The 144,179-nt window shown below is 40.5% G+C and overlaps 2 protein-coding genes and 1 long non-coding RNA gene across 3 annotated transcripts; 2 read left to right on the forward strand and 1 right to left on the reverse strand.

The window, feature by feature from the left end:
- Positions 1 to 7,045: 7,045 nt before the first annotated feature.
- On the forward strand, positions 7,046 to 91,894 carry cntn2 (contactin 2). Its single transcript, XM_028575679.1, has 23 exons — positions 7,046 to 7,248; positions 45,940 to 46,082; positions 48,076 to 48,217; positions 52,786 to 52,961; positions 53,207 to 53,302; positions 53,709 to 53,921; positions 54,826 to 54,928; positions 55,127 to 55,308; positions 56,332 to 56,468; positions 58,766 to 58,895; positions 59,160 to 59,310; positions 64,096 to 64,223; positions 68,890 to 69,065; positions 71,846 to 71,966; positions 72,435 to 72,593; positions 73,298 to 73,447; positions 75,361 to 75,431; positions 76,761 to 76,995; positions 79,958 to 80,067; positions 80,947 to 81,133; positions 83,715 to 83,827; positions 86,308 to 86,476; positions 89,819 to 91,894. Exons 2-23 carry the CDS (start codon positions 46,022 to 46,024, stop codon positions 89,926 to 89,928), a joined length of 3,120 nt encoding a protein of 1,039 aa, XP_028431480.1. The 5' UTR covers positions 7,046 to 7,248; positions 45,940 to 46,021; the 3' UTR covers positions 89,929 to 91,894.
- Positions 42,432 to 43,574, reverse strand: LOC114554085 (uncharacterized). Its single transcript, XR_003692387.1, has 2 exons — positions 43,494 to 43,574; positions 42,432 to 42,509 (listed from the first exon to the last, which is right to left on the reverse strand). It is a non-coding gene; the product is annotated as an uncharacterized LOC114554085 (long non-coding RNA).
- A 19,411-nt stretch (positions 91,895 to 111,305) lies between the features above and the next one.
- On the forward strand, positions 111,306 to 119,833 carry chia.1 (chitinase, acidic.1). Its single transcript, XM_028576035.1, has 11 exons — positions 111,306 to 111,354; positions 113,353 to 113,382; positions 113,514 to 113,718; positions 115,513 to 115,569; positions 115,668 to 115,833; positions 116,823 to 116,947; positions 117,066 to 117,189; positions 118,130 to 118,312; positions 118,840 to 118,956; positions 119,173 to 119,299; positions 119,520 to 119,833. The coding sequence occupies exons 1-11, from the start codon at positions 111,336 to 111,338 to the stop codon at positions 119,726 to 119,728; spliced, it is 1,362 nt and encodes a 453-aa protein (XP_028431836.1). The 5' UTR covers positions 111,306 to 111,335; the 3' UTR covers positions 119,729 to 119,833.
- Positions 119,834 to 144,179: the final 24,346 nt, after the last annotated feature.

The raw sequence follows: 144,179 nt of genomic DNA on the forward strand, positions 1-144,179 counted from the left end.
TTATCACAGCTACTTGATACATTTGTCACTGTGGTATTTCATTAGGCGACATATTCAATTCATTTTCTCTTGCTGCACATCACTCAAACACACACACACTCAGCCTGGGGAAGATGACAGGTGACAGTTGGTGGATGGTTTGTGTGCATGAAGAGCCCAAATGAAAATGAATAGGACGGCAGGGAGCACATAGGGCAGACAGTGGAGTGGTGTTGGGTGTGTGTATGGTGGGGGGACTAAATCTCAGACAGGGGTGATGGGGGGAGCTGGTCAGTCTGTCTGGGGGAACCAAATACCCAAAGGACGGGCAGTGAGGGGGCACAATTACTTCTACTATAATTTTAAGATTTTTCCAGACTTATGCTCATTTCACAGTGACTTTTTTACTAGATCTGGTGACTTTTAAGCAAATATTACTAATATTCTTGTAAAGGTATCTTCTTGTGTTGTCTGTTTCTCGTTTGTTGCGTGTTCAGTTGACCAAGCAACAGCATTTCAATCAGGAGAGACTTTTAATATTATTTCATTTCTTGTCCTCCTTTTACTGTATTTAACACTTTTAATTCCTTCAGCCTTTTTTATATCTTGTCTTTGCTGTATCTGTCTGGCATGCTGCTTTTAACTGTCTATTTCCCCCATAAAGATTGTTTATTTATCTTATGTTATCAATTCCATCATAAACATTATGCCAGTCAGAGTAATTGTGTCAAAGGTGATCACATTGGGTGCAAAGGAACTCAGTTCCTGGCCAAATGAACTGTGCAAGGGGAACTTACAGTACAGGGTGCTGAGGCAGCAAATAGCAACACAATACAGGAGGGAAGAACAGACAGTGGTATTGACGATCTAAAGCCTGCTTGAAATATCACTAGGTGATGGAGCTTAGCAGAAGTTCAGTCAGGAAGACTCTCTCTCTCAATTCAAATCAAACCAATGCAAAGGATCTTCGTTGGTCTACTTTGCCAAAGCAAGTTTGAAATGAAACACAAATGTACATATAATAAGTAAAGATCAACTAGAACACATTTCTAGATGACAATAATAGAGTTTAACTAATCTCTCTCTCAATCAGCAGTCATCGATACCGCCAACTGTTCTTTTCTCTGCCTTTGTCAGTTGTTATTTCAGTACAAAATCAATGCCGCCCTCCTCCAGCCCATTCACCTCCATTTATCATCACATCCACCACCCAGGGTTACTTCCCCTGATCAGCGGTCCCACTCCACATCCCATCATCCAGATCTTAAGCCAACTCTTTTCACTTCTTTATCACCACCACCACCACCACCAGTGCCTAGACTTCATCAGGGAATATTACTGTACAACTCATTGCATCACTACCCCCGTAAATTGATGATGTCACAATCATGGGATGGGTCTAATCACCAAAGACTCTTCCTATTCAAAACTGTGTTGTGTCAATAAATGTATTTGATCACTCTCAAACACCAAGGAGAGCAAACGTAATCACTGAGTGCTGAGTTAATTTAGAGATGAGATAAAAGTAAAATTGTAATTTAATGCAGAATTTTAGTATCTGATGATAATTTAAAAGTTTTTTATGTTTTAGATGTGTTTTTTATTGTAACATTGTCATCGTAACATATTGTAACATCTGAACATTGTCAATGCTAAACATGTCTGCACGAAATGAGCTCATGATGATGGATATTAGCTTTAAAAAGCCATATTGCTTGAACCCTGAGAGAAGTCAGGTGGGCAGTGAAAGCAGCAGGGAAGAAGAGAGTTGTGACAATGAAACATGACATGCTTGTGTTAGGTGTGTGTGTGTGTGTGTGTGTGTGTGTGTGTGTGTGTGTGTGTGTGTGTGTGTGTGTGTGTGTGTGTGTGTGTGTGTGTGTGTGTGTGTGTGTGTGTGCGCGCGCGTGTGTGTGTGTGTAAAGATGTTTTGGACGTTGAGACCTGAACAATCAGTAAATCTGAGAAAAGAAGCTCAGAGGGGATTGATTCAGAGAAAAAAAATAGCACTCACATCAAATACGAGTGTAAAAGGAGAAGTGGCCAAATGAAAGTACCTGGAACATGGCCAAAGAAATTAATTTGAAACCCTTTCAAGGCAACCACTCAGGGTATTTGATGTAATCTTGTACCTCATTTTACTGTTCTGACTTGACAAAAAGCTGGCACTGACAGAGGGCATTTGGTGACACGGCTGTGACTCTGAAAAACGGATATCAATTGTGTCAGGAGACACATGGGAACAGTCTTTGATGTGCTTTACAGTCCCACTCTGCATTCTTCTTTCTGCCCATGAAGATGTACAGCCATGTTTGAGAAGCCCAATATAACATTTACAGCAGTTTAACTTGCAGTAGAGTAGAAAAAACATTAACAGATTAATAGTAAGTAAGTAAGTAAGTAAAATTTATTTATAAAGCGCTTTTCACAGATAAAATCACAAAGTGCTGTACAAAAGAATAGGTAAAACAAACAATGTAAAAATGTATATACATATGTAAAATTAAAGTGACACTAATGAAAACCCATCAACCAAAAGCTTTCCTAAATAAACATGTTTTCAGATCCTTTTTAAAAGAGACAACAGAGTCTGCCAGACGCATGGACAGGGGCAGGGCGTTCCACAGTCTGGGAGCAACAGACTCAAAAGACAGGTCCCCTCGGGTCTTATAACGAGTCTTAGGGACTACAAGCAGGGTCTGGCCAGCGGACCGAAGAGTCCGGCCAGAGGAATACGGCTTCAAAAGGTCCAGGATGTACTGTGGGGCCTGACCGTTTAAGGCTCTGAAAGTCAGCACTAAAATCTTAAAATCAATCCTGAATTTTACAGGGAGCCAATGGAGAGCCGACAAGACTGGAGTGATATGAGACCTTCGAGGAGCACCTTTTAAAAGCCTAGCAGCAGAATTTTTAACAATTTGCAATTTGTTCAGGGCAGACTTATTCAGACAAGTAAAAACAGAGTTGCAGTAGTCAAGTCTTGTTGATATGAAAGTGTGAATTATCATTTCCAGATCATTTTTTGACAATATTTTGCGTATTTTATGTTCCTAAGATGATAAAAGCAATTTCGGACGAGCTGTTTTGAGTGTGTCTCCAAAGACATGGCTTGGTCAAACACAACCCCCAAGTTTCTGAGGCTGGATTTGACAGAGAGGCCCAGAGAGCCAAGGTGCTGTTTGATCATAATAATGATGAATTGTGTTGTGTAATGTTGAATGTGTGTTGTGTAATGTTGAATGTCATTGAAATAGTTGTTTCTTGCTAGTCTTGCTTTTTATTTAATGTAAAAATCAGTGACGAATATACATTTGGTTTAGATTTAGAAAATGTAGATGGTGCAACAAGGCAGGCCTGCTTAGTTATTTCGGGAAATGATTGTTAAGATTTAATATGTAACATTTCCTCTCTAACTGGGACGTTTTGGGACCGATTGATGGGAATTTACACAATGTACACACAGCGATTCTCTGGTAAGAGCAAATTACGCTTAACCATGTATCCAGCTAATTGAAATAGCTCACGTTACTGTATTGTGTCAACAGTTAACTTAATTTAATAGTATGTGCTGTTTTCTTTTGCGGGGTGCAAATGTTCTACCAAAACAAGTTCCTTCCCAAGACTATTTTGCAGAGCCCTAAGCTGGAGCTTAGCGCCGCCCAAGACGATTTTGATTGGTTTAAAGAAATGCAAACAACCCAGAGCATTTTTTCTCCTATCCAGGAATGTTGTGTGGTGTAGCCAGATCTTCCTCTAATACACTGTGGAGATAGGTCTGGCAATGCGAGACCAACCACCTGACAGCGATGGGGCTAGAAGGCGGCACGGGGGTGGCATCGGCCCCGACTGAAATATGGTATATGGTATACACATTTTCTTATAGTATAGAAAATGTGTATTGTATTCTTATATACATTTTGTTTAAAATAAAAACAATTGACATTAATAAGAATGTGATGTTTTATTTAGCAGAATTACATTGTGTTGTTTATCCTATCCAAAATTCCTTATATTTCTAAGCAGATTTTCTATGCTGTATTATGATTAAATGTCAAGGGCAAAATGACATTGACTCTTAATAATCAAATCACTTCCATGTAGCTGCTTCAGTTTCAGGATGCTGGCCCACTGTCACACTGACATGGCTCACTGGGACCCCTGCAAAGAACGGAGCCATCATTGATGACCTGTGCTTTTCCTACTACGACAAGTCAAAATGTCTGCTGTAGAAAAGGACTAGATATACCCCAAAGAAATGAAAAAAATCCCTCCCTGTTCGCCACAGGATTTTTATCCCAGGGAAGACCTTGTGTTTTACATCTGCAAAATAATGTCATGTGTTTGTAGTATTTCAGTTTCATTTCATTAATTATTTTTATTTCATTGCAATGCAGCCCTTCTCTGAACACTGGTCATTGATATCTGCATCTATTTGTTCTTCTTTTCGCAAAAATATACCGTCCAGTTTGTTTAATACTGACACGATAGCGGCTTAAATATGTTCTACATCAGCTCAGAGGGTGAAATATGAAATTATAGAAACAAATCTGTGCTTACATCTCACACAATAATCAATCACTCAACAGATTCCACTGTCATGCTGTCAGTGACATTTTTTAAGACCATTAGTTCACATTTTCATGCATTCTGCAATCATAATCTAAAGTTTTTGGCTCAGACAGCTACTACAAGCCAGAAAGCTAACATTATGCTAGCAAGATTTGACTTCAATAACATTATGTACGGTTGACAATCAGTTAATATATTTTGACAGGACAAGCTATCAGCCATGTCATTTTCCCCAAAACAATATCATGATTTTCACGAATGAATCCAGGACTTGTACTGTGATGTATTTTTGTTTCAGCCTAATATTAAGTTTTTATTTTTCAACCACTGCCAATACCAAAATGTCATGTCATGTCATGAATTTTGTCAGCTATTTTTCTAATGTAGTCTTATTCCTGTGTTAAATATATTTTCAGATAACATTAAACATTTCAGATAATCTATTTTCGCCAAAACGTTTAGATAACAGACACTCAACTGTCCTACTCTAACAACAGACATGTGAACTAAGCACAGACTCCATTTATGGACTAACTGCAGTGCACGAATGACACAAATTAAAAAACACACATATATAGGCTATGTATAAACTGTATAATAATAATAATAATAATAATAATAATAATAATAATAATAATAATAATATGGGGCGCCCTGGTAGAGCGCCCTGGTTGAGCGTGAGCCCTTACCGCAGTGGGTTTGAATCTTAGCTGGGGCCCTTTGCTGCATGTCATCCCCCCTCTCTCTCACTTACCCCTAATCTCTCCTTTCCTGTCTTCAGTTGTCCATAAAATAAAGGCAAAACAAAATAAAATAATGATCTATATATATATAATATATATATATATATATATATATATATATATATATATATATATATATATATATATATATATATTTTTTTTTTTTTTTTTTTTTTTTCTCTCAGTTCTGACAATATTTGTTCCATGTGTAAATAAGACTCTGAAACCACAGAGCATTTTTATGTGTTTATTGATTGACTGGTACACCATCTCATATTAGAAACAAATTATTAATGGCTAAAATGAATTTGAAAAAAATAGTTGCTTTAATCTCATTATGAATGTAATGTAGGTCTATTTAATAGTAGCCTAATTAACATTAAAGCAAATTGTACATACACAAAGCTAAATGCATGAAAATCCAAAAAGTTTGTAAACTGAATCTTAAATTAAACGTTCTAGAAAAAACTAAGACCATGAAATTGTTTGTCACATTCACATACCGTACGTTACCGTATTAGCTTTACTACTTCACCTAATTTACTTTTTGGATGTTAATGTTGTTTTGTTATTGTTGTCGTTTACATGCAATATAAAAAGTTAAATAGCCTAAATATAAAAATAGACCTATAGGATATAGAAGTACATGTGCGTTGATATTATAATCCCGATCTTTCACCATGTAGGGTTTAATTGGAGGGCCGGGGTCTCTTTCTCCTAGATGGTCCCCGGGGACCAGGGGTGTGGAGCGGGGTAGGGAGCAGCACCTGCTCCCTCTGTGCTTCACTTCCAGGGAGCCGAGGCGCGCACAACAAAAGGAGATGCAAGCTGACGCCACTCCAACAATAAAGGTGCTGCGTCAAGCTCGTTGGGCGGAGCAAGAAAATTACCGGAAGTAATTCGGTTTTACTTTCAAAATAAAAGCTTTTAGTTAAAGGCTCTGCTCAATGACCATCCTATTAGTCTTATTTGATTTACAATAAAGAGGTCCCCTTATAGCTCATATAGCAACATAACACTGTAAAAAGTATACGCACTGAAAACCAAAACTGGTTGATTTATTCGTTGTTGTATTTTTTAAACGCATAGCTTGCAGTCAGTGGTGTGGGATAAGCTTGAGAAGAAAGAACAATTTGAGAAGTCCTTGGCAAACATTTCACTTGTTATTCACAAAGCTTTGAACTTCGCAAAAAAAAACAACTAACTAAACCTTAGATAAAACAACCCAAATGTGCTGTCAATATTAATACATAGTAAGACGGAATACAGCACACATAATTGCTGTAGGCTACTGTTACTAATGGGCTTTAACTGAAACTCAAGCATTGCCACACCATTTGGCTAATTGATTGCAAATACTGTTGTGGAGTTTTTCAAGATAGTTACATGCTTCTGTATTGACAGGTATATATTTCATATTATTAAAAGCATATGTGATCGACTGGCATTCCCCTTTAATGCTGCATGAGGCTACAACACTTTAGTAGCCTACACATGCTTAATAAACAATAATGTATGAATAGCCTTCTCATGAATGTAGCTTTGAAAACATTTCAGTGGAAATTATAAGACTGACCAATTGGTGTGTTTAAATTATAAATGATTAGGCAGGCGTTTTATTGTCATACAGAGACCGGAAGTTCTTTTGCTGTATTTTTGCGGCTTTGAGAGAGAGAGAGAGAGAGAGAGAGAGAGAGAGAGAGAGAGAGAGAGAGAGAGAGAGAGAGAGAGACTCTACTAAAATTTCAAGAGGAGAAGAGAGGACAGCGCATCCACATAAGGAAGGTAGAGAGAGAAGGAGGGGGACAGTAACAAATCGCTTCTTATCATCCGAGACACGGTGCTGGTGTGACCGACGTAGCTAGCAGCATCACCTCGCCTCCTGCGGACCTGCGCATCATCCGCGTCTCCGTCTCGCAGCTGCCCCGGGAGAAGACTACATCCGAATCTCTGCAAGGTAAACAAACCCACACCTCTCGCCAAACACTGTCTTATTTATTTAATTTTCCATGTGTTTTTTTTTTCTTTTTCTTTTTTTTGCTCAATAAGCGCTGAAAAACAACGAGAGATGCGGGATTGGGAACGTTGAAACCTCGGCTGTTTCACCAATAGCCTACAGTATGAATGGGTATCCCGCTTATTAGTATTTTTGACGCAATAGCTCAAGTGTAACGTTACATTGGACAGACCCAGCAGACGACGAGTAGCACAGTTAGCGTTGCAAAACGTGTTTTCCCTAACGTTAAGCTGCGAACGTTACGCCAAACTTTACAATACATTTGGCAGTGCAATTAAATTTGGCAATTTAATACACCTCATACCATGACTTCGGTGCTATTCTACATCGGTATTCTACGTTCGCACCCAAAGCTGGCTAATTCCCATCTTCTTACCAGTTTTGGTGTGACTTCAATAGGCCTACATGTGATGTGACAATATACATATTCATGTTTTCAAGAGCCCTATGCATGCTGGGAGCATGCTTTCCAAAAATCTGAATCAGAAAGAAAGAATTTTATTGCCAGGTAAGTAGTAGGCTACTTACCAGGAATTTGTCTTGGTTGATGGTACATACATACAAAACATATTTAAACAACAAAATGAAATAAACAAACAATACATACAGAAACAAATAACACATACACCTAACTATACAGCATTAAGAAAAAAGAGGCTGTGTAGCTTTAGTGTAGGATGTGCAAAGTGTTGAGGGGTGTGCAAAGCTCAGGACATATATATATATATATGATATGCAGAGGACAGGATGTAGGATTAGATTCAATGAGACCAATGGAGGGTCTTTGAGTTTGTGTTTCACTTTAGTTGAATTCAATATGAAGGCTAAGATCAAGATGATGTGTGATGATGTGAGGTGCATGCATGTTACAGCATGGGAACATTTCTTTAAATTCAGAGAATGGGCTTCTAGTTACACACAAGATCATCCACTCCCCCGTGTGATTTTAATATATCTGTTCTAAGGCAATGCTTTAATAATTATCACTATAATAATTCTGTACTGCCCACCCCATCAGTGACTTATCCACTGTATGGAGTTGGCAGCTATATTCTTTGCTATACGTTCCACTCATATGAACTTGTAAGACTCAAGAGGGTCTTAAATAATGTCTGGAGCTCTGACACGTGACAAGATTCGAGTTGAAGGATCGGGTCATTACATCTGTGCAGTAATCACATAATGTTTTGGCAGCTGTACTAATGAAGGCTGTGTCTATATACAGTTTCACCATTTCCCTTCTACTTATAATGCACTGTACACAAATACTGCTCTAATGGGTGTTACACTTTGGTTCACTACTATAATAGATTTGTGTTTATATTCTGGCATTAGGTGTTTGATCACTGGCATCAGTGATGTTTTTAATGTTAAAGCTGTTGAATGTTGCTGTAGGCTGTTGTAAGGACAATTATTTTCCCAGGTTAGACTTTAAGGACAACAATTGAGAGTCATTTTTATGCATTTTTTTATAGCCATTTAGATCTTTACACTATTAAACCGCCAAGAAATCATTCACTCATCATGAGTCATATTCATATTGTACTCACTCATGTACAGTACATGCAGTTAACCAGAATTGAATGATTCATAGTTTAGATATCAGTGAGACAGTGAGAAGTGAGACATCATACCCTAACTATGCAGCAGCTGGCTTGTCAGATCCTAGAAGAATAAGCAGTGCTTATGAAACACTGTACTCAATGTAAAAAACAACGATGCAAAGCTGTAGAAGACGTGTCGAGTGATGTTATAAGCTTAGAGCTGTCATTTAGAGTTTGGCAGTGTGTGATAGTTTAATACTGTGACATGATATACTGTAAAGGGGTAGGCAAGGCTGCAGGATGTTGAGTTGCAGAAATGAAAGGTGACAGTTAATGGCTACCTTTAAATTGATGCAATAATTTGACCAATAATCTGGTTTACGTATCACCCATTCTTATTGTAAGTAAAGAAACCTGAAATGGAGAAAAATGTTAACTGCATTAGCACGATTGAACTTAAAGATAGTAGAAGTTGAGGATGTCTTCTTCTGACTGGGAAGATCATGATGTACATACCTTGTGACTTAATCCTGACATAATGAGATCATTGTCAATATTTACTTTTTGCGGCTTATACTAATTCTATTATTTTCGAATCAGATGAATCTTGAAACGTTTCCCCCTTTGTTCGGTTATGTTTCACTTGGAGAAAAATCCAAGCGAACCAAAATGCATCACCACCAGCGCTTATTAGTCAGATGTGTCTGGGGCGGGAGCAATAAAGTAAATACAGGAAGAAGGTTCTGTGTTCTAGACTGGTGCATATTTCTTGCATCTCCATGGTCAAACCAAATCATTTCATTTAAATCATTTTACGGGCATTGTTGACGTCTGTCTCCAACGTTAGCCGCGGCTGGTTTGACCACAGAGATGCGAGTGATGGCGAGCTTGACCGCAGTCTCTTCCTGTGAGAGAAACCTTGCAAGCTGCTATATATTGCATGCGCTGCCGCATCGCAGATTGTAAAGCCAGGGTTTCCCCTAGGTTTTTAGAGCGTTAACACTCATTTGCATACTAGTGACGTTATCGAGCAATTATTTGCATAAAGCTTAGTGGTTGTCAGTTGCAGCGAAGGAAAGATCACTAAAGCAAAACTTGGAGGAGCAGCCTGTCACATTAAGTAATTAGCATCTGGCTTAGGACCCTTGGTGATCACTCGTTTGAGACTGTAGTACTTAAACCTTGGAATGCTCTGCCTCCACCCTTACGATCTGCTGTATCTGTGGACTGAAATCAGATAAAAGACCTACTTTTTTAGAGAGGCATTTGGTTTACCTGTCTGCACTTTGTGTGTTATCATGTCATTTTAATTTTGTATTGTGCTTTCATGTATTACGTCTTCTTGTATGTTTTTTTTATGTGATTTTATCTGTGAAAAGTACTTTTTATATACATGTACTTACTTACTTGCTTACTTACTTTATCTGTCTTTTATTTATTAAGTCCCTGACCCTTACATCTATATTACGTGCTACTCTGCTGCTCCACGTCTCCATATCAAGGCTGCTATCGATCAACTGGTGGAATGGAGCAGACTCATCTATGGTTCATATGACATGATTTAAGCTCGGGTGGAACAGTAAAGCCTTCTCAAACCTTTCTCATTCATAGAAGATTTATGTCAGTGTGCCCAGCTTGCTCAACAGCTCTTTGTGTTCTAATAGGCGGTGTGACCAGAGAGGTCAATCCCTCCATCCCAGAAAGATATGAGCCACATCACCCTGTCATGACTGCTGAACCTCTGTGCTGCTCCAAAGTGTCAGATAGATGTGGAGATATGGAGCTGGCAGAAGGAGAATTCTTTGTTCTGCTCATAGAAATCTTACTGATAGCACATCTATAAGGGAAACAACAACTTCTGGAATGTGAAATTCCACAGTCAAATTCCACAGTTTTTTTTTATGCTTTTATAGTAAACAGATGGCATTTATACAAATTTGCACCCCAAGAACAGCTTTTGGCTGGGTACTTCAGTGCCCACTATGTTGGTTCATGGTGTGTTAACATACTATAACTTCAGATCCAAATATGTCTAACAGCTGCAATGGCGTTCAACAGTGACAGAAATTAATCATAGAAATTAGGAACAAATTACAGGGGAAAATACACTATTCAGTGTTGTTCTCTCTAGCAAACTGTCTATGCACAGTAAACAATTGATTTGATTGGCTCAATTGAGTGAAGGAGTTATATAGCCATGACTGCAGGGAAATGAACTTAACTGTTCACATAATACAGTAACGTGAGTTATATAAATTAGCTTAATACATGGTTAAACCTTGTTTGCTCTTACCAGTGTATCTCTGTGTGTACTTCGTCCACAGCAATCCCACCAATCGGTCCCAAAATGTCCCAGTTAGATAGTAAATGCCGTAATCATAATAATATTTTTACAATCATTCCCTGAAAGAACTAAGCAGGCCTCCCTTGTTGCATGATCCAATTTTCCTTCAAAACTGGAAATCTTTCGTGTGTAGCTTGCTACCTCAAAATTTGGTTGATGTTTCCTGAAGACAACAGAGTTTGAGAATGACAACACACAGAGAGCAGAAGGTGAGGGGCAAAGCCTAACATCCAGCACAGATGTCAGGCTTCCTGGAATTGTACTTCCGTTGATCCAGACTATACAACCCGTAAAGCATTTAGGATGTGGATTGCTTGGGATGATTGTATTTCAAGCAGAGCTGTAGTCTATGAACAGTCCCTGGGCGTAGGAGGCAGGCGCCTTTAGATGCTGCATGCCGTTTTGGGCCGATTTGGGCAATTTACTGCCGAGTGGCGCTGTGAAGGGAATTACATTTCAATAACATGGGTGGGAGGGGGACACGGACGAACGGCACACGCTGTTTGTTTAACGTTACGAGATTAATATATGGCAGTTAGTCTCAAAGAAAACTAACGCTGCACCGCCAAAATGGAAATATCAAGCAAACAAAATCTTTTTAGAGAAGAATCAAAAATGTATGTCAGTTGGCAGGGCATAAAATCAGCATCTGTTGATCTTTATGATTAAATACTTTGTTTAATCGAACTATGACCTTAAAATTAAAAGTCAAATTGAATAGTGACACTCCTATTATTTATTATCAATAATTTATCAGATATTTATCACAGGTCACTGTTATAGCAACACATTTATAATTTGGGTTACTTAGTACCGATGTAGTTTTAAAGTAGTGCCACCAGTTTTTTCACTCATACAGTCAAATATCTCAACAGGGTGGATTACACTGAAATTGTTGTGTTCCCCACATGATGAATTGTAATAACGTTGGTAAACTTTTTATCTAGTGCCATCAACAGGTCTTTATTTGTCTGATACTTTGGCTTGTGACCAAACACCTGCAAACTAATTTCATTCCCTTCAGACTGTTTCTTTATGGTGCTAATTAGCAAGTGTTAATAAAGCATTCTAACAAAGAATAGTGCAAAGAATCAAATATCAAAAACAGTATTACATAAGAGTTGAAAGGTATGCCCTTTAAACATGTGCATGCATACAATGTGCAAACTGCTGTTAGGTGTGCAAAATGAACGTCATTATGAGTTATATGGACAAAAGATGTATGCATGTAAAATGTGGTAAATTGTGTTGGTGCAAACTGTCTGAAATACCTTATACTTAATACTTATACCCATGTTTTACTAAAGTAACATTGGAGTTGTTGGTTGATCACAAAATACCCTTTAAATAACATTAAAAACCTGACAGTCAGTGTGGATTTAAAATAAGAATACATTAGTATAAGATACTTGTCTCTGTCTGCCCAGCTTTTGGATTTGATGAATATTTGATGGCTGATTGCTTGAAAGCTTTATCTATTGCTTTTTCTCTTGTCTGTCTGTTCACACACACACACACACACACACACACACACACACACACACACACACACACACACACACATACACGCACACTGTCTAGTCTACATCTTCATGAATATCTATTGCCCTGGTACATTTACTGCATGTTTGAACTCTTACAGTAATATCTGCAGTGAGAGGCTGCAGAATGGGCTTCATCCAGAAACATCAGCCAAGTTGTGGTGTGAGATCATTCCCTAACTTGCCTTTTTCCTGTCCGACTTCACAAAGACACACTGTCAGACACCAATCCAAACAAAGTTTCACACAAACAGATTCAAAATCCGAAAATGATTTATTGCCAAGTAAGTAATAGTTACAAGGAATTTGTCTTGGTGGTTGGTGCATACATAAACATATAAAACATTACAGTTTTTTCCGATTGCTAAACGACAGTGGGCACAACTGCAGTCACTTGTGCAAAACTCAAACTACAGTCTGCACTACCAAGAGTCACCTGAGCTAAACAGTTCACATCACCTGCAAAACTCATTCAAAGCAACACAACTCTTAACACACGTCTCAAAACAGGCTCAGTGCAGCCAAACACTATGCACAATCCTCACTGAGATAACACACACTGTCACTCAGAACACACTGAGGGTAAAAAACTAGCGTCAAACACCAATACAGAAATTACAAACTTTTTCATCTTTACAGTTTGAACAATTTGAGTGACTTGTCACTACTCAACAGTTTATTTAAGGAAAAAATATAGATTGTATAGCATACCAATTTTTACATAAGGTAAACAAGAAGCAATGAAAATCAGCAGTTTTTCTTCAATAAAGTATTTTGTCTCTAGTAATTTATGGAATTACTGGGGAAAAAAAACTAAAGGTACATACGTAACAGTACCAAAGAATAGTGTGACTAATCCTGCCTCTCTCCAGCATCATGTGGCAAGTTTTCTTAATCACATTGGATGTCTGCATCATCTCTAAATACAAATGAATGTGGTGTTTCTATTGCTTTCACCGCCATTACTTTCTGAAAAACAGTAAGAACGCAGCTTTACTATTGTAAAGATATAGTGTTTTTCACTTTTTTATAGCTGTGTACATAACCTCAGACATCTTACCTGGACATATTGGTATCTTTGCTCTTTTACCTGTTTCTCTCAAACAGTACAGTGTATAATTGTTTCATTCTTATTTGGTGTTTGTATATAAAAAAAGGCTTTCTGAGCTTTCTCTGTATAAATACCGTATGTTCACTAACTAGTCTAAAACAAGACACCTGCTTAGGCTTTCAGCTAAAATTGCAATCAGCAGTGTTTGATAGGCACCAGACTGAAATCTATTGTTTTGAATGTGTGGTTAACAGTTTTGACAGCAGTGTGTTAGCATTTGAACAAAGTGCTGTAAATCTACAGTGTTGTGCACGTTGTGGTTAAAGTCATGGGATAAGTGTGTAGAGTTTTGAAAACTGTGTTCAAGCAATGAAAAACGAATTAGAGTTTGGTCCACGTGAATTGCTGCTGTGCAGACTGTAGTTAGAGTTTTACACATGTGACTCCAGTTGTGCCCACTGTCGTTTAGCAATCGAAAAAAACTGTAATATGAAATAAACAATAAATACAGAAACAAATATATACAAAATAGCTGTTTAACATAAGAAAAACTGAACTGAATTGTTTAGTGCAGAATGTGGAAAATGTTTTAGGGATGCTGGGTGCAAAAAATTTGGGATATGTAGTATGTGCAATGGTAGTATGTGCAATGGACAGGTGTATAGTCCAGGATGTAGGTTCATGCAAAGTTTGGGGAGTAGGGGTTAAGCGTCTCTGTCAGTGGGGGTCCAGGGCCTTGTTAATGAGGCTGACCACAGAGGGGAAGAAACTGTTTTGTGGCGTGAGGTTTTGGTACTGATGGACCACAGAAGAAACTCCAGCCTCTGCTGTTGGGGGGCTGTAGGTCTGGAGCTGGAAAATGGAGTCACGGGGGGATGGTATACTTATAATGATAACTGATAATGTCACAAAAAAGTGTATTCTTCTTCAATACAATATAGAAGCAAAAATGGCAAACACCCAAAGAAACTGCTGTTATTCATTATGTCTTGACAGAATAGAAGAATCAGTGCCTCTGTAATCGGCTTCCATCATCACCTGATTGAAGCAGAGTGAGGTTCACAGATGGAAACCAGCTCACTGTTTGTTATAAACTTTCTCAAAATGACTTTTAATTAGAGCTGAGTGTATATCCTGATGTGAGTGTGGATGCAGTGTGCACATAGTTGGTTCGTCTATATCTCTGCGTATTACATATTATAGTTTGGAATAGCATATGAACACTGTCATGCAGTCGTGTACGTGTGTGTGTGTGTGTGTGTGTTTAGTGTCTGGGATGACTTTCTGGAAGGCCGCTGGTGTCTAGGAAGTGTTGAGGCTGTAGATAGAAGTCTTCCAGCAGCCTAGGTCCAAATTAAAACTCAGTGAAGCGCTGTGCCGGAGAACATGCTGCAGACTGCTAATAGCAGGACAGCACCAGGGAGCAATCACACTGATAATGTTAGGTAAGCCAGCGCTGCACACCTAACCTACTGAGAAAACAGGACTAGACATATAACTGTAGCGCTGTTATGACAAGTGTAGTTCTATTCTGTTCACAACAGATAACTAGAAGTTAAAGATACGTCAATGTTTAACAATGCTCAGCCGTTTTTTACACAAAGGAGTTTGCCAATTGCAATATTCTAATAGGAAAAAACAAGGAAGTTAATATATAATATGCTAATATGCACATAAGCTTCAGTCTCCGTGTTATAACCCACTACTGCTGCACTACTATTTCTGTAAATTCTCAAATAGTGTTCTTAAATTAACCTTAAACTTGAACCTTTACCACAGCTGCAAAGAGAACTAGGTCTTAATTAAAATAGGCTTAAATTAAAAAAGATAAATAAAACAAAACAAAAACACTAGTGCATTTTGCATTTGCATCAAGATGAATGTAAACAGCAGCAAGAAAATCCCTGGTTAATTCTCTTGGCAGATAATGTAAGTGTAAATGGACTGTATTTATATAGCGCTACTCAAAGCGCTTTTACATTGTAAAGGCACCTTTCACCATTCACATACATTCACACACTGTGGCCGAGGCTGCCGTACAAGTGGCCACCTGCTCATCATAAACATTCACACACATTTACTGGAGTCATTTTAATGTTAAGGCATATTATGGGGGGGCATATATGCCTCCCATAATATGCCTTAACATTAAAAGATCTACATCAGGGAAACTATGTTCATCATTTTGAAGTTTGAGCACCAAACATCATCGATGCAAACAAAGAGTTTGCCTCCCCTCGTCCCACCGGAGTCCTGGGCTCTCGGGATCCCAGAAAGGAGCCAGGTCTTTGCAAGATTCCAATTTGATCTATTCTATTACCCTGCGACTGGACATCAGCAGGCTGCGTAATGGAACAGCTAATTGTATATCTGTCGCAGGCCATATGTGCTCCTGTAACAAAGGTGCAAAAACATCATCCTGCACAGTTGCTTCACATTGAAAGCCTTCAAGCAGCTCCAAGGGCATAATCAATGTGAAAAGTGTTACGTTTCATTAACAGTGGCTTACCTCCACTGAAGAGAAAGCAGTATGTCTGTTAAACAGAGACTTATAGCAGCAGAATGGTACTCAGATAGAATGAGTGCAATAAAAACGTAAATTATGATCACCTATTAGGCCACAGGTATTTCCACCACAGACATTTTTATGAGGTAACAGCCTTTATTTGGTCATGCCAGCCATGCCTACAGCTATTACTTGAATACTGGCTTTTATTTTGAGAATTGACGGTAATTCACTTACACAATTTTCGCTCACAACTTCTAATTATATATGCCAACTCGTTCAAGTTCAGCTCAAGTTACTAGAGTAATTTCAGCTTTTTTTCCGTGGCACCAGCTATCAGTTCATTAGTCTGATGTTTTTTTTCTCAGATGCGAAGTGATACTTATTGTGCTAAGGAATTAAAATGAGATTTCTTGATTTGAGCAACCGTTTTTATAATGTGATATTCATTATAATGAAGTATTGTATTAACCTTTAAGATAAATGTGAAGTGTAAAGTGGATGTAAAGATTATGTCCTGTTTACAATAACCTTATGAAGCTGAGAAACCTGGATAAGGTAGAAGGGATATTCCTGACTTATCTGGGATATAAATGTAAAAAATAATCCTCGTAACTTCAGCCAAGCTTTGCTGAAACCTCATTTTACATTGTATCATGATGAAAGTTATTTGAGTTCAAAGCTCCACCTTCGGTCACTTTTGGAGTGGTGATGAAACTAATGTGTCTTCCTCTCAGCTGGAAAAGCTGCGTTAAAATGTGATAGGCTTGGTATTTGCAAATATTGTGGGATTCTGAAGAATAACAAGGATTTAAGAGGCTGTATTCCCAAAATATCCTAAGGCTAAAAGTAGCTAATAATGGGCCAAGTTAAGAGGAACTTGGAAAATAAGGGCTTACTTTAGTGTTAAGTGCTTATTTATTTTGTTCTAAGGGAAATTCACAAAATATTTGATCACTGAAATTAGCCCCTAAGTCTGAAAGAGTTTTAGGGTCCCAAGGGCTCCTTAAAGCATATTTCGATCAAAACAATCCAACATTCTAACAATACAACAATGTCAACAATTAGATCTCAATGTTTTGAGTGTAGTTGGAGAAAGACATGTTTCTAAATGGTGAGATTACAGAGATATTAAGATATTAATCAGCTTGATTATCAGAAGTTAATTTATTTTGTAGAGCGATGTATATTTGTTATTTGCTTTTAAGGCAATTGTTTTTCAGTGTTTATACTACCTCAGATTTTTGATGTGTATCAACAGATCGTCCAATTTATGTTTCTCTTCTGAAATGACAGTAGTTTCACAGGTGATAGACACACTTCACTTCATTTAAGTGTAAATATGTCAATCTGTTGTCTTATAGGATATATTGTATCCTTTATATACTTTATATGTTATAGCTTCCGGGGATAGATGCTAATATACAGTATTTTAAGCACTGACACCACAGGCCCGGATTTCTTTTTGGTGGCCCAAGAGAGGCCAGAGAGAAAGGAGCTCACGACACTTTGTCTAAGACAGAGAAAGCTCTGAGTGAAATATATTGGATTTCAGGACGAGACCGAGTACTACTACACTGACATTGGCTACTAACCTGGCTCCGTCACCCGGAAGTGCTTGCAAGCCGGATTGAGACCGTAAATAAAGATGGGGGTAAGAGAGAAGGGCTAGAGGCTAGGTTAGGCTAAAGCTAACTCTTTATTGACCATTGCTACACTGCACTTCAATGTGCAGTCTCTGGCAACAAAATGGATGATGTTTGGCTGCGAGATCACCACTCATACTGTAAATGGATTATTGATTGCGACATTATAACTTTAATAGGAACAACATAGTAACAACCCGGAACTAATATGGCACCGGTGCCTAAACGACCGGTATCTATTGGACCGAATAGCAATGCGGATTTCGGTGCCTCATTTTGGTGCCACTGAAATGTCTGCGCTACTCTCTGGTACTCCAAAACGGACGTTAGAGGCAACAGAAGCATCACTGCATGTGACGCTAGTTAACACCACACTTGGCAGCAAGTAACGTTAGCCTACCGTTAGCAAGTAGCTGGATTAAACATGGTTAAAATGCTGACAGCTAAACGGTGTAAAGCGTGACTGTTTTTCACTGTAGAGGATTCCAACACCGGGAAGTAACAGTCTGCAGCTGCCGTTGTCGGAAAAACAACAGACAGTGCGATGCTTTTACTGAAACTGGTAGCCTCGTTGTGCATTCAGAGTTATTGTAAAATACCCTTTTCCCATCTGGTGGTTGTTTTTCTCGTTAAACAGCAATTTACTGGTGAAATAAGTTATTGTTATTACATTATTAATAAATCATTTAAAGGGATATTTCACCGCTGGAAAGATGAATATGTATTTAAATTGGGTCATTTATGTAGTAGAAATGTGAAATAATTTTAGAAGTTGGTGCCTTCTAGACCGAGAAAAGCCAGAAAATGTATTTTTTCATGTGGATGAAAGTCAACAACTCCCAGAATGCACTTGCTTCGCTTCCCTACAAGGCCATTCCCAAGCCACGCCTACTGGTTACAGAGGGCAGTCAAGTCCAGTGTGTTTTATTGTCATTTCAACCATATACATTGTAAATAGTGAAACAAAACAACGTTTCACCATGGCTCAAGTCGTGTTACACATTTAAAATATATAAAAAACAACATTTTATAAAAACGACATTATATAAAAACATTATATAAAAACGATATAAAAACAAAATGCGAAACAGGCTACATTTAGTGCACACACATTATAGACTATACATAAAGTGCAATTACTACTTAAAGTAGAGCATTTAAGACAGACAAGGGACAGGACAGACAACAAAAACAGGGCATAAGTTAACTTGTAACAGAGCACTGATTGTTGTAAGTTAGGTTCACCGTGAGGTGAAAATAGAATATAAGAACTTTCTTGAGATTTGCGCAGTTGAAATCACCAGCAACAATAAATAGTCCATCCGGCTGTGCGCTTTGGAGCTAACTGATATCTCCGTAAAGTTCAGCTAATGCATTGGTAGCATTAGCGCTTGGTGGGATGTAAACACCAAGTATAAACACAGCCAGGAATTCGCGTGGAATGTAGAATGGTCAGCATTTAACAGTCGCAAACTCCACCAGCGGTGAGCAGTAGTTGGATACAAGCACCGCATTTCTGCACCAGTCCGTGTTAACATATATGCACAGCCCACCTCCATGAGTCTTACCCGAGCAGCATCTCTATCTATTCGGAAGATTAGCAGGCCTGGTAGCTGGATAGCGGAGTCCGGTACACTGTTGTTCAGCCGTGTTTCCACAAAAACAAAAACACAGTAGTCTCTGAACTCGCGTTGGGAGTTTTTGTTGAACTTTCCACCTAGCTCGAATTCCTGCCCTCGTTTCGCGTTTCTGCTTTCTCGCACACCACTTTCGATGTCCCCTTCCCTGGCTAGCAACATCAAGCGACACCGCAGGCTGAGGTGTCGAGGCTCTCGGTAGCAGGCGAAGCTCTTGTAGTGTGTCAAGTAATCCGTCTGTAATAAAGTTTCCTGCTTATTCTCCAATCTGTACCAATGTATCCTGGTGGTACACATGTGCGGTAGTTTGAATGCACAAATTGCAAGGTTGCTGCTGAAAAGAGAGAGCCTGTTAGGTTACCTTCAAGATGGCTGACGCTCAACTCACATCGGGTAGTGATAGTCCCACCCCCTATGGGCGGGTTGAAAACATGCGGAACTAGCTGGATGTAGTCTGGCCAAGAAAGCTTCCGATGAGGCAAAATGACAATTTTCCAGTCTCGTTCTCAAGACAGACCTACTGGGGATATTTGGTGTCCTTCACCTGTGGAATCGAACAGATTAGAGCCTGACCAATGGACTTGGACTGTTCTGCTAACAGTACTGTATATATTGACCAATATTCAGTTTTTGAACAAAATATAACACAAACAGTTTAATAACTTTCTGCAAGGATCCCTTAAATCTAGTTATCTGGTTTTATTTTGACCAAGATAAATATGGAATAGGACAGTTTGCACTTAGAAAAAAGCTTGTCAGTTCTCCCTGGTGGACAAGCTATAGAACAGCCACACTGTTTCTAAAGGACCTGAACATATCTTTGACATTTCTCTACTGCTCTGGCAAGAAATACACCAATAACAATATGTCTGTGATAAGTTAATATTAGCTGATAATATTGGCTGATGTATTGGTTAGGCTTTGTTATGGTTTTCAGGTTTAAGAACATAAGCTGGGGAAGGTGAAGATGAAGTCGAATATGAAGAAAAACCTTACCGTATTTAAAAATGAGTTACATTTTACATTTTCTGTAACAATGGCAAAATAAATCTGTTGATTATTGCAACTTACTGTAAACTCAAGGTTATCAAGTGTTCACTGTAATCCAAGAAATAGAGTTTTAGAATCCTGAAAAGCTAGCTTAGTGTCTCAGTTTACCGCTGGGTAAGGGTAATATGAGCGTAGGTATGGAACAAGTTCATTCCTGGGGGGGATAAAATAACTTAAACGTCCCATTTATGCTTTTGAGTCCTTTCTCTAAAGTCAGAGCAGCATGTCAGCACATAGTGTAGTAGACAGCATAGTCTGTCTCTTCAGTCTGATCTCCTCCGAGAATCGTAACTTGTTGCTTCATCTTGTGGGGAAAATTTATTTCAGTGCTATCACACACGTCTTCGTGTCTCTTTCAACTGTTCCCAGTACTTGTCCATTGAATTTTTTGTCTTTATAGTCCCTTGTGCTGTCCCCTCTGACTCTTCCTTGGCTGCTGTCTTTAAATCAGCCCACTGAACTACATAACATTTTTTTGTATTCTAGTGGCATAATACCCGCTCTGTAAAGCAATATTGTTTCAACAACCTGTGTTAACCTAACTGCATTAGAGCAGAATGTAACTGGTCGGAGATAAGCCAATGACATTTGACCACGTAACCACACATCTGACAAAACTTATTCATACAGCTAAAACTGAGTCTGGAACCTCAGTAGTTATTAAGAGCCGTCTAAACTGTGTCCGCCGCCCTGACTATCAAACAGCAGAGCACTGAAAGTTGGCACCAAATGCTTGGTCAGATTCTTGGCCTCAATGGTCTCATGTTTACTTATACTTTAGATGTGCTCTGACCCCTAACCCTAATTGTTGTTGAAAAATGTTTATATTGGTGTATTAATTTATGTTCCCCAGACAAGTAAATTTCTACTGGAGAACTCCTGGGATTCATGTGTCATGACTATCTGTAACCGGGTTTACGCATGTGCATACCAAAAGACTGCAAACAGGGAAAGTAACAGCGGAGTTGTTTGAGAAAGTGAGTGAGTGAGTAGAAGCAGAATTAACTTTAACAAAAATGATGATTGTACATCATAAAACCATAACATTGTGAAGCCGATTCGATCAAGTGTTGGATAGTTCGCCCACTGATAGGGAGTGTGAACTGGGATTAGACCGTGAGATAGGTTAGTTTAACCCTGTAAATTTAGCCAAGTCCATCATGCTTGGCTAAACTTAGGATCACAATTGTTCTGAAAGGCTATAATGTAGTGTTGGGTACCGAGACCCGGAGCTAATACGGCACCGGTGCCTTAACGACCGGTATCTACCGGCGTGAATAGCAACGCGGACTTCGGTGCCTCATTTCGGTGTCACTTTAATGCCTTTGCTGCCCCCTGATGCTCTGAAACAGATGTTAGAGGCAACAGAAGCATCGCTGCATGTGACGCTAGTTAACATTACACTTGGCAGCAGGTAACGTTAGCCTACTGTAAAGCTAGATTAAACACGGTTAAAATACTGACAGCTAAACGGTGTAAATTGTGACTGTATTTCACTGAAGAGGATTCCAACAGCGGGACGTCCAACAGTCTGCAGCTGCCGTTGACGGAAAAACAACACAGACTGTATGTTTACTTGAAACTCGCCTCGCTGGCCTCTGTAAAATACTGGTGAAATAAATGATTGTTTTAAGTTATTGTTATTACATTAATCAATCATTTAATTTTGACCATATGGCCTTAGCAATAAACAAGCCCCTTTTAAATGTCGCCTACTGTCCTTTTGTGCTCCTTTAATTTTAAAAGTATCGTTTTAGAACCAGTTTCCGAAAAAATCCAAACGATACCAACCCTACTAATAGGGCTTGACTTTTGCCCAAAAATCATATTCGAAGTTTGTTTGTTTATTAATCTGAATTGAAAACAACGTTTACAAACAAACACATTTACAAAAAATAATGCACATAACAGGTTTGAATAGTAAGAGCTGCCTAATATTTGTTCGAATGTCATTATTTCATTATTATTATTATTTCAAATTATATTTGAATAACGAAGTTCGGAGTCAAAGCCCTACTTACTAATATGTTCCTCATGTATCAGTGTAACCCCAGCTCACCTCTCTGTCCCTGTCTGTCTTCTTCTCGTTTTGTATCTCTTGGTACTGCGAGTGTGCAGTGTGACATATGAGCAAGGTCAGACCTACCAATATTACCGCGCTGGCTCTCCACAGGGACTCCGGTGGTGCCGATGCCTGAATCCAGAGGTCACGGTGTCTGGGTCGGGGTCTCAGGGGAGCCTCGGGGCCTCCAGATGGAAAGGCTGGGTGGGGGAACGTATCTACAGTATGTTAATGTTGGCTGGTTCCCTGCTGGGTGACATGGGGGCACAGAGATAAGCAGGATAATCACTGGCAGTATTAGCAGTCGTTTGGGACTGTGAATAATAGCCCTAGTCTTAATAATGTAAAGTATCAGTGCATTTTAGAAGGGCTTTACAATGATGCACAGTGCATGCTGTGATTAATTATTGGTGCAGCCATAGAATAGGAGTTTAAAGGTTTCCCAAAAGCCAGTTTGAGATCCACAGATCCAAAACAATCTTTGTATGAAACTCTTCAAAATCAATGTGGCTGTCCAAAACCTACTTTTCAAGTAGCTATTTCTGTCTGTGTTCCTGTCTCTGTGTGCCTGTGTGTGTCCTCTCTTGCTAGCTAGCATCATTTTCCAATCACATGCCTACGTCACAAACATTACATTACACATTACCAGTTTGTAACAAAGTGGGAATCATCTTACTGTCCCACATTTCATAACCCTGAGGCTGGCAGTGGCAGCCACAAGAATATTCCATAACGTAACATACGTTGCAGCGCGATCTGTAGAGAAGGTTAATGAGGCTACATGCTTGTTTTGCCAAAGTTAAACTGCATGTTTCCATTATGAGGAAGTCCAACTTGTGGTTTCTGCCATAGGATGTGTTGTATCTTTATGACCACTATGGAACGCTTCCCCAAAGACGGTATCCCTGTACAAATGTGGACCTGACTCAAGGATTCAAATAGGGCTGCAGCTATCGATTATTTTAGTAATCAAGTATTCTACCGATTATTCCATTGATTAATCGAGTAATCGGATAAGAAATACTTTTCTTTTATTGAAGAGCAATAACATACAATAGTTTAAAATTTTCGGAAAAAGCTAAATTTTTATTGCCTACATTGCTAACAATATCATCTCTCAAATAATTAAACATATTAAGTGCATTTAAGTGCCATATTACATTGTTTTTAAAGAAAACTTTCTGAAAAGCAATAACAACCTCAAACTAAGGCATACATTAAACATGAATAAACTAGTGCTGTCAGTTAAAAGCTTTATTTACGGAAATCCATTTTAACGGCGTCAATTTTTTATCGCAAGATTAACGTTCTTTTCGGCCTAGCAAACTTTGTCGTTTTTTTCACATGCTGTTGCAACAACAAGTAACGTTAGAAAACTACAACACCACACCGGATCTAGCTAGACCGGAAACAAAATAACAGGCCCGGCGAACACACTTGTTTGGGCTTGCGAGCCAGCCAAAGAATAGTAGCTAATAGGGGTGTAACGATTCGTTTTAACAATGATGCGATTTGTATCACGATTCGTGGTTGTCGATACGATTCAAGGACGATATTGGTTCATTTAGAACGATACGATCCGAAACAATTCAGTGACTTGAAATCAATTCAGTAACTTTTTAGCCAAAAATTCAACCAGTGTGACTGAAATAAATACCTGGATACTGGACAGTGCAGGTGAAGTTTCCTAGATTTCTGTTGTTTCTTGTAATGGAATCAGGTATCAATTAATTATGGATATAAATAAACAAGTAAACAACAATTAATGGCAAATGCATTCACATTTTATTTGAATAAAGTGCAAACAACACTTTAGGTTGAATTAACAGGAAGTTAAAATTTTCTGCTCTCATTTTCAATATTCAATACATTTTCAATAAAAGTACAGTAAGTGCAACCAACATTTCACCTGCTACTTCTGCTTTTGTTTTTCAACATTACAATACAAATACAGTATTAATATCAAAAATAAAGTGCAACCAACATTTCTTCAGGTTGAATGAGCAGTGGATGAACCTGCTACTACTCTCATTTTAATAAACAAACAATATTCAACAAAAGATCAAGTGTAACCAACTACTCTTCAATGACTACAGATTTTTTTTCAAAAATATCAACTGATCAACATGATCTGGCCGCAGAACACTTCTCTGTGCGTTCACTATGTCGCCAGCAGTACAAAAACTCATTCTGCTGGCACACTGGTGCCTGGAATGCACAGGTACCGTTTAGCAAGGGTGGAAAGTACAGGTAGCTCTTTCTCCTGAGATCTCCACTACTTCATGGCATTTTCAGTCAAAGGCAACGCATCTTTTGCTCGGTACCTTAACACCTCTGCTCTGGCTGTCTCGCTTGTGGATTTTCTTTCTCTTTGGGTAAAGGAATCGACAAACAGTGCATCTAAGGCTTTCTTCTTACAAGAAGGTGACTCATTTGGAGCTACAGTATAAGAAATGTATTTCAAAATAAAGTCATGTTTCTCATTAATACAAAACAACAACAATCTTTTATTGGTATCACATGAAACACACTTGTGGTCTCTTCATTGAATTCTGACAGCTTTGTGCTTGAGCTTCCCTCGTCTTCCTCCTGATTTCCCATTGCTTGCATCTATTGATGTAAGTATGTGTGAACTGTTCAAATTTCTGATCTGTAATACTGCACACAGAAATTTAGAGGAAGATAAAGAACAGATGAGATTTGAGAGAGGACAAATGAAAGGGGAGAAGAGAAAAGAGCAGAGGAAAGAGGAGAGAAGAGTTACCTGGTGGGACACTTCTGTTTTGTGTAGACCTGTTCTCTGTCCTCTTTTTCCAGGTAGGGCAGTTCTTTAAATCGCGCGTCCATCACTGATGCTGTTTAAAGAACAAGAATATTGCATTCATGGCATTATTAAATTAAGTTGACCTGACATTGCAAGTTATGACCACCTCCTCATACACAAAATAATCAGAAGATTAAACTTTAGTATGTTTAAAAGAAATGTGGCACAGTGATGATGTAAAGCCATCATGAACTAAGAATTTGATTGCAGATATCTTGTTTACTTTTCCATATGAAAAAACTCAACTCAAATTCAAACTTGAAAACGCAAAGGTGTGGCATTTTACAAATTAATACAGTCTAATAACCTAAAATATTAACCAAGTTGATTTTAATTAAGACTCCAAATTAATTACCTATGTTGAGAGCATCTTGGGTGCCTCTGTAGCGTGTGGAGAGGTCACTGGCCATCACCCTCTTAATCTCTGCAACCAGGGTTGAGTCGTCTTTGCGTGGCTGTAGGTGTTTCAGCAGTTTAGCTTGAAGAGGAGCAATTACAGAGAGAGTTGGCTGGTCTTCTTCACACATCACAGTGGTTGCAATTTTGACAGGACCCATCAACTGAACAATGTCATCCATGTTGGCAATATCACTCTCACTCAGCGTGCCTACATCTGTGACCCCCATCAGAGTTGCCATTATAGCTGGCTGTTGTTCCAAAAAACGTTCAAGCATTTCGAATGAACTGTTCCATCTGGCGATTATGTCTTGGATCAGTTTATGTTTTGCTAAATCCATCAGAGTTTGTTTTTCCTGTAGGGGGCGTGACATGCAATCGGGCTGTGGTGAAAATATCAATTTTTCGCACTTTCCCCAACAACCTGGAAGCATGGTCCACCCCCAAACCCTTCTGCGAGGCAAGGTTGAGTGTATGTGCGAAGTAGGTAATCTGTGGACTGAACTGGGCTTCTGCACCGGCCACAATCATATTCCTGGTGTTATCTGTGACGATGGCAGGATTCTTGTCGGAGATTTTCCACTCCATGCAGGCTTCACGCAGTAACGCGCCAATATTTTTACCAGTATGGGCTTCATTTAAAACTCTGGTTTGCAGAACAAAGGTCTTCATTTTCCACTCCGGATCAATGTGATGAGAGGTAATTGTCACATACCCTTGATTTGAGCATGACGTCCAGCCATCTCTTGTTATCGCTACTCTTTCAGCTTGAGAAAGCAACAGCTTCACATCATTCTTAGTACTTTCGTACAATGCAGGAATAACCTTTTATGAGAAGTGTGGTCGGCTTGGTATTGTGTACCTTGGCTCCAATGTTTGAATCATTTCACGGAATCCCGGATTTTCAACCACACTGTAGGGTCGCATGTCTTTGCAGATAAACTTTGCAATTGTTGCCGTGATGTTTTTCGCCCGAGCTGAGTTTTGGCCTAGTCTCTGACTAAACATGCAGGCGAGACCTGAGGCTTCTGCAGAGTTGACTTTACCTTGCGCTGCTGTAGCAGCGGGAATGCTCTGTGTTATGTGAAATCCCATGGCGCCTTAGTAGGTGGTTGGAGAGATTTGTTGTGTTGCCGTTGTACTTTACTTGACCTTTACATATCCTACAAACAGCGAGCGACTTATTTAGAACATCTCCGTCGCAATAGCCAAAGTGTTTCCACACACTGGACCGCAATGGTGGCTTGATAATTTCTCACGAGCTGTTCTTACATGACTAGGTAAACTATTCCAGAGGTTTGGAGCAGCCACTGAAAAGGCTCGGTCACCTTTGGTTCTTAACCTGGATCTGAGCACATCGAGGAGCATCTGATTGGACGACCTCAGTGCTCTGACAGGCGTGTGGACATGTAAGAGCTCTGATAAGTAAGAAGGCGAGAACCCATTTAAGATCTTAAAAACTAACAATTAATACAATTTTAAATTCAATCCTGAAACAAACAGGAAGCCGGTGGAGCGTGGCCAAAACCGGTGTAATATGGTCACGCTTTTTAGTCCCGGTTAAAAGTTGAGCTGCTGCGTTCTGGACTAACTGTAACCGACAAATGGATGACTGATCCAATCCAACATACAGTGAGTTACAGTAGTCTAAACGGGACATAATAAATGCATGCAACATAAACATTACCTTAAGTTGTGCAACTTAACTTTCAGAAGTACAAGTTTCAACCTGAGACTGATCTGTTTATAGGCCTGTACGTAAATATTAGTTATACTCAACCTATTTTCATTTATATATTTGATTACAATGCTACACAGCTCTGTTACACTTATGCTAGTAGATCGTTGATCAGCTGTTTCTCCGTGAAGAGAGAGAGAGTTATAGAAAAAGGTGCGCAACAATCAGCTGTTTTTCCAAAGGGATAGTCAACAAGTCGGCTCTTTAGATTAAATTGTGGTCACCACTATGTATTTTCTTGTTTTTGATTTTGGTAGTTGTTGTGTTTGGTGTAGTTTCATTGTCCATACAACGTGATTTACTTTTGTCGGATCTTCTTCGTGGAATGGAGGATTAAGTTAAACTCTGTTGAGATGCTGAAACACTGACATTATTGTGACAAGCTAGTTTGATTTTGCAGTACACATCGTACAGAGTTTTTTTTTTATTACGTTTGAACTGATTCCAAACTTTGGACACTTTTTGTCGTTTTCTCCAGCCTGTCTCTTCTCTTAGCCCCTTAAGCTATTTCTTCATTTTGTAATCAGTCTTCATGGCATGTGTCACTACCCAATGTGAGTTGAGTGCATATGTGAGTTTGCGTCACGTCAAGTTATTCTTTGTGAGAAAACTACTGTTTGTTTGTGATCCTCGTTTCTTTCCCCAGATACAAATAAACAAAACATCAAGGTCAATTTGACGTGTCAAGCAAATGGCAATTTTATTGGGTACTGTTAAGATGTGTACTTGCTACAGTGTAACAGTAACAAGCTAATATTGATGGTAATTGGGTATTTTAATGATGTCAACAACTCAAGATAACTTTCTGCTGTCTGAGCTGTCAATTTATCAGTCTGAGGTAAATTGCTTGAGGAAGACACTCAGGAGGAGACCATCTGCTAACGAGAGACTTCTGTAATGTCAATACAATCAAAATGGACCTACATAACGAAGTTCGTTCACTGCTGGCTACCAGTTAGCAAACACAACAAAGGCTGTCACTTGAATGGTGTCTTGAGCTAACGTTAGCAATCAAACAATCATAGATAGCTAAAACATTTTTGAAATGATTTCCATCTTCTGTTATTGTTTGTAATGAGAAAAGTTTATTATTTTATGGATTTCACTGCTTGCATCCGGAGCCGGATCCCTTGGCGTTGCCGTAAACTGTTCAAATCTGAGCATGAGCAACTCACATCTGCACTCGACTCACATCGGGTAGTGACAGCATGAGTCGCCAGCGAGACCTGGTGTGCAACAGTAATAATCCTCCAAGCGGAAACACTGTGAGCAATACAATGTTGGTAACATTAATTCAATCAGGAGAGACTTCATTGCAGATATGTAATGATTTATTGTACATGTGCGTGAAATGTGCAGTACAGTCTTTGGAGATTAGACTCCACCATCATTTAAAAATTTGGAGAAACTTTTAAAGGGGTAGAAGCCGAAGTATGAACCCCCTGATGGAGTCTAGACATTGATGGTGGCGTGAGGAGCCCGAAGACCAACGCCGAGGGCCGCCGGGAGAGGCCTGCAGGAAGAGGACCCAGGAGCCGTGAGGGGCGAAGACCGGAGAAGCAGAGGAGGAGGAGGGTGGTATTCGTATCCTGAAATGGCAACTGAGCAGCAGAGAGAGAGACAGGTTTAAAACAGGGATGTCGTGCAGTGATTGGCTCGTGATTTTCATGGCCGCTTCTGATTGGTTAAGACTGAAGTGGACACCTCAACAGCTGATCCATTCAGGGGAGTGAGAAGTGATTATGTTTAAGTCGTCGTCGATCTGAAGGAATTTTTGCAAAGCTTCGAGGCAAATCATTTTGCATCAAAGATTTTTAGTAATCTAATTATTCGAGTTACTCGAGGAATTGTTTCAGCCCTAGATTCAAATCATCACTGTTTGCTCTTCTTCCTTGTTGCTAAATGCCAGTTAAGCACAATTGCAAGAACTTGTTGTGTGCGACTGGCTTCATTTTATTCTCCTGATTAAATGGATGTGATTACATTCTGGACCAAATCAGTTATTCCAACTTTATATTCAGTCAGTATCTGTATATGGCAATGCCTGCTTGGAACTCCTTACATCTTAGAAAAGACTTACCAAGGTTTCCTAAAAGTCTAAAAGTAGAACCAAATGTGTGTCACTCAGAGAATTTTAGGTCACTTTTGGGACTTTACTGGGACATTTAATAAATAACCTGAAGGATAGAGCAAACACAGTGGTCTCTGAAGAACTTCAAAGGCCAAGCTGTCCATCCATTGCCCAGGGTGCACCACTGACCTTATTCCAGCCAACAGCCTTTTCTGGCCTCAGGTCAGCTGTTAGTCAGGACAGGAAGTCAGTTGACATAGCGAAGACTACTGAGAGGCAGCACTTATATCAGAGGTCAGAAGTCACACATCCGGCATTTGTAGGCCACAATACTTCACATCTGCTGACACACAGACACACACACACTGAGGCTGTGAAGTTTGTCCTGAAGAAAATAGAACAACAAGGCAATGAAGCAGAGAAGAGAAAGTGGAGTAGTTGTGAGTTGTTTTTGTGTGCACTGCATTTGTGTGTGTGTGTGTGTGTGTGTGTGTGTGGATGCTAATGGCCCATGATTTTGTATACGTATTTAACTGCATCTGTCCCTGTAAATTATTCTTTTCAAGTGGACTTAAATACATTGTTAAAATGTGTAGCTTTATGTGTTATTGTTATTATAGTATTATTATCAGGGCTTTTTGTTTTACCAATCAAATAGTGCGTATGAAAATCAAGCATTGAAAGTGAGCCTGGTCATGTTCTTATAGTAGTCTTAATTAAGTAATAACAGACTTCCTGATTTAATCCTAATTTATTTCAACAAAAAAAGTTTTTATCTGGTTGCATGTATCCAACCTAATCTGCAGATTATTTACATGTAATCGATTCATTGTTCTGAAATAATCTAGGGCTGAACCTAATGCTTATTTGTATTGTAAGTTAATTTGCTAGTTATATTCTTGATTGATTGTTTTATGTAGAAAAGGTCAAGAAATTTTGAAAAACAATTTCTCCGGGCCCAAGACGATGTGTACAAATGTTTTGTTTGTCTGACCAACAGTTCGAAACGCAAAGATATTCAGTCTACAGTTATGTCAAACAGGAATGTAGCAAATCATCACATTTGAAGAGCGTGAATAATATCTTCAGTCTAAATGGGTTGAGTAGGGTGCAGTTGTATTTCAGCAGGTCTCAATCTGACACCTGAGTGGATCCAAGCAGAGCCACCATCAGCTCAATCATGTGGTCTAAACCATCACAGGAGAACAATGAGTTTTTTGAGGCAGATTGAAAGTGTGAACTGTGAAGTTGTTGAGCATCATGCTGCTGCCAGTGTTGATGATCCCTCTCTGTTAGTATCTCCTTGGGTCTAATTAGCTTTGTGTCTATCTGGATTAGGGATGCACCTAATCCAGATTTTTGGGCTTCGGCTGAATACTGAATCCACTGGTTAAGATTCTGCTGAATCCAAAACCAAATACCGAATCCTATACACACAGAAAAATGATGGGTTAAAAATAACCCAACCGCTGGACCAACAGTAGTTAATTTGACCCAGCAAGATGGGTTGGTGATTTCTAACCCAACAGATGTTAATAGATATTCTACCCAAATGCTGGGTCAAATTAAATACAATTCTGGGTTGATTCAACTACATATTTGTTATATAGTGTACCCAAATGCTGGGTCAAAGTAATTACAATTCTGGGTTGATTCAACTACATATTTGTTATATAGTGTACCCGAATGCTGGGTAAAATTAACCCATATGCCAGATTAATTCTAACACATTACAGTACAATTTAAGAAAATAAATTGCAAACTGTTAAACTACAAACCTAGAACAGAATGCATGCTAGATGTATGCATATATTATGCAACAAACACTTAAACAATACAAAAACAAAACAACATAATGGAATCTTTGAAAAAAATTATTATATCAACAATATAGTAGAACTGGTGCAGTTCATATCACAACAATTACAAATGAACTGGCTGAACAGGTCTATAGTGAACAGTTCAGTTTAGTTCAATTTTATTTATATAGCCGTTTAAAAACAACCTCAGTTGACCAATGAGACAATAAACACAAACAAAGCACAATGTACAATACAAAATAACTGACAGTAGAAAAAGAATAAGGTCAATAAGGTCAAGATATCAAAGCTCAACTTGAATTGAAAGCCAATGAATAATAGTGGGTCTTAAGCATGGACTTGAACGTTTCAATGGTCCGAGCTGTTCTTACATGAATAGATAAACTATTCCAGAGGTTTGGAGCAGCCACTGAAAAGGCTCGGTCGCCTTTGGTTCTTAACCTGGATCTGGGCACATCGAGGAGCATCTGATTGGATGACCTCAGTGCTTTGACCGGCGTGTGGACATGTAAGAGCTCCGATTTCTTGAAAAAATTCAAGAAATTCAAATTCCTATTAAAAAGCTGCTATTAAGAGCCATTAGCTCTACTTGCAAGCAAGTATTCTACTTTGAATAAACTTTACCATTTTAGACTCCCCTCCTGGCATTTCATACCAAGTTTCAAACAACTTTGATGCAGCATCCCCATGCAGGAAAAGCCTGTGCAATCTATAAAATGAATTGGAATTCAATGTGGCACACTAATAAAACATTATAGACAATGCCTCATCATATGTAAGATCATATTTCCCTATACCTACCATGCCTTTGGTCATTGAGGGAACTCTTCGAGGATCTGATCGATGGTCCAATTGTTGTCCCTAATCCACTTGGCCCTGCCTCTATCTGGCTGAGGGGCTGAGAATTGTTTCTCAACCATTCTTTAAGCTGTGACCCACGTTCGTCTGATATGGTAGATAGAACAAGAAAGTTGTCAGTCACTGAAATATGGAAGTTTTGCTTCATCAAATAATTTTTCAGTTTAATAATTACCTGGTATGAGAGCACTTGCAAGAGCGCCATCATCTGGCGTTTGTGGTGGAGCCGTGCTCCGCGACCTGCTGGTTGATCTCAGTCTCAGACGTTCCGCAGCCTTTCCTCCAGGAATCCAGTGGCTGGCTTTATTCATCTATTGGAGTCACTTTGACACATTACATGGAAGCTATTGAAAAAAAGAGGAAATTATATTTCATAAGAATTCATGTCTGAAAAGGGCTTTAGTAGCAATGCAGACTTGATACGCTGTGGATGGGAAAACAAATATTTCTTACCTTTAAATCTTTCGACAAGGTCTGGCACTCTGTCAAAGTGTTAATGACAAAGCTGTCAGTTGATCTGAAACAAACACAAAAAAAGCTTAAGCAAAAATACAATTGCTATTGTATTAACTATTCAGATGTCACCATGCAAAAGCAATGCAGACTCACAACAGTAGAATGTAATCCAATGTGAAGATAACAGCCATTTTATTAAGCATCACAATCCTCCCTCTCTCCCTATACAATTCATATGACAAATTGCATACATGTAAATTGTTTTTACTTCACAAGAATATTTGTAGCTGCTCACAGCATAGCCTTCAGGGCACGACTGTCAGTATAACAGTCTACAGCAGTGATTCCCAAACTTTTTATTATATATTTCTTAACCTCAAGTAAAACTCAAGTGGCCCTTGTCGTTTGCCAGGCCGCCATTTTAAATAAGCATTTGTTCTTGTCTATTGTGGGTCATCACATTACTTAAATAAATCCACATAAATGCATTTAGTCAGACATATCAGATTATCTCACTGTTTTTACATACTTTAATCAGTCAAACACTGTGTTATGCCTTCACATTTCACATTAAAAGCTTCAGGAAAAACAAGTGCGTTCATTTATAGTCAGTTCAAATAATATAGCTAGCAAAGCAACTAACTGACAGCCTGTTGGCTAGTAAACTAGCTAGCTAGCTAGTTAACTGGCGAATCACCTGGCTAGCTTGAAACTAGCTGGCAAATTAGCCTGGTGAACTCAATAAACATGACCATATGCCCATGGGCATTATGAACTTGTTTCATTTATTCATTAATATAATTCAGACCAAACTGATAAGCTGTAGGCTATCCATGCTTCCATGATAACGGCTAAATGGCTAACATTAGCTACGTTGTTAGCCAAACTAAACAACTAGCCTCACAATATAAAGATACTACTTCAATAAGTAACGCAACACAGACAATTAGAATTAGACATGTAGCTAGTGTACACAAACCTTTTATTATTTATTTGCCTCGTTGGATGACCAGACAGGTTCTCTGCTGTGACAAGCGCTCGTTGTGCTCCTTGTTTTGGTGGAACATGTGTACGTTCAAAGGTGGTTTTAGTCGTGCATGAGAAAGCTCAGATTGGACAGATAGTCTAGCTAGCTGTCTGGATTTACCCTGCAGAGATCTGAGGAGCAGTTAACCATAGTCCTCATAAATCCACCGGAGTTTAAAATTCCAACACAAATAAAACGGAGGGTGACAGAAATCCGGCCGAAATGAGGGACATCCAGCGGAATTTCTGGCGGCACCTGAACAATCCTGGAAATGAAACATCATCAGTATAGTCATGTCGAGTGACCGTGATTTGAGTGTGTTCTGTGTTGCTTGCTCTTCAGTAAATGGTTCTCTGTTTATCAGGGCCAGAGGTGGTGAAAGGGACTCATAGAGCCACCATTGTTGCATAATGATCAGACGCACACACACAGACACACACAGATAATAGATGTGTTTCTCTGCGTCCTGATGAAGTCAGCCACAGTGTGCATGAAGTCATCCTGCTCTCAGGCGCCACACTGCCCTTGTTAGTGGATGGGAAACTATAATAGCTGGTTGAGGGTGCAGCAGGCAGCCTGGAGATTTTTATCTTCCCCCCTGGTTGGCTGCCTGGATACTGGCTCAGGACTCATTATGCACTGTCTTCTCCAGTTTTATCTAAGTACAGAGAAAGTTCAGCATGTCCTGATATGATCGCTTCATTTTTCCATCCTTTGATGTTGCAGTAATTGTGCTTTTCCCTGAATGTGGTCGGTCAATGAATGCCTAACTTGCATAAAGTGGCGGCAGGTACATGGTGTACGCTGTGTAGGAGTTACCCTGCAGTGCTAATTAGATGCTAAATTTATATTGTTCACATTTCATGGTACCTTTTTGTTGGTGGATCAGAGCAGGATGCATTTTGTTTTAGCCTGACAAGATTAGCTTCTTTTTAATTAACTAAATTCCCAGTGCAGATTTAAAGGCTTTAGTTCATTATTTTTAATGAGTAATTGTAACATTTGCTTGTGTGTTAGGGATCTGAATCAATTAATTACAGCATAATGTTTAGATGATTAAGACTCTGAGTACAGAAGGTTAAAATCATCGTTGTTTCTTTCATACTTGCCAGAATGTTTTTCTTTCCCCCTTTAAATCCAATGTGAATTTGCATAACCATAATTCCAGCCTTATACAGACAGATGTGAGTTTCTCAGACGCTCTTTTAATATTAATGTTCAAGTTTGCAGGAAATGTTCTGCTGTAATTATATAAACAGTCTTAGATGTTTGGAGACTAAATAACATCAGTGATTGTTTGGATAGGTGTTCAAGGGACATGAAAAGGATTTCTGTCTGAAATGTAACTTAAGTCAGTCAAACAAAGTGCTTGTTGCTCTTTTTTTTACTTTCCGAAACATAGAATCATTTCCATTTCACACAGCCAAGTTTGTGGAGGGAAGGATGAAGGCAAGGGTTTCAACTTCTCCACTTTTCTTCTTCACACAACTACATACATCAATTTTTGTCTGCACAACCAAGCGCATCACTAGACATTTAAAGTGTGCTTCATTATCCCCATTTACACGGTTCATTGAGTCTCCCCTGTCTCTATGAGGGCAGGCTTTAACCCTGCCTTTGAGTGTAGTCATTCGGAACATGTGCAAACACATTTGCCTGGTTTGTCTGAAGCATACTGAGCCATACAGTCTTATCCATACTACGCCATAGGAGAATCATATACAATGAGGACAGAACTATAGTTCAAGAGTTGATCCTTGGACTTCTGCAGGATCACTGATCCTGATGAGATCAACTCATCAACTGACATAAAATGTTCCTATTTAATAAATAATAGAATAATAGAACCACCACAGGCCAGTATCCATCAGAAAGACATAGTTAATAGTGCTAAAGGCCAGACTAAGGTCAAGCAGCACTGTACTAATACACGGCACTCTCTTGACTCAGCACCCATTAATAATACATTAGTATAACCCGAGGAAGCATGGCTTAGTGCCTGTAACTGCAACTGCACAGACCAGACTGAGAACACAGTCAGGTCATGTTGGAAGGATTTAAATGCAAAACAGCTTCTGTAAAAGCAATCTAGGAATTGACCTAAACAAAGAAGGTCCACATTGAGATAGGAAGAGTGATGTTTGCCCTAATATGATTAATGTTGTTCACAAAATAGGATATAGATGTTTTTTTTAAAAACTGCACAAAGTACAGCAGACAATGCAGCATGAAATCTAGAGTTTGCTATTTGAACATGTGGTCGACCGAGAAGATCAATATGCTACCGAGCTCTCCCTGCAACTGTATTAGAAGCCCTTTTGTTGTCTGGTCGGCCAAATTCTCCAGGAAGACAAAAAGGTCTAAAGGACACTGCAATGAGTCCTCTGGGCCCTGGTCCGTAGCCAGCTTTTAACTCAGCATTGTGTAATCAGCTCCATGCAGTGTACCAGCCAGCTAATACTTATAAAACCAAAGAAACATTGGAATCTCTCTACGTTGTCCTGCAGTAAAGGTGTGCCACTGCCTAAGCTGAAGGATACAAATACTGTTCTGTTGGAGCCGCAGCGAGGTGCAGAGAGCTAGTTTCTGAGGGGCTCCTGTGAAGTTTAACCTCAGAACAAACAGATAAAGTGTGTATGTGTATTTCAATTCAGATCTGAAGAAGATCTGAATTGAAATACACATTTGCAGATCTTAACATTTTGAGTCTTAAAATATGCACAGGAGTCCCTGCTTGCATTTTCAGATGGGATTTAAATATTCTCACAAAGACAACAAAAAAACCAAGGTAAGGTCAGTCAAACTATTTGGTCTGAATGCAAAAGAATCCCTCCAGTTGTACTTTTTAAATGTCAAGTATTTCTTTTCTGCTTTTCAAAAGGGCAACTTCACACAACAGTGATTGACAGGGAAGATTAAACACTGGTGCTTCATCTTACTATTCTTTAAACACTGCACTCAAACACACGTATCCCTACACACTCCTCACAGCGCATGCGGCTCCAAGGAACAGACCTGAGCATGTTGCAGACCATCTGCAGGGTTTGAGAGGTGGAGGGACTGTTGGGTTGAGCTCCACTGTCCGCTCAGCTATTTCATGCATGGCTGCCAGCGAAGGAGAGCAGGGCAGCTGGTCCACCACGTCACCATACTAGTGTTTCCAGTGTCATTACAAGAGTCGGATACTGGCAGACTCTGGTGGGCAAAATAACAGACAACATGACTAGGAATTCATCTTGGAAGTACGTCCATCAGAATTCAAAGTGTAGTTTGGTAGTAAGTTCAGGTATTATTATCCATTTTAAAATTTGTCTGAAAATAACAATGTTTATACAGTATTTAGGAAACATGTGACGCACAGACAGCAGAGAAAACAGAAGATGGAAACAACTACGGTGGCTCTGAAGTTCAAAACACTGCAACATATCACAAAACACTACAACATTTCACAAATCCCTTCAACATTTCACAACCCTTTCTTATTTTTATTTCTTATTTTTCATGTTTACCTATTTGTGCTTATTATTGTATGACACTTTTGAATAACCACAACCATCTTCAAACTCTGCCTTTTTTTTAACTACACACCTGTAAAGTTTCAGGACTGCTTCTTGCTTGTTGTGATGCTATCATGGTGACAGAAAACTATCCACAGACAGAGAGACAGAAATATTAACCCCCCTCTATGGTAGTTCCTGCTACAGTAGGTGTCACCAGGACCACATTTTGCTATGATCACAAACACTTGTGGCCGGTAAAATCTTGAACTCCACTGTTGAGCCACCCGTGGGTTACATTTGTCTCTCTGAAGTAATCAGATTTCTTACACCACAATTATACAAGAAACAACGTTTCTGCAAGCCCCATACATGGACCTGAACCTTTTCCCCATATCATCTTAAGGCTAAGGCTACATCCCCACTACTACGTTTTCATGTTTAATGATGATGAAAAGGTGATAAAGTCGTAAAATCCATCAAAAGCATATAACTAAAGACACTTATAATAGATAATAGAGTAACACATTTTTAGTTAAGTGACGTTTGATCTTAGATGAATAATCATGTCTAAATTAGAAAAAAAATAGAAAAACACACTAATACATTTAATTAAAGATCTGACAGTTGATATGGTCATCATCCTCCTCTCCCTCCTGCCTAATATATAATCATCTCTTCTGCCTGAAACTTACCCTGAAGGTATATGTTCAGGTGCTGTTGCTACACGCTTATATACAGCAGGTGACTGTCACTGTCAATGCCATGCATATTCATGAAACCTTTAGGAACCGCCACAACTTCATTTTAGTTTAATGTGAATTTCAGAGTAAGGTCTGCCTACAGGTAGCTGTTAAATCAATCAAAGTTTACTTTTTTAAACTGACTTCCACCCAGGAACATAATCTTTAAGATCAGCAAGCTGAACGCTTTACTGTTTACTGCTCATTCAAGTATGCAACTTTCTTTCGCATGGTTTATAACAATTAGGCTTTGTAATATATGTATTTAATATACAGCACGTCTTAAAGACAGTTAAATGTGAGTGTATTCAGCATCATCTTCAGCACCACAGATAGCCAACTTGAAGAAGCTCTTAACAGCATGTCCGTGCACTCTTTTTTTAAGTACTGCTTGGGGAAATACCATTAGAAAACATTTGCAACTTCCACAATCAATCATTATGGGGAAATGGGGCTCAGGCACAAATATAGCAGAGAGGAGAGGAGGAGTTAGGCACTGTCAATGTATAACCCTAACCCTAACCCTAGCTCCAACGCAACACAGTAGGAACCAGTCGACAATGGCCATTATAGCAATGCATCATTGTATGCAAAATAATTCCATCCAAAGTCCATCTAAATTTGACACTACATCTGTATCAGTTGGTTTACACAGCTGAATATTTGACTACCTGAAAGAATTAAGCTGTTTTCACGTGTGAACTCCACTCTGACCAATCAGGTGCAGACATTTTCTGGGGTTTCCCTCTCACACAACAGAAGGATTATAAATGCTCCGTTTGGTTAAGGCGAGGGGCGGCGCCTGGGCAGAGCATCCAGGAGGCAGGACATCATTACACACAGATCACACTCTATCACAGAGACGTTGGTAATTTGGTCATAAACAACTGAGTATCTTGCCGTTTCTTGAATTTGTCTGACAATTTGTCTGACGTTGGCCCTTGCAGACAGAAGTTCCTGAATGTTGTTAACCTCCAGGTAGACATTTTCATTGCCGTCTTCAATGTAAATCACCCTTCTTTTTCTTTACTGTCAGATGTTTGTTTTCTTCTGTTTTGGTGCCAGCTGCATGATAGAAACGTCATCAACACGCCCACTCGCTCACTGTGAATTCTTCGCACAATGAGCTGCTCTATTTAGATATGGGCTCAATCGGACATTACACAGACTTTGTACTAAAGAGCTGGCAGGGTAAAGTCTGTTTAATGACCGGTCATGATTCGGACATTTGCGTTATCACATACAGTTCCGCCGGGTAATGTCTAGATATGTTTCGTGCATTTGTGAAGTACAGACTACTGTCCAAATGCTTTGAAAAAAAAAAATCTGTAAGTAAAATGATGTATCACCAAAATGCACTTAAATTAAGTAAGCCATGGTTCCAAAATAGCTTTGCACAATTTCCTGCCTAACTTGAATTTTCCAAATAACTGAGTTTACATGCACACAACAGGGTTTCCCCTAGAAAAGTAACTCTAACCGAGCTGGCCCACTGTAACTGTAGTTAAAAAGTCTTAATATACATTAGAAAATAATTTCCAGTGGCTTAGGCCTGGTAAGGGGGCGACTTAGGCCCAGTGGGCCACCAGGCTAGCAATACACTGGGGGAAACCCTGCACAAGAAACATTTGCAATCATCTACAAATAGTGATTCTGATTTATATTTTTCTTGGGTTGAGTTGACCTTTAAGGCCGGTTACACACTGCACGCGCCGCGCAAGCGTGTCAGCCGCATGGCGTGTCCGTTTATATTTCGGCTCCCATGTTAACAGGTTAGAGCTTACACACTGCCGGCGTGACACGCGTGCCAGCTAGAAATAGAACCGACGCCTATTTTTCACGCGAGACGCGAGCGTGTTGGAAGCGTTTCCAGTCAAAATAGAATAGGAAAATATGTGTATATGTCATTTAGACATGAATGCACATCAATAAATGGCATCTTGATGTTTGAAAGTCTAGGTTTTGACATCAACGTAGATATAAATGTAATACAAAATTTCAGAGAAAATATTTTCAAATATTGCACCTGTCATACAGAACGAAATATTCTGTAACATATTTTGCAGTCAACACTGCCGAGGTTGTCTTGCTTTAATCAAATCAGTAGGCTATATATATATGTTAGGATAGGCTACGATAACAATGTAGTGTGTGTTCTGAGATAGGATAGGCTATATAGGCTCCTTACAGCTACACAAAGTTGTTATAAACAGACAGCCCACTTACCCATTTTTCAGAGTTTGAATCTGTCGGCACTATGTCCCGAGATCAGCCCTCCCTGTATCTAGCAGCATGAGCAGCGCCGCGTTCTGGTGCGTAGGACACAGAAAAATCCACGCAGCTGAGACGCAACAGAAACGCCACGCTCGCGTGACGCGTGCAGTGTGTAACCGGCCTAACTCTTTTCAACCATTTCTCCACCACCCAGCCTCTCTCTCTTTTACCTCCATTGAAATGGCATTGTGCTGCCCCAAAGTTTGTTACGAGTGTGTGTGTGTATGTGTGTGTGTGTGTGTGTGTGTGTGTGTGTGTGTGTGTGTGTGTGTGTGTGTGTGGTCTTTGAGGAAGCATGTGCTCCATCAGCACATGTCGACACAGCCCTAAAGACCCCATGGCCTCAGGCGGTCACAATCCTTTATGGAGCATGAAGGTGAGAGAGAGAGATGCATTGTGGGGGAGTACAGATAAAGAGTGTGTGTCCCACAGTTCAAGTGTTAATGTGAGTAAAAGCCATTTTGACCTTTTCTTCTGTAAGGCTCTAAGTGCCCTTCAACAGCCTCAACTTCCGAGCAGCAAATCGAAAGATGAGGACATACTGCAGCGACTTGAGTTAATGCCTCTTTTAAGCAATAGACTATATACACTATACACTTAATGTGGCAGTTGTAGTTTTTTAGCAGAACATACCAATGAAATGTATTTTTTTGTATTTGTATACATTTTTTTCTTTATATTTTATTAGATTCAGCTTGTTTTTCAGTTTGAGATGAGAATTCGTGAGCATATGGAATCATCCCAATCTTCTGACAGAAGTCTCATTCCCTAAACCTTCCATACCTTCCAACTCACTACATACAGCAAAAGGCACACTGCTTCTTGCATGGGCACTAAATTCACTTGGGCTGTGTCTGGAATGATTGACTATGCAAATTTGTTCTATAGTGTTTGAATTGTAATTCAAATTAGTGGAATACTTTGTAGGGCACTTATTGTTTCCCACAATGCACTGTAATATCGAAGTGAATTTTGATGCTCACTACAATATTACAAATATACCACAATGCATTGTGAATTTCTGTCACCTAGCAATGAACAGTAACGTAAATTCATGAAGATTAATACAGCTTGCAAATGAATCATTTTGTAGGTAAGAGGATGTCAAAATGCTGAAACTGTGTTAGTTGGCTCTGCTGGATTGTTATTTGGAAGTATAACGTAATGTGAAACTATTATAGGTGAACCATGGATATAGTCCACTTGCTGCTATAGTGACAGCAGGGGATATTTAACAACGTAACTATTAGCGCAGAGAAAATGACCCGTGTAGTGTCCAATAGTGTTTTTTCATTTCGCTGATGAGCTCACAGTCCTCTACATAGAACTCCCTGATATAGTGAGTAGGGAGGAGTGAATGAGAGAAGGATTCCAGACACAGCCTTGGTATGCAGAATCATGAATACAATTCTTAGGAACACTGTACAGGACACCCTCAAGCCATTTTAACTAGCTCACATTGCTCAGCTGGTCTTTGTTGACGTTACAGTAACCATCAGCACTACATGCTGCTTCTTTTTCCAATCTCTTGAACATTTTGAACAGTATCATTTATTTATTTTGTGCCTGAATACCGAGCATTAGATTTTAGTAGCCCACATCCCGACTTCACCCTCTTACTGTCGAATGAGTTGCATACTGTGTGACTATTAATCATTGATGTCTGAGCCAGCCTTCTCCAGTAGCTCTGCATATTGTCTTTCAAGATTCAAACATTTAAGATTCAAAATCCTTCATTAATTCCACAAGGGGGAAATTTACTGTGGAAAAGTACAAGACGCTCTAAAGATAAATAAATATAAGTAAAGAGAATAAATAGTAAAATGTATTTACAGTATTACAGCATTGCAAATTCCACTGGCATCCCAGGCTGTGTTTCTGCCTCCTATTGAACACAGATATAGACGACAGAGAGGTGGGCACTGGGAGGACAGCAAATCCGGCTCAGTCTGAGCCAGCCTACTCTGACTCCACAGGGACCACAGAGCTCCAGTCTGTTATAAGAAGGACACGTTCAGAGCCATAGTTTGACAGGAAATCAAGAGGAAAATGGTTCTTTATTCGTCTTCAGCAAGGATTTGCTGCTGAAAAGCTAGCCTTGAGGGGAACTTTTTTCCTGTAACAAAAAATAAATGTTAAATAATAGTAGCATGTTTGTTACTTTGTCAAATATTTTCACAGTTACATCACATACAATACCTTGTATATTGTTAATATCATCCTGTGTTTTCTTAATGATTTCTTGAGACAGAGATCAGCCAGAAAAAGTTACTTTGTAGTTCTAACTGTAAAGATTGTATGAGACGTGCTCAGACTTGAACTGAAAAAATCTTTGTTGTTGAAGAATGTGATGCACTTTCCAAAAAAGAAAGAAATCTGGTCTAAATTAGGATGGATTATCAACTTATTGCTGTTCCGTATACTATACTAGTCTGGCACTGGAAGAGACATGAGAGACTAAATTTCAATCTGTTAAGCATTAACCCTTTGAAATTCTTGTTTTCCAATTCAGTGAAAATCAACAGTAGTAGCACTTTGTTTTGGTACAGAGTTCTAACTCATTCCAGAAAACCTGATATTTTGGACTAGACTCCTGAAAACATAAAATGCTAAACTCTGCACAGAGACGCTACAAAATAGTTGTTTAATGGGGTGATAGAATGCAAAACAGATTTGACCTTGTCATAGTTGAATAACGACAGTTTGGTGGGTAAATAGGACATATATAGAACCTCAAAATCCCATTGACACCTCTTTCCTCTTCAAATCTCACAATTTGAAACTGCCTCTGAAAATGGGCAAATCTCAACTCCTCCTTATTTGGCTCTAGTCTCTATCTTTGTCACGCCCCAACATTTACATAGGCTACACCACTGATCTGAGATCAGGTAGTCTTCTGAATAGGTGTGAGTGAGAGCGCGGTCAGAGAGCTTGTTACGCCCGCAATCTCTTACCACAGGTTCCAGTTAATCTTATAATGGATATGTGAGTTATTTATTTAACAATTGGGGAAATAAACGCCTCTTGTCTGCAAGTCTCATTGACAGAGCCTGTGGCTGGATGGAGCTCCATCAATGAGAGCTAGTTAGCCTCCTCTTACCGTGGATTTCCACCAGATGCATAACGGCTGCGGAACGGCTCCGAAACGGCGGCGGAGTCATTAGGTTTCCATTAAAGTCAATCTGTGTATTTCCACTGGCTGCATAACGGCTGCGTTCCGACTGCGTCCCAGCTCCGGCGGTCCACAGCCCTCCGCAGCAGATACGCAGAGCTTCTATTTTTGCCGGACGCCGGAGAGCTCCACAGCAATTGAGCACACGGCAGATAGTGCAGGACAGGAAGTCGAGCACAGAAACAAAATAAATATCCGGTTAATTTTCAAAATAAAATACACCGTGCTCACGGCGGATCATATTTCCCTGCACTATACCTTGAAAACACAGCACAGAGCTGTTTCCTCTCTACTCCTCTGGATGGAAACTAACTGTTGTTGGTTTTGTGGTTATATTCTACGTGAATTCGCGAGCCTCGTGGCCACAGCCGTCAGTCATGGCCGCAGCCGTTCCGCAACAAATCCAGTGTTTTGTAAGGCCTTAGGGTAGCTGTGATATACATGCCGTGACGGCTGCTTGGCCTGTGGTATTGCTGCTTAAAGCTTACTCGAGAATGGCTCATCTCATGAACTTCACACTCACACTACCTTGGCTCTTGAGCAATACACCTGCCATGACATAATTGTGTTACATACCAAAGTCGGGGCTACTAGAAATACACTGTGATTCATGAGGAAAAACACCAAGAGCAGACTTTACAATCAAGCATAGTAGGCAACTGCCTGGGGACCGAGGTAAAAGGGCCCCAAACAGCTATAGATTTATTACAATGTTTAGATATTGATTTTTACTATTCTAACTTTGTACCACACATTGTGACATGATATATAATTTACAGAAGGCCCTGGGTGCAGGTGGGCGCAGGTGCATTTGCTATTGAAATGACACGGGCGCTGGACGGAAAATTGACAACTGTGTCAGTCTGAAACTAGCAAAGACACTTGCATCGGGCTTTGCGCTGCGCTGCGCTGCGCCGGGTGCAAGATAGGGTCCTTATTGTCAAACGACCTCTTGTGGTTGTACAAATAACTGTCCAAAGCAAAGATGGAAGCAGCATGATTGGTATGTATCTGAAAACAGTTGCATGAATTGTTTCTACAGTGGCCAATGGTTTAGTTCAGTAGGCACATAGGGCTAGATTTATCAAGCCGTTTGCACCTGTTTCCAGGCGCTAATTGGTCGCAAAGATGGACGTAACCGACGCACTTGGGTAAAATTGCAGATTGTCTGCCACATGAGCGAGGAGAGACAAGTTGCGCTTTCAATATGCGTTCGTGGGAGGGTCGTGGGGAAAGTGGGAGTTCCACCCAAAAAGGTGGGACAATAAGCGCAAAGTGCGCCTAATTATATATTCCGTGGTATTTACAAAGACTGTCAGTAAGAGCGCGTCTCTATTCTGCGGGGGAAATTCTCCGCCTCTTAAAAGCAGGTCTAAACCAGCCGCAATCGAGTTTCCTCGTAGACCTTTATGCCGCTGGTGAAATGGCAACAGTAATTTGAGCAAGACGAAGACATAGGCGAGGCTGAAAATGTTTTTAACATAAGAATCACACTTTGTCAGTAAACACAACATCATTTAGCATTACAGATCAAGCAGCCATGCAATATTAGAGTTACTGGAAGAAATCAAAGATGAAATTGAATCTCCCACTCAGCGTTCACATCCAATTCCAGCAGTTGTTAAACTCCTCGCTACATTACAAATATTGGCATCAGGATCATTTCAAACAGTCATAGCATCAGCAGTGGGAATATCGCAGTCTGCACTCAGCCATATCATAGCACAAGTACCGCTTCACAAGGGACTCAAACCCTGAACCTCTGCGTCAAGGCATAAGCTTCTCAGTTAGGGCTGGGCAATATATCGATATTATATCGATATCGTGATGTGAGACTAGATATCGTCTTAGATTTTGGATATTGTAAAATCGTGATATGACATAAGTGTTGTCTTTTACTGGTTTTAAAGGCTGCATTACAGTAAAGTGATGAACTTTTCTGAACTTACCAGACTATTCTAACTGTTCTATTATTTGCCTTTTCCACACTTAGACATTATGTCCACATTACTGATGATTATTTATCTAAAATCTAAGTGTGAAGATATTTTGTTAGAGCACCAATTGTCAACCCTAGAATATTGCCGCAATATCGATATTGAGGTATTTGGTCAGGAATATCGTGATATCTGATTTTCTCTCTATCGCCCAGCCCTACTCTCAGTATATGTGCGCCTGCTCTACCCACTGATCCAGCCTGGCCACAAGACATTTTCATGTTTGATCAATTTCAAAAAATTAACAATAACTGAGTGACTCTGACTCCTAGGGGTCCCGGACCCCTTGTTGAAGATCTCTGGCTTAATTAATTGAATTCCTTCAGAGCTATAGGAGTTGTCATGTAAGTAATCTTGTTCTTCTTTTTTCTTCACAGGCCCAGGTTGAACACCTCTGCTTGCTGTGAGATAAGGTGAAGAGGTTTTGATCCTGATCTGTTGTTATACAGCTGGATCCTGATGATGGACCACTTGTTGTGTCTGCTGGTCCTCAGCTCATTAGCCCTGCAGGAGGCTGTCGGTAAGTTCCACTTTAACACTCACAAACATGCATGTCCATGTGGGTTCTCAGATAGAATCAATATTGGTGTGGATGATAACGTTAGAACTAGATTTAGTTTAGCCCAGGCAGGAGTTAAGGTTAAGAGTAGTTTAGGATTTAGTTCGGGAATGAAAGTAAGACACCTTGCAGCTAAATATGTTACAAGTATACATTGTTTGGTCAAAATGCAACAAAATAACCTGGTTCTTTTGGAACTGTGATTATTGCCATGCATGATACTACAACACACAAAAGCAAGGCTAACATTTACGCTAACGTAATGGAAATAATGAAGGAAAATAAAGTAATTCATACTAACTTTGAATTAATTCAAACACAGCCCATGTGCTAATTCTAAAACACATTGCAGAATTAACGTTGTTCCTTTGCTGCCTCACTGGGAAAGTTTCTATTCAACTTTAGGGCAATATTTGACCAAATTTCCAGAAAATCTGCAAAATAAAATGCAAATCAATGCACGTTTCCATCCACTGCTGTTATGGAATATTTAGCAGTTGGTTCATTGCTAATGCTCCAGTCGGGTGCTCATTGAGGAAAAAGAAGACACTAGGAAACCACAATGCCAGTCAAATCTCAAACATTAAAAACTGATTTAAGAAAACATGATGTAAATGATTTATTTCATGTACGTTTGCATTAAAAACAATTATTGCATAATTTATGACAACTTCCATACAAAGTGTTTTTATTCCTACTCCCAAAAAAATATTTTTCCTCTGGGCTGAAGGGAATTGTTGGAGGAATTTCAAAGTGTGATGATTAAAAAGTCCTTGTGATGAGGAGCCTGGTTGGACTGACATCATTAGACCACCATGCACTGGGTCACAGCTCAGAGCCGTGTGTGGGCAGCCTGTACAGTAGTGATGGATGGAGCCTCTTACCTGGAGAACAGATTTACTCTCACCCTTCAACAGAACTACAACTCAGGATAAACATTGCTTTTGTACTTGGCCTTGGACAGTCCCAGTTGTATTTCTAAGATGCTGTGTTATGCCACTGGAATGTATCATTTTCTCACCTACACTGTATGGGACTCTCATCTTTTGGTTTAGTTTAAATGAAATTTTCTAAATTCACAGATTTTACCTGGATTATCCTACTTGTACTTGGGCACATACAGTAAATGAGATCAACTACAGTAGCATAATAGTGACGCCTCAAAGCAGTAGCATGTCCAAAATATATAAGTCTTCACATTGCACCTAAAACCTTTACAACAATGTAAATATCAAATGTATTAATTTACGTCTGCTTTTACCACTTTCAAACAAGGACATCTTAGAGTCTGTGTTCTACACCTGCAGCTGGTTCAGTGTTCATGCTGAACCGACATATTGTCTAATGATGAAGCTGTAGTCTCCCCACAGTGTCAGTGGGCAGTTTTACTCCTGCAGAAAATAATACGCTCTGCATCTGGCTTCAAAGAGAGACTGCAGACTGACTACACTCTTCCATTAGAAAAGCCAGACTAAATAAAATAGGCCTATTCCTTGTTGGGGTCATAAAGCTTTACAGAATGAAGTTAGCTTTTCTGTAGCTTTTCACATTTGGAAATCAAATTTTCACATTCAAACCATTTTAACAGTCACAGCTCTGTGAATAAATCCATTTAGAACCATCACATAGTTTTGTTCTTATCTCTGGCAACCTAAATGTTGTAAAGATATTTATTTACTCTTTTTATTCAAAACTAATTTGATTCTGACAGAAAGAACATATGTTTGTTGCAATGGTTGCTATATACTGTACTTTTTATATACAGTATAATTATCCTTTCTCTTCATCTGATAGAAACACAGAGTAACAGGAAACAGCACAAACCCAGGGACGATTGTCATAAAGTCACTAAATCAGCAAACACCTTTGATAAATATGGTTAAAACACAGAAAAGAGGTTTGTGGCACAGGTTTCAGTGTCTGATTAGTGTGTTGTTAAAAATTTTGTTTCCAGGGGGAGACGTGTGTGTATCGGGTCATGACAGTGGGCCATTGTTTGAAGAACAGCCAGTCAGTTTAATCTACCCAGAGGGCCTGAGTGAAGGCAAAGTGACCCTAAGCTGTCAGGCCAGGGCCAGTCCAACCGCATCCTACAGGTGGGTAACACAAACCCACACACACACACACACACACACACACACACACACACACACACACACACACACACACACACACACATACAGACAACACACAGACACACACTCAGGCATTTCAAAGAACCTGGCCTAATAAGATTTCTACCACTGGAGTTCCTCCAAAGTTTCTGACAAATTGGTGATTATGTTACATGATACGAAAGTTTACAAGTTGGGATATTGTACTTCAACAAAAGAAACACCACTGGAATAATAATGTAATGTATTAATGTAGTGTATGAAATAGTAAATTTATAAAAATATGACTCACTTTTTTCATTTGTTTTCATCTTCAAGAATGTAACAGAGATGATCACCCAAAAGCAAACACCTGCTGAAGGTGACAGTTTTTATAACCAAAAGCATTAAATAATAGATGAGCCGATGATACTGTATGATACTGACGGCTGACACAGTAGCTGAGTCCTCCAGATTCAGGCTCTATTTCTCAGCTGCATTTGGAGGAGCTTTTGATCTGAGACGATGTTGACGCAGTATGACACACTGTATTATCATATTTCTCTCTTATTTCAAGCATGACACAGAAATTACATTGGGCAGTGCACATAGACAAATTTTCTGTGCATGTATCGGTATTTTTTCTGCATTTCTATATAAAGTTACATATCAATCTGTATCAATCTCAAACAGCTACACTAGTGATAGGAAAGTCCACAACTACAACTTTTGTCATGTTATGTAATTCTTCAATATATTTGATATTGTGAATATAAATCATACCTATGTGGATGATATGCCCGGTGAAGCATATTTTGGGTGGATTTTGTGGAGTTTAGATAAATCACAAAGGTGAATATATAAAGTCCATACATAAGATAACATAGTAAGAAGCCTTTATTGTCATTTTATTACAATGAATATAACAAAATTGCAAATGCCTCTCCCAGCGGTGCTTAAAGGTCCCATGGCATAAAGATTTCACTTTTTTTCAGTAACGGAGTAATCTAATTAATTACTTTTCCCATCGTTGTAATGCCGTTATTGTTACTGAGGATGTAAAGTGGCGCGTTACTACAATTTAGTTGAATGAAGCGAGGTATCGGAGGTATCAGGCTTTGGCTGCACACCAACTGCCTGGAGAGAGCGAGGGGGGGGATGATGACACCGTTGCAAATGCGATGATGATTGGCTGGGTGGGCGGTGACCTGCTCACACAGTCTCACTCTCACTGCGCGCTCTGACTACCACTAAACAGTAAACACAAGACAGCGACAATGGCCAGGGAAATTCAAAGGTAGCGTTCTCCACCTGGAAGTACCGGCCCCGCTTCTCGCTCATTGAAATTAAAGTCAAGAATGTTTATGTAAGATGCACGCTATGCCCAGGAAAAAAGACTTTATCCACGTCTGCCTCAAGCAACTCACATCAACACATGCTAACACGACACTTGTTGCTGCTGCTAACCCAAGCCCAAATGCAGCTGGGAGCTCCAGCGAAGGAGACGCAGCCACTCTGTTAAAACAAGCAACGCTCGATTTTTCGTTTCAGCAACATCTTTAACGTTAAAGATGTTATAGAACGTAATTGCGTTATAGAACATAAAAAATAACGTCACAGTTACTTTGCTGAGTAACTAATTACTTTTACAATGTGGTAACTGAGTTACTAACTCATATGAGATAAGTGACATATGAGACTTCAGTCGCTCTGTTTTGAGCAAACATCACTATGAAGTATAGTGGTCGTAAATCATCCCATGTCGAATCATGACGAGAGATGAGGAGTTTTGTTTTGAAACAAAATTTTGAACTGAGCCATGTTGGTTTTTGAAAAAGCGGACTTTTCAGGATGAAACGGACTCATCTTTTTTCAGTTGCAACTGAAAAAAACAAGTAACTGAGTTACTAACTCAGTTACTTTTTGGGAGAAGTAATTTGTAACTGTAAGTAATTAGTCAAGTAAGATGACCAACACTGTTTGTCAGTATGCAGCACTGTAGATTGTCGTGGAACTTCAGGTTTACGACTGCACGACAATTTACAGGCAACACCGAAAACTGCCGTAAATTGTCGGAAATTGACTGGGCCTTGCTTGGCAGATGTCCCCCCATGACCCCCCCTCCCTCTAATTCTAGGGGAGGCTTTAACATGTAAATAAAAATGCTGAACCTGGGGCCTGTTTCACAAAACCAAGATAAGGGATTAAGCCGGGATTTCCTGGTTATCCTGGATGAATTTAGCCTTGACTCAGTTTCACGAAAGCAGAGGCACATAAATCACCATGGAGATTTATTCTGTGCAGCTAGCCTGGTCCTGACCAGGCTAACAGCCAGGATTTATTTAATCCTGGAACCTTTTCTGTTCACTCAGCAGTGCTTTTACCCTTTTCTTATCAGCCTGGATTAAAATACAACAGGTGCATATTGCTGTTCATTTGAGTACTGTTATTATTTAAAGTTGTGACCATTATTTTTTTTTTTTATAATTATAAATTTGTCATTGTTACTGTTATATTGCTGTATGAAGACTGCTGTTCATATTGTTGTAAGAAGTTTGATGAATACTGTATATTATGGCAGTTGTTGAGATAATTAGAAAAGGCTGATAAAATTTCAAATGAGTTTTAAATGAAGTCTGTTACTAAGGGCAATACATACAATGCTGTACATTTCTATAGTTCCCCAATGCACCTTAAATTATTTTAGTTTATAATTTCTTTTTTTTTTCTTTAACAATAAGGATCATGTTTGTTCTGCTTCCATGTGCATTGTATTTGGCATTCTTAGCACACAATTTGTGTTGTCCAGTAAACTGGGACTATAATTTGGGAGGATTGTACAATTTTAAGAACATATCCTAACTGTACAATCCTCCCAAATTATAGACTTAGTTCACTGGACCAGTAACTATCTAGTGATGTAGGCTACTGTACATTCATGTAACAACAGGGAGAGGACACCTTAATGGTTTTTGACCTTATATTTTGCCTGGGGGGAAATAACTGATGAATATACTCTGTTCCATTCATGTTTATAGTGTGCATGGAATTTATCACTTTATTATCTTTATAGTTTCTAGATTTTACAGTACAATTTCTTCAGTGTTTTTATTTTCTATGTCCATATATACCAGGGAGCAAGGCATATAATATGTAGAGAAGGAAACTCGTCCTCTATAAAAAATAAAAAAACGCGAGAAAAAGCGTGACCGACTAAATGATAGTCTAAAAATATACATTTATGAACTACTGCTCTTAAATGAAACCATTCAATGTGTCACTTGTCATTTGCAAAAACGAACAGCTGTACACTTTGCATTAAAAGCGAGTAGTGGAAGTTAATATGACTCAGGAAATTAATATTTAGCCAATGAGAGAGAGGGAGAAACAGAGTGAAAGAGATATTTACGCTTCATATTCTAGCGTTTTAGAAAATGGATCTTCATGGTAAATTTCCTGAGTTATCTTCTGCTTACTTTTAAGGCAAAGAGTACAATTGTTAATTTGTGCAAATGATTAGTAGCCTAATCATTGAATGGTAGGATTATGATGGTTTCCATTCAGGGCAGTGGTCAGTTAATGTATATATTTAGGCTGCTTACACATTCAGTTGGTCCGTGATCGTCTGCTGCTTTCTCTCGCTGTTTCAGTACAGCGGCCGTGTTATTTTCTTTTTATTCAAATAATGTGTTTCACGTCATCATACTTCCACAAGAAGCTGCTGCTCACTCTGTATAAAGTATGTACAATGCGTATTCTCCATTTTGGCATCAGTAAATCTGTGATCGACCTTGCGGTCTTTTGAGGAAATCCGTGGACGCGCATCTATCTGAATTAGTTTAGCCTGGCTCAAGCTAGTCGCTCCTCCTCAGCCTGGCTTGGCCTTTGTGAAACGCACCAAGCCAGGATGCACAGATTAGACTAGGTCAAGCCTCGCTTTATCAGTTATCCTGGATTTATATATTCTGCTTTTGTGAAACAGGCCCCTGGATATAAGAGCAGGCAGCATTGGAACAAAAACACAGATATATCACTGACAGTATGATAATAACATCCAAAACACACAATTCACTCTCAGTGGTTTCTGTGACATGAGAAATACTTTGAATGAGTGTGTAGAATGTTGTGTAGTTCCGTTTACCGCAGAGTTGGTGGTCCTTAATGTGGCTCAGGACTCATTCCCGTCCTCATTGCTATTAAAATTTGAACACATGCAGCTCAAACCACCTCAGAATGTGGTCTGAGTGATCAGATCTCAATGCATTCTGACTGAGTGTTTTTACCTATACTTAGAGCTGTCCACTTGTGATCCGATCACTTAGATCGGATTATAATACGAAGCCAAAACGGAGCTTAACACTCTGGAACCATGTACTCTCTCCTTGATGTTTCTTTTATTTTCTCTTGTTAAAGTTTTTTTTGTTGGAGCATTGTCCTTATCCAATACCAAGGTCAAAGGACAGTGGATGTCGTATGCTGTACAGATTGTAAAGCCCTCTGAGGAAGATTTGTGATTTTTGATATTGGGCTATAAGCAATAAGTTGACTTAACTTGACTCTTTGTCTTACAGATGGCTTGTGAATGGCACAGAGGTCCCGCTGGGTTTGGACCTGCGCTACACACTGGTGGCCGGCAACCTTGTGATCAGCAGCCCTGAGCCTACTCGAGACACAGGCTCCTATCAATGTCTGGCCATCAACCGCTGTGGCACCATCATCAGCCGAGCAGCTAACCTCAAATTTGGCTGTGAGTGAGAACAGGCGGTTGACCTTTGACCTGTCTGAGCTGCCTGAGTGGCTCATTGTGGTGGCAGAGATTGAAGGCGTTAGAAAGGCTATTCAGAGGATTTACTTTGTACCACAAATGTACTTTGGTTACTATCAACTGTGTACTATTGCTGTTTCTCTTACGATCTGTATATAGTATATGACAGTGATCTTTTTTTCCATTACTTCTCTTTTTCTACTCTACACCTTTGCATGTTTCTGCAGACCTCCATGACTTCCCTCCAGACAGCAGGAGTCCTCAGACAGCATATGAAGGCATAGGAACTTTCCTGGCCTGCCAGCCCCCTATACATTACCCAGGTATCCACTCTACTTCATGGCTCCTGGAAAACCTGAAATATTACACACTAGTTATTCGGTATTTAAATTACCCGAAAGATGAGAGAGACAGTTAAATACAGTTAAAAAATAATGTGCTGTTAGCTGGAAAATTATTTTTATGTCATCAGCTTTCTTTCACTGAAATCTAGCTGTCAGAAAACGTACAACAGCCTACAGCTAATAAGGGTTGGATAAGGGTCACAACTTGTGGTTCACAAGTCACAATGTTTAAAATTAGCACAATTATTAACCTCTTTTGGGATAAGGTGAATATAAAGCACAATTTTGACTGGCTCTGCTGACCGTTTCCATATTGAAATCAACCCAATAAGTTCCGACTGTATTACAAAGTAATGTGAATTGCACCCACCTGTCTCCTCTCCAGCTCTGTCCTACCGCTGGTTGATCAACGAGTTTCCCAACTTCATCAAGAAGGATGACGGCCGCTGGTTTGTGTCGCAGGTGACAGGTAACTTGTACGTGGCTAGAGCAGAGCCAAACGACACGGGGAACTACTTCTGCTTCACCACCATCAACATGGAAATCAGCACCAAGAGCACCTTCAGCAAGGCCAACGCACTCACTGTGCTGCCCGATGGTACGACTCGTCTGTTAGCTCCACCACGGACGTCTGCACAAACTGTGAACTGTTGAACCAATATGAGCACACACAGGACAGAGAGCGCTTATGTTTTAAGTGATAACTATTTAGCAACCTACTGGTTATTATTGATTAGGCCTGGGTATCTGAGCTCAACTGAGTTCCAGTACTACACCTCAGGTTTGTTATTTTAAAACTTTATTATTGTGAGTATACATATGTTGAGTAAAAACTTAAAACATTTCATACGAAACACATTTTGATAGGTAACTTTTTTTCTAACTTTTGGCCACCAGCATTCATATCCCCCAACCCTAAGTCAGGATGATTTAGAAGCTGTTATTTTCTGGTAAAAAAAACAACATAATGTTGCTTTAATGTTGAGCCTACCAAATACAATGTTTATTCGACCCCTCGATACAAAATCGACCAAAATACTTGGGGCTTATTAGCTCTCAAAATAAACACGGTTCATCATCTGTAGAACTTGATGTGTTCACTAGATGTCATTGGTACTATTACATTTTGGGATTAGTACCAAATGTTGTAACAAGTGGAAGACATAGATAGGGTAACTCAAGGTAAGCACTAGAGGAAAGGGCCCGTGATCAGGTAAATCAATGGAAATCTTATAGGGATCATAAATATCTACCAAATCTCACAGTTATCTGGCCAGTAATAAAAAAAAAAAAAAAAAAAAAGTATGTTGCTCCAGAACGAAAACAAAACATCACTAACAAGGTACATTTCTCTGTGTATTTTTCTTAGAAATTTTTTTTATTTTTTAAAAATTTAGGACATTTTCTTTAGATATACATTACAGTAGGCCCATCCAGTTCCTACATTGGATAAAAGGTGAATCTATTTAATCTGAATATTATACAATTGTGTTTTATTTCAGCCAATCCCAGGAAGTCAGCTCCGAGCATCAAAGTGCGCTTCCCTGCAGAGACCTACGGCCTAGCAGGACACACCGCTCAGTTAGAGTGCTTCGCCTATGGAAAGTAAGTTCACCACTCTGAAATCTTTGCTTAATGTGTCTGCAAGTTACTTTGGGTTGAGAGGCTGTGCCCTGTCCAGCTTTACACTTGCATGTCTTCTTCCAAACATCCCCATCATGGTCTCTGTGCTCTTCCATTTTTAAAATGAGCATTCTTCCTTTACTTTACATCCAACTCCTCTCTCTATTTTTTGTCTCATAGTCCAGTCCCAAAACTGCGATGGAGGAAGGTGGATGGTTTGATGCCGTCCAAGGCGGGCTCCAGTGCTGAGGGCCCCACCCTCATCCTGCCAGAACTCTCCTTCGATGACGAGGGTGTTTACGAATGTGAAGCCTACAACTCAGAGGGAAGTGACACATACCAGGGACGCATCAATGTGCAAGGTGATAGAGGTTCACTCCTCAACTCAGCGGCGCGGATTTGACACCGACCTGTGGTCCTTTGCTGCATGTCATTCTCCCTCTCTCTGTCTCCCCTTTCATGTCTTCAGCTGTCCTATTAACATAAAGGCCTAAAATGCCCAAAACATAATCTTAAAAAATAATGATATCACTTTCAACGCGGCACAAGTCCGAGTCCAATGCCTTTTGTATGAATTTAAAGGTGCAGCAACACAAGGTAAAACATGCAGGGAGAGAGAGAGAGGGAGGGCGATCAAATGACTTGTATCACCTTCTGAGATCACTGTCATACATTTATCTCAATCACTGTCTCTTATGCACAAAATCAGTATAATAAACTATGAGACTCTGAAAGTCAAGAGATCAATCTTGTCATATCAGAAATAAAAGATATACAGTCTATAAAAACTATTTCCCCTGTCGCAGTGTGATTGAGTAAAAGAGTTTAAAAATAACCTCTAACAATAATTATCTAATCAACAGTCTTTAAATGCATTTCCAATATACCTTCATGCGTGGATGAATAAATGAATATCCAGCACGTACAGTATGTGAGCAAATTGGAATCAAACAAGTCCTAACTGAACATCCTTGTGCGCTGTCAGATAATATGAAGCAGGCAGCAGAAGTGGCTATCAGATAAAGTTAAATGATTAAACTGATGTTGAAGTAGTTTCACTGTCCCTCGCACCCACAATGGTCATTAAGGATTTAAAATACATCAGGGATGCAGCCTGTGAGATAACAGAACATCTTCCTCACTATCACATGTGCTGTCATGAATGAAGCTATAAGGAACATTAATGTAAAAGTCTCCTCTGTCTGAATGACAAAAAGCCATCACTTTACATACTGATTAAGCCAGCATTGTAATGTACTCCATGTCTGAAAGTGGCAAAACGTCTTGAGTTCACTCCCTAAATGCATTTCTGTTCAATGTGTACCATTTTCTGTTTCGGTTTTATTTCTGCTACTTTTCCTTAACTTTCTTCTCCCGACCTCCAGCTCAGCCGGAGTGGTTGCAGGTGATGAGCGACTCGGAGGTGGAGATCAGTTCCGAGCTTGTCTGGAGTTGTGTTGCTGCTGGTAAACCCAGACCCTCCGTACGTTGGCTACGCAACGGACAGCCACTCAGTACACAGGTAACACACACAGTTACTTTCTACTGTACTGTATACCTTCACATACAAAGGGAAGTTAAAATTCTCCCTCCAGCACTGCTCTTTTTTCTATTAACCATTAAACTTAAAAAATGTGCAGTTATGTGGTTGGTCAGTCACTAATCATTGTTAGTGTCTAATGTTCTTGTTGTCCTTTTACTTCTGTAAACATCTCTAAATGGATTATTTCGACCCATAGAAAGTTTAGTAATATAAAAATATATAGAACATTTTTCCTTTGAATTATAGAATAAATTAAACCCAGAAAAGGTCACATGTTCTGCCATTTCTTATAAAACTAGAGTGGATACATCTACACACAGGAAGCCAACCTCTTTTCAACTTGGAATAGGATAGATGCTGCTGTGAATGATGTGAATTATTGGGTACCAAACAACGTTGATGTAATCTGTTCTAATCTAACTTTGCACAATAATGTCAAAGTAAAAGGAATCACTTATATTTAATTTCTACCATTTCTCATTTATAATGTGTTAGAGGGAATGTATTACCTACAGTATGATTAAATGAAACTGGCAGATAGAGATCATCTTTGTGATTCTCTGTAATATGTGGCTCATTTGTTTTGGATTGTTTGTTATGGTATCGGTTTACATACTGCTGAAAAACATTTTACAACAAAAAAAGTTGTAAAAGTACAAAGTGTAAAAGAGTCTTATCATACTACACAATTATGAATATAAATGTAGTGAATGACTACAAACTAATTATTTATTTACCTGCCAGTAACTTGTTGCGTATGTACTGTAGCAGTGTGAAGTTCCTCATTCTGGGATCACCTCGCCATGTGATTTGTAATAACTACAGAAGTTGCCTATGTTCTTAAGCCGGTGTAAATTGTCTGTGTGCCTATTTAGTAACATTTTCTCCTGATTTTACCACATACAGATTTCATTTATATAATTGAGTTATTAATTAATTATCCCAATCTGCCTCTCAGAGAGTGGAAATTATTATATTAATGAGGGCTGTGATAGTATTTGTGACTAATTAGCTACTTAACATTGACATTTTTCTGAAGTGTAAGAACAAATCAAATAGCAAAATCCCAACATTTAGGAAGCTCAAAAAACCTTCTACAGTTGCGTTTCAGTCAACATAAAACACAGGTGGAGGGTAAATGTGAATAGGAGTTCAATTCAATTGAATTCAATTTTATTTATAGTATCAAATCATAACAAGAGTTATCTCGAGACACTTTACAGATAGAGTGGGTCTAGACCACACTCTATAATTTACAAAGCCCCAACAATTCCAACAATTACAGTAATTCCCTCAAGAGCAAGCAGTGCGACAGTGGCGAGGAAAAACAGCATCTTGGGAAGAAACCTCGGACAGACCCAGGCTCTTGGTAGGCGGTGTCTGACGGGCCGGTTGGGGATATGATGAACAGTGGCGATAATAGTCAAATTAATAATGGAACAGTGACTTCAAATGGTAGTCGTAGTAGTTCATGTCATATCAGGGCGCTGCAGGGCGTTACAGGATGTAGCGTGGCCCAGCAGAGCATGGATGGACGTAGCAGGATGCAGCATGACATTGCAGGGCATCGCTGAGCAGCAACCAGGATCTTGGTGCAAACGTTCTCCAAGGAAATACGCTGGGGGAAAAAACATAAGGACTCCGGGGAGTAAACTCCCCAGAAGCTAGGATTAATAACAAGCATTTCTGGGACGGGATGCACACAAATGGTAATAGAAAGGGAGAGGAGAGAGCAGCTCAGTGTGTCAAAGGAAGGAAGGAAGTCCCCCGGCAGTCTAGAACTATAACAGCGTAACTAAGAGAGACAGGACATAAGGAGAGGTAGCCTGTTCGGGCTTTGAACTTTCCCCTGCCGGATCGGGCTTTGCTGGCCTGCCTCCTTCTACTTTTGTTATATGTTATTAATCTAACAATTATGAAGAGAAGCAGGTGGGCCAGATAGGTGGACACTGCAACTCCTCACTCCCTAACTATAAGTTTTATCAAATAGGAGAGTTTTAAGTTCATTCTTGAATGAGGTGACAGTTTCTGCCCCCCAAACCCAGATTGGGAGCTGGTTCCATAGGAGAGGAGCCTGATAACTGAAGGCTCTTGCTCCCATTCTACTTTTAGAGACTCTAGGTACCACAAGTAACTCTGCATTCTGGGAGCGCAGTGCTCTAGTGGGACAATAAGGTATTAATGGAGTTCTCCCCCTTACTGGGTTTAAGTACTTACTGGTACTTTAATTCCCTCACACATGCTTTTCATGCTTCCACCCTCCTCCCCCCCCCCAGGAGCGTGTAGAGGTGAACGGGGCTCGTCTTAAGATCAGTAACCTGGCCCTGGAGGATTCTGGGATGTACCAGTGTGTGGCTGAGAACAAACATGGCACCATCTACTCCACTGCCGAGCTCAGAGTCCAGGGTAAGGTCCAAGGAGCACTGTCTTTAGTTTCCCTTATTTAAAACAATTAATATTGTTGATTTATAACTTGAAAATATTTTCATTCCCAAAATTACATTTCTCAATAATAACATCAAGTTTAATACTGTACTACTCTCTTTCCTCAAGTTAAAAGCATTCTGCCTGTCTTTCATTATTCCTCACTATCTCCATCCTCTTTCTGCATCTTATCTCATCTCCCTCTATGTGGTGATTGGGACTTCATCCTGCCTCCTGTCCTTCCAGTTCAGGCCCCAGACTTCCGGTTGAATCCAGTAAGGAGACTGATCCCAGCAGCCAGAGGGGGGCAGGTGAAGATGGAGTGTCGCCCTCGAGCTGCCCCCAAGCCAAGCCTGTTCTGGAGCCGTGGGACAGAGCTGCTCACCAACAGCAGCAGGTAATACTCAGTCAATCTGATTTCCATACATAGTACAGAGCATTTGCTTCACATTTTAAAACCTTGTAAAACAAATACTGGTCATTTTGCAATATTTCTATATCCCTCATTTCCTTGTGGTGGGTATTTGCCTGAGGGAGACTTGTGCTGTGATTTCAGAGAATGGGTTTAGAGTTCTCTATTGTGAAACAAATAAATAACACACAATATAGAATACACCTGAAACAGAGAAACTAAAGCAACACCAAAGCACTTTTCCTCTTCGGCCCCCCTACAGGTTGGAAGCGAAATTGTCCATTACCGCTGTTGTATATCTCATTTGAACTACAGATCTGCTACCCGACAAACGTGCATAGTGCGGTTATAGCCGATAGAGGGCCGCAAAGCGAACCACTGTTACGAATTGATGAACCACTGAAACAATTTTGGAAACATTATTTTAAGGTACAAAAGAATCTTTGGTGTTGCATTAACAGGATACCTGGATATCCATACAGATATCCATACTCTGGCGTCACAAGAAAAAAAACTTAGTTTTCCCTGTCTACATGTCAACACTGAAAACTATTTCTCAGCATCTTCACCCTGGCCAGAGTTTTCAAAACGATCCATTTTCAGTTACCTAAAACACAGTTTGTGTGGATGAAAGACACATTAACATTTGCATGTACATGTGGACTAGGCCGTAGATAAAGAGCTTGGTGTTAGGTGGTGTAACCACCACAATAGAATAAATGGCTTCGCAGTAGGAAGTGTTAGATATTTGCAGGAATCTGGATGAACAAATCAACGAACAGTCAGAGGAAAGAAAGGACTACTTTTTTACTATCCTGTAATTTTGTTTCCTGGTTACAAAACTCCAAACTCTGAAATATAAACCCCTTCCTGTTTAGCTAGATGTTGCCCAGCAATGCAGGATCTTTATACAGCCAAAAAACATCCATTAACTTACTCAGAGAAGCTACTGATCATGTAGATTGAAGTTAAACCAAGTTCCAATCTGTAGATGGTGCTTCACCATTTATGTAGTCCACTACTAAAATCTAAGATGTCTGCATGCGTGTGCAGACACGCATGCAGACCACCCCAAAAAAAAAAAAACTTCTCTTTTACGTAATACAAATGAAGCTCCAGCTCAGGTGGGAACCTGAAGGCATAAGTCATCATTATTACACACACGTATGCACATGTTCAAAGCTGGTGAATGTACCAGTGATTAAGCTATGATGATTAAATTACGCATTTTACTACATTTTTAATTACTGTAGTGTATGTCTCCTATATGTATAATTTACCGATATAGCAGTAGATGCTACATTCTCTTGATAGTAAGGTCTTTGCCGCAGTCTTACCCTGCTCCAGGCAAACGATGAAAATGACACATGTCCACTCTGGCAACTTCAGTTTCAAGCGATAAATAATGTCACCATCTGCAGGGTGAGCAAGCCCTCAGTTTCTGCACACTTCAAGAGATGCAGCTCATTAATAAAAAAATATGTCAACTGTGAAAAGATTAAGAAAAACCCAAGACGCCAACTTGGAGGTGAGATCAAAAGTGACTTACCACTCGTATGTATCAGAGGATTTATTGCTGTTGATTTCATCAGATTCTGTCACAGATGCATGACAAGTCTGTAACTACCTGAGTGTTGGTGTGGGTCTATTGATTCAGAGGGTGGGCCAAACACACAACCTTGAGTCAAAGGTTTGTCAGTCCTTTGTCCACCTCATATTAATATTGTTCTGTCTGTAAATTCATCACCATCTGAATGCTAAGTGGTCAGCAAACCTTCAAAATGTCAGTTGTTTGAGTGAGGACTAAATTGCTTATTCAAAGGCAATTAGTCAGTTACCCATTTAGTTTTAATCATCAGTGTGTATGATTGACAGCATCTAATTACCTAGCACTCCATGCTATCCTGCTTTAGTCCAAACACATCAGTCACATTCAGTGCTAAAGCAGTAGCGTGGGTGTCCAAGCTACAGATGAGGAGCTGTTTACAGCTGTCTGTAGAATGTAATACTTTTTTCCACAGTTTAAAGGTAAGAGTGAATATGAGATATGTCTGCCAGATAGCCTAAGTCTTAGCGTGACATCTCCAGACAGAATCGCAAATGTGAGTTCATTTTCAATTCCTGAGGAGCATTATCAACTGCTGTAAATGTCTCTAGACCCGATTGGATAGACTTACAACCAATCAGAGATACGAAACATGATGTGTCTATAATGAGACCCACCCAACTGCTAGGAGGGACCCGCCCTTCAATAGCATCACACTCTACTATTGGCCAGGCGTCCATGCTTACGCAAAGTAACGTACCCCTATTTGTTCAAGTCCTATCCCCTGACAAGTTGGCTATCTTAAACTTAACTACTCAAGGTAAATGGCTAACCCCAACCAATCGGTCTGCTTCGTACGGCGGGACTTGCCTAGAAGTTGTGTGGGATCCATAATAACCCATATGCAAGCCTTCAGTTGATGTAAAACACATCCGTGGCAGGGATAATGTTGCAGCTGATGCGCTCCTAATAATGTTGCATTGAATTTAATATAACCGGTTCGGATTCCGGTTTCCCTTAAATTGTAGGGTGGGTTTGTTCTCTCTTGGTGCACACCTGCGTGTAGCTGCCGTGCTGCAGTGACAAGACCAGACTGTTGACAACAAACATCAGTAACACATGGTCCGTAGTCACATACTAACAGAAGTGTTTCATGTGAGTAGAGTACTGCAGGTCAAAGGTGACGCAGTAGCTCTAAACAACACGTTTAGGCAATAACTTAAATGTTTGACTTAATTTATTATTGGTCGAAAAATTGTGAATTTGTCCTGATCACATGTGGTTTCTTCTTTTGGTGACTAGTGACCTCACCACATCCTAAGATCTTATCATTGAGTTTGGAGAATAAAATGAACTAAATCATTTGTAAATAAACAGAATTTTCAAGCTAAACTGATGACTTGTACATCAGCAGGCTGAAGAAGAGCAGCTGTGAACATGTGGGTGGGAATCAAACCCTGGAATGGATGTAAAGGCAGGGTGCGAACTACGGGGGAGCTAGGGGGAGCACAGCTCTCCTTAATAAGACATGGGCTCCCCTGAAAACGTGATTTGTGAAATTTTGGGGGTCTCTAAAAATATTGACAATGTGTCACTGTGACATGCAATTTCAGTTGTGTAACGTGATCATCGTGGATTATATTCTGTAAAATTGCAAAAATATCATTCACTCATGCATGACGGCGATTTAAACCTAATTCACTTCAATAAAGATAACTATACATGCTATTCGTGTCATGAGCATCAAGGCGTGGCGGTGCTGCGGTGCAAATTCAACTCTTGTTTAGTACATCTCAACTCAAAATACAACTCCTTGAAATCCATTCTGCAGTAAGCATCATATAGCCATTGCAAAAAGACAACAAGGCAGTTAATTAGTTAATTTAGGTTTTTACTAAGAAATTGTCTACCGATGACATTAATAGCACGACCGATTCACCTGCTGCAAGCCCTGTTGGCACACTTCCCGCCAGGGTGACAATGCAAGAAGTAGCTGAAGAAATAATGCCCTCTCTGGCTGAAGATGGTGGTGGTAACAGCTCGTCAGAGGCCGGTCACCATCCTAACCCCTCTTGCTCCTCTCTCCCGTTAAATTGGAACAGCCAGCAGTGGAGAGACTTGAAGAGCCCATATACATGGTTGTTTGTTAAGGATGGAAGCTTGGGGTGCATCGCTTACGCCTAATTGAACGGAGGAATTATGGTATTCTTCGGTAGCATAGGTAACTTTAACCGTTATTCATGTGAAATCTCAAAGACAGCCTGATGCTTTGTTTATAGACTTTTTGTGGCTGGCTGTTTGCCCTATCTATTCCTGTTGATAAAGTATAATAGGGTAAATCCTGTATAGTGCATACACTTGTAGCTGTTATGTATCTTTGTAAATCATTGTAAGTCGCAAGCACACAACCCCCCTCCCCCGTGAAAAAAACAAAAAGGGCTCGCCCAAAGGCCACGGTATAGTTCGAACACTGTAAAGGTTAAAGCATGCAGGGGATACATTTAACCGCTTCATTATCACTGCTACACCACTAAAGTGAGAGCTTGCATACAGGTGGTGGATGCAATAATAGGAACACATGTATGACACAACACAATTAAAAACAGTAGCACTAACACAAATACTATCTTTGTGATGCATGATGTTGTCCCATGGGGGAAATTTGTTTTCACATTCTGTTTCATGAACATGGCAATATGCACGGACAAATACATCAACAGATAACATAAAGACAGGTATTTATACACATAGAAACAACCACATCTACAACAACGACACCAGATCTATACAAGGTCAGCGAGATGTTTGTTCAGCAGTGCTATAGCAGAAGAAACAAAACTTCTGCCAAAGCAAGTCCTTTTACACCTCAGTCCTCTATCTGCGGCCAGATGGCAGCAGTGCATTGTGTGGAAATACACTCTAAAACAAACTGTATGACTGTATATTTTAACAGAAATTGTCCATAGAATTTAGAGATTATTGTCTAAAGTGAGTCCAAGCTATTTCAATTTGTTGACCTGTTATACTGTCTTGTAATGGATGGAGACGGGAAACGGATAATGTTAATGTTCTTTGATTATATTTAAAGAAAATGGTTTTATTGGATTACATGAGAGTTGTTTCCAATATTTTGTCCACCCCCCTGCATGCATTGAGTTGGCAGCAGTGCCGTAGTCAGCCAGCTGCGGGCACTCTTTACCCTCCACATGCTCGTGTCTTCACAGAGTCACCGTAACTCCAGACGGCGTCTTATGGATCAACAACATCAGCAGGGCAGATGAAGGGAAATACACCTGCTTTGCTGAAAACTACCTGGGCAAAGCCAATAGCACTGGACACCTGTCTGTCAGAGGTACACACACACACACACACACACACACACCTGTCCTCATCTTCTTCCACCTGAGCTCCACCAACGCCTCAGCCACGTTTAGCATGCGCGTGCGCGCGCGCGCACACACACACACACACACACACACACACACACACACACACAATCCAATGTCAGTAGCCTTGTGATCTGAAAACTACAACTGTCAGAGTCAGCTGTGACCCACAGGCTACTAATTTTCCAGTGGAAAACGTATCTCCAGAGTTGTAAGAGTGACATTACAGATTCTCTGTCAATGTTTTTGTTTGTCTGTATGTTTGTTTTTTGCAGTGTATGGCCTATACATAATTTTATCTTTGACCCTAAACTGAAGTCCTAATGATAAAAAAACACAAATTATTTCTTGAAACCCCAAGTAATTGAGGAAAACAAATCATCACAAATTAGCACTAAACCAATAAATCAACCAGGCTCATATACAGTATTGGCTTATTAGATTATTACAGATATATCTGTATTGGCATATATGGCAGATAAATAACAAAAACATTGCAGTACAGATATGTTTTAAATCATTTAGAAACTTAAAAAACTGGTTTCAAACTAGTTTTAGTACTAGTAGAGTAGTAGAGTACTGACAACATTTATTTTTTAATTTTAAATGTCCTACTTAGTACATAGTGTGGTCACAATGCTTTAAAAATAAAATGTATCCTTAACAGCAGGTGAAACAAAATTGCTCAGTTCTATCTAGGGCTGCCACCTCTTAGTCGATCAGAATCAGAATCAGAAAGGGTTTTTATTGCCAAGTACGTTTTTTAACACATAAAAGGAATTTGTTTTGGTGTTGTTGGTGCACATCACACATTCTCTAAATGTAATATTAAACAATATAATTATAGGTATAAACAATATAAGTATAAGTATATGTACACAGTATGTATTAAATTAAAAATAAAGATAGAAATAAAATAAAATAAATAAATAAAGAGCAAAGAGCATTACAGCAGAGAGAGAACAGTGGCATGAAGAGCCAGGTGGAGAGTCAGGGTGGTTTCCGGGCCTTGTTAATAAGGCTAGTGGCGGAGGGGAAAAAGCTGTTCATGTGGCGTCAGATTTTGGTCCTGATGGACCTCAGCCTCCTGCCAGAGGGGACTGGCTCAAAGAGTTTGTGTCCGGGGTGGGAGGGGTCAGCCATAATCTTTCCAGCACGCTTCAGAGTCCTGGTGGCGTAAAGGTCCTGGAGCGGCGGCAGATTGCAGCCAATCACCTTCTCTGCAGACCGAATGACACGCTGCAGTCTGCCCTTGTCCTTGGCAGTGGCAGCAGCGTACCAGATGGTGATGGAGGATGTGAGGATGGACATCAGGCTGTGTAGAAGTGCACCATCATTGTCTTTGGCAGGTTGAATTTCTTCAGCTGCCGCAGGAAGTACATCCTCTGTTGTGCTTTCTTGACGAGGGAGCTGGTATTCAGCTCCCACTTGAGGTCTTGGGAGATGATAGTTCCCAGGAAGCGGAAAGACTCCACAGTGTCAATTGTGGAGCCACAGAGGGTGATGGGGGCAGGTGGGGCTGGGTTCTTCCTAAAGTCCACAACCATCTCCACTGTCTTTAGAGCGTTGAGATCTAGATTGTTTTGGTTGCACCACTTCACCAGGTGGTCAGCCTCCGACCTGTAGGCGGACTCGTCTCCATCAGAGATGAGTCCGATGAGGGAGGTGTCGTCCGCAAACTTCAGAAGCTTGACGGACTTGTGACTGGAGGTGCAGTTGTTGGTGTACAGGGAGAAGAGCAGAGGCGAAAGAACACAGCCCTGAGGGGATCCGGTGCTGATGGTCTGTGAGTTGGAGACGTGTTTCCCCAGCTTGACATGCTGCTTCCTGTCAGACAGGAAGTTAGTGATCCACCTGCAGGTGGAGTCAGGCACACCAAGCTGGGAGAGCTTCTCCTGGAGCAGAGCCGGGATGATGGTGTTGAAGGCAGAGCTGAAGTCCAAAAACAGGATCCTGGCGTAGGTTCCTGCAGAGTCCAGGTGCCAGAGGATGTAGTGTAGGGCCACGTTTACTACATTGTCTACAGACCTGTTGGCTCTATAGGCAAACTGCAGGGGGTCCAGGAGGGGGTCGGTGATGGCTTTGAGGTGTGAAAGCACAAGGCGCTCAAAGGACTTCATAACCACAGAGGTCAGGGCGACCGGTCTGAAGTCATTAAGTCCTGTGGTCCTTGGCTTCTTGGGGACAGGGATGATGGTTGAGGTCTTGAAACAGGCTGGCACGTGACATGTCTCCAGTGAGGTGTTAAAAATGTCTGAACACTGGAGACAGCTGATCAGCGCAGTGCTTCAAGCTTGATTGGGAGACAGCATCCGGTCCAGCAGCTTTCCTGGGATTCTGTCTCATAAAGAGTCTGTTGACATCCCTCTTGTGGATGGAGAGAGTCGTCACTGAGGTGGGTAGGGGGTTGGAGGTGGAGACCTTTAAGGAGGGCATTGGTGGGGGGGCCCAGGACCCTGCTGAGGTGAGGGAGGTGTAGGTGATGCACAGTGGCTGTAGCTGTAGGGAGGTGTCGTGGGGGATGGTGTCAGGACTGAACTTTTGTCTTTCAAATCGACAGTAGAACTCGTTCAGGTCGTTGGCTAGGTGTCTGTCATCGAAGGAGTGGGGGGTTTTAGGCTTATAGTTGGTGATCTGCCTAAGTCCTTTTCCAGAGTCATTAGCTGAGAACTGGTTTTGGAGTTTCTCAGAGTACCGTCGTTTAGCCTCCTTCACCGCCTTGCTAAACTTGTACTTTGACTCTTTAAATCTGTCTTTGTCCCCACTCCTGAACGAGTCTTCCTTAGCCAGCCTTAACCTTCTGAGTTTGGCTGTGAACCAGGGTTTGTCATTGTTGTAACTCACCCTGGTGCTTGATGGAACACAGCAGTCCTCACAGAAGCTGATGTATGTACGTCACAGCCTCTGTGTTCAGGACTGCTACCAACAGTCTGTTGGTAGCAGTCCTGAACACATCCCAGTCAGTAGAATCCAAATACGACTGCAGATCCTCCACAGCCTCACTGGTCCACTTCCTTGATGTCCTCACAACAGGTTTGCAGAGCTTTAGTTTCTGCCTGTAGGTGGGGATCAGGTGGACCATGACGTGGTCAGAGTGTCCAAGTACAGCACGGGGGACGGCGTGATAAGCATCCCTGACTGTGGTGTAACAGTGATCCAGAATGTTCTCCTCTCTGGTCGGGCATTTAATATGCTGTCTATATTTAGGGAGTTTGTGAGTGAGGTTCCCTTTATTAAAGTCACCAAGGACAATAACTAGGGACTCCGGGTTGGTCCGCTCCATGCACAGAATCTGGTCGGCAAGCATGCGCTGCGCGTCCTGCACGTTGGCCTGCGGTGAGATGTAGACACCGATCAGAATGAATGACGCGAACTCACGGGGTGAATAAAAAGGCTTAGAGTTTATAATGAAATATTCCAGGTTAGGAGAACAATGCTGCTGGATCACTGTCACATTGTTGCAACAACCGCTATTGATGTAGAAACCGATTCCTCCACCTTTAGTTTTGCCGGAGAGGACCGAGTCTCTGTCCGCTCTGTAGAGTTGGAAGCCTGCAAGCTGCAGCGCAGAGTCCGGTATTAATCCACAGAGCCACGTCTTCGTGAATCACAAAACAGCAGATGAAGAAAAGTCCCTGTTTCTAACCAACAGCAGTTGTAGTTCCTCCAGTTTGTTGGGCAGTGAGCGCACGTTAGAGAGGAATATTCCCGGTGTGCGTAATCCTCGCTGGCGAAGACGCACAAGCACACCGAGTTTCCCTCTCCTCCGGCGTTTCGCTGCATGAGCAAAGGTGAGCGCACCTTTGACCAGAATGTCCAAAATTTCCAGTGAAGGGAGAAGAAAAGTGGGAAATAAGTCCGATGGTGTTGTTCCCCTGAAGTTCACGAGCTCTTCACTGGTGAATGAGATACGGGTACCATCGCAAGAAACCATCGCAAAAAACAAAGTTAAAACACAAAAAAAAAAACAGAGCGCACCAACACACCGTGTCACCATTCTGCGGCGCCATCTTGGTCTTGATTAGTTGACTAATCGGTTGTTTTGGTCTTAGTCGACTAAGATTTCTTTAGTCAATTAGTCATTTTTTATGCTTATTCATGCTTAATTACTCATTTCCAAGAAACTTATGAGCACATTTATGGTAAACACAAGATTTAAAGTGGTGCTTTTGCAGGATTAATTGTGGAGAAACTCAGTTTTACAGATGGTTAATTAACTACATTTATATTGAGCTTTTCTAGTCTTAACCACCTCTCAAAGCGCACAGCTCTGTCAATTAAATCAACTAATCGATTAGTCGACAAAATTGTATAAGTGTTAGTCGACTAAGAATTTCTTTAGTCGAGGACAGCCCTAATTCTATCAAGTCTCCAAAAGCCTTGACAGTGAGCCAACTGTGCTTTACCTGCTTGGATATGCCCAAATGTCAGCTGTGAGAAAGCTCTATCAATGGGATGTGAAAACTAGCCTCATTATGTTACAGTCACCTATCAGGACCATCAACTTTCTCTTCATTTTAGAGAATTTCTTTTTGTTTATTCAAACGTGGTTCTCAAAGAGCCACAAACGTTCACACTGCTGCCACTAGTTTTTGTCTGAATTAGCTTTAATTTTCTGCCCAAACCATGCAGATGCCACCAAGATCACGCTGGCTCCTTCTAACGCTGACATCAACCAGGGGGAGAATGTGACGCTGCAGTGTCACGCCTCCCACGACCCCACCATGGACCTAACCTTCACCTGGGCCCTTAACAGGGTCCTGTTGGACCTGGAGGCCTCGGCCGGGCCGTATCACCGAGTGGAGGGGGTGAGTCCTGCCAGGCGAGGTAGAGAGAAGGGGGTTGGGAGGATATTTTATGTGTAAGACTGGAAGCCCTGAAGAACAATTCTGCTGCATGGAGCTTTGCACATTGCAGTGCTTTTGTTCAAGTGCTGTGTGGGTGATTTTGTGAGGCAGTGTTGGGGAAGAGGGGACATCACTATCTACGTTTACATGCACATAATATTCCGGTTTTTGCCCTAATTCCGAAAAATACGATATTGAGACTAAGCTGATTACATGGCTAATAAAAGTGAATATTCAACTAATATTCCCATTTACATGTAGCCGTGCAAAACAGGATTTTTTCAAAGTTGCGGCGGACTTGTTGGAGTGTGTGAACACAGTCTTGCTCTTTCATTCCTTCAACCAGGTTCTTGAAAAGGCGTAGCGATGTGTGCGTATGCTGTCCTCACTAAAGGTTGTTGCAGGCAACGTATTCTTCAGCTATACAGCTAGCTTAACATTATATTCTCCAGCATTATATTCTCTGAAGAACAGGCAGGTTGTTGTGTTTGGCAGGATTTAATTAAGGAAAATATCACTTATTTATAAAACTGCGAAAAAGAACACAAAAATACAACCACAATAAGTATCTTTGCAAGTAACAATTATCTTGCGTACATTAGTAGAGAATTATTGATATAAATCAAAACAGATGCTTAAAATTATGTATTGTAATCTGTAAATATCATTTAAACAAGCACCAATGCTTTAACGACCAAAGATTGAATACATCCATATGTAGTTGACAATAAACTAAACATCCTCAAAATACTGTACTCAAACCAAATAAATATTAACTTAAACATGTTAATATAACTGTAAATAGTGGATAATTTACGGCTAAAGCTGGTTCGTGGACTTTAAGGCACAGGATTAAGTGGATACATACACTGTGATGCTCCCTCTATGAAGCCATGGGAAAAAGGCACTTTCTAAACATCACTTCCTCCTCCTATTCTAATTAACTGTTACCTCACTTCCTCTTTAGTGTAGCTACTTACAATAACCAGTAGGGGGTGGAAAAGGACATACAAAAGAAACCACTACACTAATTCCATTACAGTGTGCATATCCAAAAACCTGTTGCTATCCAAGTCTTAGATAATGTTTAAAAGTAGTAAAAGTTGGTTTGTGTACAGAAACCATAGCAACGCACAGAGCTGACCATAAGCCTGCAGTAAAAACCCTGATTTAGATGCATATTCCGAATGCGCTGTGTCCAAAGAATGCCTCTAAAACCCGAATACCGGAGTATCCAACGTCTTAATCGGAAAATGCTGTATTCGGAAAAAGGCCTTATTCAGAATATCCAACCAGAATATGCTGTTTACATGACCTGTATCAAATTCGGAATATTGTCATAATAGTGGAATATTGGTGTGCGTGTAAACATACTGACTGATAGTCAGTAGACCCCTTCAGTCTTCAAAACATCAAACAAATAAGACCATGGTCGACCATTCGCAGAATCCACCTGAGCTTCGAGGTTGTAAGTGTTTGTAATTATCATGAAAAGACGGATTGAAAGAACATGCTGCCTCTTTGATCAAAGGTTTTCCTTCTGGTTTTACTGAAGAGGAAAAACACAGTGGGGGATATTCAGTTGTCCTTTTTTCTGTGTTTAAAGCTAAGTGATCAAATCTTGTAACGTGGTGACATACAGATAAGGATGGCAAATTTTTCTTATTGTCAACAAATCCAATTCAAAGACCAAAACGAACAGTGCTTTCTGACTTCCCAACAGTGTCTGTGGCTCTCAATAGGAGGAAATAGTCCATTTGTTTGGGCTCTTTTACACATTTGGTGCTCTATAGTGAGTGTTTGTGGCAGCAGGACGGTCAGGGTTAAAAGTGGGCTGGCACCATACAGAACGGCCTTCTGGCACCTCCAATTAATAAGTAAATTAATCTAATTGGCAGTTGTCAGTGTATAATAAAAAAAGGAAATAATGAGAGTAACAGGAGAACTAGCATCATTAAAAGGGAGTTTTCATTAAGTGCTGTGAAGTGGATAGAGACTTGAAAGTAGTAAGAAACTTTAAAGTGTAAAATTTGAGAATGGAATTTGGTGCAGTACAGTGTGTGTTCATGGTGATGAAGAAACATGTCAACAGGGTGGCTCACTGATGTGTTTTTAGTGGCACAAACGAAGAAGATATATCAGGCTGTGACACACATACAAACTACTCGTTAGCAAATACATTCATACGTTGGTTTGGTGTTTTTTTTACGATTGAGAATCGTTGTGTTAAAGATTTGTTCCATCGTTTACTGAACAGCCGTGGTTAAGGCTGCCCTCATCACTGCTGGTCTTACCTGTTTTTCAATAATATGCTAATATTATGAGGATCTGGTGCCAAAAGTAAATGCTGTTACACTGACGCCAAAGTTTGGACCAACATACCAAAAAGACAACAGTTCGACTAAGTTGACCACGCCACCATGTGCAAGATATTTCCCAACTATAATTACTTCATTTCAGGACAGCAAGTTGAACATTTCACGGTACCTGAGAACAGGGCCTGGCAGAAATACGTTCCTAAATGAGATTAACTATCCATTTCATGTCCCCACTCCTTTATGTCTAAAGGTTTAATGAATGTTGATGTGATAAGACGCTGTGGGTCTAGCTGAAAATAAGCTCCTGTAATCTTCAGCTCAGTGAGTTCACTGTAATGTTGTTGTGTCTGTTAGACTCCTGACAGCTTACCTGACAGAACTTATTTGTTTGGTTCTGTCTCTTGCTCTTCTGTGCCTTTTCAGAAGGAAAACATTGGTGACCTGCTGATTGTGAATGCTCAGCTGAGTCAAGCAGGAATGTACACGTGCACAGCTCAGACTGTGGTGGACAGCGCTTCGGCTTCAGCCAAACTAGTGGTTCGAGGTAAGATGCCTCAGAGATGTCTTCTCATCTCATTTTATCAAGACCATTGCATTTACTATAACAGAAACACGAGAAATAAAAGCCTTGAACACAAAGAAATGAACATCAAATTCAGAGATACAGTCCTGTAAAATACAAAAGAGAAAGATTATAAACATAAGTCAGTGTGAAAACATATCAAGTCCCATTTCCTTTTTATTTCCTGTCATATCAATGTTTTTTTTTTAATACAGTATATTGATAGGTAAATATGATGTTGGTCATTCTGCACAGCGATAACTACAGGTACTACCCGAAAGCCTTGCAGAACTGCCAGGATAGTTTGAGGTATCAGGACAGACGACATGTGTCTCTTTGAATTGTTGGGGCTTGCTGCAGAAATGTGGACATCTGAATCATGGAGTACTAATCAAACTCCTGCTACTTCATTTATTCAGTCAAACGCTAACATGTCTGTGTTGTGTCCAGGCCCCCCAGGACCTCCTGGAGGATTACTGGTAAAGAACGTGGCTGAGGCGTCGGTGGAGCTCAGGTGGAGTCGTGGCTATGATAACCACAGTCCCATCGGCAAATATGTCATCATGGGCCGGTCTTCGCTCTCAGCTGGGTGGAAGAAGATGAGGACAGGTGTGTCCTCATCTTCGTGTGTGTGTGTGATCAATAAAACATAAATCCATTTATTTATTTACAATAAAATCAAGACAACAGAAACACAACAATAAAATATAAGAAAGATTGTGCAAGTGAGATAAAAAAAAACCCTAGGGGCTTATAGAAGGAATCTCACCTAAGGAAGAGAAATATATATATAAATATATATATCCTGAAATCTACCAATTAAACTCAAGTAATCCTGGAATTAAACAAACATGCATAAATTTGGCTACGTGAAACAACAAAGCATAAAATAAATTACAAAAATATAGGTAAAATGAGGATGTGTGGACCTATGTGTGTATGTGTGAGTGGTTATGAGAGACAGGAAGGCCAAACAAAATCAGAAATGAACACTTAACGGTATTAAAACTATTCTATTCATCTGTTCACCTCACTGTCCTCATCATGTTTGACTACCATCTCTGCCCCTTATGATTATTATTATTATTATTATTATTATTATTATTATTATTATTAAAACCAAACATCAAACATTTACTGGTTATAGCTTTTTAAATGGGATCACTAAGTCAGACTAAATAAGTAATTATTTATGATATTAACTGATAACTGATATTTTGTTGATTAAATAAATTGGGAATACATGTATATTGAATATTGATGCTTCACATATCTTTCCATGAATAAACACACGTCTGCTCATTGAACACCAGAGCCGGTGAACATTGAGGGGAATGCAGAGTCGGCTCGTGTGATGGGACTGATGCCCTGGATGGATTATGAATTCCAGGTCATCGCCAGCAACATCCTGGGCAGCGGAGAGGCCAGCCTGCCCTCACACACCGTCCGCACACAACAAGCAGGTGAGGGGCCACAGGTCGCATCCAGAAAACCAAAGGCAATGTTTGCCCTGGACTTCCCACTACCATTATTGTCATACATCTCATTACATGCATGCAGTTTGATTTGAATTGAATTGAATAACCCCATGCATGTAATGAGATGTATGACAATAAAAACACTTTACATTACAGTCTGGAAACATGAACACACTGTATAGAAAATGCCAAAGCAGCTCAGCATCAGAGTAGGATCTAATATAAACATAATCATCATGAAAACTACTAAACATAAATACAAATGAAAATATAAAATGTGGCTTTCGGTGCTACGGAAGCTGGCGGGGCTGCTGGAGATCTGCCGGGTGGCAGCCTACAACTCCTCAGGGCTCTGTTGACAACTTATGCCGTTTTGACAAACAATTAAAACTGGGCACTACCCTGAAATCAGGGACCAATAACTGAGCTGTGAAACAGATTAATTGGTGGTGTTCCCTTTAAAATACACAAACTACAACAAAAGCAAAAACAGCAAGCATGTGGTGAGCATGCAAGCCCCCAGGAAGCTTAGCAGATAAGGGTGGAACTGCACCCCATGGCCCAGAAAGCCTTTTCACATAGACTTTGCATGGCGAAAGAAAAATTTCAGCGGCAAATTTTTTTGGGGGGGTACATCAACTTACCAGCCCGAACACTTAAAGGGTCCTTGTTTAAAACATCACGTTTTTAACATTTTTAACATTCATTAGTAGCCGAATCTAGAGTTATTAAACTAGGCATGATGAACGCGCATAATGGACGCAAGCAGACTGCACTGCGCATGCTCATGTGACTGTTCTCCTGAGGTCCTGTAGCTGTAATAATGGATAATGCTAATGCTAATGGTTGTAATTCACCATGTGTTATATTAATACATCCATGGTATGTATGCTGTAAAGCATGTAACGTGGATGAGAGATGAAGCCATGGATGTTATTAAGAGAAGCTCTGTTCACGAAACTGCAGGCTAACCTTAGTAGCTAGCGCTAACTAGTAGCTAGCTAGTAGCACGACTTAATGATTACATCTCCTTGGTTGTCTAAATACATCCATTGTTTTTTTTGATAAGCATGTAAACGATCAGGAACAACGAAAACACAATGTTTAATGTTAGTGAATATTTTATACAATGAAACAGCGAGTACTTGTAAGAGACACGAGAGAGAAGCTCATGAACGAGCATGTTGTTACCAGTTGCTACGACAACACAAACAAACTGTTGCTAGTGGGTTATGTCCATCGTGACGTTATGGGCCAGTCATCGCGGAAGATACGAGCTCCATGATTGCTTTATGCGCTTTTGAGCATAGACAGTAAAATGGACCAACAGACCCCATTGCCTGGATGGAGACCAGTGAAGGATATTAGAAGCACTTTTCCGGTGAGTGCTGAGCGTTACTGCGCAGCCTCCAACTGAGAGAGACGACGTAAAGGTGACGTGAGCAACCTGACTGAAAGTTGTAAGTCTTCTGGTAGCTGTGCCAAAAGAAATCTCAATCATTCCCAATCTTACAGAGACGGAGAGCGTAGGTATATGTAAGGAGATAACATGGGCACAGGCTAATTATTGCTAACTAAAATGCTAGTTAACATTAGTAATTAAACTTAGTCGAAACTGCCTGCCAGCTTCTCCTGTACTACACGGTAATTCTGCTACTGTGTGACATTAAGTCGCTTGGTTATGACACAATCGTTAGCCTATTTTTTCAAAAACGTCTGCTACGGAGCCATAACGTGAGATACAAAGTAATGGTGCCTTTTATACATTGTATTGTTTCTTTAGAAATAAACAATGGACAAATAAAGTATTTAAACGCTTAATATCTCTCTCTTGACTTATGCTATTTTCCCCTGATCCACTGATTATATCATCCTGTGTTTGTATATTTGGCGGTCAGCTCCCACAGTGGCCCCCAGTGGTCTTGGAGGAGGAGGAGGAGACCGTAATGAACTCATTGTTACCTGGACGGTGAGTAGACAACTCAGTGTGTGTGTGTGTGTGTGTGTGTGTGTGTGTGTGTGTGTGTGTGTGTGTGTGTGTGTGTGCGTACGTGGCTGTGTTTATAGTATGTTGTACGTGTAAATGTATAGCATACAGTGCTGCAGCATAATAAAATCTATTTAAATGTCAGTACTTACTAACAATCGACGATTGCCTAATCTAATTTCCCTAGTTGTTTTTTTTGCTAACTTCCCACAAATGGGCTCACTTTGTCAGTCCCATCTATAATGTTAATGAACTGTAATTTACGTAAAGTAGCAATCTGATTTAGTGTTACACTTCATTTAGAGAGAAAAACTAGTGGCCAAATTTAAAGCAGCAGATGCCGAGGTATCCTGACTTCCTGTCCCTAGTGTGGATCATAATCCCTGGATCCTACACTTCCCAACATTCAATTCAGCGTCTTTTAGTAGACACTCCCTCTGTGGTAAATAGCCATAGCCTTTTCGACCAAGTAGTTACAGGAACGTAGTTATAGGAACAGTCCACTTCTAAACAGTTCTACTATATACTCTCCCCCAAAACCGGTTTTTCCATTTGCATTCACACTGGCCAAGTGGCCATAGGAACTGACCTGACCTCTATCTTTATTTATTCAGGGAAGGTTCACTGAGAGGAAACCTCTTTTTTGTTCCTGTTACTGTTACACATTCATACCTGGAAGCTGCCCAGTGCAACCACAGTCTGGTGGCCACTGAGCAGCTGCACTGGAAGGGCCTTGCTCAAGGGCACCTCAGTGGGGGTAATGAGTGAGGGACAAGCGCTGCGCTTTCACTTTCCCCACCCAGATTTTATCCTGTCGGTTTGGGGATTGAACCGACGACCTCACGGTCACCAGCTCGCTTCTCTAATCTTTTGGCCATCACCGTGTCATTTGTGGTGTCCATCATTGCTGTCTAACACTGTGTTTTAATATACTTCCAATAGGAGTCCCCAAAGACAGCACATAGGATGTATTTTTGCACAGAATGAGGCCTGTGGATTTTGCCCCTCAATCACTTTTGGAAGTGCATTACAGTAGAAAGGGTTCTATTAATAGCCAATATGAACAGAAGGAATGTTGACAGCAAGCAAAACCCATTTCAGTGTTCACCTGGGCACTTGACTATTGTTTTAAAACAGAATGTGAACCTATCCTACAAGAAAAGTGTGCATAAAGGGCTTAAACATCCCTCAATTGCTTGCTGACACACACACACACACATACACACACACACACACACACACACAGACAATTCAGAGTGCCAGATGTGTGTTACGTTGGGCCCATTTGTCTTGTTGTGCTGACCCTTTCAGCCCATGGCCAGAGAGTACCAGAATGGTGATGGCTTTGGCTACACTCTGGCATTCAAGAAGAAAAACACGCCATCTTGGACTGTAGTGCGTATTCCTCACGTGGAGTCATCCCGATATGTTTACTACAATGACAGCCTGACGCCGTACAGTCCCTTTGAGGTGAAGATCAAGGCTTACAACCGCAGAGGAGAAGGTCCATTCAGCCAGATTGCTGTGGTCTACTCTGCAGAGGAAGGTGAGTTTACCCCCATTCTAATGCTGATACACCTCTAGTAAACTTTGTATCACAAAGCAACTTATTGTTAATATAATGATAACATTTACATTGATTATTATAATTGTTATGAACATGTAGGATTCTCGTAGGGTACAGATTTGATCATTGGCAAATTATCAAAGATGTTTTATCAATATTAATAAAGTTATGAATATGGTTATTAATAACTTTATCAAATCGACAAACAATCAAAACGGGGCACCACCCTGCAAGTCAGGGACCAATAATCAAGCTGTGGAACAGTCTCATTTCTGTGGTAATCCTTTAAAAAAGAAATAAAGGAAGGGGTGAATCCAAGCAACGGACCTGATCGACCAGCAATTGTTACAACCAGTACACAAACAATCACAAGCAACTGCTAATTAAGCATAATAAGATTTATTAACGTCACAATTATCAGTAGCTAATCAATAATCCTTCAATAATAAACTCATATACCTTTTTACAATATCACAACCAAAAATAAAGCAAAACAAATGCAGCATGGACACGTCTGTGTCTGTGTGTGTGTGAGAGGGAGTGAGTGGAAAAGGAGGGGGGCGGTGTCGAAGTGTAGTTCTAACTCCAAAAATGGCTACTCCTGTGAGCTGCACAAACTATTTAGCCTCAAGAGGGCGGTAGTGTTTCTGCATGCACGGGCTGAAGAAGCCGGGGGGTTGCTAGGCAACGCGCACGCTTAGCCGGTATGGTAGCTAGTTCCTGTGTTAGCTCTATACGAACGTAAGCCAATTCCACGTGTGAAGCCGTTAGCTCGGGAGCTACGCGGCTAGCCTGTGTCGTGTGTGTGTGTGTGTTAGTAAAAGAAGAAAGAGTAAAGGAGTAAAGAAAAGAGGCACTCTGATCCCAGTTATCGATAATGACCCAGTTCCCCTCAGCCACTCAAGTCTGGGCTAACGTGTAGTTAGAACAGACTGAGACTTTTGGTTTTGCTGAGGGAAACGTCACTATAACCACTCCAGTAGCCAACAGCTGATTTTCGCGATTCTATCGCAGACAGTAACTAAACTCCTGAAAGGAGTGATTTAAGCAGGTAGCGATTACAGTTATACCAAGCTACTTAACACCACATAAATCAACGGTATAATTGATCTATTATACATTCACAGAACAGATTAATAATCACATATGGACCAGTACATGATTAAATCAGATCACATTAATGGCAACAATGGTAGCGAACCCTTTGCTCATTAATAACAAAACAAAACGCACTAGTTCTAATATCTTCCCAGAACTGTGTAAAAGCCTCCTTACTGTGCGTTGTTTGTCAGTTAAAACTTCTTGCCAGAGCTTAACGATCCGTTTCGTCCCGAAGCAGAGGGGACGAGACGTAATCCAGGTCGACCAAAAACAGAACGCCGTCCTTTTCTTGAATCCAGGCTGATTAAACACGCTGCAGATGAGGGAATACTTTGGCCAGTATTTCCTCGGATCCCCTTTGTATATCAGACCGATATAAAGTTGTCGCAGCTCAAAACTCGACCAGCGAGATGATGCTGGCTAGCTAGTCCGGACTAGAGTGCTTCCTATAGCGACCTGAGTCACGGTGGAAAAGCGAAGAAAACACACGCACCGACAGCTTTTATCCTTCCTCCGCCTCCTAGTGGCGGGGTGGTGCATTCAAGGACCCGACGACCAATGGGAAAACTGCAACCTGGTCACAGGTGTGAAGCAGTTCTTTGTCTCACCACCAGTCTGCCTTGCCGTCCTCGTGTTGAATGCACATTCTCCATTTTGCGAAGTGGCGGCTTGTAGGAGTTTGGTGAAACTGGCTTTGGGATTCACATGTAGGCCAAGATCCTTTGTCTTGCCTCCCCTGTGTCTCTGCAGTCAACTCAATCTGAGCCATTTTTGGTTAGGATCAATGTTTAACCAGCTTCTTGGTCCCCAACAAACATGAACTACTGGAATTATTTTACAACAAAATCAGACAAAGACAGTTAAGTTCTTCGTGGTGGTTGACAGATAAATGATGGTCAGCCCTGGGCATTGGACATTGGTCTGCTACACAACAACACTGAATTCACAAAATAAAAATTGTGCATGAATGATACATTCTGGCAGCCAACCTGCATTTTACACTGTAATTTAATGTAGACTTTTGAAATAAATACAAAAATACAAACTCCTTTCAGGTAGGGGTTAATCTATCTAAGTGCGCTGCCCAAATATTTAGCATTACTGCCCAGCAGTTTTCCTCGTTTTTGAACAAATGTTGTTTTTTTAGTAACAAAGCAAACAAATAAGCAAACATAAGCACAGCAGACAATATAAATATAATGACATGTACTCCGGGAAGAGCATTAAACAAAAATATAGAAGTCCATTTCAGTTCCTCTTTCCTCTGTGATATGAAGCTTTAGAAGGAGAAGCTTGACTTTATTAATTAATTAAATACATTCAAAATGTTTCACTGCTTGTTATTTACGGACACACAAACACACACACACACACACACACACACACATGCACACACGCACACACACACACACGCACGCACACACACACATGCACACACGCACGCACACACACACACACGCACACACACACACACACGCACGCACACACACACACACACACACACACACACACACACACACACAGAGGACCCAGGACTCTCTCAGGACGCTATGAGCAGTCGGGGGTTCGGTGCCTTGCTCAACGGCACACTACAGTGCCCAGGAGCGGAACTGGCCCATCTCCAGCTACCAGGCCACATTGTACCTGTCCATATGGTGGACTTGAACAGACTTAGACTTCTTTGCTGTCACCACTAGAGGGCAAACACAACCTAGATTGACCACAGTCAGCTCACTTATGAATTACTGATAAAAATGAGCATGACTGTCAGTTTGTACCTCTGTTCCCAAAATATCACGACACAGTGTACATGATGAAGTATGTTAATGCCTCCTCACAGAGCCGACAGTGGGGCCGTCAACCATCAACGCCACGGCGCTGAGCGCCTTTGAGATCCAGGTTTCATGGGAACCAGTCCAGCAGCTCAGCGGCATCCTCAGAGGATACGAGGTGATGAGCTGCATAAATGCACATCTGGATTTTTTTCCAACACAGCAGACTGTAACTGACGGTCAAATGGGATAGAAAAAGTGATACAGTAAAATTCTAAGGGGCTAAACATTACCATATGAAGTCATGTACAGAGTAGTGATTATAGGACATGCATTTTAATTTCTAGTGTAAATATAGTCCAGCTAAATCAATATACTCTCCCTCAACAACATCTTTCTGAACCACTAAATAACTGAAATATGCTTTCCTTGTTATGTCAGTATTTGACATTTAACTAATAAAATAAGAGAAGATTTAAATGCATACATTGTTACACATTGTTATCAGGGAGATTTTGCTCCCTTGATTGTAAAAGCTGATGTATTGTGTCCTTCAGTTGGACCTGTCTCTGTTAGTGATCAGAGTTTATCACTAAATCTACAGCTACCATATTTCACTAAGGTGACAAAGGAACAAACAATCTCAAACTTTGGTCTCTTGAACAAGGTTGTCCTGTTATACAGAAACAGTCCTATGCCCTGCCATTAAACTTCTAATCATTTTATTAGCTCTTCCATAAGCTACCAAAGTTCAAACTCAATTTATCAGCTTTGATTGTTTTAATGGCCAAGATCATAACAAATACATCACTTTATTAGTGCTGAGATGGCTGATATCAGCATGCTCAACACAGTCCTTGTTGGAAAAGTTGAGATAATCAATTTCATTTTCCCTTATTAATGAAGATAGATGTTCTAGCCACTAGAACCACAGACACATAGAATGCAAATATAAAAATAACTTAACTTTAAAACTGTACTTAATAAACTGGCTCTACAAGGTTCATATGCAGTGTTTCAGGTTGGGTTTGTGAATATGTTTTTGGTGTGTCCTCAGATCCGGTACTGGCGGCAGCATGAACGGGAAGCGGCAGCAGACCGAGTGCGAACAGCAGGACTGGAAACCACAGCCAGAGTGTCTGGACTCAGACCCAGCACTCGATATCACGTCGCCGTTCTGGCGTACAACAGCGCTGGCACGGGTCCGCCCTCGCCACGCACCACCGTCACCACCAGAAAACCACGTAGGGCTGCAGCACTCACACATGCATACAGTGCTGCTCATGAGTATAGGAACCCATGCTAAAGTTGACAAAAAGAGGAATAAAAAAATCATCTTTTGGAAATTGATCCTAATGTCTTAATTAAAAAAAAGAGGAAAATCCAACCTTTGAGAACACCAATTTTCTTTGTGAATGAATAATGTATCGTAAATAAATAAATGTTCTTCCTTAAAATACAGGGGGCATAAGTATAGACACCCCTATGTTACATTCCCATAGAGGCAGGCAGATTTTTATTTTTAAAGGCCAGTTATTTCATGGATCCAGGATACTCTGCATCCTGATAAAGTTCCCTTGGCCTTTGGAATTAAAAAAGCCCCACATCATCACATACCCTTCACCATACCTAGAGATTGACATGGTTTTATTTCAGTTAGCCTAATAGGTGGTTTGATTTGCATTGAGAGATGATTTTATGGAAAGTACCAATCGCCAATCTCTAGGTATGGTGAAGGGTATGTGATGATGTGGGGCTATTTTAAATCCAAAGACCAAGGGAACTTTATCAGGATGCATAGTATCCTGGATCCATTAAAATAACTGGCCTTTAAAAATAAAAATCTGCCTGCCTCTATGGGAATTTAACTGGATTTTATGACTGTAGATGTGTTTTGAACTCAAACTCCAAAGCTTAAACCACTGTTAAATCTGTGTGCCGATGTGTCATCTGTTAGGAAAGCGATGTATATTTTTTCCTATGGATGAGACAAAATGAACCGAACCACAGGTGTGAAAGTGTACTTAAGAAAAAGTGCTTGGGCACTGGTAAGTAAAGAGCAAGCAGATTTGAACGGCAAGCCAAAATCAATTACATCTTAGAGCACAATTCTTCTTGGAGGCTTAAAACAGTAACTACACTCATGATTCTTTTCTCAATAGATCGCTATGTAACATTTACTATTCTGTTATACAAACATTATCTGACTTGCATATCCACAGATAGCTGTACAAACCCACCCAGGCACACACAGGAGTCTCTCGGCCTGACTAATACATCTCTGCTAAATGATCCGTGTAGTCTCCACCTCTCCTCCTGGCAGAAATGCATTATACCGCTCTGCTCTACCGGGATGAGAGTAGGCACACTTAGCACTTCCTCAGCCTGTGGATGTAAACATATTTTTTATTTTTTTATTACACATTAATTAACATTTCTGTAAATGTGCCAGTGTTAGCCAGCCAGCTAATTTTCAACTGTAGTCCTTTGGCCAGATGGTTTTAGACCAGAGCAACAGGAAACAGCAAGACATTAGTACAGGTTAAACTTTACAGACAGAAGTCAACAAGACACCATAAAGACAGTTAGAGCAACAAATAAGCTTTCTCAATAAGCCATGCAGAGCTACAGGAAGCAGCAAGACATAAGCACAGTTACACATCAACAGTATCCACATTCAGTACAGGAAGCCATGCAAGCATCAAAACGCAGCCAAGCAACACAGACCCATCTTCTTGCACCGTTCAACCATGCAAAGCAGTAATACGCAGTAATGAAAGGATGAAATAGGCTACATCACTCATGAGGGAGGTGTTAATACAGCACTAAAGGTTGCAGTACAGGTTAATAAGATGGTAGTTAAAATACATATTGGGCAGCAGGTCAGCGGTGATAACAACAATAATTTTAAAAATTACCAGGAGATTAAAAATGTTCACAAGTCTGGCTTTCCAAGAGCCAGGCCTTGAGACTTTGTGTGAAGTTATGGTAGGTGGTGAAGTTTCTTGTTTCATTTGGTAGAGTGTTTCACCTATTTGAGGCTCTAACAGAAAAGCATGATTGACTAAAGGAGGAGATTTTCCCAACTAAGGATGGCACATTTGTTAAGAATTTTACAATGGTGATAAATATTGTGTTTTCTGTCTAAAACTTTGAGCGTTCTAGTTGAGTGCCTCAACTAGAACAATAAACATGATCTCTGTTTCACAGCAGCAGTTACTCCTCCACCTGGAGCCATGTTAGCATGTACACATAGACCTGGCAAAACATACCCCATGTATCTCTATACTACATTATTGTAATATGTGTGTCTTTATGTAGTATTTTTACTTAAAATTAAATGTATCTATGTACTCTTGCAAGTAGATTCAGATTAATTTATTTGTCATAGTTCCTTGTGTACTTACATACATAAAGAAAATGAAAAAACTGTTGTCCACCAGCAACTTGCAGTTTAACAGGAAAAGACAACAATACAGACGTACGTAATAAAACAGAGACTAAAATATATAAAAACAGATAAAAAAACAGTTAAAACAGTTGACGGTACAGTGTGTTAAAGTGCTGTAATTATGTTAAAAATAGTTGAGAAAATAGCGTGCAGTGTGTAAAAGTATATAGTGCCCATAAAGGTCATTTATGGCAGTGGCAGAGACAGTTCAACACAAATACAAAAGCTACACGTCTCTGCCACTGTCAGCCATTTATATAATTTAATCAAACATTATACAGTGGACATAAATCAATAAATGTAGACACACACACTCACACGTGTGAAACCATAAGAGATGAATAGATACTTAGATGTTTGTATTTCCATTACAGCTCCTAATCGTCGTCCGGGCAACGTATCATGGAGAACTGATGGCTCATGGGTAACAGTGAGGTGGGATCCTGTGAAGGCCATGCACAATGAGTCAGCTGTACTGGGCTACAAAGTGAGTGTTGTAAAAAAAGTCAGTGTGTGTCTGTGTCTGTGTGTGTCTATGTCTGTGTCTCTTTGTGTGTCTCTCAGAGATGTTCACAAGTCTCAAGTCTTTGAGCTTGAGTCCAAGTCAAGTCTCAAGTCTTTGAGGGGCAAGTTAAAGTCAAGTCTCAAGTCTTTTGCCACGAGTCCAAGTCAAGTCTCAAGATCTGTCCCTAACACTGTATTGTTAAATCTTATGAATTCAAAGCATGTCCTGTAGCTACCATCCATACAGTACAGTATCAAAATCAGTTGTTGGATAACTTTATGGGGTCTACTTAACACATCCCTCTAGCCCTCGGACCTGGTGAAATATTAACCTAAGTCTGTAACTATATATGTTACAATATATATATGGATACAACTATAAATACACAATTTGCCTGTTCCCAACATTAGCACAACATTTTGCGATGGTTAGCTTGTTACCTGTGACGATATATGCTAAATTTAACGTCTCTTTCACTCAAAAAAATGTGGAAATCAAGACAATAGTGGCAGTGCCACACCAGTTACAGAACAACATGCATCTCAGTGTCAGTCCAAATTACCCACAATAAGCAGTTTGAACTCACTGATGTAATGCCATTTATTTTCTAAGTGTTAGTACGCTCAGCGAAACTGAGTCCAGCGCGAGGGAGATCCGACTCAGAGGAGGAGAGGTTAGTGAGGCTAGCATCTCCACGGCAGGTGACATTGCGCACGGCAATTACGCAGCACATGAGTTTGCCCACCCGACACAGCGTTCCTGGGGTGATGGATCCATGCTTCCCGCCTCCTGTGCGCCATGGATGTCTGAGCCTCAACAACTACTAACTATAAAGATACAATTTACCTGTTCCCAGCATTAGCACAACACTTTGCGATAGTTAGCTTGTTACCTGTGACGATATCTGCTAAATTTAACTTCTCTTTCACATTAGCAATTGACTGACCTATTTGGGTGCGTTTTGAGATGCCTGATGAAGTTCGACATTGTCGATCCGGCATCATTTTTCTTGGTGCCACACACCTTGCATGTAGCTGTTCGCTTACTGCCACTATTTAAGAAGTTATTGAAAGCAAAACTAATGACAAAAGGCACAACTCCGGGAGGACTTGGTGTCGCCATCGTCAATGCATTTTTTTTATATGTGAGTGCACATAGGCATAGCGCATGTGTTACGTTGCACATTATGACAAAGGGCAGGGGAAATGCAGGTCGTCATACGTTTCCCCAAAGTATATGCACCAATAGGAGAAAATAGAAATACATGAATTAATTTAGATTTAAAAAGCAATAATTGCATGAAAACAGGTTGTTGACGTGTCTCGAAGCTCGAGTCCGAGTCAAGTCTGAAGTCTTTTAGGTCAAGTCGCAAGTCAAGTCTGAAGTCAGCTATTTGTGTGACTTAAGTGCAACTCGAGTCCGAGTCTCAGACTTGAGTCCTCATCTCCAGTGTCTCTGTGTGTGTGTCTGTGTGCAAGCGTGTGTGCGTGCATTTCTCTGCTTTGCCCGCCCAGAGAATTTGGCCCACTTATGAGATAGAGACATCATGGTTTTCAAATGAGCAAAGTGGCAGTTGGTCTAGGCCACCTTGCCCACCTTGCATAGAATACTAAGCTATTAAAATAATAATTGTTGGCATGATTTTATAAATCATCTTTTAATGTTACACATCCATGTGGCACAGTGAATCTTTACAATTTACTGTATATGTGGATGGCTACCTTAATGACTACCTTACATACAATATAGGCCAGTAAGCCTATATTCAGTGGGGATTTATATTTGCCAAAAATTTGTTGGAATTAAAAAAAACTTTCAAAAATTGACAATAATGGGCACCCGGATAGCTCAGTAGGTAGAGCTGCACCCATATATAGAGGTTTGCTCCTCAATGCAGCGGGCCTGGGTTTGACTCTGACCTGCAGCGCTTTGCTGCATGTCATGTCATTCCCCCCTCTTTCTCCCCTTTCATGTCTTCAGCTGTCCTATCAAAATAAAGGCTGAAAATTGCCCAAAAAAAGAATCTTGGATGTTTTGGATGTGTTTTTCTAGGAAAACAGGATTCCCGGGATCAAACCCTAATACACACAAATGTAGCTTTCAAGATTACGTGATGATCATGTTAAGAATAATAACCCTTGTGAAGTTTGACAGGAGTACACATATTTGCTGCTGATGTTGTGCTTTTGATATGTCAAATCATGATATGTGTAATCTTCTCTACGTGTGAGATATGAGAAGCAATAAGAAGGCTGTATAACAAAATGAAAGATCTGGTTTATCAGTCTTGTTCCACCATATGCATGAGATAACCACTGGAACAACGGTCCTTTCATTTCAACACAAACAATGACAGTCAGTGTATTCGGGTGTTTTTTGAGCTGATGTTAACTGTAAAAAATGCCTTTTCTGTTGAAATGTTGAGCTCTGAAACTTTAGACCTGCTGTGTTCTGTGTGTCAGGTTCTGTACAAACACGAGGGCCAGAAAGCACTGAAGGTTCTGGACCACACCAAGACATCCATGAGCCTGCCGCTGCCAAAAGACAACGGTTACGTTGTGTTGGAGATTCGGTCGTGGGGAGAGGGCGGGGACGGGCCAGCACACGAGATTATTGTGTCCCGGGACTCCGGTGAGAAACTACAAAACACAAGTGTTTATTAACCCTCATAAAACTTATATATATATATATAAATATATATATATGGGTTTCTTTTAACCAAATTGCCCAAAACATTCTTAAATAAATTAATTTTGGGTGTTTTATTTAATTTAAGAGAATCAATTTTCTTCCCAAACCACAGATGTGATTATTTGCTGTCATTAAAAATAATGAAATGGTTTCAAAACAGTATCCTGACTAAATCTGTTGAAGTATGTGATAATCCATCAACAAACGTTTCTCTGATTTAAATTTTTTTAGTGCTTTTTTAACTCAAAAATTAGGTATAATTTCACATAAATGAGGTTCATTGACCATGAATTCCAAACATAAGTGTAAAACTAGTGGGAATAAGTTGGAATGAAGTTGGCTCAAAGGTGTAACACAGAATTGGGTGATTAAGTTATGTTTTAAGCTTTACAGCGTGCATGATTGACGGGAAAACAAAACAAGGGTTAAAATTACCAAATAGGAGTGTTAGACAAATACATACTGTATAAATACAGCAAGAATGATTCAGCGTTGAAGCTCCAAAATGTGTTATGTGTTCCTGGCCCTATAATGACTGGCATTCAGTGATTTCACCCATGGATGTATTATATTATGGTCACACTGTACATTAGGATTGGGCAGTATAGATAAAATCCTCTATCTCCGTAATGAACAAAAAAACAACGATGACATTTCTTACAGACTCTATTTAATCAGCACATTGGAATGTAAAAGTCTGACATAATTGTGTAGCGTTTTCTAGGATTCATTTAGTTTCAGGTTATAGGCGGTGCTTTAAGAGCCTCTCTTCAGAGACTGAAGCCGATTATTTATCAAAGTCAGTGTTATCATAGAGATAGGAACATTGAAAAATTATGTTGACCATAAACATGTCAGCGGTATCTAAAACAAATATGGGCCAGTATGGATTTTATATGGTTAGACCTGAAGGTCCTTTGGTTATAAAGGAAAGGTCAAAAGGACCATTATGGTGCTTTTTTATCTCTTCCTTTTTGAACAGAGTCCTACAGAACACATCTTTTATTTAAGTAAAAAAGTAAACACTTTATTTGAAGGGATGTTCATAAGACTGACATGACACCGTCATTATTATGACATGACACCTGTCATGAACATGAAGGAGTCATTTTAAATATTCATGACTGTTGTCATTCAGTGTCATTTGGTAAATTATGACACTTTTAAAGCAAAGTTAGCATTGTCCGAGATGTCTTTGTCATGACAACTTGACATTAACAAAAACAACAATCTCTGTGTTATGACAACTTGACATTAAACAAGACAACATAAATAATATATACATAAATATGTCATGACAGGCCCATTTATCAAATTTTAATAAACTATTTAGCTTTATGTGTTAACATTAAATTAAACTGTTATTAAGAGGGTGTTTTTTTACATTGGCTGTCATGAGAGAATTATAATTGTCATAAAAATTTGTTTTTAAAGCTAACATTATCTGTTCAAAATTCATTAAATTTTGGGCAGTGGTGGCCTAAAGGTTAGAGAAGCGAGCTTGTGACCGGGAGGTCGTCGGTTCAATCCCCAGACTGACAGGATAAAATCTGTGTGGGGAAAGTGAAAGAACAGCGCTTGTCCCTCCCTCCTACCACCACTGAGGTTCTTGCTCAACAAGGCCCAACCGCTCCAGTGGAGCTGCTCAGTGGCCAGCAGATCAGACTGTGGTTGTACTGGGCAGCTTCCAGGTATGAATGTGGAACTGTGTGAATGTGATCAGGGCGTTCCTGCAAAAGAGAGGCTGCCTCTCAGTGAACCTCCCCTGAATAAATAAAGGTTAAATAAAAAAAAAAAATTAAATCAACTCGGTACTGCATTCTATGGAAGCTATACCTGATTGCATTCGCCATAGAAAAAAAAATGTAGACACCTGATCTCGTAATTTTGAGAAAAGATCTCGTAACTACGAGAAAAGATCTTGTAATTATGAGATAAATTTAAACACCTGGAAGGCGGCATGTCTAGGGGACATTCTAAAACGCTTAACGTGAAAAAGCTTAACGTGGTTTAATGTACCTAAACAACGATCAATCATCATATAGGAGAGGATTTTGGTGATGATTGATCGTTGTTTAGGTACATTAAACCACGTTAAGCTTTTTCACGTTAAGTTTTTTCCTTACAATACCCTTAATGGAGCAGCAACGCTTAGTGTCATAATACGTCCATAATATTTGGACTTAAGGTTAGATTTTTGACAGTTTTAAGTGGTTATGATGAGCAATATAGGAGAGGATTTTGGTGATGATTAATCGTTGTTTAGGTACATTAAACCACGTTAAGCTTTTTCACATTAGGACAGATATTTTCTCGTAATTATGAGATATTTTCTCGTAATTACGAGATAAGGTTTCTACATTTTTTTTTCTATGGTGAATGCAATACGCATCCGTAGCATTCACTGTCATCAAACTGGTCTTATAACTTTTAAGACATCTTAATGACAAGTCCAAATGGTTCCACTTTACTGAGTTTATGGATATTATTCATGACACTGTCATATAAGCATTTGATAATGAAATCAAACTTTGAAGAATTGTTTCACTTTACTTGAGGTCAAAGCTAAGACACAATTATAATGCTCTCATGACAGCCAATGTAAAAACCAACCTATTAATGACAGTTTAATGTAATGTTAACACTTAAAGCTAAATAGTTTATTAAAGTATGATAATTGGGCCTTTCGTGACATATTTATGACAGGTTATGTTGTCTAGGTTAATGTCAAGTTGTCATTACAAAGACATCGACAGATTGTATTGTCTTGCTTAATTCAAGTTGTCATAACACAGAGATGGCTGTCTTCGTTAAAGTCAAGTTGTCATGACAAAGACATCTCGGACAATGCTAACTTTGCTCTAAAAGTGTCATAATTTACCGATTGACACTTAATGACTACTACATGACTCCTTCATGTTCATGACAGGTGTCATGTCATAATAATGACAGTGTCAAGTTTTCAAATGTCCAAACACAAGCAGCTGTACAAGCCTTGAACCTTGAACCTAAATCTGACAGCTTCAAAGTGTGGAACTACCTAACCAGACATTTGACGCCACCTTTTGTTACTTTTTGTTTATGATACTTTGGTGCTCAGTAGGTACCAAACATGTTGAGGATCAATACTCAGCCCTACTGTACTTTAGTTACGTATGAACTGGGACAATACGAAACTGAAAGTGATTTACAGTATGAGATGCAGAAGGATGGGAATATTTGTTAAATCCAGGAACTCTACATCTTCTTAAATTGACTTGTTACTTGGTGTTTCTCACACAGGAACGGGTATGATGGTGCAGAATGAGGCCTCCTCCCCACTGTCCACTCCCCCTCTCCACCTCCTCACTGGCTTGGTTCTACTCACTCTTCTGTCATTGTTGGGCCTGTGATCTCAGCCATCTGTGGACCTTTTGATTTGAACGGCTTGAAACTAAAGCTGTCCTTTGTTTCAGGCTGTGTTTTGGGTTGGGTGGGTTCCAGTGGTCTGGGAAAGTTGTAGCACCGCAGGGATTGGACGGGTGTTAGAGAAAGGTGGGGGTTCACTTTTTTTAAATAATTAAAAAAACAAAGAGGGTCTTTCAAAAAAAAGTCTGGATGTGTTGAAGGTGGTTGTGTATTTGTGTACTGGTGTCAGTCAAACCATGCCTTATGGGGACCATCACATCTGCGGCTGACGCATCACAGACTGCAGGTGTAAATTATTCATAGAAACAATGACGTGTATAACTGGTGTACATACAGTACAGTCTTACATGTGATGGGTGTCTGCTTGTTCACTCTGAGAGCAACTTGACTGATAAGTCTCTTTATTCTGACCGGTGTAAAGTGCTGTGAAGGTCTGCATTGAAAATATTTAGAACAGCTCCTCGTGCATTTTTTACAGTTTGTTATATACTGTCGTTATTGTATTGTCACTGTTTCCAACATCCTGAAAAAAAACGGTACATTTCATAATGCAGCTTTTCAGTCTTGGAAAAGCCCTTTGACACTGTTAAATTGTCCTAGAGAACAATGATATGTCTTGGAACGGTTTTGAAATGAAAATTGGATGGCTACATAAACTTACTGTAGCCACAAAGTAGTGTATACACATCCCCATAATAAATCAGGCAGTCTTGTTGCTCACAGTGTGAACACAGAATAAGAGTCAGTCATTGAAGCACTGAAGAACCTTTACTTGTTGATTTCAAGTTCCTGCTAATGTCTGTATGTTTGTTTGTGTTTTTGTCTCAGCTGTAATTATAGTAAGCTATAGAATTGTGTCAGCGGTCCAAATGAATGTTTACATTTTCTATTTTTTATGTCTCATTTTGGGGGAAGTAAAATTGGATAGATGAAGGGAGTATTTCATTCTTTTATTTGGTTTATTGCAGCTACCTTTAGGCTGGTAGGTTGATATGAATTGCCCGCGGCTGCAAGAGATTAAAGAGTTGGTCACCAAAGGTATCAGAGTACAGATAACAGTGTCATATATCCTTCTTATTGTAATCCTGTCAGCAACTATCAGCTCCGATGAAACCTTTCTGGTTCACTGCAGTTTACAGCACGGATGTGATCTCCTCTTATCAGGTCCGGGACAGGTCCGTTCAACATGTCAAAGATGATTTGCTGATCAAGTGCTTACGATTTCTGTCTTTTGTTTTTACCTTTATTTTTTGGTTGATTTGCTCTGAACTGTTTGCTGTCAACAGTTTAATACTCAAAAGGTTGACTGATGCTTTGGGTATCAACAGGTTGTTTTCTGATCAGCAGGGATGTGTTTTTCATACACTTGTGCAAAAAAACTAAGAAGACTAAATCCATGTTTTAAAAATGCCAAAATCTTGCGCGAACCAGCTTGCAAGTTTAATTGGAAGGTTCTCTGTCACCCAGTAACTCTGGGTAGGAGATCCAAAGAAACTCACAAGTTTCAATATTTTAATGGTCTGGACAACCAAAACCTTTTTGTGTTACTTCCGTATTACATTTTATATTTTGCAAGTGGTTGATTGATACAATACTTGATTGATGTGCTTTATTTTGTCAGGTAAATGTAACTTGCTTCCTAGTTTTTCTCTTCTCATGTCATTTAATGTTATTTTGGAAGGAAATATTTTCTATGAACACTGTAAAGCAAAATATCACAAATGTCAAAAAATGTACAACCTGAATTTCACTTGGTATGCTATTAGTTGACCGTCATTATAATTATTGCTTACATGACCTTTGCTTAGTACAAACTGAGATTTAAATTAGCTTAAGACCAATATACGAGTGTGCTGATATTGGGGCCGACAAATCTCAGCTCTGGTCTGGTCAGCGTCATCCACATCTGGCCCTACAATCATTTTAATACTTTTTAAATCAAATCTTAAATGTCTGGGTTTGCTGTCAGCTACAGTGCTAAATTATTGTTTCAAAACAAAATTGGTCATTTACTGGATGTAAAGCCCCATCACTGTTTTTCACTCAGAAATTATGAGCTTCACACAGCTGCTTAAGTCTGCACTAGTCCACTAGTCCAAGTTGGAAATGCTTTCGAAGCCGCCGAATGATGTCCGGGTTTTGTGTTTTTGTGTTTTGCTCTGTACAAAGTGTTTTCTTAATGCCTTTAATATTCATTGAAGAGCCATAATGTCATCTCACCATGTCTGGGTGCCCAGTCACTGAATGTGTTTCATATGGCTTGGCTGAATGCACTGGATAATGTAGCCTTTGGGCCTTTTCAAAATTGTGATTGAATGAAGATGTGAGGGAGGGGTGGGAGGGGTGCTGCTTGTAAATATGATTTCAAATAAACACATTGGGATTGTATTTGACTAATGTGTGTATTTATCACATTCACAGTAGTGCTTATTGATTAACTTCCCACATACAATAGATGCATAACAGATGGTCACGTTGACATTTTGCTGTGAGGGTGACACAAGAGGTGAGATCATCTGGTTACATTGTAACCTTGGTTCTCTGAGTGAAGAGACTATCTCTACTCCATTACATATTCTTTCCGAAAGGGTATTTGGATACATATAAAAAGTGAGATTTCCATGTCTTTTTATTAAACAGCAGGTCTAAATACTGTGAAAGTATCAAAACGCTCACTCCACAGAGAAATGCACACAGCCTTTACAACTATATATTTTGTCATAAACCTGGCTCTAGGTCATGACAAAAATTGGAAAGAGACACAATGCCAATGAATTTAAAGGTATTTATTACCAAAAACAATATAAATTTGAACTAAATACAGGTATGAGGTGTGAACATCCATAACATCAAAAGTGTTCATGTGGATGTGTGTAAAATGAGTGTAAGGTGTTAAAAAGGTGCAACTAAACAAACAAAGCCCAGCAACAGGGCTTCTGGTGTCGGCAGGGAGGAGACAGGATACCGGGACTTTTTTATCCTGTGGAGCATACACCCAGGTGCTCCAAATCAGGCTGGCAGTGAAGATGCAGAAGACCCGGAAACACTGATCAATCAGAGCAGATTAAGCTTTTTCAGGAGGGGAGCCCAAAGAGACAGGAGCTAAAACTGAGCTTTTCAGACAGAGGGTGAATACCGAAGTCTGTAAAAATAGATGGACAACATGTCTCCACTTCCTCCCAATGTCAAAAGTGAAGCCAAAATCTCCTGAAAATGGGCGCTGCCATCTTGTAATTTTGGAGCCAGAGTCTGCATAATAGTGATCGGGCAGTGGAGCCGCAGTATCAAAGGCACACAACTTGTCCAATCGCGAGTCCATCCGAGCTGTCAATCGTGAGGTTTCAAAATAGCATCAAATAAGTAAAAAAACCAAACTTGCTTGAAAGAGCTTGATAAGAACTACCTAAAATACCAGAAACCATCTTTAGGAAAAATGTCTTTGACATTGTATTTTGATTTCAAGCATTGTTGACTCATCTTTGTTCTCAGTTCATTTTTAATTCTCGGGAAAATGAACACGCCCCCTTGGAGTTTGTCACCGGCAAAGTGAGAAACATCCTTAAGGCTACATACACGTTAGGGAAGATGGGTAGCAGGCCAAGTTCCAATATCTTTGATGGCGAATTGTCTTGTTCACACATGAATAATCTGAACTGTCTGAGCTCATTGGCGAAGTGATCTCACTTTTGATCACTGTTTCTGGCATGAATAAAACCCAAAATATTTCCGTGTAGGCAGACATGCGACCATCAAGACAGCTAACCAGTTTGTATGTGATTACATAAAGCGTGTCTATTTTTTCCTCCTATCACGTAAGTTGCTCAGATCTTAGGCCTACTCCCTTTATCTCCAAAGGTTTTTCATTTTCTGCTTTGTTGTAGGTCACACTTGAAGGTGTTGAGCACACCCGTTAGATTAAAAGCTGCTTTTTCATTTGGCTTAAAATCTGTCAAGGATTGTATGCCGTCGGTGTTGCAAAAAACTTACCCCAATTGATTCGTAGAAAAAGAACAAAAGGTATACAGTGACTGTATCATGCTAAAGTAATTTCCATCCTCCGAGCTGCTTGCCTCTATGGTGTTGACTCCATCTAAATTCAGGGAGTGAGTGCAGGGTCCACAGTGCATTAAGGGATTTTCTTCTTAAGATTCACTTAAAGTCCATTATACTTTCCAGACATATTACTGGCATTGTCATATGACTGGCCTCTGCAATTTGGCAGCTCCAAACCTAAACTGTTCACCATGGCAACAACTTTCAATTGGCTTAAAAGCAAGAAAACTTTAAAGAACATTCTCTTTCTTGTTGGAACATTTGAAAATGAAAGTACAACATGGGACAGGTCTGTGGTTGGTCGACAACTACACAGAAGTATTTTGCTTCCCAAATTTCATCTGCAACAGTCTGCCTAGTTTTCTCTCCCATCACTTCACATTACATCAATAATTTCCTCACAAGTTGTCGATGACGCAACAGAAACATTGCCGCTGCTGCCCTTCTGGACAAACTTGTTGATATATCAGTCCCTCCAGAAAAACGCAATTATGCGATCGCATAATTCAATGCATAATCAGCCAAAGTCCGCATATTTATGCGGGGGCCGCATTTTTTCAAATACGCCGCACTTTTGCCGCATAAATTGCCGATTTCCGCACCAAATATGCGGGGCTTGCATGATTTCATAATCCCCGCATTTTCATTGCAAAAAAGTCACATATATCTTAGCAGAAAGTTGAAAAATGTTGCATTTACTTCACACAAGAGCAGCCATTTTCCCCTGTTGCCATGGGATTGCGCGACTTGAACATTATCGAAAAGCAGGGTGTTGGGGGAATCACTTTTTTACTCTTTTTCATCAAACTGCAGTTTTTGCAAGTTCCCGCAATTTCATCGCATAAAATTGCATAAATATTACATATAAACATTTTTCTGGAAGGACTTATATCCAGCTAAGAATTTGTCGAACTGAGCTATCAATTCTAAAATACTGAGGTAATTTCCATTTGGAGGTGAAACCACCAAATCATTATCACCACCTTAATTCCTCCCTCCCTGAAAAACTTGATCACCACCACCGCTAGAACTCTCTGCAGTATTGTCTTGCTCCTTCCATTGTTTTAGCAAAGATTAATTCAATTTTAAAATCAATTCATGGACACAGACACTGATATAGATATACATATATAGATAAATATGATTCATAATAGTTATAGGAGTTGGAATGATAAAGTTAGTGGAAGTATGACTAGAAATAATAGTTGTAGCAGTTTAGGGTGTAGCGGGGCGATGTGGGGCGTAGCAGGGCATTGAGGGGTGTAACAGGGCGTTGCAAAGCGTAGTAGGGCACAGAAATGTGTCAAGCAAGACCACGGCAGCTGCAACCATGATTTGGGTGCCACCCCAATCCAAGGAAAACTGTGAGGTGAGAAAACATAAGGACTCTGGGCAATAAATTCCCGGAGATAAGTTAGTAACAAGCATTTTTGGTACATGAATGCATGCAGATGGAAAGAGAGAGGGGATCAGTGTGTTAAAGGAAGTCTGTCCATTTGTTTGAATGAGAAGACATTAAGTCATTGTTGAAGCAATGCCTTTTACCACTGATGCTCCTATCCCTGGCAGATACTAGATAGTTGGATCTACGATGTCAATCTTTTGGGCCGGATGTCCACTATCTTTCACTTTCTTTGTGTTGTAATTTTAAAATCCAGTCGATTTATGATGTCTATGGTTAACTGTTCCTCAGATCTCTGCAGGGTAAATCCAGACAGCTAACTAGACTTATCTGTCCAATCTTTTTTTCTTGTTTTCTGTTGCACGACTAAAAAACTTTTAATTCAATTAAATTGTATTTATAGTATCAAATCATAACAAGAGTAATCTCAAGACACTTTACAGATAAAGTAGGTCTATACCACACTATAATTTACAAAGACCCAACAATTCCAGTAATTCCCCCAAGAGCAAGCATTTTGTGCAAACCTCGAGTGGTGAGGAAAAACTTCCTTTTATGCAGAAACCTCGGACAGATCAAGGCTCTTGGTGAGCAGACATCTGCCGGTGCCAGTTGGGGGTACGATGAACAGTAACAGAAGTAGTAACAAGAAAGATAATGGAACTATGACTAGAACAAACTAGTTGTACTCATGTATGTTCCACCAAAACAAGTTCTTTCCCGAGGCTTCTTTGCTTGCGGCACTGTGGCTCTGTCCTGCGACCAGAGCATGTTTTTCTCCCATCCTGTGAGCATGTTTTTCTCCCATGCTGTGTGGACTAGACAGACCCTCCTCCACAGCGCTGTGCAGGAAGGTCTGGCAAAGCGAGACTAGGCTCAAGGTTCTAGCCTCTGCTTTGAGAGTTTCCCATTTAGGTGGAGGATAATTCCGCCAGATGTCAATCTTTTGGGCCGGATGTCCATTATCTTCCGCTTTCTTTGTGTTGTAATTTTAAAATTCAGTCGATTTATGAGGACTATGTTCACTGCTCCTCAGATCTCTGCAAGGTAAATCCAGACAGCTAGCTAGACTTATCTGTCCAATATGAGTTTTCTGTTGCACGACTAAAAAACGTTTAAATCAATTAAATTGTAAATGGAGCTGAGCGCAAATTCTTTCAGGACGACTTCCTAAACATAATCACTCCTCACTCCCCTGAATGGATCAGCTGTAGAGGTGTTCACTTTAGTCTTAACCAATCAAAAGCGGCCAAGGAATCTTGAGCCAATCACTGCACGACATCCCTGTGTTAAACCTGTCTCTCTCTCTGCTGCTCAGTTGTCATTTCAGGATACGAACACCACCCTCCTCCTCCCCTGCTCCTCCGGTCTTCGCCTCTCACGGCTCCTGGGTCCTCTTCCAGTGGGCCTCTCCCGGCGGCCTTCGGCGTTGGTCTTCGCGCTCCTCACGCCACCATCAGTGTCTAGACTCCATCGGGGGGGTTCATACTTCGGCCCTACCCCTTTTAAAAATGTTCTCAGAATTTGTAAATGATGGTGGAGTCTAATATCCAAAGACTGTACTGTACATTTCACGCACATGTACAATAAATCATCACATATCTGAAATGAAGTCTCCTGATTGAATTATAGTATCAAATCATAACAAGAGTTATCTTAAGACACTTTACAGATAGAGTTGGTCTGGACCACACTATCATTTACAAAGACTCAACAATTCCAGTAATTCCCCGAAGAGCAAGCATTTTGTGCAAACCTCGAGTGGTGAGGAAAAACTTCCTTTTATGCAGAAACCTCGGACAGATCAAGGCTCTTGGTGAGCGGACATCTGCCGGTGCCAGTTGGGGTTATGATGAACAGTAACAGAAGTAGTAGCAATAAAGATAATGGAACTATGACTAGAAAAAATATGTAATGTATGTTACACCAAAACAAGTACTTTGCTTGCGGCAACGTGGCTCTGTCCGGTGACCAGAGCATGTTTTTCTCCCATCCTGTGAGCATGTTTTTCTCCCTTTCTGTTGACTAGACAGATCCTCCTCCACAGTGCTGTGGAGGAAGGTCTGGCAAAGCGAGACTAGGCTCAAGGTTCAAGCCTCTGCTTTGAGAGTTTCCCATTTAGGTGGAGGATGGCACCCAGATTAACCAGAGCAGCCAGGTACTAGACAACAAAGACAGTAGTCAGAGCGTTTACATGCAGTTTAAAAACCTTGTTATATTTGGGTTAAAGTGGCTATTTGTAACTTTTAGTTTGTGTTGATTCTAGCGGCCGCTTTGGACACACTGCTGTCGTAAAGGTCTTTTCTTTACGATGCTGTATACCCACTATATTACTGAGTTGCGTTGAATGTTTTTCTCGGACAGAAAATCATTTACAATAAGAGAATACGTTTCAGATGCATCCTTTCATTTCAATTAATTGCATACGGTAACTTAGCCTACTTTGGGTCTATCGTGAGCTAAATTGGGTATCACTGTCACTGTGTCACGAGCCAAAGTATTAAAGGTCCCATGAAAATTTCACTTTATGAGGTTTTTTACATTAATATGAGTTCCCCTAGTCTGCCTATGGTCCCCCAGTGGCTAGAAACGCAACGTCATAGAATGTCTCTGAACAGATTCACGCCCACTTTTAGGGGAAAACAATCCGGCGTTCCCCATAGACAACAACAGCGTAATGAAAGAGGAAATGTAAATCACTCCAAACTTTTACTTTAACAAACCGTTTTGAAATAATAACTATTATTCAAGTGTCCCACTATGACAATAATAATGTGTTTGAAGTGAAGTTCAACTACAACCTAAACATCATAAACACGTACTTTCAGTGTAAGGTAGAAACAAATAGTTTGAAGTATATTTCATCTGTACTTTTATCCCCATTTTGTTATACTTAAGTATGAATTAAGTATGAATGTTGCTATTACACTACAAGAATGTTTGCTTCTTTTGTTCGTCTTAAGGGACAAAATTTGACATCACCTTAGTAAACAGTGAGGGGATTTTTTTTTTTTTATTGGTTTTATTACAATTCAGTTCAAGTGCATTACATCAACAGATTATAAATTGCATTTCAGAAAAGGATCTTTATTATTGACAAAAAAGTAAAACACAAAAGCAGATATTGGCAAAAGCAGGAACCTTGAACAGTTAAGGCAGCGTCAAGAGAAAAAAAAAAAAAAAAAGAGAATATGAGCGATATCCGCCGTGCTCAGACATACACGCCGCTGTGGACGATGTCTTGCAAGCGGTTTCAGGAAAGTGGCACCAGTGTTTGTTTGTGTCTGTGCGCGCACGCATGTGTGTGTGTCGGCCCACCCCCGCAAAGCTCCGACCTGTAGAGGAGCAGAAGAAAGTAGCTGCACCTTCACCAAAATGAAGACTGAAAAACAGAACTATTATGGTAAAAATATTTATTCGCTATGTGGCAGATAGCCACATAGATATAGATAGATATAATTTGTTATTATTTAAATGTAATATTTAGTTTTTAATAAATAATTGTTAACACCAGTACAGAGTCTGCAGTCTATCGCACAAACACTCGAGGAATAATGCAAACATTTGACGGTCAGTACCAATTGCCTGGGGGAACATACGTGCCACAAACGGCAATTCCACAACTGTACAACCGTGTGAAAGACGACATAGCCTACTAAAGGAGATCAAAGATATATTGTGGATATTTAAAATATCTTCCAGTTCTGGTGTTAAAAATTCCTTAGAAATAAAAGTTTATTTATCTTTGAAAAAGTGTTGGTCTCAGGACGACAAGATTATAGTTTATCACAATAATTTCTGGGACAATTTATCGTCCAGCAAAACTTGATATCGTGACAGGCCTACTCACTTTATACTGGAACAATGTCGAAGAACGTTGTTCCCATCAGTAACAACAACAGAGGAACATAGGGTCCAAGTTGGAAAAACCCGAAGTTCCCTTTAAATTGTGCACTCTGTTTTCAAAGTAGTTTTTCAAATGACAAAAAATGTTAACCCTGTGTAAAATTAAAAAAAATTCCATCTGGTATAGCAGTACAAAGATGCCTGTTGGTCTTTAATGAAGGAGTCTGTTTTCTAGAGAGAAAACCTTTGCTTGGTTTGCAAAAGGTTATTTCCATGCAGCTCCATGCAAATCCTATCCAGTTAATTCAAACAAAAAGAAATAGTCCAAAGAGTATAGCCATACCAACGATGCCTTTAGGGACAACTACGCTGTTTGGTTGACAGCGCAGTCTCTCTGGCCCTTTCACTGGAAGAGCCTGTTTTTTAGAGCAAGTGCTTTGTTGGTAAGTTTCCCTCCATCAAGTTCCATGCAAATCTTTTGGATCAAAGGCGAGCATCGTAGCTGAAGTTCAGGGCATACTGTACATTAGTCCGAACAGCGTAGCAACAGGTAATGCTACATTATAAAGATCTTGCAACATCTTGATGCCTTCAAGGGCAATACCAATGTCCCCTGGTTCATCACTTGAAGCATGTTCTTTAAGAACATAAATCCCAACACTGGTTTCTTCAATGGCGTTGTTAATCCATGCCCTATTAAAAAAAAAAAAAAAAAAAAAAAAAAGGCAGTCAATAGACCAATCGAGAAACAAATACACAAGTATTAAATCATTAGGGAGTAGTAAGTAGGGCTAACGATTTTAGAAAATAATCTAATTGCGATTTTTTTCCACAAATATTGTGATTGCCATTTTGAGCATTTATCAATGAACCAAGAAGTTGTTGTAACTTTAGTGTACATTGTCATATCTGCCCAAAATTTCTCACGTTTGACAAGGGTCCAGGTCTGAGGACATCTACAGGCCAAAATTGACTTTTGGCCTGTAGCAACAGGAAATCCACCTTATATGAAAAACATCATCTGATTTACATGGAACGTATAATGTGTGGTCTACATGTGATACTGAGCCACCCCCTATAATTTAATCACACCCATGTACTTAGGTCACGCCCCACTCTTATGGCTTTTGAACCGTTTAAGGTAGACCCTTAGGTATCATTGAACTCAGCAGGGAGTTCCCTTTTTATTGGTGATGATTTGTAGTGTCTGAGTGCCGCGCTAATGCACGGTTGGAAGGAGCGGCGTCCGCCAGTTACCCCGACGCGCGCAGAGGAGCGAGGGCCCATCCAACGCTGCTTGCAGCTTTAATTACCCCTGTTATACCAACTTATCTCTGTTGATCCAGTTTGTTTGGTTGGGAGGATTGTACAATTCTAAAGAGCATATCCTAATTGTACAATCCTCCCAAATTATAGTCTTAGTTCACTGGACCAGTAACTATCTAGTGATGTAGGCTACTGTACATTCATGTGACAACAGGGAGAGGATACCTCAGTGGTTTTGGACCTTATATTTTGCTGGGGGGAAATAACCGATGAATATACTCTAGATTTTAGAGACCAATTTCTTCAATGTCTTTATTTTCTATGTCCATACATATGAGGGAGTAAGGCATAGGCCTATAATATGTAGAGAAGGAAACTTGTCCTCTATAAAAAATAAAACAAACGCGAAAAAAAGTGTGGCAGAGAATAGCGGACCGACTGAATGATAGTCTAAAAATATACATTTATGAACTACAGCTCTTAACTGAAACCATTCAATGAGTCACTTGTCATTTGCAAAAACGAACAGTTGTACACTTTGCATTAAAAGCGAGCAGTGGAAGTGTGTGTGTGTGTGTGTGTGTGTGTGTGTGTGTGTGTGTGTGTGTGTGTGTGTGTGTGTGTGTGTGAGTGAGTGTGTGAGGAGGAGGGTGAGGTGACGAGACGCAGGGGGTAGCTAAACCCCGCGATATCGAGAGGCGGATGAGACTCTGTGAGATTTGAGGCTCTCTTTAGTTAGCCCAAAGACCGCTTGGCATTGAGTTAGCCGGTTCGCTGTTCAAGCTAACAAAAAGAGACACAACACAGGCTACATAGCGCATGTTAGCTGGTTAACGCATGTGTATGCGGGTGTATGACTGTCGTAGCCAGCAAGGCCAGCTGTTCAAACGTGTATGCATGTGTGTCTGTGTTAGGTTCGTGGTTCGCGAGTTCATGGTTCGGTCAAGGTGGTGCGTGTGTGTAAATGTGGGTGTGTTAGGTAAGGTTAAGTTAGCATGAAGAGAAAGAAAGAACACACTTAAAGAGAAAAACACTTGAGAGCCTTGATTTTCGGGGCTCTGAAAATAAACACTCCCCTCGTTCACTCAGGATTCTGTGCCTAACATGATGTTACGGACGGGGTCGGAGAAACTTGGCTAATGAGGGGATGTTTACATGTTTAGCCTCTCTGGTAAGCGAACAGTTGATCTGTTTGCTGAAAGAGTACCCAAACTCTGTGGAAGGAGCAGCAATGTAACATTTACAGTTTCACAAGCTACAGTATTCAACACAACATCAACAAGTACCCTGATCAAAGATACATTCACGGAAAATGATGGGAGACGGCGGTCACCATCAGATTAATAATCAAACACGTACCAGTAACACATTATTACTCAAATCACATTAATGTCATAACAAGTTGCAGCATTAGCATTACTGACATTAATAAACACACTATTTACCTGCCCAGAAACCTCAAGCCTTACTGTGTGTTGTCCAATAGTTTGTCCATAGATTCCCCACGGTAAACAAACGATCAGTGTCACTTGTCAGTGGATCACGGAGAAACTGTCTCTCGCCAGAGAGGCAGTAGGGAACAGTTCCAGATGACTTTGAAAGAAAAACATTGTTTTCTCTTCTGCAAGTATGAAGACACTGGTGCGTGTTTTCATAGGATCCAAGGTGCTGTAAAATAAATCCACTTTGTCCGGAAAGTGGACTATTTAGCACAGACGTCTGCGTGCATCCTTTAGCAGCGTGAATTAACCTGCAACATATCAGCTGTTTGGAAATTCTTCAGCGTGTGTGCAGAAGATAACAAGTTAGCAATATGCAACACCTGCAAGGAGAAAGTAGGGTGTGGAGGGACCACACCAAAAACCAGAATCACATTTTTTTTGTTGGATGTAAAAAGCGTCACCCGTATCGTTGGTCTGATTGGTTGAAGGACTATCCAATGAGCCCAGAGGCATTTGAGTGGCGTCCGTTGGTGACGCCCCTCTGGAAATGAACTGTCAATGAACCTTTCCCAGACCCACTCTCATTTACAACTGACAAGGGTCTGGTGTTAACCAGGCTACTTTGTCTCAGAATAAGATACTCTGAGATCAGTGCTTTGTTTAAAATCAGTTAACACACTGCTTGGTCCCAACCTGCTCTAATGCTGTACTCCCTAATAGCTGCTCCTTGCCCTGTTTGAAAGCAGCCTCACAGGCAGGTGTCCACTCCCACGGAACATCTTTCTTTAATAAAGCATGAAGTGGTTGGAGCAGTGTGGCTAAGTCTTTTAGGAAGCGTCCATAGTATTTTAAGAGACCTAAGTAGGATCACTGTTCAGTCACATATCTAGGCCTAGGAGAATTCACTATGACTGCCACTTTTTCTTCTGTGGGATGCAGCCCCTCTCTATCAATGAGATCTTTGTTCGCTTGGCTCTCCAAATTTCTCCAGCCTGCTCAATACTTCTTCCAGCCTCTTCAAGTAAGTTTGTTTTGAGCTTGCTGCTATCAGGATGTCATCCAAAAAACAGGCATGCGAAAGATCCAGCTTTGAAAACCAGCTACCACCTGCTAGTGTGGCGAACAGGTCTTCTGTATTCGGTAGTGGACTCTTCTTCCACACTCTGGTTGATGGTGACCATATAATCCCCACAAATTCAAATACTTTTTTCTGCTTTTGGGACTATGAATAAAGGCGAGGCCCAATCACTGCGGTCCACCTTAGATATTATGCCCATTCCTTCCAGTCTGTCCAGTTCTCTTTCCACCGTCTCTTTTAAGGCACAGGTCAGGGGTCTGGCTTTCTTGAATATTGGCTATTCTGATGTGTGCTTTAAATTCACGGATTGTATTGGGTCCCTCATCAAACACAGACTGATAGCGTTGCAGCACTTCAAGCTCATGGCCACCTCTGTTGTCTACTGCAAATGTGTTGGCCCAGTTTAGTTTAATCCTCTTCAGCCAATGTATCCCCAGCAGTGCCGGACAGTCACCCTTTACTACCACCAGTGGCAATATCTGTGCCTCATATTGTACAGCTACATCCCCTTGGCCCATCAAAGGAATGGCATCTCCAGTGAAAGTGTTTCATGTCAAATTGCATTGTCGCAATGGCAGATGTGTCAAGGCCTCTTTGTATGTATTTTCTGAAACTAGTGTCACCGCAGCCCCAGTATCTAGCTGCATTCGAATTGACTTGCCTTCAATGTCAACACTATTCCAATGCCATCACTCCCATCTATTCAATTCAATTTTATTTATAGTATCAATTCATAACAAGAGTTCTCTCAAGACACTTTACAGATAGGTAGGTCTAGACCACACTCTATAATTTACAAAGACCAACAATTCCAGTAATTCCCCCAAGAGCAAGCATTCAGTGCGACAGTGGCGAGGAAAAACTCCCTTTCAGGAAGAAACCTCGGACAGACCCAGGCTCTTGGTAGGCGGTGTCTGACGGTGCCGGTTGGGGTTGTGATGAACAGTGGCAATAATAGTCACAATAAAGATAATGGATCAGTGACTAGAAATAGTAGTTGTAATAGTTCATGGTATAGCAGGGTACTGCAGGGTGTCACAGGGAGTAGCAGGGTATAGGAGGGCGCGCAGCAGGACCACGGCGACAGGCTGCAACCATGATTTAGGGGCCACCCTAATCCAAGGAAACATGCTGGGCGAAAAGAATACGTATGGACTCCGGGGAATAAGCTCCACAGAGCTAGGTTAGTAACAACCATTTCTGGAACATGGAAGCACACAGATGGAAAGAGAGAGGAGAGAGAAGCTCAGTGTGTCAAAGGAAGTCCCCTGGCAGTCTAAAACTATAACAGCATAATTAAGAGAGACAGGTTAAGGAGAGGAGACTGGTCGGGCTAGAACTCTCCCCAACCGGATCAGGCTGTACTGGCCTGTCTCCCCCTACTTTGATTATATCATTGATTATATGTTATATGAGTCTAATGACTATGAAGAGAAGTAGAGAAGGAGTGCCGTGTCTATAGCAATACACCCTCCCCCGCTGGTCTAGGCGAATGCTGCAACTCCTCACTCCCTAACTATAAGTTTTATCAAAGAGGAGAGTTTTAAGTTTACTCTTAAATGTGGTGACGGTGTCTGTCCCCGGACCCAGACTGGGAGCTGGCTCCACAGGAGAGGAGCCTGATAGCTAAAGGCTCTGGCTCCCATTCTACTTTTAGATACTCTAGGAACCACAAGTAACTAATTCTGGGAGCGCAGTGCTCTAGTGGGGCAATAAGGTACTAAGAGCTTTTCTAGATATGATGGTGTTTGACCATTTAGAGCTTTGTAGGTTAGGAGAAGGATTTTAAATTAAATTCTGGATTTTACAGGAAGCCAATGCAGAGAAGCTAATACAGGAAAAATATGATCTCTTTTCTTAGTTCTTGTCAGAACACGCGCTGCAGCATTCTGGATCAGCTGGAGATTCTTAAGGATTTTATTTGAGCATCCTGATAGTAAGGAATTACAATAGTAACTATATCTTTGGATAATGAGTTTCGGAGGTGTTTAGGGCCCAGCACAATCACTTCAGTTTTGTCTGAGTTTAACATCAGAAAATTGTAGGTCATCCATGCTTTTATATCTTTGATGCATTCTTGGAGTTTAGTTAACTGACTGGTTTCATCTGGCTTAATTGATAGGTATAATTGGGTGTCATCCGCATAATAAAAGTTAATTGAATGTTTCGTAATAATATTGCCTAGGGGAAGCATATACAAGGTGAATAGAATTGGTCCAAGCACTGAGCCTTGTGGAACGCCTACTAACTTTAGCGTACCTGGAGGATTTATCGTTAACAAATTGATATTGATCAGATAAATCGGACTTAATCCAGCTTAGTGCGATTCCTTAAATGCCAACTAAGTGTTCCAGTCTCTTTAGCAGGATGGTATGGTCAATAGTGTTGAATTCAGCACTAAGATCTAGTAAGAAAGTACATCTGTAGCAGTGTACACTGAATACTGTAGACGCCAAACAGTTCATTCTTACAATCACTAGCCTCATCTTCCTGTCTGTGTTCTTGTCCAACATATTGGGTTCTCATTGTTTTACTTCTGTTCCTGCACACGTATGCAATGTGTAACATGCGATAACATGGCCGTGTACTCACGTCCGCCAGTGATCCATCCAGCTGGCTACCACTTGGATTGGTACGTCTGGTTTGCTCACGCCTTGTTTTCTGGCTGTATACTTTATGCACCTCTGACGCCTCGTTTGGCTTTTCAGAAAATTCCTGTTAGGCCTGCTGCTGCTGCTGTGGCTGCTGCTGCTAGGTAGCTCCCGTTCATGGGCATCAGCTGTCTGGAAGACTCCATCAGCCGTGTGCAACTCTTACGCTGCCTTCATCTCAGAGATGAGAAAGGTGTTCAACCACCCTGTACGAGGCAAAGAAGCTACACACGTATGTTTTCTCTTCGGCAGGGATCTCACAGCGTGGCAGAGATGGCAGTAGAGTTTCGGACCTTGGCAGCAGTGAACGGTTGGAATGACGAGGAATTGCAAGGAATGTTCATAAATGCTTTATCAGAGACTCTGAAAGATGAACTGGTGTCACATGAATCTGACACATTGGATAAACTGATATCACTCGCTATCAGATTGGATAACCGGGTTCAGGAGCGCCGCTGTGAGAAGAGTGTCAGTACAAAATTACCTGTCTGTCGTCAAGCAACTCTTTCCCGCCGCTTCACAACGTAGATGGCCGAGACTTCCCCAGTGACCACGAGGAGCGCGGAACCCGAAGCCATAGAGGTGGGACTTGCACGATTGTCCTGAGGAGCGTGCACGCCGTATGCAGGCTAGAGCTTGCCTGTATTATGGTGAGGCTGGACATTTTGTCTCCTTCTGTCCTGTTCGCTTGGGAAAAGGACTGGCTCATCATTGATGGGAGAAGCTTTGGTGAGCCAAGCAGCTAGTTCTCCTCACATTCTGCTTCAGGCATCCCTTCAGTACCAGTCCCGGAGTTTTTCTGTTGGTACGCTCATTGACTCTGGGGCTGACAAGAGTTTTTTGGACCAGGATTTAGCTCAACAATTGGGCATTGAGACTGTCCCTCTTGACTGCCTGCTGCAGGCTAAAGATCTGAATGGACAATTAATGACGTGTGTTACTCATCAGACTGTCCCTGTTCGTCTCAGGTAGCTCTTTGTCTCTGCTCTCCCCCTCCCCTCTGTCTGTCCTTAATTGCAGGAGTGAAGTCTGGTGTGCGGGAGTCAGGGTTCCAGCTCATATACATTAATCACCTCTGCTTCAAATACCCGGTCAACGTACCACTCTTTGTCAGATCATAGTCAAGACGACCACGTTAGTCTTGATGCTGACTTGTATCTAGCTCTTGTGTTTTTGCTCGCCCTGATTTGTTCTCTTTTTTGCCACAGCTCTTGGAACCTGACTCTTGGAACCTGACTCCTGCTGCCACTTCACTCCTGCCATCCACCATTCCTGCTCTCTACACTGGATCTCAGGACTATTGGACACAGACATTTGGACATTACGGTAGCACTCCCACTCTGTACCCTGGATCTGAAATCCATTGGATTTGGACTTTGCTTTTTCCCCGTTGCATTCCTGAACTTGGACATTTGCAATAAACCTGTTAAACTTCATTTGACTCTGCGTTGTTGTCTGCACTTGGGTTCAACTTTAGTTTCACCCGTAACCATTCCACTGTGTTCTTAGATGCCATTTCCAGAGGTGGGTAACAAGTTACATTTACTCCGTTACATTTACTTGAGTAAGTTTTTGAAAAAATTATACTTCTAGGAGTATCTAGTTTTAAATCACTATACTTTTTACTTTTACTTGAGTAGATTTGTGAAGAAGAACTCTTACTCTTACTCCGCTACATTAGGCTACAATGAGCTCGTTACTTTTCTTTTTACCTCTATGGTATTCTACGTGTAATTTTTTTATCCCCCCGCACATACGCCTCATTTTAATGTTTTATTTTGACAGAGAGGGAGACTTCCGCTAAAGGCTCTACCATGTGACTGTGTTTCACCAATCAAACATAGTTGTGCAGTCTCATCACGTGACCATACTCAATCTCAGCGGCGGGATGGGTTAGCTACCTTACAGTCATAGCAAAACTAAAATGTCAGAATCAACCGTTGGCAATGCCGACACAGAGGAGGAGGAACACCCCTGGCCTCATATTGAAAGCATTATGCGGTGTCTTCTGTGTCTACCAAAACAAACGGACATTTCAGCATTCAAAAACTAAACATCTAACTAAAAGGAAACGTAGCAGTAAGTTTCCTAAATTCGTTTTTTTTTTTTTTTGCTGTGGATAGGTGAATTTTTGTCTTTTAGGTTACATACGTTTTAAACATTTCATACATATATTTATATATATATATATACACCACACACACACACACAGTCATGTGAAAAGATTAGGACACCCGTGCTAAATTTGACTAAATTAACTAATTAAAATAGTCCCACATCATCACATACCCTTCACCATACCTAGAGATTGGGATGGTTTTATTTCAGTTAGCCTAGCTGGTTTGATTTGCATTGAGAGATGATTTTATGGAAAGTACCTCATTTCATCATCATTTTGTAGACGGTGCTGTGGACTCGCTATGGACAACAAAAAGGTGATGAAATTTGCACCTTGGTATAACTCCCAAACCGGCAAATTAAAACAAACCTTCAAAACTTTACAGTAAATAGCATTCCACCAATCTGGAAGAATCTCGTTTAGTCTGACAAGACTGTCTGAAAACATATATGAAAGCCCTCAGAAATGCCAGAGCAGCCAATTACTCATCATTAAGACTCTCCAGTTGATCCAGAATATGTTCTGACAAGAACTAAGAAAAGATCATATTTCTCCTGTATTTACTTACTGTAAAATCCAGGATTGAATTTCAAATCCTTCTCCTGACCTTTTTTTTTTTTTTTTAAACCTTTATTCAGGGGAGTTTCACTGAGAGGCAGCCTCTCTTTTGCAGGAACGCCCTGATCACATTCACACAGTTACACAGTACCTGGAAGCTGCCCAGTACAACCGCAGTCTGATCCGGCCACTGAGCAGCTCCACTGGAGCATTTGGAGGTTAAGGGCCTTGCTCAAGGGCACCTTGTCACCTCAAAAGACAAGCACTGCTCATTCACTTTCCCCAACCAGACTTTATCCTGTCAGTTTGGGGATTGAACCTATGACCTCCCGGTCACAAGCTCGCATCTCTAACCTTTAGGCCACCACTTCTTACAATTTACAGGGCACGAAGCTCCCGTTCCACCACATCCCAAAGATGTTCTATTGGGGGGAGATCTGGTGACTGTTTTTTTATTATTATTATTTTAGTACAGTGAACTCATTGTCATGTTCAAGAAACCAATTTGAAATGATTTGAGCTTTGTGACATGGTGCATTATCCTGCTGGAAGTAGCCATCAGAGGATGGTACATGGTGGTCAAAAAGGGATGGACATGGTCAGAAACAATGCTCATGTAGGCTGTAGCATTTAAACGATGCCCAATTGGTACTAAGGGGCCTAAAGTGTGCCAAAAAAACATCCCCCACACCAGTACACCACCTCCACCAGATTGCCCAGTGGTAACAAGGCATGACTAATACATGTTCTCATCCGCCTCAAGGTTGTGCGTGTTGGGGCTTCACAAATGCTTTGCTGCATACCTCTATCAGCTGGAATCACTCGGCCCATTCTGCAGATTGTGAAATACTCAGACCAGCCCGTCTGGCACCAACAACCACGCCACGCTCAAAGTTGCTTAGATCACCTTTCTTTCCCATTCTGACATTCAGTTTGGAGTTCAGGAGATTGTCTAGACCTGGACCACATCCCTGAATGCATTGAAGCAGCTGCCATGGGATTGGTTCATTAGATAATTGCATTAATGAGAAATCTTACAGGTGTTCCTAATAATTCTTTAGGTGAGTGTATAAAGACACAGCACTCCTCCTCTTCTCTGCTTCTCTTCATAGTCGTCCGATTCATCAACCAACCCTTGTACGGCTGGTTCGGGTTTGCCTTGGACCAGCTCATAGTTATGCTGCTATTGGTCTAGATTGCTGGGGGACTTCATTTGACATACTGATTTTCTCTCTCTTTCTATCTGCGTGCATTCATGTTCCAGAAATGCTTGTTACTAACTTATCTCCGGGGAGCTTATTCCCCAGAGTCCATATGTTTTCTCGCCTCATAGTTTTCCTTGGATTGGGGTGGCAACTAAATCATGGTTACAGCTGCTGTGGTCTTGCTCGACACCCTGCCGTGCTCTACTATGATCCACAATGCTCTGCTAAGCCCTGCTATGCTCTACTATGCCCCGCAACGCCCTGCTATGCCCCGCAACGCCATGAACTGCTACAACTATTATTTCTTCTATTGTTAATATAACTGCCACTGTTTATCATTCCAATTGCTATAATTATATAATATATCTGTATATCTGTATCAGTGTCTGTGTCCAAACTGGCAGTGACAGATGCTGCCCACAAAGAGCCTGGGTCTGTCCAAGGTTTTTGCCTAAAGGAAGTTTTTCCTCACAACTGTTCCACCAAATGCACCAAGATTGTTGGGTCTAGACCTACTCTATCTCTGAAGTGTATTGAGATAACTTTTATTATGATTTGATACTATAAATAAAATGTAATTAAATGTAATTAAATATATTACACATTTCTCATTTAAATGGAGTAAATATAATTTGGATTGTATTGACATGGCATACTAATATCGCACTTATACTGACGTCCGAAGGTGCTAACATTTCCTGTCAGTATCAGTTTTTGATGGCCCTCCAGCAGTTCAAGGGGTTTTGTTTTGGGATGCGTTGCACTGGAGCTAATTGTTAATCTACAACAGCTGCATTGATTGCACACTATCCAAGAAATCCTGCCTACATACGTAGTGAGGTTGCCTTCGTCCAAATAATGAACAAAAACCAGATGACCCTTGTATAGATAGGTGACTAGTTTGATGCAACATTAACAGTAAAAGACAGCTTTAAAATTGGCAGGCAATGTGTTTTTTTGTTTTGGCAGGGCTAGCAGTTTCCCCCTGCTTCCAGTCTGTGTACTAAACTAGGCTGAATGCATCTGTTTTTGTACTAGATACATTGATGAATTATATGACAATGGGCCCCTGGGGGTCATTTTCAGTTTCTTCTATTTCATTATTACTAATCATTATTTCCTATTACTAAGTTTTACAGATGCACACTGATGACACTTATCACTACAGTAGTTGTGATGTAAAAAGTGAACTGATAGCACATTTCCCAGCAAGTGTAATTCTTACATTGCTTTGCCTATCACCTGGAAGTGGGGTCATTATGCACGTCAGGCAGACTACCACCACCCTGAGCCCTTATCAGCTGCACTTTGCTTCAAGCTATTAGTCATTAATGAGAAAAATATAAATCTGACTCAATTGCACCAAGCTCTGGACTCTGCTTCTGTTGCTCTTGAAGAAAGGTAATGAGATCATCAACATGTTTGGATTTGTGTTGTATACAGCTAGCATTTAGCTGCAAGGTGCTTCATGTGCTAACATAAAATATTCTATTTTAAAGAGGGGAAGAATTGTTACAATTCTTAGCATTATTAAATACCTTTAAGAATTATTTTTGAAGAATAGGGCCAAATTTCCATCAAAATACATTTGACTAAATTGATGTATTTTCTTATTCTGTCTGAGAAAAAACCCTGAAACCATGTAATTCATACTCATATGAAATGTAGGGGCATGATATCTGCTTTGGTTTTTCATGTGTTTTATTATTATGTTGTGAATGTTTTATGATCATCAGGTTCACTACTGCAGCAGATCATTGTTTGGATCACAATGGCGAGACTCCTCACAGGTAAATTCCATTCAAATTCTAAATTTTTAAAAATTCAATATACCAGTTATATACACACAAAGACAGGATGCCAATAACATCTTGTATCATTAGTCAATCATTCACTCAGACATTGACTAGCTGACCCGAGGCATAAGTGAAGTGAGCAGTTAAAATTAAGCATGAAATCACTACTTTAACAATTTTGAACATTTAGCACAATTGTACTCATTTTTGAAGAAAATATATCAATTTATGCCTACCATACACTAGAAGTTTTTGAAAAGACCGAAGTTTGACACCATCTCACATCTAAAGACAATCTGTCATAATGTCACTGAGTTTGGCAATGCAAAGATCACATTTCAAAAGATGCCAATTACTAGAAGATTTTACAACCAAGACTTCAAACTTACAATAATATCAAACACGTTTGATTTTGTCTGAACGTCAAGACAGGAAAAAGACTTAAAACAGCTGGAGCTGAGTTTTATGACCACCGTACACCAAATTCTAGCAAGACTGTCATGATTTAATTCCCAGATTGGAAATTTGTCTGTGACAGTGTATCGCCTGAAAAGTCGTAGTAGTATTTTAATTTTGAACCATTATGAATATTAGTTATCTCATTTCACAAACTTCAAATTGTCCGTGCCACTGTGTTATAAAATGCTATAATATGACATAACTCTAGTATCTAATATCCTGCATGAAAATCTTGCAACAAACAAGGTGTTTTGCTCGGCAAGATGAGTATATTTCACGGCGAGGGGGGACTCTAGCCAAGCTAGCCACTGTTAGCAATATCAGTTGATAACAACGAATCATGTGGTATTTTGTGTGTACTGTGTGTACGACTAATTTAATTGTAAGAAACAAATAATACAGAAGTGCTAAAACAGAATATTCATACAGCTTTCACTACTGTTGATAAAGCAGCCAAGCTGGATTGTGATGTCAAGGGTTGCAAACTTGCGTTTCGTAGGATGACGATGGCGAAGGCATAGAGACAGAGTGCATAGTGGTGTAAAAAACACGCCCACCGGAAGAAAAAAACAATCTGTGCCACAATATGCAATTTAGGGCTAAAACGTTAACAAAGTACCTGTAGGTAGCTAAAAACATTAGATTTAGGCATGTCAAAGGATTATTTTAGCAGCCTCTGTCTACCAGAGGACAAGTTAGCCAAGTATTAGCAAGCTAAGGCACTTGCAAACATGCATAGATTTCTGATGTATCAACATACCACTATAAACAAGTTTCATACTGTCAAAATGCTTTAGCTTAACTTACAGATATATCTTGTAGGTAGCCTAAAATTGACATTTGGATATTTGACTATTGACTAAGGCTTGCTGCACATGTAACGTTGGGCATTATGTTAGCTGTGTCTTCCCATTTTCCCTGCTGATTGCTCACGTCTCTATCCACTTTTTTCTTCATAAAAGCTCAGTTTTTCAGTTTGGCAGCTTATGGAAACTTAGTTTTGGGTTCTTTACCATGTTGTTAGTGCATCCACCACACAGCAGCTTTTAGGCATTTTTCTGTTGTTTGCTAGCAGACAGAACTGATGAGGAGGACCCTTTACTCAATACAAAGTGAATGGAGAGGGGAGAGTTTTCCTTCTGGTGGGAGTGGGACTTTAATGTGCTCTGTCTCTATGACTAGTACTCGTTGCCTCTGTTGCTTGGATTAGTTAGGTATAAGCATGAGGAGTGAGATTGGTTATGGTAAGAATACCAGGATAACCAATCAGAGGCAGAGTAGGGCAGGTCATATAGGCCATCCTAGGAAAAGAAATATTGCGTCAGGGTTGGTAAGGTTCTTCCGGCTTTTTGAGTAGCAAATCCGACTTTAGGGAAACATACCACAATACCAAATTGGGAAAAATCCTACCATAAACTCTTAATTTAAGACTTTTTGTCTTTCTTGGACATTTAGATTTACTGTATACATCAAATGTCTACAATGCCAAAGTCTCAAATTTTCTCTGTTCCTGTTTTCTCTGTTTTCTTTTAGCTCTGGGCGTTCTGCTCGTTTTGCACATCGGTAAGCATTAGTTTTTTACAATAAAGCATTAAGCATTAGTTCAGGCATTGAATCTTTTTCACACTAAGATAAAATTTTAAGAACAAACACATTTAAAGGCTCATTGCTGCTGTCCTACTGTCGTCCCTCAGCCTCATCCAATAAACTGGTGTGCCACATGACCAACTGGGCCCAGTACAGGCCCAGCAGTGCCAAATTCACCGCAGACAACATCGACCCCTTCCTGTGCACACACGTCATCTACGCTCTGGCCACCATCAACAGCTTCAACCAGATCAGCCCCATTGAGTGGAACGATGAGGAGCAATTCAGCAAGCTCAGCAACCTCAAGAATGTGTGAGTTAATATGTCTTAAATATCCATTTTCAAGTTAAAACAAGACCAACATTCAATGTCTCCTCAAAGGGGTACTCTTTTTTGGGTGAAATGGAGTGTAAGACATTTTAATGTACACTCTATATAGAAAGGTGTTGAGTTGTCAAGTAAAATTTGGCATACATTTATGTTCTATTTTTAAAAGCATGAAAGGATACATTTCAAACCTCATAAATGCATTTACATAACAAAAGTATATCAAAGAAAAACCTAATGTGACCCTTTTGCTTAATCGTTTCCTCATCTTCAGAACTGGGAGCCCAAAGTCCTGTCATTCAGACCATCATGAGACCAAGCCTAACATTAACATTACATTATTTTGGTTGTACATTTTCTGTAAAGTAGAGTACATTTTATCTATGCAGTTGACAGACATTTGCAAAAGATCTGCATCTAGGATTGCATGGACCAACCATGACCATATCAGCTATGTCTTATAATGAATAAAGGGCCAATAAAACACAGTAAAAGTCAATATATTGATCATGACACACCTCAGTAAATAATTACTTTATAAGCTAAAGTGCATGAAACTTGGCACAACATAAAATGTATTTGACTTTGGAACCTTCAGTCTCAAAGTGTTGCTGATTTGATGTTGCACAGGTCTGACCTGTTTGAAGTTTACGTTCAAATGTATTTATGGTCACATTTCAAAGCTTTGCCCACACGAGCAGGCAGACTGTTCCATTTTTTTTTTCAAGGACAAACAGTGAAAGCTGACTGTGTATACAACAGGAGCAGAATCATAACTTAGCCCTGCACCAAATAATCTGAGTGCTCTAACAGGCTAACAAGTATATCAGATTTAAACCTGCAGCAGGGTCATTTTTTTAACCTTGTATAGTGTGACAGGCAGCCAGCAGAGACACTTTCCAACTGCAAAATACAGTTAGATCTTTAAGTGTGAGTTTTAACACAGACTGCAGCATTCTTGATCAGATCAGTTATAACAAAGGTAAATACTTGTAGATGTATACTGTATAACGATGAATTAACTGAATTAACTGAATAAACAGTAAACCAATAGGTAGTATGGTAAGAAGGGATGTAACTGTGACATGTACAAAATCAACTGTGAACCAATACCCAAAATAAAGTTACTTTATTGTCACATACACATACATGTAGCGAAATTCATTCTCTGCATTTAACCCATCCCTCAAGGGAGCAGTGGGCAGCCAATCACAGTGCCAGGGGAAATGTACAGTACTAGAAAATTCAGCTTTGTTGTAATTATGATGTGAACAATAGAGCAGAACCGATAAATAGTTAGGCAAATGAATGAACATATGTTATGTACAGAATAAACAAGCAGGTATGTAATATATCGTGGCTGTCGGGTGAAACCCTTGTATGTCCAAAACCATTGTTTTTTTAGGAAATTAATTAATTAATTAATTGTCTATTGAGCTATTTACAAACTCATACAAAATTGCCTGGTCCCTGCTTAACTATTTGTAAAACTCACAGGCAGACGTAAAGGGGTAACCAATAGCATTGATTTCCGAAGAAAAGAAATCACGATCAGAGTAAAATACATGTGGAGGTAAGGTTTGTCAGAATCATGTTTGCAACAGAGAAGAATCTGAACTAAATCCTATAACTATTAACTGTAAAAAATCTGACAATAACCATTTTAGCGAGTTAAGTGATGAAGTGGTGAGTTATGTCATCAATATAACTGACCAGAAATGTGTTTAATGATGTGATGGTTACATTTAACATTGTGTTTGTCTCTCTCTCTGCTATTAGTAATCCTGCACTGAAGACTCTGCTGTCTGTCGGAGGCACAGTCAATGGAATAAGCCCGTAAATTTAAATATTACACACATTTCCTCAGACACCTTCCTTGCTGCTGTATCACCAGAATGGAGATTGCAGGATTTTTCTTTTATACATCCCACCAGATTCATCTCCATGGTAGCCAGGCCTGAGGGTCGTGCTGTCTTCATCAAGTCGGCCATCAGCTACCTGCGCACCCATAACTTTGACGGGCTGAACTTGGCCTGGGAATATCCTGGACACAACGGCAGCCAGGCGCAGGACAAGGAGAGGTTCACTCTGCTGGTCACGGTTAGCATGGACTTTAAATTAGGGGTTTATCCCAGTGTTTCAATAGGTGTGGTGCATTAGTGTTGGAACTTTATGTGATTAAAGTATTTATACAATTGTTTTGATGGCAAATAAGGCAATCCTGTTGAGAAATTGTGCATTCCATGCAGCTTTCAAACTATTCATCTCAGTGTGTTAGTGCCGGATTCATGGGAGCATGCATTGCTGTATGCCACACAATAGCTTTAAAGACCACATCTCAAAACCTCCAGCTCACTGAGTCTACAGCATTCATTTTAATAAAAAAAATCTACTCAGTTGCTCTCTTTTCGTCATATTTAGACGCGCTTGGTTTAGACTTTTGGCATATCCTTTTGACGCTCTGAGTCGGGACGTACGTTTAAAGGCAGTGACACACCAACCCGATAATCTGCCGTCGGACAGTCTGGCGAGGTCAGTGACTCGAGTCTGTTCGGTGTGTTCCGTGCCGTCGTCCGTCCGAGGAGCTGTTGGCCCTCGTTTTGGCCGACCTGATTTGTTGCGTCAGAGGGGGGGCAGTCGGACTCCATGACCAATCTGATTGGTGTAGTGCTAACCCAGAAATGACGAGCGGGATGAACGTGACTAAGCCTCTCAAAATCTGACGAAAATCTTTTAAACTGACCTTTGTCAATCTGAAATGAAGACAGATTCAGCAACTGCATGGCATATTTCTCGCTTAAAAAAATTTCAGAAACACTATCAGAACTATCTTGGTAAAATATGAGATCGTATTCTGAACAAGCCTCCATTTAAAAAATCAGTCAGTATTTCACAAGTTGGGAGTGACAACGGGTTGCTTCTGTACAAAATTTCTTGTCCGTTTTTGTGACATTTTAGTGCGGACACAGAAGCCTGACCAACTGCAAATGCATCATGTCTTCATCACATCCTGTGTTGCTGTAGTAGGAGCTAGACAGAAACAATCCGAAGCGGAGAATCTGAGTTGTTTTTGTTGGCTCTGCCTACAGGAGCTATCCAAGGCCTTTGAGGACGATGCCAAGGACAACAGGAAGACTCAGCTGCTGCTGTCAGCCAACGTTGCTGCTTTCCGTCCCAACATCGACAGAGCATACGAGGTCAAAAAGATTGCATCGTAAGTTTCATTTCAAAGGACTCAGTGGATGTTTTTTCAATATCAGTAGTGAAACACTTTCTGTATATGGTGAAACTTGTTCTGCTAGTCTAAAAAGAAACCCTTTTAATATTAACAGTCACCTGGACTTCATCAATGTAATGACCTATGACTATCATGGACACTGGGAGGACGCCACTGGACACAACAGCCCTCTGTACCCCAGCCCTGTGGACTCTGGATCACACGTTCATCACAATATCGTAAGACACACAAAGACGGACAACTGTAAACTATGCATGCTCTTTGACATTCTTCTGTGTGTTAGTTTGACTGTATATTTATTGTTAAAGTGTCCAAAATGCAGTTTAGAGGCTATCTCACTTATGAGAACATTTAGGGTTAATACGCTAGCTGATTTGTTACCACTAGGGGGCAGAGTGTGACAATGAGCCTCGATGTAATATTGACTATACAAATAGATAGCAAGTATCTAAAAGGCAGAAAGTGACATAAGCATTCATTTAAAGTCATACTATTTTCCACCATTTGAGTGTGAGCCCAATGTACACTCCCCTTTTAGCCCTGCTTTGTTAAAACTCCATAAAACTCCTAAAGGAAATATCTGCCTTTTTAGCTGCTTGACCTATAAACCTAAAAAAATGAGCTGACAGCTGCAGAGTTGGCAATACTGGCAAACCTTTTACATTACTGGGAGACATCTGATCCAATGTTAGCAAGTCATTCCTGCTTGTGGCCATCAAACATCATAGACTGGGATTCCTTTGACACCTGTCAGCAACCCATATTTATTTATTTATAATAAATATCTTTTAACTTTTAGCTGACTAATTACTCTGTGCTAATACTGCACTAATAATTCACCTGGGTAATACTATATTATATACTATATATATAATATTATTACTTACACTGTTATATATTGTAGTATGCATACTTTTACTTATTTCTTCTGTCTATTTTTTCCATATATCGAGTTGCTTTACATTGTAGTAGATTGTAAATATGTTTACACATTTCTTTGTTCCTATCATTCCTCTGTATATTTCTATAATGGGAGAACGAATCCTGATTTGCCCCCAGCAATAAAAAAAAGTATCATTGGTTCTTATTCTGGACAGTATAACAAATATTTAGCTGATTTTATGCTCTAGTATTTATCTCCTTTGTCCTTTTTCTAAGAACTCTACTGTGTCCTACTGGCTGGCTCTGGAAGCCCCGGCTGAGAAGCTGCTGCTGGGATTCCCCACCTACGGACGAACCTACCGCCTTAGCGGCGCTGCGACCGGCCTGGGAGCACCGTCTAACGGCCCCGCAGACGCCGGACCCTACACTCGCACTGCCGGCTTCTGGGCCTACTATGAGGTACTTACTTTACAAATTAATTTAATGTTTAATTTACTTTATGCTGAAAGTCAGTATTTCCCCCAATAATGCACTGCATAAGTGTACACTGATATTCAAATGTAAAATCTCACCTATTACTGGTCCACCTAAGCCTTATTTCCACATATCTGTAATCAAAGAAAAACCTAAATTCATAAAACGAAGTAAGAAGTGTTGTGGTTACTGCTGCTACTGTTGGTGCCTCTTCTCTGCCCCTAACATGACTAGGAACTGATACCACACCTGTTTTTTACACTTAAATATATCTAAAGTTTAACTCCACTGTAATAACGTGACCCAACATTAAAACGACTTACGGTCTTTTACATTTGATCAAGCAGAAAATACACCTCTGGACAACTAAACAACTCCAAAATGATAAAAGTAAAAATAAGGGTGGACTTTTCCTTTATGTATATTAATTAGTAAAATTGTAAACCTAACTCTAGAGTATCTCCATCCCAGGCCTTGTTTGTGTCTGAGCTAACTCTGTGTATGTCTGCTAGATCTGTGACTTCGCCTCCAGTGCAACTGCTGAATGGATCCCTGAACAGCAGGTTCCATATGCCACCTATGGAAGTGCCTGGGTGGGCTATGATGACATGCGCAGCTATTCTTCCAAGGTAAAAAGGAGTTCCATTATTACCTGCAGTTATAATAAAGGCATTAGGTAAATTCCCACTCATGCGCTCTGTGATCAAATGTTCTTTTAAAGTTCCTTACATTATGATCTCAAGTGTTTGTGGAGAATTAATAACAAGGCCTCAGTATTTTTCCAATGATAGGCTTGTAGCTGCTGCTGTTTAATCATCTCTGTTACTGATGTGGTCGTCCTGTAGGTCCAGTGGATGACTGCCAACAACCTGGGAGGGGCTCATGTGTGGACTCTGGACATGGATGACTTTGGTGGATCCCTCTGCTCATCTGGAGCTTATCCTCTCGTCAACCACCTCAGGATGTCAATGGGTAAATACTGTAGCTCAGCTATTTCACAAAGCCATCTCCGCTCACTGTGATGGCTTTTACTTTTTTATTTAGAAAAAATAAATAGCGAACCCAGAAATAGCGATCCCAGAAAGCTGAAAACAATTAAAATTGATGTCCTGTATTTGGAAAATTACATAACATTTTTGTTGCCGTTTATATTCCATTTATAAAATTTACTTCTCCATGTCTGATTCTGCAGGCTTCCCCCCAAAGCCCACCACCACCCCGAGACCCACCACCACCAGGGACCCCATTGCAGATTTCTGCAGTGGCCGCCCTGATGGCCTGTATGAGAACGTAGCCGATGCGGCCACCTACTTCCAGTGCTTCAAGGGAAACACATATCTGCACCGCTGCCAGCCCGGCCTCATCTACTGGGACTCCTGCAAGTGCTGCAACTGGCCCTGAGCCACAGACTACACTGTGTGCTGGCTTACAACAGGAACCAAATGTAAACCAATGAAAAAATGTAAAGCTTACTGCTTTCTTCAACAAAATAAAGAAAAACCTTTATTACTGTGAATGATTTGCCTGATTTACTTTAGAACTATCTTTTTTGTGTTTTATAAGAACAGTCAACATTTTCTCTTTATTTTATAAATATTTTGACATTTTAATTGCATGATTAAATGAATGTTATACTCTGCTTCCCAACATTAATTATTAATTAAATTACTCCAGTTTCAAATGAAGGTTACAAATCCATTATCTGTGTCCACTCCAAAATTACATACTCAACTGTATTATATTCTTCTATTTGTCTCTCCATAGACTTTCTAACAATGGGTCTGCTATGAATAAAGTGAGTGTGCTGGGATGAAAACCACAAATGAAATCCATCATTGTGAAGGGCTGTGTTGAGCCATTCGTATGTGGGACCCCTTTGCACGTATCAGCAGGGAATATTTCTTTCAAGAAAGCAAAAGCCAGCATAAATACTCGTGGTGCCTTTTTCCGCGAGAAGAGTCTTCTTACATGTTCCACTGATGTGGAAACCTTTTTTTTATTTCACCTTTTTTTTTCTGGCAAGTCATTAAGAACAGGTTCTTATTTACAATGGCGGCCTGACAAGTGACACAGCAACTTAGGAGAAGGGAAGGAGGGCTATAGAAATATAATACTTTAGACATACATAAAGTTTAAAATGACATAAAATACAATTCAAAATGTAACACAGCAGACAACACGTATAGCGAGAGGACAGGTTCATGGGTGAATAATTAAAAGGATACATCTTTTTGGTCATCGATCACTGTAATGTGACCCAGATATTGTTATAACGCAAATACATGGCCTATGAAGTAAACAATGCCTCAATATTATCATAAAACATTTTTTCTGTTTCCCCCCTTGTCATTTTTGTTGCTATGAATATGTATTCAGCGCAGTGCCAACAACTAACAATTCAATAGTAATTAAAAAAACATATAGTCCAACCAATACTCACTTATATAATTACAATTTGGCAAATCTAAACAAAATCAGCAATTACCAGTCACAAGCCATAAGATTTTACCTAAAGTTAGCAATTAATTGCCCTTAAACAAAAAAACTGCGACTATGTAAAAAAAAAGAAGACAATTAGACAATTATGTAATAATTGTTACAGGCCTAGTATGACCATTACTGAGCAACAAACTGCAGGTTTGGGGTAAGATGGGGTAATGGACTATATACACCATTGGACCATACTTTGAGATTTGAGATGACTGAGGAAGGATATGTTTATGTGGATTGATGCTGTTGTTACACAGACTGATGTTGTTATAAGACAATGCGGTTTCTACAGTAAATGCAGCTGAACGGAAAAGTGTCCATCTCACAGATGAGGCAGGTGTAGAAGATGATGAATTTGATCTCCTGTCACAGTGTTACTGTCATGAACAGTGAAGAACACACACTACTGTCATTGAAAAACTTTACTGATCATTCCAAAATATTCTAATTGAAATATTATACAACAAGCAGTAGGTCATGTCATAATGTCCAAACTCAGCATGTATCCTTTTATTCAAATAATATCAACATACAGCAGACCATATTCCAAAACCAAAGGCAAAGGCTACACAACACATCTCTATAGCGTCTGTCAACAACAGCTCCAGTCTCCAGCAAACGTTGATGGTGGACACTTGTGTTTGGCTCTCAAGGATGGTTACTTAATATCAGAATAGGTTCCCAACAGTTACCTCGAAACTTCCAAAACTCCAGACTGTTGTTATAGGTCATACTCTACCCCTTAATATTAGCAAAGGCTAGCCGGTAGTTAAAAGTTTTAAGTCAAAATAAAGCATAGTAAGGGCCAGCAGGCACACTTAGCTGCATTTCACTGCATTAGTTACTCCTATTTGGTCATCTCCCAAAAAATTACTTTTGTACAATCAGCTATTACAACCCATGTTTGCATTTTATTGTTAGGCAGCTCCACCCTCTAGTGGCTGTAGTAATTATGACAGGAGCTAGACAGGAAGTATAAGCGCAAACAAACAGGACATTCACCCAGGAGACTGGGGTTCAGTAACCTGACTCTGCCAGATGGATTGCTTCGCATTTGCTTGCATAAACCATCTGTCTATCACCTATGTTGGTGATAGACGGGACAAATCAACCAATCAGATCAACGAAGCGTATGAAAATACAACCACAAGCCCCTGCTGCTGCAGGCAAAGCATAGCTTGTTAGCTCAGCAAGCAAGCAAACAACATATCGGTAAAGGATATTTGCCGTTTGTATAACGAGAATTTACGAATAAAAGACACCTTTCACTACCCGGTCCATATTCCAAAAATTGGATAAACCATCTGTCTATCACCACCTAAACCCGCCTCAAAACCAATGCTGATTGGCCCGGTCGTTTGGCGAACGGCTCCAAATTTTCTCTATCTCAAGATGCCAGACTGATCTGCGAGTGGAAAACTGGAGCTCGCGAGATCAGGACGGTCTCACGAGGCTAGGGGTTCAGGAGTCCGTTTGAGAAATTAGGTTTAGTGAAAACTCTGAATTTGTTAACCCTGAGATGAGAGAAACTCTGGGTTTTCCGTTTCACAAAGAGAGGTAATTTAACCTCAGAGTCAGTTACTATGGTAACTGAGCCTGTGAACCTAACCTGGTCGGGAGCAGGTTTTCAGAGGGAGGAGACTGAGAGAAACTCGAGGTTTCTTTTCTCTCATTTCCTCATTCATTCAGTCTGTATCAGGCGCATTTTAATGCAGTTTGTTATCTGCATGAATAAAAAAACGTATTATTAGGCAGATTATAAAATGTTTTTTTCTCAAACATGCCATGTCCTTTTGTCAACGATCCCATTGATGAAAAAGCTGTATTACTTCACAGAGAGTTTACGTTGGGTGATGACTAAATGTATTTTCATTTCCACATTTTTTCACAGTCCATCAGATATGTAGATACCTTATCTGTCCTCATATGACTAACATCCACCATCGTGGACATGCTTTAACATCCCAGCAGAGTCTTTGTGTCGCATTACGTTTTTTGCAAACGAAAGTTTTCTTTATTGGTGTGTATATGGATCATACTGTAATAGTAAAGCCACTGTATGCAGAGCCGTCAGAAAAGTGTGACTCGCTCTAAAACGTTTTTTAAACGTTTTTTGTAGTGTTCCCTGGACACAAACCAGTGAGAGCCATTAAAAAGAAATAAATGATTATAAATTATAATTGTGTTAATGATCATGGTGCTGCAGCCTCAGAATGGGATATAGTAGTAGCTTAATTTTTCGCCTGCAGGATTGCACCTAAATGAAATTATAGGCGTAATACAATTCCAGTTTTCATCAGTAATATTATAAGTTAACTGTGACTAAATATGAAATTAATACACTGTTAACGCTTACGCATTGACTCAAGCAGCAATTTTCTCCCACACCAATTCTCTCTCTGTTGCAGAAGCAACCGCTGTCTTGCTTTTTTAACGAAATTAATGTTCAAACTCGTTGTTTGTGCGCATGAGTATTTCCACCGACCCGTTTTCTTGTGGTTGTTACCATGGTGAATCGTACTATCAAGGCTCCATTCATACTGCCTTTTTATAGTGGTGGCGCATGAGTAACCCTGAGTGAATCTACTCCGAGTTGATTGAACCAACTCAAATCAGCTGTTCTGGAACCAAAAACTCTGAGTTTCCCATCTCAGGGTAAATCAACTCAGAGATCAGGGTTAGACTCAGAGTTTGTTAAACCTCCTTCCTGGCATGGACCCCAGGTCCTGTTTGAACATAAAAGTAAACAGCAATTTTTAGAACTTTACAAAAAAAATCAAACTATGACAGGTTCTGCGTCACTTGCGTAACCAGAAGTGAAGTAAGATATCAAATGTACTGATTTTAACCCTAACCACAATCTTCTAATAAATGTAGGTAGTTTTTGAGACCAAACTGCGAATGTTTCACAACCTGAAGACAATGTTTCAAACTGTGACTGATACATTTATAAAACACTCCTGTGGCTATTATTCCTGTCACCACTAGTGGTGCTAATTTATGAAACACTCCTATTAGAGAGTAGTAATAAACAACCTACATCGTCGTACACATGCATTGCATTTGGGAGAGCACATTTGTTGGTGATATTTTAGCAGCAGCCATCTGTGTTGAACAAAAAAACTAATTACATTAATAAAACATTGAACAGATGACATATTGTATATAATTAAAATCTATAACACAGCGCTCTATTTGATACATATTAATCTAAAATTATTATCCTAATGCATCAGTCATTTAGGATGGGACTGCAGGATAGCTATGGCCAACACAAGTACCAAGTAATTCTATCTCTGTAGCTCAATGATTTTTCGACTAATTCAGCCTCAAAAGTTTCAACAGATTTGACTGAAATTGAATTGAAAAATGTAATTACATTAAATTACAAAACTAAAGTTGCCTTGATAATGTCTACAATAAAGTTGGAAGATAACAGAGAACAACTCTCATTCTACTTATGTAAAAAAAAAAAAAAAAGGCTGCTTGGCAAACTCTATTAAAAATTTGGATTTTGAAAGAAATGCTTAGCCTGAAAACCAGCTGAATCTGCCAGCTCATGTTTCATTTGCTCTGGCAGATACATCTGGGCCCCTCCCATTCATATAGATCTCCAGACGTCCAGAACCTGGATGGGCCAATCACAACTGTTTATCTCACATGGGGCGGGTTTACAACAATGACCGTAGAACATACAGTAGTTACTGGACGGAACTAAGATAAGATATACTTTATTGTCCCCGAAGGAAAATTTGTTTCGGACTCTGTTTGGCAATAAATCAGTTTGAATGGCATGCCAGCAGTCCTGACCTCAACCCCATTGAACAGCAGTGTGTGACCAGGCTGGGGACCAGCATGAGGAGGAGGTGCCAGGCTGTTGTGGCTGTGTATGATTCCTCCACATGCTACTGAGGCTCCTGTTTGTGAAATTAATAAATTGTTAAATAGCCAATATGTCTTGTTTCTTCAAACTTCAATCATCCAATCCACCAAACACCAAACGGGTCAATGACAGAATAAGCTGTTTGGCATTGGCAGAGAAGATTTGGCAAATTTTTCATGGGCGCAACCCACATACTCAGCGCTGCTGCTCATCCCACAAATGCATGTTCCTTACAAATGAGGCATCATTTGAAAGGGAACTAAACGGGCTTTCCAATGATATAAGATTTATTGCCAAAAAGCATTGTTACCACAGAGAAATAATCTACCAAACACAAATTTCCCAACTTTTTGTGCTAGGTTATGTAAGCACATTAACTCCTTTCATTGGCAATTTCTAATTGAACAACTCTGTGCATATTGCACAAAGTAACACTGCACTGACATAATGCACAACCCAAATAGCCTACGTATTGCACAAGTAGCATATTGCACAACCCCAGTAGCCTTAGTAGCCCCAGTAGATATAATCCCTCCACCTAGTCCTGGGTCTTCCCCGAGGCCTCCTCCCAGCTGGACATGCCTGGAACACCTCCCTAGGGAGTCGCCCAGAGGGCATCCTTACCAGATGCCCGAACCACCTCAACTGGCTCCTTTCGACATGACGGAGCAGCGGCTCTACTCCGAGCTCCTCACGGATGACTGAGCTTCTCACCCTATCTCTAAGGGAGATGCCAGCCACTCTCCTGAGGAAACCCATTTTGGCCGCTTGTACCCTGGATCTCATTCTTTCGGTCATGACCCAGCCTTCATGACCATAGGTGAGGGTAGGAACGAAAACTGACCGGTAGATCGAGAGCTTTGCCTTCTGACTCAGCTCTCTTTTCGTCAAAACGGTGCGATAAATTGAATATAATACCGCACCCGCTCAGACCAATCTCCCACTCCATTGTCCCCTCACTCGCGAACAAGACGCCAAGGTATTTGAACTCCTTCACTTGGGGTAAGGACTCATTTCCTACCTGGAATAGGCACTCCATCGGTTTCCTGCTGAGAACCATGAGACGTGCTGATCCTCATCCCAGCTGCTTCACACTCGGCTGCGAAGTGATCCAGTGAGTGCTGAAGGTCACAGGCCGATGATGCCATCAGGACCACATCATCTGCAAAGAGTAGCGATGAGATCCCCAGCCCACCGAACTGCCACCCCTCCCCACCCTGACTACGCCTTGATATCCTGTCCATAAATATTACAAACAGGATTGGTGACAAAGTTCAGCCCAGGCGGAGGCCAACCCTCACCTGAAACGAGTCCGACTTACTGCCGAGAACCCAGACACAGCTCTCACTTTGGTCGTACACATATTGGATGGCCCTGAGAAGAGACACCCTCACCCCATACTCCTGCAGCACCTCCCACACCATCTCCCGGGAGACCCGGTCATACGCCTTCTCCAAATCCACGAAACACACGTAGACCGGAAGGGCATACTCCCAGGCTCCCTCCAAGATCCTTGCGAGAGTGAATGATCTGGTCCATTGTTCCACGACCAGGACTGAATCCACATTGTTCCTCTTCAATCTGAGGTTCGACTATCGGCTGAACCCTCCTTTCCAGCACCTTGGAGTAGACTTTACCAGGGAGGCTGAGAAGTGTGATAGCCCTGTAATTGGCACACAGCCTCTGGTGACATAATGCACAACTCAAATAGCCAACATATTGCACAAATAACACATTTCCACATCACCTATGCAGTACACAATGACATATTGAACAAACCAACAGCCCATGTATTGCACCACTGACATATTTCATAACCCCAATAACCTACTTATTGCACGCTGACAGTGCACAACCTAGCCAGCCTACATGTTGGTGTTGATGAACTTAATGGACATAGGCACAAATGAGTGTTTATATTGGTTAAGCCTACATTTAGGAACCCTAAATCTTCTACCAGAGGGTAGAAGCTGAAATTCTGGGTGAAGTATGTGGGTCGGATCGGAAACTATTTTTTGTGTCTGTCTGATGACCGACAGCAATCTGTGATTTGGACTGTTCTGTCAGGTTACCATACCAGGCTGTGATACTGTATTTTAGAAAACTCTCTATTATTGCATGATAGAACAACATACATTTTTGTTTGACTCCGCAGAAAATCCATCCTCTGTTGAAGTCTGGAACAGAGAATATTCACGTGGTCCTTCCAGCTGAGTGCATTATCGATATGTACACCAAGGTACTTGTAAGAGCTAACCTGAGTAATGGGTAAGTTGTTGATCACTACAGGCCTGGTGTCGCCTTTGGGTCAAACCCCATCTCCTCAGTCTTGGTCACATTTAGCACAAGATAGTTGTTGTTGCACCACTAGACTAATTCCTCAATTTCCATATGATACGCTGCTGGGCTTCTATCTTTATGCATAAGGCCGAGCATTGCTGTATCATCTGAGAATTTAATGATATAATTTTCATTGTGGAGTCTAGTGCAGTTGTTAGTATACAGTGTAAAGAGGACTGGAGAGCTGACACAGCCCCGAGGGGCGCCAGTGCTGATTGGCCTGGGCTCCGTGAGAGCATTATTCACTCTGATCTGTTGAGTACGGTTTGTTAAAAAAGTAAAATAAAAGAGTTAACATTCATGTCTTTCAGTTTGTGGATGAGCATGTGAGGCTGCAGAGTGTTAAAAGCTGAACTAAAATCAACAAACAAAATGTGTGCGTAGGCCTTGGGGTACTCAATGTGTTTACTGACCAGATGTGAGATGCTGTTAATGGCATCATCTGTGCTGCGCCCCTGCTTATACGCAAATTGAAAAGGGTCTAGAAACACACCAACATGTTGCTTAAAGTGATGGTTTGGAGTAATTTCACCCTAGGGTTCTTTGCACCATGATCTCGAGCCAAACACCCCCCAGAAGCTTTTTTCACCTGGGTCGAACATTGGGAGAGTTAGCGTAGAGTAGCGTAGAGTAGCGTAGAGTAGCGTTATCAGCTGCATAGCTTAGCGCAGGTGCTAATGGACCCACGTTTGTATCTCGTAAGTTACCCCACTAATAATGCCCGAAATGATACCAAACTTCTACACTAGTATAAATAGGTTATGCACTCATAAAATGATGGATTGGAAAGTTTGTAAGTACACCAGAAGTTTATGTAAATAACACTTGCCTGTTGACTTCTGCTCTCTGCTGTTGCTGCTGCTGCTACTGTTACCGGTAGTAAGAGCGCTAAGGGACGTCTACAAATTGGGGCTAATCTGTCCCTCCAGGATTTCGCGATGTCGCGATCGCGCCAATTCACGCGAATTCAACCAATCCCTGCGACTTTGGTGCGACTCGCAATTTTGACCAATCACCGCAACTTTTCTGCAACTTTGACCAATCATCGCGGTCTCCTGCAAAGCGTCGTCATACGCAAACTCACTTCCTTGTTTTGGTCAGAAGATGCAGCAGCATGCGCAGCAGACATGTTTGCTGCCATCGTCTCACATTTACCTACAAAAATAACAGCAAAGGACCGTGAAAAACAGTATCCAGATGTTCTTTACAAAAGCGGGGGTAAACTGTTTTGCAAGACGTGCAACAATTTAGACTTTAACGATTTAAAAGCTGCTGCCGTTTCAATCCTGGCTGTCGGCTCTCTGCAATGGGTGGGGCTCCTGCTCCGTTCCCTCCACGACTGACACTTGCACACACACAAACACACACACAGACACAAACACAGACAGACACACAAACAACACACACACACACAGACACACACACAAACAACACACACGGTGGATGCAGGAGAAAAAGGAGATGAGACGACACTGACCTAAATTGAGGACAGCTACACTCGTTATTGTAAGTGCAATGATAAGTCAAAGTCAGTACTTTATTCAGTCCCAGGCCAGGTTAGGAAATTAACTAACAATGTAAAGATCAACAAGCCAGTGACACATATGTTCAAATTTGATTCATTCAATAAATTATTATTTTTTTCTCTTAAATCCACCAGCCATTTTCATATTATATCAACATTTGCAGCATCCTGAGCCTTTTTGGTAAGGTTACTAGGAAAACTCAGCCCAGGATAGTTTTATTCTCCCCAAAACATGTTTCCTTTTTATTTTTAAAGAACTATAAAAAAAAAAAAAATCGCAACTTTTTTGCAACTTTCACTGTCTTCCGCAACTTCATTGCAACAAACATACAAAATACATCGCAACTATTATCGAAATTTTTTACAAAAGCTCCCGCGAAATCAGGCATTTTGGACTGCAACAATCTCAAAAAAAGGCCTCGAAATCCTGGAGGGACTGGCTAATGGACCCACGTTTGTATCTCGTAAGTTACCACACTAATAATTCAACCCGGTCTCACGCCAGGTCGTGTAATAGTCACGTTATTTTGATTCATAAATTTGTGTACAGGTTACGATTTTGACGTTTTTTTCGTGTATATGCAACGACTTTTGAACGTGTACAGGTCACGCTTTTCGAACCTGCTCTGGGGGACGCAACAACAAGGAAATGAGGCGCCACACGCTGGCCAAAACAACAGAACGGGCCGCCACTCGCAATCCACCCGCGCAGGGGCACACAACAACGGAGAAATGAAACACCACAACGGGGAAATGAAACGCCACAATAACGAGACGGTTGGGGTTAGGAAAAAAAAAGAACAGGGAAAGGAACCGTCAAACGCGGGACACGCCGACAAAGGAACTGCAACACGCGGGACAAAGGTACTGCCACACGCGGGGCGCGATCCCCGGTCTCCGGGGTGAAAGTCCTGTGTTTTCTGACCCATCCACCACCCCGACCAACCTCCATACGCGGACTTTCGCCTTATCAACTACTCGCTACCGTCAGCATTCTGGGATCACGAAATATGCTTCCCATTAAAATGCATTGCTTTCAATTTCGTAATCGCCACACGAAAAAAACGGCAATTACGTAACCTGTCCACGACTTAATAGATTACAATAACGTGACTATATAACGACCTGGCATGAGACTGGGCTGAATAATTGGATTGGAAAGTTTGTAAGTACACCAGAAGTTTATGAACACTTGCCTGCTCTCTTCTGCTAGCTGCTGCTGCTGCTACCTGCAGTTAGACGAGTGCTTAGGGCCGTCTACAAATTACAACACCGAAAAGAGACGCAACAAAAATATTAATAAATTTAATGATTAAATAAGGTAATGTCTCCAAACTTACCTCAATTATTACTTGTCTCTTGCTAGTTATACTACAGCACTTAAAAAAAAAGTTAAATTAATAAATATTTTTGTTGTATCTCTTTTCGGTGTTGTAATTTGTAGACGGCCCTAAGCACTCGTCTAACTGCAGGTAGCAGCAGCAGCAACTAGCAGAAGAGAGCAGGCACGTGTTCATAAACTTCTGGTGTACTTACAAACTTTCCAATCCAATTATTAGTGGGGTAACTTACGAGATACAAACGTGGGTCAATTAGCCCCTGCGCTAAGCTATTCAGCTGATAACGCTACTCTAAGCTAACTCTCCCAATGTTCAACCCAGGTGAAAAAAGCTTCTGGGGGGGTGTTTGGCTCGAGGTCATGGTGCAAAGGACCTTAGGGTGAAATTATTCCAAACCATCACTTTACGAAATGATACCATTATCCTCTCATTTCATGACAATGGATGTCAGTACCACAGGCCTGAAATCATTATTCACCTTAGGGCAAGGTTTCTTAGGTACAGGAGTAATTACTGATTTCTTCCACAGGGTGGGTATGGTGTGTGAGTCTACTGATTTTATAAAGATTGGGCACCATGCAGGTGTCAGCTCCTCTGCACATGTCTTTAGCAGGAATGCAGATATTCCATCTGGCCCAGTGGCCTTCTTAGTACATAGGTCTTTAAAAAGTAATCTGACCTCCTGAGGTTCTATCACCAGCCTTGCATCCTGCTCTGTGACAGAAATTGTCTCTAAAACATTCTTCCATTCAGAGGAGAAGTCCCGAGATTCAAATCTCAGATAGAAGTCATTCAGTTCATTAGCTCTTTGTAGTTGTCATATTAGTAATTACCTTCATCATGTCCCATAGATTGCTTGAGTTCATTTCTGTAAAACTCTGTTCAATTAAGTCTTTATGTTTCCCTCTGGCTTCCCTGAGCAGCTGATTATGTTCTGTTTGCACAATTTTCGGTTGTGCTCTGTCCTGGTTCTTAAATGCCATTTTCTTGGAGTTGATACAGTGTTTAACCTCCTTAGTTATTTATGGTTTGTTGTTGGGATATACTATATACAGTTATTACCTTCTGAGGTATAACATTGTCCACACAGAATTTTATATAATCCTTAACAGTCTCTGCCACTTTATCTATGTCCAGTTCATGAAAGATACTCCATTCTGTGGAGAGAAAGCCACATATAAGGGACTCTATGCTGTCACTAGTCTTGACCTGTACAGTCTTAGTGTATGGTTTACTTGAGAGCAGTTCTGTCCTCTCTTGTACCACATTTAATGTACTGTGAAAAACCTGGGAGTGACAGTTCTAGTTTACAGTGATTAAAATCCCCTAAAATAAAGATCGGGGCCTCCGGAGTGTGCAGTAACTGTTGGTGCTAGGCTCAAGCACATTAGTTCAACATCGGAATTGCAAATAGTTTTGCGCAGTGTATGTTGCCTGCACCATTTGTCATTAATAAAAACACAGATACCCACCCCCACACCCCTCCTCTGTCTGACATCTTTTTCCTATCGGAGCAAATAAGAGAAACCCTCCACCTCGCACAGTGAGTCAGGAACATTAAGATGCAGCCATGTCTCAGTGAACACCATTATAGATGACTCACGGTACTCGTAGCAGGCTGAAGCGTTGGTCCGTAACTCTTCCATTTTCCTTTTCAAAACCCTCACGTTAATGAGGATTGTGGTGGGTAACGGCGGCCTGTTGCCTCTCCTTCGAAGGCGCTGCCGAATTCCGCCTCTCCTTCCTCTTCTCCGAATTCGTCTCCTCAGGGCCGAGGGTCATATGTCCTCGGTGAGGTTGGGTGGTGGTTGGTCTCCCGCAGCGCGGAGTGCCAGCAGCTCATCTCTGGTGTATGCGCCAGGTTGTTTCCTTTTCCAAATGGTTGGCATGGCCGAAGGAGTTCCACAATAAAACGTTTTGCGAAGGTCGTCATTGTGGCGACTTATACCTGTACACAAATCGTCGGTTTTAAAAGTTTAAAATCCCACAACATTACTCTTGTATGCAATACTGGCAGCTAGCAGTTAAAATTGTTACTGCACTACCAATTCAAAATACTGGAGAGTCGTCTCCCCCGCCCCCTCCTGCCCAGACTCGAAGTTCACGGGGGTTGCCAGGCTGAGACCACAGCATTCACAACAAGCATAGCCAGACATTACTCCACAGCACAGCCGAGTAGCTAACGGTAGATGCTGGCTATATTGACAGTCATAAAAGCCCATGCTCACGCTGAGCTCTGTAACCAACTGACAGACACACTTTTTCGGCTTAAAATGACAGTATGAACCGCTAAAAACACAACAACCTCACTGTCCTCTCCACACGCCAGTCAGGCACACTTCCTCGGCTTAGAATTACAATACGAAACGCTAAAAATACCACTACCTTGCCGACGGAACACACTTCATTGGCTTAGAATTACGGCAACAATCGCTAAACACACTGCAAACTCACAGTCCTCTCTTTCCGATTTACAGCCCCCCTCTCGTGGCTTAAAATAACTCACCATTGTCGGCTCCAGCCGCTAAACTACACGCTGTAAACAGCCATGGGCTGCATGCCTGGTCCTCCCGGTAACGTTAACAGTTAGCAGGGTTAGCATGGCGGCGTTAGCCAGGACCAGTCGGGATCACTTTACTGGCTGTCTCAATTGTTTTTGCAAGTAACCAACTCGGGTACTCTAGCTATATAATTCAATGTGAGTACACAAATGTTGAAATGACAAAAAATGCCCATCCCTAGTAGCTGTGATAAATTAGCCTGAAGCTAATGCTTACCTGTTCAGGAGAAAATAAGCCAACTCTGCGTCCTTTTGGGATCTAAGCTGTCTCCATCTTTCAAATACATCTCCAATAATTACCAGGGGATTGTTACGTCTCTGGTCACGCAACTGTTAGAAAAATGCTTTTTCTTTTTTTATGTCATGTAGAAATCTATCTCCGTTGATCCTGTTTGTTTGTTTGTGCTTTCATGGCTGTACTACCGTTACAGCTGTAGCGTGCTGGGTTTACGTTTTTACAGGTATATCTGGCAACCCGGCCTGGCTGTCAAACTGGGCCGTTGATAACAACACACAGATCAAAACATAAACATAAATTCCGTCACAGAATGTAAATTTCAAAAAGAAAAAATACTAGCATTGTTGTCAGAAAAGATAGTATTTCAGTTTAACATGTTTCCTTAATATCTGATGAGGCATTGTTGTCATTTTTGGATGTATTACAGTACAAATATTACATATTGGACCTTTAAACTGCAGTGCGAGGCAAAAGTCCGGGTCGCAGCTGTACCACGCCACTCACATCATATCCAACCAACACCGGCATCGGCATCGGCAATGATGTCAACAACTCTGGCATTCTCCGTTCAGCACAATGCACCAGGCTTACAAAACTCTAAACTAAACTGTCAAACTAGGTGGCGCAATAAAATATGAATCAAGATTCTGTTACTGTAGTGCATATTTCTCGCCTCAGTTTTTTTCAATAAACACATTTAGCTGTAATTTAAGGTTTGTGACCCTGCTGCCATTTTTTTCTGCTTCAAAACGGACCAAGTACTGAGAACCAGAACTAGAATTTGCATGTGTTGCTCAGCACTGCATCGTTTCTTTGCTCTGATTGGTTGTAAGTCTATCTCATTGCGTTCAGAGGCATCACACCATACTTGCTACCAGCCAAGTGACCAAAGACAACAGCTCAATAATAATCCTTATCTGTTATCAGGCTAATCACCAACCAGTCCAAATACTAGACTGGCAACTTTTATAATCTCTCCCTTCTGGCAGGAGGCTGGAGTCCATTATCATTGACTTCCATTTCATACCAAATCCCAAAACACCCATACTTAAATAAATACAGACCCCATCACCATCACTGACCAATGTTGGTGATAGACGGGCCAAATCAACCAATCAGATCAAACTCTTGCCAAAACCAGTCGGGAGAAGAGCAAAAACATCTTTTCCTCCAAGAAAAGCCTCCAGTGCCGTTTTTTGCTCTTCTTTCAATGAAGGAATACTTTCTTGTTATTTGGATAAAACATGCGCGATAGCTATGCTAATCTCATCCATGGAAGCTGCCATGTTGTTTAGAATAACAGTCGCTTCTTGTTGCGTCACACCTAAACCCGCCACAAAACCAACGCTGATTGGTCGGTCGTTTGGCGAACGGCTCCAAGTTTTTCTGTCTCAAGATGCCAGACTGATCTGCAAGTAGAAAACTGGAGCTTGCGAGATCAGGACGGTCTCACGAGGCTAGCACGGACAGTCATGCAGGGAAAATCTACAGCGGATTGTTAACAATGCATTCAAAAATCATTTGTAAGCCTGGTGCATTGTGCTGAACGGAGAATGCCAGAGTTGTTGACATCATTGCCGATGCCGATGCCGGTGTTGGTTGGATATGACGTGAGTGGCGTGGTACAGCTGCGACCCGGACTTTTGCCTCGCACTGCAGTTTAAAGGTCCAATATGTAATATTTGTACTGTAATACATCCAAAAATGACAACAATGCCTCATCAGATATTAAGGAAACATGTTAAACTGAAATACTATCTTTTCTGACAACAATGCTAATGTCAGTATTTTTTCTTTTTGAAATTTACATTCCGTGACGGAATTTATGTTTATGTTTTGATCTGTGTGTTGTTATCAACGGCCCAGTTTGACAGCCAGGCCGGGTTGCCAGATATACCTGTAAAAACGTAAACCCAGCACGCTACAGCTGTAACGGTAGTACAGCCATGAAAGCACAAACAAACAAACAGGATCAACGGAGATAGATTTCTACATGACATAAAAAAAGAAAAAGCATTTTTCTAACAGTTGCGTGACCAGAGACGTAACAATCCCCTGGTAATTATTGGAGATGTATTTGAAAGATGGAGACAGCTTAGATCCCAAAAGGACGCAGAGTTGGCTTATTTTCTCCTGAACAGGTAAGCATTAGCTTCAGGCTAATTTATCACAGCTACTAGGGATGGGCATTTTTTGTCATTTCAACATTTGTGTACTCACATTGAATTATATAGCTAGAGTACCCGAGTTGGTTACTTGCAAAAACAATTGAGACAGCCAGTAAAGTGATCCCGACTGGTCCTGGCTAACGCCGCCATGCTAACCCTGCTAACTGTTAACGTTACCGGGAGGACCAGGCATGCAGCCCATGGCTGTTTACAGCGTGTAGTTTAGCGGCTGGAGCCGACAACGGTGAGTTATTTTAAGCCACGAGAGGGGGGCTGTAAATCGGAAAGAGAGGACTGTGAGTTTGCAGTGTGTTTAGCGATTGTTGCCGTAATTCTAAGCCAATGAAGTGTGTTCCGTCGGCAAGGTAGTGGTATTTTTAGCGTTTCGTATTGTAATTCTAAGCCGAGGAAGTGTGCCTGACTGGCGTGTGGAGAGGACAGTGAGGTTGTTGTGTTTTTAGCGGTTCATACTGTCATTTTAAGCCGAAAAAGTGTGTCTGTCAGTTGGTTACAGAGCTCAGGCAAACCACTCCCATCAGTTGAATCCACAATTTCTCAGAACTGTAAAGCTGGCAAAGAAGATCTTCTTTCTTATTTAACCCCTCACATCCCGCTCATCACCTCTTTCAGCTCCTTTCCTCAGGGAGGCATCTATCTATCTATCTATCTATCTATCTATATATATATATATATATATATATATATATATATATATATATATATATATATATATATATATATTTATAGATAGGTGTTCCTAATAATCCTTTTGGTGAGTATATATATATATATATATATATATATATATATATATATATATATATATATATAGATAGATAGATAGATAGATAGATAGATAGATAGATGGATTATTAGGAACACCTGTGAGATTTCTAACAATTATCTAATCAACCAATCACATGGCAGCTGCTTTAATGCATTTAGGGGTGTTGTCCAGGTCTAGACAATCTCCTGAACTCCAAACTGAATGTCAGAATGGGAACGAAAGGTGATCTAAGCAAGTTTTAGAGTGGCATGGTTGTTGGTGCCAGACAGGCTGGTTTGAGTATTTCACAATCTGCTCAATTACTGGGATTATCACCCACAACCATTTCTAGGGATTACAAAGAATGGTATGAAAAAGGAAAAACATCCAGTATGCGGCAGTCCTGTGGGCAAAAATGCCTTGTTGATGCTAGAGGTCAGAGGAGAATGGGCCGACTGATTCCAGCTGATAGAAGATCAACTTTGATTTAAATAACCACTCATTACAACCGAGGTATGCAGCAAAGCATTTGTGAAGCCACAACACGAACAACCTTGAGGCGGATGGGCTACACCAGCAGAAGACCCCACCGGGTACCATTCATCTCCACTAAAAATAGGAAAATGAGGCTACAATTTGCACGAGCACACCAAAATTGGACAGTTGAAGACTGTAAAAATGTTGCCTGGTCTGATGAGTCTCAATTGTGAGACTTTACTTGTGTGTGACACCATCATTGATGTGGAAAAATAGAGAGAAGATTTAAGGGGAAATTGCCGGTTCAAGAGGAGAAAGTATATGCTGATGCTAACCATGTGCATTTAACAACACCACCAACAAAAATGTCACAATAATCATCTTTATTCATACAGTACTCTTCAAAAAATTTGTCAGCAGTCAGTAGTCAGTCAGATATCATCATCAACTTTCAAAAGCATGAACAGGGGCAGTTACACAGCTGTAGTTTGATACGTGTTTATGAGGCAGTGATAAGAGATCTGATTTAATATCTTGTCTTCTCTCTTAAATTAACTGACTAAGGGACTTTGGTGACTGTTCATTATGAAACCGTTTTGGAAAATACAAAACTATCTCAAATAGACTACAGACTCACACCCAACATACGCATATGTGAGTTAAAGTTTAGCTATGTTATCAATAGAAATATGAATCATTTATTTGTGCTCCAACGTGTAATCTAAATGCAGGGCTGGACTGCGACAAAAAAAGGGCCCTGGCATTTTTGGCCCAGGCTGCCCACACCCACCGTGATTGGTCAGACACATTCCCTGCAGACAGTCCTTTTAAAGGGGTGATAGAATGCAAAACCGATTTTACCCTGTCATAGTTGAATAACGACAGTTCGGTGGGTAAATAGGACATACATAGAAGCTCAAAGTCCCACTGACACCCCTTTACTATGAAAATTTCATATTTTGAAATTGCCGCTGAAAACGGGCGAATCCCAACAAAGCTGGAAGTTGACGTCAACCTTCCAAAAACCGGAACCTTTGTCAGCCCATGGGTGTATTAAGAGAACGGTCACGCCCTAACATTTACATAGGCTAAACAACTGACCTGAGATCAGGTAGTCTTCTGAATCTAGGTCACGCAGATTTCTGCTATTCCATTACAAAATTCACTTGTGAAACTTTTTTTTGTGAGAAATCAACTATGTAAGGCTCAAATATGGGCCATTTTACGAAAATGGATGGCTAATTGCAAATTTTGTCCAACTGTGTGTCGGAATTCAGCTGCCGGTGCTGCCTGTGTTGTTGCCTCACCGCCTGGCCTGCCTTCCTTTACACACCCCAGCCTGCTCTAAGGTACTTTCAGCTCCGTCACAACTGGCAGCCCACAGCACTCCATACCTGCGCAAAGTCACCGGTTTTTGGATAATGGACTACTAAACGCTGGTGCTCTGACAGAGCTCCAGGGCCTGCAGCTCCCCTCTTCCTGCTAGCTAAATGCGGTGTGTGTGAGTGAGAGCATGGTCCGCGAGCTTGTTACGCCAGCAATCTGTTACCACAGGTTCCAGGTAATCTTTTAATGTGTATAATTATAATGTGTTTACTTATTTAAAAAAACGATTGGGGAAATAAACGCCGCTTGTCCGAGAGCTAGCTCCTCCTAGAATTCCTCTGAAATTCACAAATATTCATTAACTTGAAATCGGACACCGTTGTTAGCTTTATAAGACATTTAGGGAGATGTTGTATAAGTGGCGTGATGAAATTCAAACTTTAAATATACAGAAATTACGACAAAAATGAAGCTAACCATCCATGATTTGTAGCTAGCTATACATAGCTAGGATTAAAGGGACAGTCATAGCTAACGAAACCCCCACTGTTCACAAGAATTCATTAACTTGAAATCGGACACCGTTGTTAGCTTTATAAGACCTTTAGGGAGATGTTGTATAAGTGGCGTGATGGAATTCAAACTGTAAATATACAAATTACGCCAAAAATGAAGCTAACTATCTGATTTGTATCTAGCCACACATAGCTAGGATTGAAGGGACAGTCATAGATAACGAAACCCCTAATCTTCACAAAAATTCATTAACTTGAAATTGGACACTGTTGTTAGCTTTATAAGACCTTTAGAGATATGTTGTATAAGTGGCGTGACAAAATTCAAACTCTAAATATAGCTAGTTATGCTGACAGCCAGCCAAGATTAACTGGAACTGTTGTAAGAGACTGCTGGTGTAACAAGCTCGCTGACCGCGCTATCACTCTCACACACGGGCCATTTAGCTAGCAGGAAGAGGGGAGCTACAGGCCCTGGAGCTCTGTCAGAGCACCAGCGTTTGGTCCATTAACCAAAACGGTGATTTTGTGCTGGTATCGAGTGCTGTGGGCTGCAAGCCGTAACGGAACTCAATCGAGCTCAGAGCAGGCCGGGGTGTGTAAAGGAAGGCAGACCATGCAGCGAGGCAGCAACACAGGCAGCACCGGCAGCTGAACTCCGACACACCAAATTTGCAATAAGCCATCAATTTTCGTAAAACGTCCCATATTTGAGCTTTATATAGTTGATTTCTCGCTTAAAAAAGTCTCAGAAGTGAATTTAATAACGTAATAGCCCGACAAACAATGTAAACTTTGCAATGAGACCTGCTGTCGAGTCTCCCATGTGTTTCTATGTAGTTTGCTCAAACCAATCAGCGCGTAGCTCTTTCTGAATATTCATGAGCATACCATATTTGGAAGAAAAGCTCTTGTTCCAAATACAGCCATATTCACAGGGTAGTTAAGGGCCTAATAAAATAGCATTCGGGCAATTTTCAGCCCAACCAATGTTACATACCCCATTAGGAGACCTTAAGGAAAAGTGTAAAATACCCTATATAATCATTCTATCACCCCTTTAAAATATGCGTGCATTCTATGATATGAGTTGCCTAGTGTTCTGCGTTCATGTGATAGTTTTGGATCCTTCAAAAGGGGTCAAGACTTATTTTTGGTTATTTTTTAATATTGATACTTTATATTGTATTTTCATTATTGTTTTTATTAGTATTTTGCTGGACAAAAGTGTCTGCTAAATACAATAACCATAACCCTTCCCAAAAGCTACAATAAAGCTGAGAGTAGTATATGCCCTGGAAAAGAGCTAATTTAGCAATTCAAGGAACACTGACGCTGGTATCAACACTGATTTTATAGATCACACAGACTTCTCAGCTACCCAATAGGCTAACCGCTAGCATTTTCAATGTAAGCTTAGCAGTTAGGTTACCTCACAGCCACTAACTTTAATGTTACAGCCAAACTGCTTGTTATTGTTATAACGTGAGGCGCGCATAACGCGTGCACGCACACAGACACACACACACACACACACACACACACACACACACACACACTTCTCTCCCTTCCTGAGAGTCCCTGTTTATTTGGCTACTCCTTACCACATCGTCATCTACTCTCTCTTCCATCTTTTCCTCACTCGCACCCATGGCCCTGTCATTGTCACTCTCCTCCTCCTCGGCTTCTTCCCTGTCATGTTGTTTCTGCTTCTCTGTATAGCCAGCCACCTTTCCTGCTCCTCGGCTTCAGGTAATGCTGATGTTGAAGCAGCTACTACAGCCCCAAACATAGATTTCTCCCGTAATTTTTCTGCACCTCCCTTGCGCTTTGGTGGTCATTTGTCCATTTTAACGTGGTTGCTAAACTTCCAGCAAAACTATTACAGCTTGTGTGTCAGGGCCAGGAGGCGTGGCCATAGTGGGATTCCGAAAATTTGTGGGTCACAAGTAATATTTGTGTATAAAAAGTGATTATATTGTAACTAATCTGATCATGTTTGCTTGTTCACACACTGTGATACAACAGCTTACAGTAGATGTGACTTCCACACTGACAGCAGCTATCCCTAATGCACACTACTGGCTCTGCTTCTGACACTAAATCGCATTTAATAAATTGTCATAATTCTCATCTTTTCTTTTTACAAAGCTTTCTGATCAAGTCAAGTCAGTTTCATTATGGTAGTGCCGAATCATCTGGCATCATTAATTACCCCCGGGCATTTTTCATATAGAGCAGGTCTACACCACACTCTTATTAATTCTTATAATATTCAGTCAAAAAGCAATCCTACCTGCCCAAACTGGAGTCATGGGCACATATAGCTGGTGCTTGGTAACGTTACTGGCTCTTCATTGTCACTGTTAGCAGCAAACTGGGCTAGTAGCTGCTACTGTGGAGAAAAGGTTTGATTCATAAACATAAACGATGGTTTGCAGGCAACGTTGTATTGTTGTTAGCATAGCATCCTGCACTTCTCCTAACTAACTTAACTTACCCGTCTCATTGTCTTCATTTAGCGTTTCGCAAAAAAAAGAAAAAGTGAATCTGCTCTCCTTTTTAATTTGCTGCCTTTTCAGTGCCATTTTGCGCTTTCTATTACCTGTTTAAAACAGCTTATTTTTGGTCCTCACTGGCATGGTTTGTTAATTTTTTTAGCAAGGTGCTGTCGTCGGAGGACTCAAAACATAAATACGTCATCATTAACCAGGCTGCGAGTGGGCTGCATGAATGTAGAGAACAGTGTGCTGCAAGAAAAAAATAAATACTGTAAATACAAAGAATGGTCTGCCAGTGCAGGCTGGCCCACCGGCGCTCCTGATTAGCCAATCCGGTCCTGGCCTAGATGCTGATCATTCGTCACTGTAGTGGTTGCAGGCGCGTTTTTTTTACTCATTAACGGATGGGATTTGTAATGTAGCGAAATACAATACTTCACTCAAAACGTAATCAAGTACATTTTAAATTACATATTTTAAAAACTACTTGAAAAATACAAAATACTCAACAAAACTACTCAAACCAGTAATGTGAGTAAATGGATTTTGTTAATTTCCACCTCTGCATTTTGGGAAATGTGCTTATTCACTTGTTTTTTTTTTAGGAAGGGATAAACGGATCAATCTCTATCTCATATCTTTGAGTAAAGCACAAAGTTAGAGACAAAAGGTGGTTAGCCTAGCTTAGCTTAATAAATAAGGAAGCAGGGGTTAACAGCTGGCCTAGCTCAATCCTACACATAGACTGTAAAAATAATGGATGAAGCTTCCAGGTGGGCTGACGTGCTGACGTTAAGCCTATTGTCTCACTTCTGGTGCTCCCGTGTCACGGACGCTAGTTTGCTGCTCCAGCAAAATCTTACTCAACTCTGCTTTATTTTTTAATTTAGCTGCTATTTGCCTGGATTGCATTTAAACTACACTAGTTATACTCAATAGTGTTAATTTCGTCAGACGAGACTAAATATGTTCGTCAATGACCTTTTTTTCCATGACTAAGACGAGACGACGATGAGACTGTGCCAATGTCCAAAAACACTGACTAAGACTAAATTAACATGCATTATTGTTGACGAAAAAAGATGAGGCTAAAATGTTTTGCATAAAATTAAAACTAAGATAAAATCTCTCTTCATTTTCGTCTACAATCGCCTCTACTTTTTCATCATGAGATAGAATATTCAGCTGTTACTAGGGTTGGGTACTGAGACCCGGTGCTACGGCACCGACCGGTGCCTTAATGACGGTTATCAACACAGATAACGGTCTGTGTTGCTATTCGGTCCGAATAGCAACACAGATTTTAGTGCCACTTAAAGGAACACGCCGACTTATTTGGGAATTAAGCTTATTCACCGTTCCCCCAGAGTAAGACAAGTCGATACATACCCTTCTCATCTCCGTGCGTGCTGTAATGCTGCCTGACGGTTCCAGCATTAGCTTAGCCCAGCACAGATCCTGCAGGTAACTGGTTCCAACTAGCCTATTGCTCCAAATTGTGACAAAAGTGACAAAATAAGGCCAACATGTTCCTATTTACATGTTGTGATTTGTATAGTCACAGTGTGTACAAAAAACAACGTAACATGAGACTCAGCCATCTTCTAACAGTAAACAAACCGGGAACTATATTCTCAGACAGGCTTGCTGCGAGCATATCACTCCGCCCAAGTACTATATTCTTCCGCCTGAGAATTTAGTTCCCGGTTTGTTTACAGTTAGAAGACGGCTGTGTCTCATGTTACGTTGTTTTTTGTACACGCTGTGACTCTACAAATCACAACATGTAAATAGGAACATGTTGGCGTTATTTTGTCACTTATTTGGAGCAGTAGGATTGCTGGAACCATTCACCTGATGTTCTGTGCTGGCCTGATGCCGCTGGAGCCGTCGGACAGCATTACAGCACGCACAGAGATGAGAAGGGTATGTATGGACTTGTCTAACTCTGGGGGTTACGGTGAATAAGCTAAATTCCCAATAAGTCGCCGTGTTCCTTTAAATGCCTGCACTTCTCTCTGATGCTCTTAAACGGACGTTAGAGGCAACCAAAACATCACTGCACAGGACGCTAGTTAATACTACACTTAGTAATGTTAGCCTACTGTAAGCTGTCAGCTGGATTAAACACAAATGCTGACAGCTAAATGGTGTAAAAGTTTGTCTGTTTTGCACTGTGTAGGATTCCAACAGGAGGATGTACAACAATCTGCAGCTGCCGTTGTCTGAAAAACAACACATATGTTGCGTTCACTTGAAATACGCCTCGCCAGCTTTGTGCTGCATTCAAAGTTATTGTAAAATATTATTTTCCCATGCAGTGGTTGTTTTTGTCGTTTAACAGGAATTTACTGGTGAAATAAGGAAGAGCCTCGATATTTATATAACATTATATAATTTATTTTTATATAACTATTTGACTGAAATGGTTATCAGAAATAATCTCAGAAATAATTTATTTAAAAAAGACTAAAATGTTTTGACTAAAACTTAACTAAGATATATTGAGTTTTCTTTTGACTAAAACTAGACTAAAATGACGAGACTTTTAGTCAACTAAAACTTGACTAACAAAAGAAAATATGTGAATGACTAAATATGACTAAAACTAACAAGGACATTTGGCACAAGACTAAGACTAAATTAAAAATAGGTGACAAAATTAACACTATTACTCAAGCACTTATAGTTCTCTTCTCTTACAGCTACTGCCTCACTGATCTCACAATTCTTAAAATGCTGTTAGCTACTTTTGCTTAGCCATTAGCAATGGCTAATTCCAAGTTGAAGTTCCACTTTATTTATCCTTAGAAAAGGAAATTTGGTGAGCAGCAGGATATCTAGAAAAACACATACACATGTCAGCAATATTATAAACACAACACAGGAAACACATCAACACCTTCAATAGAGATACTCCTTTCCCCAAAACCAATGACAGAATTGGACAGTACACAGGTCAATATGTCATAATGAACAATGACGTGAATATATTAATAAATAAACATTTACTGTATAAAAATTTCAAAAGATGTCACTCAAGTGAATTCAGGTTCCTAATAGCCACAGGAATTAAAGAATCCCTGGCACATTTAGTTCTTAACATAGGCAGCCTAAATTGGCGACCTGAGGGGAGCAAATTAAACTCCCCAAAGAGTGGGTGATCAGGGCAGTTTATTATTGGTTATTCTTACCCCTGACCCGTTTATCATATATATGTTGCAGCTCCTCTCCATAAACCATCACCTTATCGTGGTGGAGAGGTTTGTGTGTCTCTGTGAACCTGAGGGCTGTGTTGTCTGGAGCTTTGTGCTCCTGGTAGGGTCTCCCAAGGCAAAGTGGTCTCAGGTGAGGGGCCAGACAAAGAATGGTTCAAAAACCCTATGGAAAAACAAGGTAGAGATGGAGTGACCCTGCCCGGAGCCAGGCCCAGACGGCGGGCTCGTCGGCGAGCGCCTGGTGGCCGGGTTTGCCACGGAGCCCGGCCGGGCACAGCCCGAACAAGCTACGTGGCTCCCATCTCTCCAGCCCATGGGCCCACCACCTGTGGGAGGAACCGCTGGGGTCGGGTGCGCTGCCAAATGGGTGGCAGTGAAGGTCAGGGGCCTCGACGGACCAGACCCGGGCGGCAGACGCTGGCTCTGGGGACGTGGAACGTCACCTCTCTGTGGGGGAAGGAGCCGGAACTGGTGTGGGAGGTGGAGCGCTACCGGTTAGATCTGG

This window comes from Perca flavescens, chromosome 4 (assembly GCF_004354835.1).
Source record: "Perca flavescens isolate YP-PL-M2 chromosome 4, PFLA_1.0, whole genome shotgun sequence".
NCBI classification, from domain to species: Eukaryota; Metazoa; Chordata; class Actinopteri; order Perciformes; family Percidae; genus Perca; species Perca flavescens.

Coding starts and splice junctions, on each gene's coding strand:
- cntn2 (XM_028575679.1), top strand. CDS start 46,022: ATGATGGACCACTTGTTGTGTCTGCTGGTCCTCAGCTCATTAGCCCTG. Junction 46,083..48,075: donor AGCCCTGCAGGAGGCTGTCG/GTAAGTTCCACT, acceptor TTTTGTTTCCAG/GGGGAGACGTGTGTGTATCG. Junction 56,469..58,765: donor GACAGCCACTCAGTACACAG/GTAACACACACA, acceptor CCCCCCCCCCAG/GAGCGTGTAGAGGTGAACGG.
- chia.1 (XM_028576035.1), top strand. Junction 113,383..113,513: donor TCTGCTCGTTTTGCACATCG/GTAAGCATTAGT, acceptor GTCGTCCCTCAG/CCTCATCCAATAAACTGGTG. Junction 119,300..119,519: donor CCACCTCAGGATGTCAATGG/GTAAATACTGTA, acceptor CTGATTCTGCAG/GCTTCCCCCCAAAGCCCACC.